Source organism: Aptenodytes patagonicus, chromosome 13, assembly GCF_965638725.1.
Source record: "Aptenodytes patagonicus chromosome 13, bAptPat1.pri.cur, whole genome shotgun sequence".
Classification (NCBI taxonomy): Eukaryota; Metazoa; Chordata; class Aves; order Sphenisciformes; family Spheniscidae; genus Aptenodytes; species Aptenodytes patagonicus.
In genome coordinates, this window is record NC_134961.1 from 10003433 (window position 1) to 10146741 (window position 143309).

Consider the following 143309-nt stretch of genomic DNA (forward strand, 5'->3'; position numbering starts at 1 on the left):
CTCCTGATTTCTGCAGAGCCACATCCACCATGGTGATGAGTTTGGGGGTCTCGGGCAACAGAGCTTTTGGTTTGCCAAGACCCAGCCCCGATTCAGGGAAGGGCTGATCTAGAAGCGGGGAAGAGGGGAGCATTTGGAGGGGGGTTAGCTGGGGTCGCTGGGAGTGAGGGAGCGTGCAGGTGCGGGAGCTGACTGGGCTGCTGGAGCTTGTGCCCAGGACCCTGCTCTGCCACTGGCTCTCTGGTGGCCTTGGGTATCACCCAGGTGTGGATGCATGGGCTGATCCATAAGCCTCAATGGGGCTGGAGGAGAGATGGCTCCAGTGGCACTTACAGCCCTGGGAAAGGTCCCACTGCCCAGCAAGCACCACAGGTCACCGGCCTGATTTGAGCACAGCCAGCACAGTCTGGCTGTTGTCATGGTCTGGGTGGTGACCAGGGAGCACCTCCCTCTCTTAGGGCCCCCATGCATCCTCACGGATGCCCTCCCATGCGATTTGCACCCGCTCTCACAGCAGATCCAGCTGAAGCCCCCAGGAGGCTCAAATGCTGGATTGGGGGCAGGCATGACACCTCCAACATGCATCAGCTGTGAAGAAGAAGGCAGCCACCAGCTCCAGGGCTGCCACGTCCCCTCTCAGGTGCTCTGCTGCCTCAGAGAGGAATCTGGCCAGGCAGCACCTGCCACCACTGCCACCCTTTGTCACCCCACGTTTCTATGTGTGGACATTGCCCTTCCCACAGGCCACGTTTTGAAATGCATGGACACCGGGGCAGGTGGCTGCCCGCAGGAATGCTCAGCTTAAATGGCACATGTCTGTATAGAGAGAAGTTTCTGTCCTAATTTACAGGCTTTTAAAAAATATTCAGGCTCTAGATGTCACACAGGCTTTGCAACACGTGACAGGGTCCTTTGCTGACTCTTAGCCAGAGCAAGGATTGAGCTGTGGGTAATGTGGGCTCTGATTTACGCTCCAACAAGAAGGTGTTGCTGAGATGCTGGGGGAAGAAGCAGCAATGGGTCCCTCTGCTCCTTTTCTCTGTTTCATCGCCGCAGGGAAACAACTGCTCTCTCTTAAAAAAAAAAGAATCTCTTGGAGCAGCTTTGCTCGATGCCTTCGCTGGCCTCTCCGGGGGCTGCTGCCTGTCCCGTGCCAGGCACAGCTGCTCCCACCGCCTCTGCCTTCCCCTGCCTCTGCATCACACGCCTCTCCCTGCCTTTCATCCCTCTCCCTCCCTTTCTTTTCCCTTCCCTTTGTTCACGCTCTCCAGTGGCAGAGCCCAGGCTGCTGCAGGAGGGGGATATGGGAACCTCCGGGTCCTCAGCGCTGGTGGTGGCTTTCTGTGTTGGCTCCCAGTTCACTGGTCCCCATTGCCCCTTGAGGTGGGGCAAAACAAAGGAGAAACCTTTCCCCTGGCCTCTCCTCCTCACTCGGACATCTCTTTCCTATGCCTCCTCCCTTCTGCTTGGCGGGAAGCCCTCTTGCTTTGGATGGGTTTGGGGCAATAGGAACAGCCTGGCTGGACAAGGTATCATTTCTCTTTGCAGAAGCAGCTTGAGAGCTTTGGTGGTTGAACAGGAGACAAAATAAAGAAGAAAAGCACCCAACAGGTCTCAGGTGGTGAAATTCTCCCTCTGCCCTTGGAGGGGTCTGTAAAGCAGCTGCCTCAGGGGGATGAAGGATGCCGTGGACAGAGCTCACCAGGCCCTGTGCAGAGGCACCCCAGGAGGTCCATGCATGGGGCGGTGGCTTTGGGGACAGTGGGACTTCTTCCCTTTTCTTGCCTGGCTGCCAGGACTGCACCCTACCTTGGAGGGAGGGCAAGGAGGCTGGAGGGTGCTCAGCAGCATGGCCATTGCATCGTCACCCAAGGAGCCACCTGGAGCTCTCTGAGACCCACAGCAAGGCCCCACCGACTACGGTATGGGGTGCTGCGTGTGCAGGCACCTCCCTTGGAGATACCTTGGAGATGGAGGTGCCTAGATCCTTTCTAACCCTCCTTTTCTCCAACTGCAGAGAGTTTGCATCTAGGAAGTGTTTAATTTAGAAAGGCCAGCGCTGCTCTATCACATTTCCTGTGTTGGTCTCTGTTGGTTTATGACCAGTGAAATCCTGGTGTGAAAACAGAATCAAGCTTTGATTTCATCTGCCCCTGCTGTTTTATGCCACTAACAACTTTGCATTTCTATAGCGGCTTTTATTCTAGGAGCTAAACGGGCTTCACAGACAGGCAATTAATTAATTGAGCCTCCCCAACCAGCCTATGCCCTCAATGCCACAAGGAAGCATTTCGTAGAGGAGGAAACAGAGGCGGAGAGGAGCAAAATGACTCGCCCCAGGTAAAGAGATGAACTCGCTGCTGACGTGCCGCTGCCTCCACAGCGAGGCGTTATGCTCTGCTGGTGTGCTCGTGGCTGCCGTGGAGATGGTCCTGATGTCATTTCCAAACTGGTGTGGGAACTGGTCTCAGTGGGGGGAGTGACGGAGGAAGGTCTTTCGGTACCTATCAGTGACTGCCATCGCTGGAGCATCTGAGTCCAAATTAACTCATGAACTGCCACCACCTTTGACCATGTCAGCCTCTTGCTGAGGAATCCCCTGGGACCATGAAACAGTGCCAGGAGGCCTCGCTACCGCTTCCCCTATCCATCCTTGCTGACCAACTCCTGTTTCTCCAGGAGGCACTCAGGGTTTGCAAGGGAAGGTGGTTTCGGCTGAAGGGTTTGCTTTGGTCCAGGTGCTACAGCTGAGATTTGGGGAGGGACCCGCCGTGATGTCATGAAACAGGAAAGGGGTGATCCTCAGCTCCCCTTTCCAGGTCCTGCTCACTGACTGGTGAGCAAGACGCAGCCCCGGGAAGCTGTGTGCTGCGGGCAGGATCTGGGGCACCTGGAGGAGGTGGAGGAATGTGCCTTTGCTCATGCAGAGTGAATATGTTCCTGGGGAAATTGCCTGCCTTTTGTTATGAAACCCTGCTAATGGTTTGTTGTCTACACAAATAACCATGGGGAATGAACTCATGCAATTCCCAGCCTGCTCTGTGTCTTCCTGGCTCAGCTTCTTTCTGAACAAACATAACCTTTTGCAAGAATACCTGTCAAAATCGCTTTTAAATATTGAAATAACAGGATGGGATATGGTTTGCTCCTGGGCCCTAGTGCTCATCCGTCAGGACTCAGGATGTCCATCCAAAGAGACTTGTGAGCAGGATGCAAGGGAAAAACTGGCAAGCAGCAGGGCCCCAAAGGGCTGCATTTGGGGATCTTATCGCCTCGCTGTTCTGGCCCGCTGGGCTCCCACACACTCACTGGGGGAGCAGAGCAGCTCCCTGACCTTTGTGTGGCCCTTGCTTCATGTCAGTCATGGGGTGAGACGTGGGGGCTTGCGACTCAGCTGGAGCTAATCAGGGCAAAACTGTGTCTTTCAGCCACCAGCATGGCCTGGGACTGCCTTCATGGTCTCAACACCTCCCTCCTCCTCCTCACCCCATGAGTAGGGCATCATCTGTGAGTGTTTTAGAGATGGGGCAAAAAGCTATTGAGTCTTGGACAGGCATTGGAGAGCAATGGTTGAGGGGCACATGCCGGCTGCTTGGGTGGACACGAGACATGAACACAGGGCCATCCCCTTCCCTTCCAGTCTCAGAGTCCCAAGGGCTGTTCAGGGGCTCCCCAGGGTGTCCCTCTCCAAAGCCACTCATGCGAAATGGGAGTCAAACTGGCCCATGGCAGCGCTAGGGCTGAAGGCAGGAGGTGCTGCACTCCCTGCCTGAGGCTGTGGCCGTGTTTGGGGTTATCCATGGGGGAGCTGCCAGACGTGCAGTGGTGGGAGGCCCAGGAGTGAGGGGCAGGATCCCTGGGCCAGGGCCTGTGCCTATTGTAATAGCTCTCGGTATGGGCAAGCTGTAAATGCTTAGTGTCTTCTCCCTCAGCAAAAATCACCCCTCAATGATGCCCTTCTCTGGAGAGCGGCAAAAGGCTTTCTGCTCTAACTCATCGCTGGCTCCCCATCTTGAAAGGTAAGGGGATAACCCACCCCTCAGCAGCTGGCCCCAAGGGCTACCACTCTCCAGATACGTCTGTTTAGGGGGAGAGACCAATACCTTTTAATCTGCAGGAGAAATCCCATTGCATGGTGGCACCTGCTCAACCAGGAGCCCTTCACTTCTCATCCCCTTCCCTGTTCCTGGTGGTGGTGGTCTCCCATCTGGAAAAAGGTGGGAGATTCTGCTTTTCAGGGTACGTGCCTTTTTTCTCAATGTACTTTGAAGTTGATGAGAACTTGGACACAGACAATTGTTGGGAGAAATCAAAACCAAATACTTAGAAACCCAAACACTCCCCCTGCCTCCAAAAAATATCCCGTCAACCACCCACCCACCCACCAACCAACCAACAAAAAAGTTCTTCAAACCAAACTCCATCTCTTTCTCTAAAATCCATGATTAAAACCTGGTACAAACAGGTGAATATAGATATATATATATATATTTTTAGTAGATGTAGTATTGTTTTTTTTTTTTCTCCTCTCTCTTTCTCATTATACAGCAAACATTGCAAATATAGAAATTTTCTCTGTACAATTAACGACTTCGGTTTACAATGCAATGTGTGGTAAAACTTCTCAGTGAGTGAAAATGTGAACGGGCCTTCAACCGGGTAAAAGTCTAAACTGGAAGACTCCGTTTGCAAAAACAGCCCAAAGGATGGATCTCCTTCTGGTCTCTTTTTGGTTTTTGTTGCTGTTTTTGTTGCTGTTGATTTTGGAAGGGAAGGAAGGAAGAACACAAACTGTTCACAAAGAATCCACAAAATTACGGAATAGGGACTCATGCAATGCAATATTGGGAAACGCCAGACCTCAGCTCTCTGCCCGCTCTTTCACTTTCTTTTTATATCCAATTTTTTCTTTTTTCTTATTTTTTTAAAAAAATCGAAATGAAACAAAACTTTTTTTTTTCACTCCACAGTTTGTTTGTTTTGTAAAGTTTGTGTTCAAATTTGGTGCGTGTCTCACCAATGTGAGGACATTTTAATATCTCACTTTATATATTATATAGAATATTTATAGATTTTTCATATTTTGTTCTCTCTTTTATTTTTATTGATTCTTTTTTTTTTAATTTTATTTTGTTTCAAAGACAGTCTGAATAAAAATAGCTGCTGCAGATTTCTTTTGGTCCAGTTAGTGTGTTAAGTCACGAGTTGTGTGAGGACTCAGGACTTTTGCTGGGCAGAGACGCCCTTCCAGTAGTCTAAGATGTCGTGAAGATCCTCGTCTTTGGCAAACTGGACCTTTTTGCGTAGGGCATGGCCGGCTGCCATATACTCCTCCTCGTCTTTGTGCCGCTTGCGATTGAGTTTGAAGCGCTCCCAGATGCTGTGCGATGGTTTGCAGGTGTACTCTGGGCTGGAGGTGTAGCTCAGGTTGTGATATTGAGGCGAGAGCTGGGAATAGGCCAGGTCTCTGGGGCGAGGACGGGTCAGAGGCTCCAGAATGGAGGGCTTTCGCCCCACCATGCTGTCGTGCTGCTCCCCTTGGTGTGAGCCAGGGTACGAGTGCCGGTGTTCACTGTACTGACGGATCTTCTCCGCCTCAGCCCGCAGGATGGCCGCAGCCGGTGTCACAGTGAGGATGGTGTCAGTGGTGGGGGATGTCTTCTCGATGTATTTGGCTTCTGATTTGTGGCCCGATCCCTCAGAGCGGTAGGACCTGGGGCTCCGTATGGAGCCACTGGAAGAGGTGCTGGAGCGTTTGGGGGCCGCCTCCATGCTGTGGTGTCGCTGGAGAGGGTGGTTGTAGCTTTCCTTGTAGACAGGGGAGAGGAATCCGTGCTTGCTGGGGATCTGCTCTGATAAGAGCACCAGCTGAGGCTCCACCGTGGAGACTGCCCCCGATTTCACTCCTTGGAAGGAGGTGGACTCAGATTTCAAGGCATCGATGCAGTTGTTGATGATCTGGTTCACCTTGTCCACCTCCTTCGCAATGGTGGAGATCTCAGCCACAGAGCTCTGGGTGTCCGGCGGCAGGGACAGCTCGCAGTCTCGCCTCTCGGGCTGCTCACCCGTCCTCACCTCCATGTAGTTGCCCTTGGTGGCCTTGGGGGTTTCACTGCTGTCAATCAGCTTGTACTGCTCAACCTCGCCAGCAGAAGGCAGGTAGGGGATGCGGGTCACTGTCTCCCCGCCCAGCATCTGTCCCTGGGACAGCTGGGTGATGCTGGTGGTCTCCATTTCTGGCCCATATTTCAGCTCGATGATGGTCTTCTTCATGCTGCCGGCAGCCTTTTTGTGCTTCTCCTCCTGCTGGCGCCTCTTCCGGAGGCAGTAATACACAACACCCAGGACAATCACCATTCCAAAGAGACAGCCCAAGATTGTCATGATATAATGAGTGGCAGTAGAAGGGGTGGGCACTGGCTCCTTGCGGTTGGGTCTGGTGGGTGTGATGGTGACGCAGGTGTGGTTGTACTTGGAGTATTGGTGGACAGAGACTACACAGTAGGTGTAATCTCTTTGTGCTACTAGGTTGCTCACGGTGATGTTCTCCTCCTTCTTCCTGAGCTTGGTGATCATGGAGGAGAAGCCGTTTTCAAACTGGGAGAGAATGTACATCTTGCTGAAGGGGTAGGGGATCTGCACGGTGAGGACAGCCGAGTTGTGGTTGAGGTGCTTCACCTGGATGTTGGGGCGCACCTCCGTCTCGCCAATGGGTGTGAAGAGGGAGAACTGCGGGGTCGTGCCATCACCAGAGGAGCACTCCTCCTCGGAGCAGGGGCTTTCAGAGGGCGCCGTGGTCATCTGGTACCTGGGAGGGATAAAACGAGGGATCACAGTGTAGGAGCCACCGGTGCAAAGGGAAGAGAGCATGCTCAGAGCATTGCGGTAGCCAGTCCGGCCTTGGCCTAACAAGTAGTAGCCCGTGTAGTCAGGTGGGGAGTCGCACTGCATCCGGTCATACGTGCGTGTCATGTTGGTGAAAGCCTCCAGCCATTGCAGGAAACCGAGGAGCTCACAGGAGCAGTAGAAGGGGTTACTGTAGAGTTCACAGACAGAGAGCTTGTTTAGGCCCCGAAAAGTGTTGCTGTCGAGTCTCTGGATCCTGTTCATGGACAGGTCAATGTTCACTATGTTGGGGCACTCCCAGAAGGCATTGGGGGTGACGGACTCGATGAGGTTGGCCTGGAGATAGAGGTACTCCAGCTTCCCCAGGCCCCGGAGGATGCCCTCGGTGAGGTTCCTCAGTCGGTTGTAACCCAGCTGCAGCACCTGGAGGTTGAACTGTCCTGAAAAGGCACCATCCTCGATGTAGGAGATCTCGTTCTTCGTCAGGTTGAGGTATGTCAGGTTGCCAAAGCGGCTGAGTGAGGCGTACTGCACGCTCTTGATCTTGTTGTCGTTCAGCCGCAAGTCCACAATGGTGCTGTTGATTTGCTGGGGGATGGACTCGTAGGGGGGCTGGTTTTGGCTGCAGATGGCCAACCAGACGAAGCCCTTGTCCCCCTCAATGAGCCAGCAGTCTGCCCGCACCCCACTGGTGTGCAGGAGAGAGACGGCGGCTACGCACACGCAGAGGGCTGACGTCGCGGCCCACCGGCGACCTGCCATCTGGAAGGGCGGTGCAGAGAAGGGGTTCCTGGTCTGCCAGAAGTGGGGAGCGGGATGGGGGCCAGGAAGATGTGGGCTAGTGCTTCTTCGGCAGCTTCGCTCGCCTCTCCCTTCTCCTCATGGCTTGGAGACGGGGGGGAAGCATCCGTGGAGAAAGTGGACCTCGGTGCCCACAGTACTCGGCAGCCACCGGCCAGGGGCTACTACCAAGGCCTGGGTGGCTGAGGCTGGTCCCGCATCACCAGGTCTCTGGCATCTCGGGGAGGGAGTCATGAAGTTAGGTGCCCGTGTGGAGTCGTCCCTCTGGCTTAGAGACAAGCCTTCCTCTCACTTTTTACAGTACATCTCGTTTTCTTTTTGCTGCCCATCGCGACACTGGTCCCCATCTCCATGTGCCTCCGTGGGTCTGGCTGTCCCCACTCGGTCCCTCGGCTCACCTGCTCAAAACAAAACACAAGCACAAACTAAACACAAAGGAAAGACAGTGTTTAGAGGTGTTGGAAAGGCATCCAGCTACCCTCTTAATGTTAGGCACTTGCCTTCTAACTCTGGCTACCACCTTTCAAGGAGCCTTTCATTTATTTGGGCGCTGCCGCCAGCGGCATTTAGCAGCACAAGAGAAGGTGGTCACTGACCATGGAGATCACCCTCCTTTGAGTGCGTTGTCCAGCGTCATGTTATAGGCAGCGGAGAGACCAACGCACATCCAGGGCACCGTTTGTCTGACCTATTTAGGTGTCTACCTTAGGAGGAGAGGAGTGATGCCCCAGAAGTGTCTGTTCCTCTCCACTGAGAGCAGATGAAGTCTAGACAACTCGCTCTGATGTAGATTTGATGCTGCAGCATTTTGCTGAGGGGAATCCTAACTGTCTCGCGTGCTGGTGCACGCAGCAGCAATGCCCACAGAGGGGGATGCTGACTGAGGACACTGTCTCTCTCTGACTGCGTTGCTGCTTAGCATCTGGGATAAAGCCCAGCATCGAGTGCCTATCCTGTTTCTGGGAACCTGAGCAGTACTTTCAGGGCACTCTTTGACTACAAAACATGCTAGCGTGATTGTCCATCATCCGATGTCCTTGTCTGTGGTTGAGGCTTGCCGCCTGTCTCCAAGATCTCTCTCTCCTTCCCGGGTGAAATGATGCAGAGGTGGGGAGGACCCTCGACCATTCAGTGGCATAACAAGAGTATTTGCAGAAGATGGGATAAGACCTTCCCTCCTCAGCCAGAAACAGCCGTTTGAAGACCTTCAGAAGGTATTCACTAGACACAAACCAATGGGGAAAGAAACCTATGGGGCTGCCAGCAGCCTCACTTCCCACAGAAAAACTCATTCCTAGCTCACATTTTCCATTATTTTTTCCTGCATTTTTGACTAAACATAAATATCCATGGGCAGCACTTCTACTTCCTTTTGTAATTTCTTACGGAAAGAAAGAGGAAAGGCAAAAGTGGAGAGGAGGCAATTGCATGAGCATCAGCATCTCCTGGGTCATGCTTTTCCACAAGATGTTGAAAATATCATTCATGGACATCTCTACTGCCAAACAGCTCTCTGGGCTGGTAGGATAGAGGCAGTGAGGTGTTGTGGCAGAGATGGAGTTGCCCACAAATAGGGAGTAAACATCATGGCCTACCTAGAAAAATCCTTCTTGGGACTTTTGTTGGGAACGGGGGCTCTGGTTGTCTCCCTTGTCCCAGGGCAGACCATAGGAAGCAGGGAAGACACCACCAGCACTCCTTGAAAACACAGCTGGTAGGAACTGGAGGTTTCTTGGGCATCCATGAAGGAGACAGGAGTACATCCTACATCTAAATTGTCTTTCATTGGATCTGCAAAATAGTATAAATCCAGAAATTGGTTTCCAAACCATTTCCCAGTGCCCAGGCAGTGAAGGGACTGTGCTGGGAGCTGCATGCCTGAAAATCACGTGAGGCTGATTGTCAAGGGGCATTTAGAGGCAGATGCCAAACCCTCGTCCTTGTCCTGAAGAAACCAAGTTCTTTTCCACCTGTGATACCAGACAATGAAGGAGACCATGTTTCACTGCAGAGATCCCTGTTAACCATTCACAGTTTATACCTCGGTAAACAGGCCAGTAATAATAAGCAGTAAAACAGTTTATTTGTTCTTTCTGGATTGTGAACAATGAGTCTATTCCCTGGTGGCACAGTTGGTTTTCCATTACATGAATAACAAGATCTGCTCTTGCGTCAGCTCTCTGCATATGAGATGCTCCAGCCATCTTGTCCTCCAGCAGATGCCCCACCAGCTGCTAGGGGGGGTGAGGCTGCAGGGGAAACCAACAGCCAGACACCCAATGCCCCCACCAAGGGCAGGGTGTGCGGTTCACCCATCTTGCCGACTGTACTGTCTGCAGTGGGTGTGCAGGCACGTGTGGGTGAGAAGTACTGGCCCTAAGATGATGCTTCTATGGGGCCCTGCCTGGGTACTTGCAGGTCTCTGCCTCCCCCGTGCCTGGTGCTGTCCTATCCCAGCTACATTTGGAAGAAAGCTCAACAGCACCAGATTTTTCAAAAATTTACTAGAAATGGAGGTCTGGGTGGAGGAGATGCTGAGGGCAAGGCAGCTGAATCTCAGGTCTCCTCCTTCCTGGGGTTAGAAACCTGGACTTTAGCATGCTTTTACATTGCTATTCCAGCTGAAGGCCTTACATCACCACAGTGATACTGATATTGCGGGTAACCCCATTTTGGGGAATAGTACCTGCGGCACGGGCAGGACCACATTTGCAAGGTTGTGCTGTCCCTTCCCTGGGATGCTTTGCCAGGACCTGGCAGCCCATTTTGGCGTAGCTGAGTCGTCGAAGCCAGCAAGGAGAGGGACTGTGCTCCCTGCGGTACTGCAGGTGAGTGCCCTGCCTTATCGTCCCCAGCTGACGGGGAAGTACGGGCTGCAGTGCCAAGCTGAGAGCCATCTGCTGCTACATCCCTCCCAGCACCGGGCAACTCAGTTAACCTCTCTGCACTCCAGTCTCCTCTCTGGTACTATGAAATGATGATAGCGCTTCATGGGGCTGTGGGAGACTGAAGGAAAGTGCCCCGAGCTCCTCTTGTTGAGATGAAAATCCCAGCAGATATGTTGTGCTGCAGGTAGAGAATTTCACTCCCTCTACTTGCAAGCTGGGCTCTAGATGTGCCGCTTTTCTCTGCCACAGGGACCAGCCTGGTCTCCAGCTCCTCAGCTTGCCTCCCAACAGGGGTGCATGTTGTCCCTAAGGGTGTGGGAGAAGGGCAGCGGTGGGTTGTCCTGGCCTGCAGAGCCGTCAGCAATGGGTTGCCCAGTTGTCCCATTGGGATGGTATGGAGGGTGCTTTCCTTGCCTGCTGCCCTGCAGTGCTTGCCCTTGGTATAAGGATCTCCCTGCCCTCCTCCATGGGCTTGTACATTACAGGGACCTCCTGCAGGCAGGGGAAGCCCTGCCAAATTGAGACAGCACAGGCAGCAGGGAGTGATGCATCCTGGCATATTCTCTTTAGCAAGCACTTATTCTGTCTCCTCTAACTCCCATTTTGACCCAGCCATCCTCTCTGGGAAAGCCTGTGTTTGGGATTGCTCTGCAGAGCCAAATCAGCTTTTTTCTTGCAGGGGGAGGTTTCTTGTCACTCCTCCCTGGGGAGGCTGTGGGCTTCAGCCTGTGTCACAGGGCATTAGCTAGTGGAGCAGGACCATCCCATGAGCAAATAGCAGAGACAGACCCTCCACGGACCTTGCCAGGCTGATCCACTATAGCCTTCTCATTACCTGTGTGCCGCCCTCATCTAACTGGAGGTGTCGGGGGTGAAGAAGAGCAATGGTAAATGACTTAAACACATTCAATAAGGCTCCTGCTGTGTGTTTTCTCTTCTTTCCTGTACATTGCCTATCAGACGAGTCCTTCCCAACAACACAAAGGAGAAAAGGCATTTTATCAGCAGTCTGAGTTTAATTTCAGCTCATTAAAGCAAGCAATTTGCTGGTTTATTTGCTTTGCAAAGTGTGAATAAAATGACAGCATTAAGGAGATGTAAGAGAGGAAAGAGGGGCTAATCTCCCTTTTTATTAGATTGCCAGGACATGACTGGGGAGTGGAGAAGTGGGTCTTGTTGCTTTGCACGGAAGTGATAATTGTTCATCTTGTTGGCTTCTGAAAGCCTCCTTCCCATCATCGCGCTGACGCGGGTGCGTGTGGGTGTGTGCCTGCGTGTGTGCGCTGTGACATCAGCCAAGCGCCGAGCATCCCGCGAGGCAGGATGGGAGCGGGGGCACTCGCAGTGGTTCCCAACTCACCTCCCTGTAACAGCAGATAACAGACATCCAGGAGGTTTCTCCTTCCCTTTTCTACCTTTTACCTCCCCTCCAATCTCCCTTTTCTGTTTGTTTTTGCTTCTGAAATCCTGGGCTTGATCCTTGCAGGTTAGGAAAAGAGCAGCCAGTTGGCCAAGGAGCCTTTGCTGTCTCTGACCTCCTGCAGCTGGGACATGGCTCTGGAGAGCAGGGGAGAGACCCCCCCTGCCTCTTCCCCACAGACTGGATAAGAAAAGCTAGTGATTTAACCCTCCGGACTGACTGATTTGTCTTTGCCCAGCTGTCCTGGTTTTATTCTCCTGGTAACCCAATTGCACACCACTTTTCCCAGTCCTCTGACCCTCCACAGAGCTGCCTGGGAAAACCTGGGAACAAACCACCTACAATTCTAATGTGAAAAACAACCAGGAAAGTGGAGATTTGGGGTCCTCCTTTACTGATTGAGAAAGAAGCAAAAGAGAGGAATGAAGACGGGGTGGAATAACAATAGCAATGATTTGAAATGATGAATTTAATCTCAATCAGAGATATCTTGAGCTGTGGCACCATGCTGACAATGACAACGTCCCTGGGGAGGCCATGGCACCCGCCCAGTACCTTGCAGGAAATATCATTCCTGCACAGAGTTACCTGTGCACTGCAGACACTGCTGTATTTCCCTTTCCTTCTGCTTTCACAAGGCAGCATGGTTTGACCAGCTGAGAAGATGTCGGGCTTATGTGGCTTACAGAGGCCAGCAAAGGGGCAATGACAACTCCCTCACTCCTTGCTGCTCCTACACGTTGCCTCAGGTCTCCAGTATCCCTGCTGGAGCCCAGATCCACACTTCGCCCTGCTAATCCTCGGCCCTGACCTGTGATGTCCTCCCCTCCTACCTGTCCCTGCTTCTCCAGCCCTAGTGCCCATCAACAACCCAGTGGCAAAGAGGGACTACCGCTATTTTGTGATGTCCACGAGGCTGCAGCCTGCACTGGATAAGCAGCAGCAACCTCGTCCTGGCTGAAAACCCACAGCAAGGGAGGTGGAAAGGAAAAGGCAAAGCTGGGGCTCCAAATACCAGTGCAGGCGGGCTGGTAAGTTTTTGCTTTCATCTCCCGACTAACAGCATCTCAGTAAATTAAACCAGAGCACCAGCTGCAAGGAAGCAAACAAAGCAGCTGTGGGGGCTGGGTAGGTAGAGGGAGAGGGAGCTGGGCAGCACATATAATAATATGCTATCCTGACACTCAATTCCTAATTTTGTTATTCTACTGAATGAGCTATTTCAAACTGTGGATTAGATTTACTGGGTGAAGGCAAGGAGCCAGATTAACGTGCGTGTGTGCGTGCATATACATGCACGCACACAACAGTGCTCCTCTCCTTGGCATTTCTGCATCTCCGTAACTTCATTCTCCCTAGCTGCTCCATCTCCAGCTGGCTGTGTTTCAGCTTCTCTTAGACCCTCTTTCACAGCCGCCCGGGCCATTTTATCAATAAATGAAGGAGCCCCACTACGAAGAGAGCCATAGCAAAACAGGAGCGATACATTACAAATGATAAACGTTTAGTCACCCAAAGAGGTGGGGAAGGAAAATTCGGCTAACAGGCACCAAATTTTAAAATGAACCTTGGCTCTTCATTATGCGTAAAATAATCCGAGGAGGCAGCTCCAGGATAGCAGAGAAAACATTTATTAGTGATGAAGTCTCCCCTAAACGGCTTGATATCCATCCTGTATATGTCAGGTGGGGAAAGGAGGCTTCCAGGCGGGTTTTTCTGCTCATTCATATTTCTGGTGTTTGCTGCATGCCTCCTGCTGGGTGATGTTGGTCAGAATCACAACCATGCTGATTAATAAAGATGCCCAGGCCTGTAAAATTCAAGTTCATTTTATATCCAGAGGTCCTGGTACTTATATTGCCTCCACAGACAGGGTTTAGGCAGCATTTTGTGCATCCCAACCTTATTCACAAACAGTGGTAGAGTTCTCCAGTCAATCTACTCTCTCTTGCTATTATTTATTTTTTAAGAAAAATAAGCAAGGGAGAAGAGATATGTTTTCCACTGAGGTTTGAAGAGAGGTGAAGAAGGAATGAAGCAGAGAGGTGAAGAAGGAATGAAGCAGAGAGGTACAGGGAGGGCTGGGAGAGAAGTGCCCAGCATCACATATAGGATAGCTTTTACTGAGAACCTGGGAGGTCACAGAATAGATGACAAGTAGCCAGGTGGGAGGCATGGGGAAGAGATCACTTTTCTGGTGTAGGCTGGAAGAAACAAACAGAAATTACACACTTGATCTCTATACAGGTGCATTACTATTACCGCTGTATCAAGACTCGTGAGCTCTATGGTGCTAGGGCCAATGTTTCTCTCCTTGGGTTGTTCCTATCAAGGGGAATACAAGTCAATAGAGATCAAGACATTGATGGCTCTTCGGTGTCCACAGACTCTGGCTGCTGGATCATTTTGCAGTCTCTTTGCAGGAGGCATGGGACACTTTCTGCAGACCAGTGGCCGAATGAATGTCAATCTGATGAGCCTGAAATGCATCTGGATGTGAGGGCCCTGAAGACAGTAATGACCCTGATCAGCCTCACCTGGGGCCTCGACCCACACCCTCTGCCCATGGGCTCAGGAGCTCCATATAAGCTCAGCCCCGGGTTTCAGATCCCCCCCTGAGCTCTGCTGTCAGTGTGCCTGTTTCCAGTCCTGCTTGTGGTCCTGCCTCCAGGATAGACCTCAGGCCTGTGTGGTAAGTGGCTTATCTCCTGGATGGACCCTTCAGACATGCACTGTAGCTTGTGTCCAGTGCTGCCCCTGGCCCCGTCTCCTTTAGCTCCTGACTGGACTCCTTGGATGAACCCTAGATATGGTTCATCTCTTGCCTTGCTTGGGACTGTCAATGGACCCTGTTGCCAGCATCTTGCCTGCTGTGTTCGTGTGCTGGGAGACACCACCCTGGGTGGGCAGGGAACCCCCTGTGCTGGGATCACCCCTGGCTCCTGCCTTGCCTTCCCTTTGAACAGCCAGCCCTTGCTGCTGCCTGACATGGATTTCTGTAAGAGACAGCTTGCTCTGCAGCTGGTCGCGTGGGGAATTCTCCAGTAAAATGGTTTTCAGGTGTAAAATGCACTTTCTGCAAAATTAAACCTTTGGCTGAAAAGCTATGATCTTTCTTGAAAGTTGAGATTCAGGCCAATTTAGCTGTAAACTTGTGGGTGCTGTAGTGTCTGATGGGAGCCCTAGTTCAAAGCCATTGTGCCTCTACCAGCCAGGCTGAGGCCAGTGCTGCCATCTGGGAATGGCCAAAACAAACCTGTCTGCACAAACAGTTTTAAGAAGCTTTTTGTTTTATGGCAAAATAAATTCTGGGTTAAAATGACAATATTTTCAAGGCAGGTTAGCTCTTGGGATTTCAGGAAATACAGATATTCTGCTTTTCATTCAGCTGCAGTCTGAAGTCATTTACATCCATCTCATGCTGCTTAGCTTCCAGGGTCTATCGAGATGACAACCCTATTGCACACTGCTGTGGGCCACTGAGCAAAATTCTCCGCTGAGTTTCAGTAAATGTATAAATAATCTTCCTGGTGAACAACCTCTTAAGCCCAGCTGGGTTACCTGTGCATTAAACCAGCCTTCTGAAATATCAGCACAGGCAGATATGAAATGTCAGCTCCAGCCCGTGACAGTGCAGTTGAGCCCTCAAAGAGCCAAGGAGTGCAATTAGAGAGGCAGAGGAAGGTGAAGAGGAAAAAGATTTTAGGGCATGTAGAGAACTAAGAGCTCTGATCAGGTACAACAGTACTAATAAGAAAAGTGTGTTTCCATGGGAGAAAGCCTCTCTAGTATTTACTTTATGGGGTTCTTCCTTAGAAATAATCAGCCTGAATCATAGCTCCATTATGGGATGGTTATGCTGACGTTAGGCTGGGGAAAAGCAGAGGACTGGTGTGGAAGAGGGACTTCTGTTTCCTGCTCCCCCGCCCTATAAATAGTGCTGAAGATCAAAGCATGTTTTTCCAGCACCGATACAATGGAGGGAGCCAGCCCTGCACTGGGAAGCGAAACCCCTGGTGTTCCTCAGCACTGACAATCTGAACTGTGCCGTGTTTCTGCTGCATTATCATCCTCACTCAGATCTTTGCTGCTATTTGGAAGAGGGTTTTACTGCTTTCATTCATTAATTTATTTTTGCAGGAAGCCTGCATAACCCTTTGCATCCCAGACAGCAAAATTCACTTTTATACAGGATGAAATCTCGTGGTGGATCCACAAAACGCTTAGCTTTGTTAGAAATTACTTTCAGAGGCGCAAGTGTTTTGTTTGCTCTGATTTTTTTATGGTCATATTTTCAAAAGGACTCTTCCCTCTCTGTCCCACTCTTCCCCTGTGAAGGAGTCTCAAGCCAGAAATCCTGGGTCTCTGGCCAGTGCCTACCTCAGTCACAGTTTCTAGGTGGACTGTACTGCTGGGTGTTGGCAGATGGACAAGAAAATACACAGCACATGTAGGACTTCATGGTAATGGTCTGCTGTGATCTCTGGCTAGGCAAAAAGGAATTCACCTTTTTATCAGCAAGTGTCCTGCACGCAGGAATCTCTATGGCTGTGCTGTAGGCAAACACCTCTGCTAACCTCTTACTGACTTGTTCACCTTTGAAGTTGGTCCTGCTTCTCTGGTTGGAGAAGACTTCCAGATGTCTCTTCCAACCTAAATAATTTTGTAATTTTAATGATCTAGCTCTTGTCCTCTGGAGTGAAGAAGCCCAGCTTAATGCTGAACCCTATGGCTGTCCACTTTTTGAAGGGGGTTTCTGCCCAGATATAGCAATATATGGCAAGCCCCAGTGCCCTACAGACCTAATTTTAGCTCAGTGTTGCAGGCTGGCTTTCTGTCATAGGCCAGGATAAGGTTAATGATCATCTGGGCAGCTCGCCAAAACCAATCTAATGGTTTCCTCTGCAATGCTGTTATCCTGAATAAACAAGCATGACCACCTTCCAAGCACAGCTTACCCAGCACAGCCCCACTCCTGCACATGGCTCTGCTGGAGGAGCTCAGGTTTGTCAGCTCTTGGAGGAGGGACCCTTTTCTCCTTCCCTAGGATAAGACAGGTCCTCTGAAACATTTCCAACCCTGCCTATGTCCTGACCTCTTAACCCAAACAGATGCTGTGTTTCTAGAGAAAAACACTTTAACAGGCTGTGGGTCTGTTGTTTCAGCAGTGGAAATATGCACTCTCTCTTCCCACTAAAATTTTATAGGACACTCATGGGTCAAATACCCATGCTACAAACAAATATCCATGCCACAAGCACCTTAGTTTGTTGGCCTCCATGAAGGGAGGGTGTTCAGCCCCACTGCACCATCCAGGTCCCTGCAGTGCTAGGAGGAGCTGGAGCTGAGGGATGTGGGACAGTGGTTCCAGCCTGGAGGTGGTGGCGGCTTGGTGGGCCTGGATGTTGCAGGTCTGTGCTCCAGCTGGGTCCGGGATGGGGGTGAGAGGATGAAGGGTTGGTGCAGATTAGCACATGAGGTTGTAGAGGTATGTGAGATAGCAGTGACTGGCAGAGGGCAAAGCCCATAAGATGGCTGTGAGTGTTTATTCACCTCAGCTGCTGTTTAACAGCTTAATTTCAGCCATGAACTTATAGCCTTTTCTTCCCACCAGCACAGCCTCTGCAGTTATTCTGCCATGCCTTTGACACAGCATGAATGGACATGCAATGGACTCCAAGGATATCCAAGGATACCCCACACATGTAGGGAGGTAAGTACACTGCTTACTTGGGGCTCCCTTGGGTCCCTCAGGGCTCCATGAAGTGTTTGGTTATGAGCCATAAAGCCTGAAGGCCTGGGACATGCTGTGCTGAGGGAATGACTCTCCTCCAGCAGCGAGCACTCAGACATACATGGCCAGCAGCAGAGCTCTTGCCGCTTCCCTTGGGGTGTGGAAAAAATTGTACAGACAGCAAAAAGTGTCTTCTGTGGGAGCCCCGAGATGCTGGTACTGGCTTCAACATTGACAGTCCCAAAATAGGTGGTACTTGCTGCTTCCCAGGCATGCTCTGAGAGGCATTGTGAGAACATCTATTTAGTAGGGTCTCTGGGGATGTGCTTCTTCCTACCCAAAATGGTCTGGGAGATGGCTGGGCAGCCAGATGGCCATATTCTTGTGGAGCTGATATTTGTCTCGTTTGATTGTGTTTACAGCATGGTTAATGTGGCTCCTAGATTCCTGAGCAGGTATCTTTATCATTTTAAATCTAAACAGAACAAAGATATGGCTCTACCATGGGCTTGTCTGGTTAAACTCTGTACCAGTGATTCTCTCAAGGCCAGCTGATTTCCCACTGAAGCATGCCTGTGCACTTGCGGGAATAAGCAATGCCCATCTTTGCCCACAGAGGATGCTCAGCCACAGGTGTGAGGGACTATTTGGTCTCCTCTATAGTGTCAGCAAGCCTAAAACCCAAACAAATGGCCTTCTACCCCAAAATGTGTGGGTGGAAGCAGAGAAACTTGGAAAAATGGGTCACGGACATGCCAGGTTCCATCCAAGAGAAACTGTTTTTGTCTGACACATGATTGATGCCAAACTGCTGGGGGAAAAGCAGTGGTAGGAGCTATTGGTGCATTCGCATGGGCTTGTGACACACAAAAGCCCTTCGTCAACATCATATCTGCTCCTCAGCAGGGTCTATGGCCACCTTCGGGGCCACAGGTATTTCCCTGCTCATTCAGAGACCTCCAAAAGATGTGGAGAGTGGAAAGAAAAACTTTGAAGTCCAAGACAATAGAAGCAGGGAGCTATGCCAGGATTTGGATTGCCTGTCCTTTTCATAAACATTTCATGTGGAGGTTACCCAAGTTGAAAAAGCAAGTGAACCCAGAACACCCACCCTCTCTGGAGGAATGGAGTTTATCGTTAATAATCTACTGCTAAAAGGGTAACATCTGTTTTGGACAAACTGTAATGAGATTTAAACCCCAGGTGGAGGGAGGACTTCACAGTAATAAATGAGTTGCTGTATGTCTAAATAGTTTTAATTTTTTTTCTGGCAGAAATAGCTGCTTTTCACCTCAGGCTTCTTTTTGCCAGCTCTTTTTGTTTAATGATTGCTATTAATTTCCAGGGTGGCAGATGGATTCTAGCCTGGTGTAGTCTGAAATGAGGAAAAACGGCCCATGAAGGTGTGAGCTTGTGGTGAATGTGTGCACAGGTCATATGTGTGCTGATGGGATGCCACGTGTGGGTGTTTGCTTTCCAGGGGAACTATTGCTTCTTGATAGCTGCTTCCCACCCCTGAGATGTTTGAGCATCTCTCCCTTGGATAGGACAGAGAATTAACTTTCCTGGTAGCTCTGCCTGTTTAGACCTTGATTCAGCAAAGCTGCTGATGTCAGCAAGACTTTGGGAGGAATTCAAACCAGCACTTAAATGCTTTGCTAAATCCAAGCTGAAGTGAGCTGGAGAGCAGCATGTGGTCCCCAGAACATGGGAAGAAGCTCCTTGCCCTGTCCGGGCAATGCCTGTGGCTGGGTACTGCCAGGCAATGGGGATTCCTCCTTGGGCATGAAACACAGACATTTTTCAGTGCTTTTCCTATGTTGTTGTGATTTTTTTTTTTGTGTGGGATGCACTGAACAAGCAGTCCTTCTCCATCCTCTTGCTGTGGAGTCAAGTGGCTACTGATGAACCCAGAAGTCCCTGCCACAAGCTCCTAGTGTCCAAAGGGGAACTTTCTTTATCCTGTCTGCCACCACCTCCTTCTCAAGGAGTAGCCCACTGAACAGCTAATGCCAATCAGTGCTACAGTGTGCTGGGGTGCCCTCCTTTCTCTTTCCCCTGCTGTGCAGCATCTCTGGATTTGGCTCGGGATGCGGGTGTGCAGGATATATGGGTGACCAGGTAAGAAGCTGGGTTCAGGAAAAAAGGCTGATGATGGACCACCACATGGCAGCACCCTGCAGCCAGGTAGCTGCCCCAAGACAAGAGCGTGGTGGAGGACAGAGGAAGGAAGGAGGGGTTTTGTTGCCTGGGACTGGGTGAGTCCTGGCAATGGAGGGAAGGGGGTAGAGATAGAAAGTGCAGCATCTCAGGTGATGCAGATAATCTCCTTTAATCTCCTGCTCAAAATAACCCAAAGTCAAGTAAAGGAGGGATTATATGGCCTAAGCCACTGTTATCGCCAGGGTGAAACAGACTTAGGTTGCATCTGAAGGGCTGCCGAGGAGGAAGAAGAGCTGCAGCAAATACTGGCCTGCTGGAAATGCCTCCCCAGTGATGGTGGCTGAGTGGGCTGGGGACCCTCCTGGGGTAGCCCAAGGAGAGTGGGGGGCTGCAGGGTGGGCAGCTGCTGGCAGACTCGGGGAGCCTGTGCAGGGACCTGGTCCCAGGGGAGAGACTGTCTTAGATGCACACCCATCACCTTGGCACTACCGATGGGTTTATTGTTAGTGCAGGATCCAAAGTGCTTTATAGACATTAATTATCCTAATGGGGAAGCGTGACTATCAAACCCATTTTTCAGATGAGAAACTGAGCTCCTGGGGAGGTAAATGACACATCAGGTGCTGGGGCAGGGCTAGAATGAGGTGGTCAGTCCCTGCCCTCCCAGCCCCCTCCAATTTTAATGGGCCTTTTCTTACATCCTCCTGGATGCATGTTCACGGCAGCCATGAGGCACTGGTCGGCTGAAGACATCTCCTACCCTTTGCCAAAAAGCCACACCAAGGCTCAGCTGCTGTGCTGCTGCCAGAGAAAACTGAATTGCAGAGCCCTATTCATCAGCTCCTGGCGATGCCTACAAGATAGCAGCAGCACAGAGACGGTGTGAAGTGGGATTGCAACAGGGAGGGAGCAGAGCATGTTCATTTTAATGAGCTTGTCCCTGCCTAAAGGAGAGAGAAAATGAGAGGCCAACCTGGTTTAATAAACTCTAGCATGCAGATTTCATCAGATGGATCATTGTTCCCCTGCACTGGGATGAATATATTAAAAAAATGATTCAAACTTTTCCACTTTGTTTTTCATTTGTATTATGTGCTATGGTGTGATAAAACATCCTGGGACCAATTTGCAAGGCAATAAAAGAGATGGTGAAGGAGAGGAAGGTGCTGATCTGTGTGAGTGAGCCCAAGTACTGTGAGGAGGGAGGCTGCTGGCAGGCAAGGCTTGAAGTGGGGGGCTGCAGCATCCTCAGCCCCACACCAAAACCCCAGGGAAGATGTGGTTATGGGGTCTGACCTGCTGTCAGCTCCTTTTCAGGCCTCCAGCCCCAAGCCTAGACAGGGCAGTAAGATTGTGATCTGAGATGACTAATAGGAGTTTAAGTCCAGTGATAAAAGCTGACCCTGGTCAAGCTTGAGACCTCCATCACACTACAGAAATGTCTGTCCACAGGCATATCCCTGTGTTCCTGCCTCAGGAGGGAAAGAGGGACTCACCCAGTCCCCCACTTTCTGCAGGGACACCAGCTAGGGTGATGTGCTGGTGGTGTTCTGGGGTTAGATGGCACTTGCCTTCAAGAGAATGGTGCAACAGGACAAGGTTTCTTCTGGACTCTCCCCTCCTCCTTACCAGGAGTCACTTCATCACTGACTCTCCATTGCACCAGGCAGCTAGGAGTGGGGTCCTGGGTGCTGCTTATTAATTTAGAGAAACTAAATGGCTCTGGTTGCAAAGCTGCAAACCATTGCATGCACGGCAGCAAGGCGAGGGCTGTATTACAGGAGAGAGCAGGGCTCTGCCACTGCTCACTGGCCAAATGCCACATCACCATGCCTCTGCCTGTCCCTGGGGACAGCAGGCATTGCAATGAGGCACGGGAAGATCTTGATCCAGCGCAGTAAAGAGCAAAACAGGTCTGCAGGCAGCATAGGTAGGATTGTATTGGTGTGTGCCTCGGTAGCACATGGCTCTGGGCTTGCAAGTCTTTTGCTACATGGGTGTGAATAAAGCCAGCTTAGGCAAAATAAGGGCAGACCTTAGGGGCCTCCAAGCTGCCTCTATGGAATTCACCTCCTTTGCCCTGCCCAAGCTCACGGTCCTCAGCTCAGGCACAGGTTTAATAACCTCCAGCCCTTGCTTTGCTCGCTCTTTTCTGGCCTGTCATGCTGCGTGCCACCCTGAGACACAAGGAATTGGCTCTCCAAGGTTGGGACAGCGCACCTGGCTGGATTTTAATCACTCTCCTTAATGTCCAGCTGCATTGGTGCATGGTGAGACAGCCCTCGGGAGGAGTGACAGCCTCCCTGGCAGGTTACGGATGGACATTTGGCTAAAGGCAGCCCGGAGGCTGCCGGTTCCACTGCCACAGAGCAAGGTTGTGCCTGACAGGTTTGCAGCCTGGCCCGAGGACAGAGGCTGGGTTTGTGGTGAGAACCCAGGAATTGCTCTCAGCTTGGTCCCCGCCTTTCTTTGGGACAGATCACCTCCACCAGCGACTACGGGGCAATGGTAGTGTTTGGAGGAGGGAGAAACGGTATCTCCTTCCTCTGGAAGGATTGCTCTAAATTGTGTCATTGGCCCATTCACTGAAAAATCACTTATGGCCACTTGGTGTTAAATATCACAAACTGTGGCTTCTAACACACCCCCATGCTACTGCTTCATTACTTTATCCATTGCTGTTCATAAACACTAATAAATAATCCTATTTTCATTCCTACCATTGTTTAAGTGGTCATTAATTGTGGTTTATATACTGTCTTTGTGTATTTGTGTACGATAGCTTCTTCATGATTCCTTGATTAAATGTGATTGATTGTGTATTTTAAAATCAATTAAAAGTTTCAACACTAAAAGGTAGAGTCTTTAGCAGCAATGCTCCGAGACATTGCCATTTATAATGGAGCTATTATAGTGCTGGGATCTATTAGTGTGGCACGCTGTGATCTTTATTTTCCAGATCTATGCAAATACGTATGTACGTGTCAGTGTGCATATGCTTGTGCCTCTTTTGTGTGAGTTATATGGCTGGAAGAGGGTGTATGGTATGGGAAAGAGAGTCAGCTTCTCGCAGCGTTGCTGGACCACATAGGGTGAGCTGGCTTTTGTGGACGGCCAGGTATCACCCACTCCCTTCCTTAAGACACTAATGCAAGGGCTGAGTCCCAGGACCCCATAATTTCCTTGCCGGCGTGACAGTGCTGTGCATTAGTTTTCTGTTTGTGAAGACGAGCTGGCTGCTAATAACCTCAGCTGAACGGGGCTGAGGAACACAAAGAAAGAGGAATGTGTGTCTTTTCGCACTGCTGTTTTAGCGAATGTATCTGTGCCTTGGTGGGGGATATATGAGGGGATAGAGGTGACTGTGAAGGCATACGTTTGTGGCAGTGCTGGTACAATGCTGATATGACGGAGGAGGAGGCGGGATGGCCACCACTTGGGCCCCAGGGCATGTGCTGGAGCACAGATCTCTCTGTCCTATATCATCATGCCTGTATTGTATCAGTCCTCAGCTCCTCATATTGCTGTTGTGCTGGGAGAACGTATGTCCAGCACCGGAGCAGGAGGAGATGGGGTTAACACCACTCTCTTCGTGCTCCCTGCCTTCCCCCATAAATCTGAATCCAGCATGCCTATGCCTCTGTGCACACCAGAGCGTCTCTGCCTAAGCAACTTCTCCTGGCCCGTGCAGTGAATTAGGGGTGAGGACACCTAATTAGGGGTGAGGTGAGAAATTTTGTGCAAGTGCTCTGAGGGGGAGCAAAATCCCCAAGGAGCCAGCGGGAAATTGGGCCCTTGTAATTGATCCCCTACTTGTTCCCCCATCCTCCTGGATGTCTGCCTGCTGCCATGAGCAGGGCCCTCCCAGCCATCTGCCAGCTCGGGCAGAGGATTCCTGCGCGCTAATCTGCTCAGAGACATTTGTCACCCACCCCTCGCCCAGCTGCATGCTGTGAAAAATGCCTCAGTGCCCCCAGTACAGCTGCTGGGAGCACCCATTAAGGGAAATCACCGGTCTTGTTAAATGATGGGGAGACCGTTTTCTGTAAGCCCTGGAACGGGATCACTCTGTCGTATTAACTCACCCGCTCGCATTGATGTTAATGAAATAAAGAAATATGATGGTTCCAGACTTTTAAACTTCTTATGGCTCAATTTGCATAATGGCCACCGCTACCCTGAACAGAAACTGATCTGTCGAAAAATATTTTTCCAGTCCTCTATCATTCAGCTCAATGGAAGGCGCAGATTGGCCCACAGGGGCTGGTTTTTGCTGATGGAGTGGAGTTTGCCTAACGCCTAACATAAAAAGCTAAAATTAGGACGCAATCCAATATTGTAAAAAAGAAATTGGTTAAAAGTTATAGATCAATAACTGTTAACATGACTCCATTTTTCAGACAGATCATGTTTACTGCTGCTGGTGATGTGGAGGCAGGCTCCCTCCCGCTGGCTGAAGCAACTCTGTGGTTCCCCCTCAGAGGGGCCTGCAGCTGCCAGTCGAGGCTCAGCTGTCCTGAACAACCCTGTGAGCTTACTACGCTTTGTGGAGTTTCCTGTGGAAGTTTGTCACCCTCTCCCCTGGACTATGAAAGGCTGGGCATGGCTGCACCCAGCACCCACAGCTGAGTGTCAGTCCCATCTCCACCTTCCTGCACAGCCCTCGGCATCCAGCTGTGAGCCCGGGAGTGATGCCGGTGCTCACCCCTCAGTGGCCCAGATCTCCACTCCCCAATGCCCTAGAGCAACCCTTCTTGATACCCTAGATCATTATTCCTTGGTTACCTAAATCTCTGCTCCTCCATGCCCTCAATGTCTGCTCCTTCATTACCTACATCTCGGTTCCTCGATAATCCACAACTCTGCTCCTCCATGCCCTACATCTCTGCTTCTCCACATCCTGGCTCTCTGCTCCTTGATTGCCTGCATCTCTGCTCCTCCATGCTCTAGATCTCTGCTCCTTGACTATCCAGATCTCTGCTCTTTGATGCCCTAGATTTCTGCTTATCAGTGCCCTAGATCTTGCCTGCTGCAAAGACCATGCTTCTGCCAGCAGACAACTCCTGCAGCTCTTCCAGCTCTTTGAGAGCAACTGGATGCTTTCACCCCTGTGAGAGCAGGGCCTTGGTCTTGGCATGTGTCTGTCCCATCTGTAAAGTGAGGTAAGCGTCCCTCCTCTCCTCTGTGTGTATTTAAAATGTGGTGCCCACGTGGCAGGGACTGCCTCTCTCCATCAGTGTGTGTTTAGGGTGTGCAGACCCAAACACTCAGCTACAATGATGGGGATGGGGGAGCATGCAGGAACAGGGAGATGGCTGAGCATCGCAAGCCACCCTTCTGCCCCTGGTGACATTGGGCTTGCTTCCGATAGCTCATTACAGCCTGCCTTTGATCACTTGCCTATCCCCCTCTCTGTACTTGGAAATGCTGCAGAGGTTTCCTGACTGATATCATCAAAAAGGACATATTTTATTTCTAAAATATACAACGTAATTAGAACTGCGAAGGGAGAGAGCAGCCAGTCCATAAAAACACCCGCTCTGCGACAGTCTCTGTCCTGACCCTGTGGGAACTGGGGCCCTGTTTTTCAGTGGGAACAGGGCGGTTTCCCAAATACTGGAAATACCCCTCAGGTCCCAGCCAAAAAGGGGTTCTTCCACTGCATGGGAAGGGTTTGGTGTGGAAATGCCCTCACCTGCAGTCAAATGTTCTTTGCTGAATTGGGCCTATTGCAAGCATGGATTGAATAGCTGCAACCAGCAACACAGAGACCCTCATCTAAACCATCATCATGTAAATGTACCTTCTGATTGAATGGTCAAATATCCCACTGTCACCCACAGTCTTGCTAACGTACTCGCTGAACTGGGACCATTTCCAGCTTCCCAGGGCCCTCTCCCTGCAGGCAGCTGGGCAGGTCCATCCCACGGCACAGGAGGAGCATGTTGCATCCCTCCATCAGCTGCTGCCTGGGGGCAGGGGCTGCCTAACAAACCAAGGTCCAGTCGTTCCCATCTCTGCAGCTGCCCCATGGAACAGCTGACAACTTAAAAATTGATGGGGTTCATTTCCTGCCTCCGTGCACTTACTTAAAGCACCAGCTCTGCCATTACCAGCAATGTCCACATTAATTACTATCATAACCCGAGTACCTTTGCATGCACTCCCTTGCCTGGAGAGCCTGCCCCAGCACTGACCTGCATTCTTTCCCCTCGAGACCTTTCCCATAACTGGGATTTCCAGTGCTGCTGCCTGCAGGAGAACAAAGCTCATGCTGGGATAGCCCCAGGGGAAGAGGACAGGCAATCAGATAGGTCTGCTGACAGGTCAGCTCTGGCCCAGGCTCAGAGGCTCACCTGGAGCATGGGGGTTTCCTTCCCTTCCTTCTCCCCTTGTCTGAGCATCATCATCGGTCCTGCCCCATCTCTGGGGCTGTGGCTTTTCCACATTGCATAAATGATTTAAATGTTCATTGGGAGCAAGAGACTGACTGCATGGCTGGGTGGTGGCAGTGCTTCCCCTGGGACTGTCTGGAGTTCGTGCATTGAGTCCCTTTACGTCTGAGCCCTGGGGACCAGCCTTCAGCTTTCCACCAGTGAGTCCTTCTGAACAGAAACCTCCAGTTTCTAAGGAAAAAAATCACGTCATGGAAGAATGCCCAGCTCACTATAAACATAGCTCCTGGGGGATGGGGACAGGCCATTCTGGTCTGCCTTTCAGTGCCCTGTGGACTGCAGAAAATTACAAATCTCATCTTTTTTTGCATAAAATGCTGATTGTCCAGTGTTAAACACAAGCATGTCTTAGACCATGAAAGGACATGCAACACTAGAAATTATGAGGCAATGGGAGCCAGCAACTTAAAGGATCATTGATAAAGCCTCTTCAGCATGGACTGAATAGCATCCAACCCAGGTATCACAGAGCCTAGTCAAAAGCCTGACCAAAAGTGTACTTTGAATACATGAACACATCAAAATCAGGACCTGAAGGAGACCGACAAGTACAAGAGAATGCAACCTTCATTCAGGCTACTTCATTCCTGCCTTCTGCTATTCACCTCAAAACCCCATGGGAAACACCAAGCCGACAAACAATCAGCAGCAGTTCCACAGAAAAAGGTCTACGAATTATAGTGGGTCATGAGCTGAACACGAGGTATCAGTGTCACATCAAGAGGCAGACAGTGCCCTGGGATATACAAGCTGCAGCATGGCCTACAAGACTCACAAAATCATCTTACTTGTCCGTTCAGGGCTGGTGAAGTCTATGCTAGAGTAGAATCTGATATTGGCAGCTTGTATCAAAAAGGAGGTGGTGCTGCTGCAGGCAGTGCAGAGGAAACAGAATGATCAGAGGTCTATAAGACATGACCTACAAAGAAAGATTGAAAGAACTGGGTTATTTAGCCTAAAAGAGATGATGGGAGAAGTGATGTGATAACAGTCTTCAAGTGCTTAAAAGGCTGCTGCCAAGGGGAAGAGAATAATCTGTTCTTTATGTCCATGGTGGACAGGACAAGAAATAATCGGCTTAAATTACAGCAAGAGAAATCAGGTTAGACATCAGGACAAAAACGGCTTGTGGAGCATGGCAGTGGGTTACCTGGGAAGTGGAGAGGCTCTGTCACTACAAACACACAAACACTGCTTGGGGACAGGTTGGCAAACATCTCTCGGGCTTTCCATGGGGAGAGGGGATGTGCTGGGGCAGGACTGCACCCTCTCTGTGTCCCTGTGGTGCCTTCAACATGAGGTCTGGTGCTCCTGGATTGTCCAAAGAGAGATCGTCCTGCAGCAATCGCTACAGCTGGTTGGATGAATCCCAGACACTTCGGCTTGTGACAACTTGCAAGACAGCAAAATTTGATTTTGTGGCAGATTGGGGGCACAAGTCAACATTTTGGGTTATTTTTCTTGCAGTAAAGAAGTAATTCAAAATGCATTTTTTTTTTCCCCCATCTCTTTCAACCGCTTTATTGCAACACAAACAAAGCAGAGCATCCCAGCCACGCCACACGGGCAAGCTGAAATGACACCGTCCAAATGAAACCTGTTTGATAACGTCCTTGCTGAAAACATCAATGAAATCAATCTCTCCCCTCCAAACAATTAGGTGGAGCCGAATCACCAGTTTCTGAGTGAATAGACTTGCCTTGAGATGTTTTTCAACCAGCTCGGAGGATTGTTGCTAGTGGAGAGGCAAAAAGAAAACAAAAAAGGCCTCCTTCCAACGCAGGTGTGCCCACACTGGGCAGCAGCCAGTATGCCAGTGGCCAGTATGGGGGATCCACCAAGGTGTCCAAGAGCAGCTCGATCCAATTCCACTCAGCAGCGCCTCTGCTGCACTGCTGAGCATGCACCTTTGGGCTAAAGATTAAGAGATTCCGCGTTCTCAGGAGAAATTATTATTACCCCTGGATTCCAAGAGCAATCCTTTATTTTAAAACCTGCCTCCTAATTCATTTTATATTTACCCATAAAATCTTGGCCGGGGTTTCTGAGACTTGCGGTCTTTTGGAAAGGCCAAGTTTTAAATGGAGCTGACTCAGCAGAAGCTAGCTTGATTGAAGCGGTGCCTATTTGAGTTTATACCACTCCTGGACAGGGTTGAAAACAAAGAAGCAGAAACTGGACTCTCCCCTGGCTTTGTTTTCTCCACAGGCTCTTGGCTATGTGCAGGAAACCTTGCTGCTGACCTGCAGGGCTGGGGCTGGTGAAGTGGAGGAGAGCAGAAGGGAGCCAGCAGGCTCCCTGCTGTGTATCCCATATTCTGTTGACTTAACGTTTAATACAGCTGAGATGAGAATCAAAAAAAAAGAAGAAAAAGGAAGAAATAATGAAAAAAAAAAGAAAACCCTGTAAGCGATTAATTTTCAGCCTCACTGCCTAGCATCAGTCTCAAGGAGGGGACTGGGGATGCAACTAATACTAGCTTATTAAAATATCACTCTGGTTCCCCCAGGATGCTCTGGGACAGGCAAGCCCTGCCCAGGGGAAGATGGTCCCAGCTCCCTCCCACACCACAACAGGGGCACACCGGGACTTGGACTAATTTTAACATAGCCCGTGGTGCCAAGCCTGCTTCCACTTTTCTTTTCCCACGTTACGATTGCCTTAGTTGTGCCTGTGGCGCAGTCTGGCTTCTGGGCACAATGGCAGCACGTCTTGCTTGTTCATGTTCACGGGGCAATGCTGTCCCAAGCAGCTCTTGCCTGGGAGATGAGTGTCTCCTCCACAGCGCTACAGCCTGGCCCTTCATCCTCAAGCTCTCCTCCTCATCAAAGACCTGGAGCTGGAAGGAGAAGATGGGTCACGGAGGATGGCCAAGCTGCCACGCCAATGTGGCACTGGGGATTGCAGTGGGATCCTGTCCTAGGTGGACCAAGGTTCCTTTACTTCAAGGAAAAATTCATTTTAGGCTCAAGGGAAAACAGAAGAGTGCTGAAAGTCAACCATCTTCTCATACCTTGGAGAGTGTCTGCTTCTGATGTCCTCGCTGTTATAAGGCATTTGAGTGACAGCCAGGCTATGAAATATGGCCAAGGCTTTTTGAATTGACAGCTCATTCCATGTACAAACAAAGCCCGAAAGACAGTCCAGCGCCGCTTAGCAAGAGCGGGCTAATAGCTAAACACACAGTGAAAACCTAATGAGAACACCAGTATCTCTTAACTCCAGCTTCATTCAGAAAGCCAAGAATACAGAAGTGAGTCAATTTGTGTCTGATGGCCATAATGAACATGCCAGTGGAGATGCCCAGAATAATACCATAAATTGGCAAGGTGGCAGATGCATTCATCAGCTCAAACAAGAGCTGGTCATCCATAATCCAGCAGTGTCAAAGACCAGTACTTCAGCTCCAATGTTATTTCCACCTTAAAGTATGGGTGGGAACGCTTGAAATTTGCCGGCAGCCCCAACAGATGTGTCACTGCTGCCGAGAGCCAACACCAGACGGTGATCCAGGAGTATGAAATGCAATTAATTAATTATAGCAAATGCTGAGAATCATCATTTGAATCATGGGGATTCAAAGCTCCTCAACCCCCAAGTCCTCTGGAGAAGGCAGCGAGTGTGTGCCTGGGACATGCATCAGTAACAATGATCAGTAATCCATTGAAGTTGGGCAGCCCCAAACCTGCATTTTGGGCACCCTACACCTGGGCTGGAGGCAGGGAGCAGCTTGCACTGGGCAGCGATTTGGGGCCAGCTCTGGCACAAGCCAAAGCGTGGTGCCCGTTGGGTTTGTGCTGCAGGGACAACACACAGGACCCTGCTGTCTTCTCCTCCATGCATGGGGTTTGTCTCCAACCTGCCAGCATGAGTGTAAAACCACAAGGCAACCTGCCAGCTCCCATCCTTCCCTTGGGAGCCAGAAAGGACGGTGGAAAACGTGCTGCAAGTCCCCAAAAACTCATGCCCACTCCTGCCTGCTTGCAAAAGCACCCCATCAGCCACGCCTGCCATTGCCAATGGGGGTTTGCCGCCACTGCATTGATCCCCATGAGAGACAGCGTGGCGTTATCTTTGCCGTGCCACGCTGCTGTATTTACCAGGGAGCGATTTGTGCGGGGAGATAACTTTCCTCCAGGGTTGCATCCTGCCTTCCCCTGCTGAAAGTGATGGGATTCCCGGCTGTCATGGGGCTCTGATATCCTTCCCGGGGGGAAGCGCTGGGTGCAGGGGTGGTTTGCTCGCCCCAGGGTGGCCCACGATGCGGTAGCTGCAGGGAGAGGAGCAGTGAGGCCCTGGCAAGGACCACCTTTTTTTTTTTTCCCCTTTGCAGGGGAAACGGGGTGATTTGAACCCCGTGGGCCTCCGAGCGTTGTGCAGCGTTATTCATGTAGCAGCTAATGGAGCTCACTCAATCCATAAAGATTTTAAGTCAGGGGTTTGATGTTAATTATGGACCAAAACATTTAATAGCCCGTTACACTTCCACGAGGCATTTTTTTAATTAAAAAATGATATATTGCACAAAAGGGGAAAAAAGGGAGAGGAATAATTGAAGATTGTTTTATTCCAGAACGACCCGAGGCAGGGAAGGCAGCGAGGAGCTGGCGTGTCAGGGAACGTGATGGTAACACCGCGGGCCGGGAGCTGGCAGTGCGGGAAGCCATGGAGGGAGCAGCCTCATCCCACTGGGAGAAGATGCCCAGGGAAGGGGAGAACAGCCTGGCCAGAGGCAGGTAGGTGAACATCCAGGTCAGGCTTTTGGACACCACTTTGTCTTAGCCTTACCTGTTGAATCATTTCCTTGTGCTGCAGAAGACTTCGTTTCAAATCCCTCTTTCTGAATCTCTATCAGCTGTCTCTTAGGAAAAACGGCTAAACCCCCAGGGTGGAAATCAGTGTGGAATAGGTCAGGGATGAAGAAAATCTGACATGTCTCACTCTGACGCTACTCCCTTTTTCATTCAGTATTTTTAAATTCAAATTCAAATAGTCTGTGCAAAATGAAAGGTCTTCAGCAGAGCAAACCAACATTTCCCCTGCCTTGGGCAGTGCCTGTCAGCTGGTGGTCCATGGGGCAGCGGGGCAGCAAGAGAGCCCAGGAGGGAGCAGCTCCATGTGGGAGGTTGTTGTTTAGCTAACCCAACACAGGAGGAAGAGAAGTGGGATGGAAATGTGGCCCGGTGCTGCCCAGGAAAAGTTAGGGTGGCTGCTTAAAATTGGAAGTAGCAGGAGTATGACCCCCCAAGTCCCTGGCCATGGATGGACTCGTCCAAGTCCTCCTGCATCTCCAGCTCTGTGCCTTGCTGTTGTTCACTTCCCCCAACTCTACAATGGCAATAATATTATTCCCTCCTCACAGGGTTTTGAGATGCTCAGTTACTATGGTGATGGGGCCATAAAAGTACCAAAGATAGCAAGAACAATAATAATATCAGACATGGTAGGAGCCAAATAATTGCATTTAGGGCATGCACACAACACAGAAGGGAGAGCCACCTCCATGCACCATAGCTCTCAAACCCTGAAGACAAAACTTTTATACCAATGGGCTCGCAGCCTACTTAAAGGGCTAATTTCCAATTCTTGCAACATCCACCCAAATGCAAGGAGTGGCCGCCAAGGGCCACAGCTCCAGGACTGGTCCTACCTCTCCCCAACGCCAGCCAGGAAGAGGGGGGAGCAGTGGGACCGAAGGCCCCTTGCCAATGCAGAAATCAAATGTTCCTTGCACCAGCGCTGTAACACAAAGTCCCCGCAGATGTTTGGCCGTCGCATTGTTTGACCAGCTGAGCGTTTTGCTGCCCAGAGCAGTAAGCGTGCCCAGCACAATGCCGCTGACGGCTTGCTCCTTTGTCTCTGCTGAGCGTAGCGTTTGCCTCATTATTTTTTTTAATTTATGGGGTTTTAATTGAAAAAAATGTGTAACATCTGTGGCTGCTTAATAACACCTGTGTGCAACAAGGCTGCTTTTCAGCAGTGATTGTCACAGCGTTCTCATCTGGGCAATCCTGAGCTGGTGCTACATGGCCTCTTCTGAACTGCTCAGGCAAGGATGAACCTTGGAGGGCACATAATTAACAGGCAATGCAAAACAAAATGCCATGAAAAAAATAGCGGAGACATCCCTTCTAACAAGGGGAAAGTTTGGAGATGAGCAGGTGATGAGTTTGTGATGCCTCTTCCAAAGAAACACGGGCTGGCACTCGTGTGGAGAGCCAGGCTGCCAACCCAACTCTGGTGTTATGGTCAGGGGAGGTGCAGTCGGGATTTGGCCTTTCCATCAACACTGTGGGCAGTGTTTGCACCCCAGTCCTTGCCGGGCACCCACCTTGTGGCTGCCCCCAGCTCTTGCCCATGAGCTGCCTGCTCCCTGCTGAGGGCACTCGTCCCCCCCCCACCAGCCCTTTACAGCAGCATGTGCCACCGGCAGTGACTTACTACTCTGGTATTTGCCGAGCCCGAGGGGGCTGTCGGCAACGTGAATACAAACTGCCTTTCTGCCATTTACACAGCAGCTCTGCGATAGCTGTGGGGTCCCGCCATGTGCATCCGTGCTCTAACAAACATTTGCAGCATCCCAGATGTGGGCTGGGAGATGTCACCACCTGTGCTGCTGCACGAAGCATGGGGAGCCGCTGTGGCGCTGGCATTGCAAGCCTGCCAGCTGTGGATCTTGCCACAGCAAACGCAGAAGGCAGCAGACACCCCTGGATGGCTGAAAGCCCAGAATCCTTCTCCTCCATCACAAGGTCTGGAGCCCCAGCACCCCCAGGTAGTTTTTATGATGAGTAAGAGGGTCCTTAAGCTCATTGCTGGTGTTGCCACACAAATCCTCATGGTTTTGACAGCCTTCAGTGCTGAGGCAGCTCCTACCGAAAGCTGCCTCCTTGCCACATCTCCTAGGGCTTTGCTGCGCAGGTGCTGGCTATAAGCAGTTCGGTTGTTCAGAAAGCACAAGGCAGCCTGGGAGGCTTACAGGTGCCTCTTACATTTATACATGCTCATGACAAAGCTGCTGGCAGCATGAATGAGCGAGGAGCAGGGGGGGAAACAGCCCTGGCTGTGCCCACGCTGAGGTTTCTTACTCACAGGAGCCTCCCTGCACAAAGCTGGAGGAGGTTTTATCCACTCCTTGCAGCTCTGGGAAACTCAGGTTGCCCTGAAATCCCTCTTCCCACTGTGACTTGGTAAATAAATAAAATCCCATTCCCTGCTGAGCTCAGTAGTGGAAACAGGGCTGCTGGGGCTGCAACCAGCCCTCCCCTTCCTCGGCTTCGCCAGGGCCGGCAGGTAGAGAGCAGGGGCCGGTGGAGTGGTTTGGCCAGGGAAAAAAGGAGCAGCAGTGCAAACATTTCCATGCCCAGCCCTTTGTCACTGCAGCTCAGTAAAGCCCCCGTGTAACATGGGGTATTTGAGCAGATCCTCCCCTTGCACATCCCCAGTGCAGCCTCTGCTGCTCTCCCCTTTGGCTCAGCAAGCTTCAACGTCACACCCCCTCCCTCACTCATGCGTTCAGGCTATGAATTCCCCTCATCTCTCAGAGTACATTAAAAAGTCAATGTAATTACACAGCAAACATTAATTATGATCAAAAAATGCAGTTGAGAGGGATTGATCTGGAGGAGGGCTGCAGCTAGCCACCAAATTGCCGAAAACCAAGTCAGTGGGGCTGAGGCCATGGGGATGTGTGGCCAGTCCAAACAGCAAAGCATCCTTGGAGACACCCTGGCCTGACCATTTTAGTCTCTGGTTTCTTTTATTGGCTTTTCCAGCCCGTGGTGTAAGTCAGAGGAGTGAATGAATTCAACGTGTGTGTAGATATATCTAGGTGCCCTTGGTCATGACAGCCAAATCCTAAAGGTCTCAGCATGATCAGGCATGGCGTCACCGCGGCCACATCAGAGGGATGGGTGGTGCAGACCCTTCTCAGATGGTAGTGTAAGACACAGGAACAACTCAACCTGGTAATTTGCTCACTGCAGTGTCACTCGTTTCCACCTTCTTCCCCCGTCTTAGACCCTGAATAGGCTCTTTAGGTATCTCCATGATGGACAGAAATTAAATTGTGGTCCAACAGCAGAAGAAACCTGGATCAGAAGTGTGGCTGGGAGCATCTTACCCAGGCATGTGAGGGACACAGCTGGCAGGACCCTGGGTGGGTGGGATGAATTGGGCACGCCAGGAACATTACCCCTGCAGGCACTGGGAGGTTGGCCATGACCTGGTATGGCTGGTAAGAGGGCATGAGACAGCAGGAAGCAAATTGCTTGTCTCAGCCTGGTAACCCCAAGGACAGGGCTAATCCTGCTCAGGGTGCTGGCAAAACCTCATCCCTGTGGTGGTAGAGGGAGTGGGACAGATGCTCCTTCAGTTGGTTGTTGAAGCCCTCCAGGGACAGGGCCTCCCACACACCCTTTACAGCCTGCACCGGCTCTCAGCCAACCTTGCTCTTAGGAAGCTTTTCCTGAGCATCTAACCCAAGGCCTCTTGGCTGCAATTTAAGCCTATTACAGCTTGTCCAACCCTCGACCAATTGATCACTGTCATTTTTATAACTGTCTTTTCCACACTGGATGAATGTCACACAACCCCCCGCCTTCAGTCGCCTCTGTCCTCGAGCACAAACCCAGGTCCTTCAGTCCATCTTCCCGGGGCATGTTTTCCAAACTCTCTGAACTCCCTCAATTTGTCTGAATCTCTCTTAAAGTTGTGATGCCCAAACCTGGAGATATATATCTCCAGCTGATGCCTCACTAGCACTAAATAGAGCCAAATAAATTACCTCGCTGTCTTCCATCTGAAACTATTAATACATCTCTGGGCAAGATGTGCCTTTTCTTTCCCTTCCTAAAGCATCAGGTTATTGTCTGCTGCTCAGTTTGAGGGCTACTGCACTGCTCGAGCCTCAGCCGCTCTCCTGCTGGCTTACCAGTTCTTCCCCATCTTATATCTGCGATTTTGATATCGCCTTCCTAAGTGAACCACTTTGCACTTAACTTTATTGAATTTCAGTGTATTGATTTCAGGCCATTTCTCCAATTTATCAAGATCATTTTGCTCTGAGGAATCTTGCAGCAGCTTGTCTTGTATCTGCTCTGTTGACAAAAGGTCTTTAGTCCTCAGGGCTATCAAGGCAGGACTTTGCATTAGTCCTTAAAATAGTTGGAAAGAACCACATGGCAGCCAGAGGACGAAGGTGTCAGGCTGGCTCAGACAGAAACAGCCCCACGCTGCCATCTCAGCCAGGCAAGGTCCAGAAGCAACAGGAGGAGATGGAATGAGCATGATGGAAATGCTAATGGGTCCCTGAGGGTGGGAGTGGGGCTGCCTGCTGCGAAATGCTGGGACCCTGCTGCAGCCCTGGGGCCAGCCCTCAAGCCAGGAGGATGGAGGGGAGATGAGCACTGGGATTTAATGCTCCCTCTTTCTTTTCAGGTCAGCATGTGATGAGCTGCCCTGGGGGCTCACGAGCGGACCAGGAGAAGCCCTGCAGCACCGGGCATTAATGGCACTACTTGGGGGACAGCAAGAACTGGACTAAGATGGAGACAGGAGTCCACCCTGGTGTGCACAAACCAGGTCAGAGGTTTTTATTGTTACTATTATTATTGCTGCCCAGAGGTTGGAGTGCTCCACTGTTAAAGGCAGAGAAAGAGGCTTGGGAAGCTGCTGCTTGTCCCAGGGTGGAGGAAGCAGCTCCTAACCTTTCTGCTTGGGCACACTGAAGAAGCACAAGGCTTTGGGAGAGCATTATGGACCTACAACAGCACTCACCTTCCCACCCCACTTTCCTTCCTCTGCTTCTCCCATCAGCTTGCCAACAGCACCTTCCCCTGCCTCGTCCTCCTGTCCCCTAGGGTGGGCTGAAGTTCAGGCAACAATTACCCAGGTACTGGGAGGAATTTTGTAGAAAACTTTGCAAAAAGCACCTCCTGCAGAGCTGCCTCCCGATAAGTCCCTGTTCTTCCACAGGGGGCAGGCAAAATGGGGGCTTCAGCTGCAGGCACAGCGGGAGGGCTGGGGAAAGTGCCAGGAAAGAGGTGCAAACAAACGTGGGGAGGGGGCACAGCAGAGGCGTAATGAAAGGGCCGGAACAGCTTGGGAGACGGCAGTGAAAATGGTTTCCTTGGGAAAAGGCTGGCAAGCCTCAGCTGGAAAAGGGACAACAAGGGAGAGGTGGGAGAGCTCTGCCAGGTGTGGAGAACATGGGGAGGAAAGAGGAGCGAGGTTCAGGTGAAGCCCTGGCAGCCATAGGAGCTCACCCTGGCCCTTGTCATGGTATTGATGCAGATACAGACGTGTGATAAGCACTGCTCTGCACACACTTTAAAATCTAAGTAGCTTATGAATAAGTAATAATCCGTTATTCCCAGTGCCATAATCTATATTTAATTAAGAAAATAACTAAATGGTGGGAGTAAAAGGGGCTGTGTGGGGAAATGGAGACAGAAACACTGTCAGATAAGCTGCAGTAAGAAGGGGAACACATGGCAGCCTCAGCATGGCAGAGGCAGCAGAGCCGCGGCCTCCAGCTTGGCCATGAACTCAAGGCAACCTGGCCTGCAGAAGACTTGTCTACAGCAAGTCTGCCACAGGCAGCTTCCTGGGTCAACAGGCGAGCTGAAGGTTGGCCAACAGGGACTGGGTTACTCACATGCAAGCGTGAATTTTCCTTCCTGTTCAGGCCTGGTGGTGATGCTGGACTGTGCATGGAAAGCAATGCACCAATGTGCCAAAGCAGCCCATACCCGGGGTACGGGAGCATTCAACAGCACCCAAAGCAGCACCTTCCACACTGCTACAAGCTGTTTGATGCCTGCATCTTACGACATTTCTGTGCTGAAGCATCTTTGGCCAGGATGCTCCAAATGTCTTGCATTGGCAAATGAAAGCAAGCCCTGCTAGCTGACTAGCACTCAGGGCCGGCATGCCAGAGTAATCCATGCTGTTAGACTGGAAGGGGCCATGCCAGGCCAATGCTGGGCCAATGCCCAAAGCATGTAGAGATGTTCATATTACATATGCAAAAGCTTGTCAGACCAGGCCAGAACCTACAGCAGTGCTCTGCTGGATCCCTTAATGCACCCCTGGGACCACTGTCCTTCTCACCGTGACCTCAGCACCCATGGGCATTAGCTACTTTTCAGGGGTCTTTGCCAACTTGGAGCCAGTGCCAGGCTAAAGACCAGAGTTTGGCTTTTCTCCTGGTCTCCGTGCGGAGAGCACTGCGGATGGTGCCAATGTCAGCTCTGATCAACCTCCGCTTTGGACAAGAGAGAAAAAGATAGACAACAGCGTGGCTGTAGATACCCCAAGTACTCTGCACCTGTGTCCAGAGCCCTTCCAACACCACCGAAAGCACCTCCCAGCTACAGCCCCAGACCTTACCCATCTGGCATCTTCCACTGGTTCCCCAAAGCATCGCTGCAGCCTTGCTCCGTTAACTATGTTTTGCTTTATCATTTCACTCATGGGGTCTGCAGGTGACAGATCCCCCTCTGCTTCCCTGGACTGTCAACAGTGGAACTGAGAGCATGTTTTAAAGGCTTAGTTAAAGAAAACAAAAAATTTCAGTCCACATACTATACATTATAAATAGACAGCCTAGTTTTTAAATTGAAAAACAACAATAATCACTGCTAAGGCCCTGCTGAACAAAAGCAGCCTTATTACCACTGGGACAGATTCATTTTTACCAAAAGAACACAAATATTTTTCAAGCTGCTCTTGAGCTCCTGAAGTTGCTAACGTCCTGCTGCTTCCCCTCCTCTCTGTCCTGCGGGGACACAGAGCTGCAGCGGGGACGGGGAGAGTCGTGTGGGCAGTGCAAAGCAGGTACAAGCCCTTCGGCTGTGGGCAAGAGAGAGGGAGGTACTTTGGGGGAGTCTCGACTAAGCCAGGCTGCAAAGAGAGAGAGAGATGCCCTTGGTTTTTAGTTGCACTCTTTTCCTCTAACTGCTGTTTTACGGCAGGGTGACAGGAGGTCTGGAGAAACCAGTGGCTTAGCCTGGGTGGAGCTGGGGAGTGGGGATGGGACAGGTTGTGTTGCAAAGGGCACAGCCATTCAGGTAGGCTTGTCTTTCAATTCCTATTAAGCAAAGGAGAAAAGCACAACTTCCAGAGATGACCTGGGGTGCACAGACCCATGAGTGCACAGTGGGCACCTGCCACTGGGAAGGTACTGTGCTGAGAGGCATGGTCCACAGCAGGTTGGTGGGCAGGCATCTGAGCTGCAGGACGGATTTGGCTTATCAAGAGGGACAGCTGAGATAACCCTACCTCACCATCCCATCAGAGCTGTCACGCTGCCAATAGCAAGGTCCAGAGTTGGGCAATGAATGTGCTGAGGGGCCTGGAAGTAGAGGGATGGGATCCCCAAAACTGCCTGCCCTCCACTCCTTGACCAGAACAAGTGACTGAAGCAGGGAGATCGGTCTGAGGAAATTGCCATGTGGAGCAGGGTGCACCTCAGCGGGATGAAGAACATTGCCACCAGGCATCAGGGCTGGGAGAGAGCAGAGCAGCTGAGCACAGGAGGGGGATAAACATCACTCCTGCAGGGTGCTGCCCCTGAGGCAGGTTGCACTTAGAGTGGTGGGCTAAGATTTATGCCCTGCAGGAACATCATCCTGGGCACCACAAGGAGTCCAAGGGCTGTCCAGAGGGTGCAGAGCAGGCTGAGCTCTCATAGAGCACAGACATGGGAAAGGAAAATGAAAGCAGCCCTATGCCAAGGTCCTGAGATCTTTCTTTCCTCTCTTCCCAGACCATAGTACGGTGAGATCACTAGGAGCCAGTGCCGGCTGCTAAATCTAATCTGCCATGTACTTTGGGAACAGCATGGCACCGTAGAAGTCAGCAACTTGCTGTGAAGGTGGCCGCTGACCCAGAGCCAGGTGCATGGCTTGAGCAGGTGGGAGACTGGAGCCGGTGGAGCTAACGTTATTTTATCTGGGTTTCGGTCCCTGAATCAGGGGCTGGACAGCATTAGCCATTACTGATTTGGAGCCAGCAACTGAACGACTGCAGAAGAAACTCACACTCGCTGGATCCCTGCCTGGGCACTGTTTCAGCTACGGCTGCCAGCAGGCTCATGCAGCTGGCCTGTCCTGTGTTATGATCAGAACAAATGACGTGGGACTGACAGCATCCCACAGTCCTGGCCACACCAAGCACAGAGCTGGAGCAGGCATACCCTTGGAGCTGGGGCTAAGAGGGTCTTCTCTCTGCTGGAGTCTGAGTGTGGCCTCTGGGGAGGAAGCATGGACTTGTAAGGTTGACCTACCAAGTGATGCTGACTGCTCCACGTTGGAAGTTGTCTCTCTGAGTGCAGCATGCAGGTTCAAATGTCACAGAGAGATAAGAAAGGTGCAGCCTTGGAGGTGGAGGAGAAAGGAAAGGAACAAAAAAAATTCAATAATGAATATATTATGTAGACATGTCATGCCTCTTGCCTGCTGGCATGGATTAATGTCCATAAATCAAAGAGGAAGGGACTGTTTTTAATGCTGGAGATGGAGGCTGGTCCTCGGAAAATTGCTAAGGGGGCATTAATGAGGAGAGACATCTGGGAACAGCTCCAGGTGCATTGGCTGCATGCACGGGAAATTCTGCAAAACCGTTGTCAGCTAAAATTTATTCCTGTGCTGTGGACACATGTGGTCCATGAGGACAAAAGTGTGGGGACCACAGGTCCCCATGTGCAGGCTTTGGTCAAGCTCAGGAGGAAGGTGGACGGTCCCTTGGTTCTCTGCTCCACAAGGCAGCTCCTCACCTTCCTTTCTCCAGGCCTGGGTCTGCACACCAGGAAAGCTGACCCCATCTTTTGACTTTTCTCAGCAAGAAGGTCCACACTGACTAAGTGACAGGACAGCCTCAGCCTGTGAAAGCCAGGAGCCAAGATTAAGGTGGGCCATGCTATTACATCTGTCCTGCCTCTGCCGGGCATGCAGTCACCAGAGACAGGAGTCAGGTACGGGAGCAGCACCTCTTCCTGCTGTTTAAATAAGCATCGGATCAGCCAGAGATAAGGACAGCCCCTTGGTACTAGAAGGAGCCCTCCAAATGTGAAAGAAGGAGCTCTGACATTACGTGGAAGGGACTGAGGACATAGAAGCTCAAAGCATGGAGTGTCCCTCTACAACATTTCTGGAGCCCACCCCAAGGGTGGCTGGTGGGTATCTGGGCAAGAAGCAATTGCCCCGTTGAACAGGCACACGCCCCAACGCATTAATCAGGGTCTGCCTTCCTGCAGGATGTTTCCCTTTGAGTGGCCCAAGGCCCCTTTCAGGATTTCAGAGGGACATTAAAGTCAGTGGAGATGGCACAGCGCGACCTTTCACATCCCCGGAAGGGCTCTGTGCGGTGGGGGCTGCTGTCGGGAAGGGGCGGGTCACTTCTGCTGTCGGTATTTTTTGCTAAGGAGAGTGTATTGAGTGCCAAGATTTCATTAATCGCATTTCATGTGCATTTTAAAAACCCTTGAAATCTTCACTTTTTAAGAACATTGCCCTCGCCTTCTCCTCTCCCACCCACCCCATAATCTGGCATTGGTGGCCTCTCATGCCTGCTCTCCCTCTGCCCTTCCCATGACCACCTCCTTCCACTTGCACTGACCCACTTTAGCCGTCAGATTTACAGCCGAGCAGCTCACCCAGGGAAAGAGGCTGGATTCACAGAATAAATTTGCAGAGCCAGGGAGCCAGCTGGGGACGAGCGAGCAGAAACAGTCTCCCAGAAAGAGACACCCACACCCAGGCACACAGGGAGAGGCGAGAAACCTGCCGGGGAGATGACTGGGGGCAAAGGATGCTAAGAAAGCATATGTTTGCAGCACGAAAGGATTAGAGGGGTAAAGGGGAAAGAAAACGAGGCAGGAAGGCAGGGAGGGAGGGAAAGGCATGGCAGAGAGGGGCACAGGGCAGTGGGAGGGAACCCCACCATGGCACGGCTACTATTTTTCAGGTTGTACTGCAAGGAAAATGTGTGATTTGGGAGAAAGCTTGGTCCTAGCAAGGGGGAAATCTGCTACCAGGAGGGTGACAAGGGACATGGGTAGGGCAGGACAGGGAGCAGGGAAGTTGCTGGCTTGGAGGAGGGAAGGGGGAGGCTTGGAAGATCTCGAGGGCTGCAGAGACTGAGCTGTGCAGAGGGAAAGGAGGGATGGAGGAGGCTGAGCATTTGGAGATGCCTCAGCATTTCAGGGTTTATTTGAAGTGAACAGCCAGCTCCTTTGAGGTTCACCTCTCATCTGATGGAGCAGCCCCAGTTCCTGACAGCAGAGCAGAAGTAGCTGCCATCCCAGGGTCCCAGCAGAGGGATGGAAACCCCAAGCACGAGATCCAGAGCATTGCTACAAGCAAACCCACATGGGACACGAGCAAGCTGTGCTGGGGCCGAGCTCACAGACAGACAGGCTCAGCCCTCGGAGAGCAGGGAATTGCTGTCCGTCTGTGTCTCTCTCTGTTTTCCCTGATTTTATTGTGTTTTGTTTAATTGAATCACACACACACATGCACACAAAGCCCCAACTCGTGGTGTAACGTCTGTAAGGAAACGAGCAGCAAATTAACGTTCCAGGAGGAGCGATGCCGAGCAAACACATGACACTCAGCATGAGCCGCAAGCAGGAGGGAGTGAAGCAGCAAGAGGAAAGGGGGGAAGAGGAGAAACCTGCAGAGAGGGAAGAAGGAGCTGCAAGAGGGTTTCCCATGGGGAAATGGAACTCCAAATAAGCAGAACAAGAGAAGGAGAAAAAACGGAAAGGAGAAGGGAGGGGGCAGCACGAATGATGCTGGTGTTACCTATAAGGCTGCTGTGCCCAAACTCTCCACAGTCCCTGTGCAGAGAAGTTCAGAGCACAGGAAGGGAATGCTCCCACAGCTCAGGGCTGGGGGATGGCTGGGCTGGAGGGACAAGGCTCAAAGTCTCAGGGGTCCTTTGCTGCTCCAGAGCTCTCCTTCCCAATTACAAACAAAACATCCCTCTGGACACAGTGCCATGGTCTAGTTCTCCTAGGCCTCCATCATGACCTGCTCAGCCTCTCTTGGCATGGCAACCTTACCCCTCTCTCAGCCCTTGGCTCAGCTAGGACCCCCTCACCCCTTCCTCTTATGGTGTCTGCTGTATCTGCGACTCCACACAAGACGCTTATCCTCAGGAAAATATCGGATACTGAGGAATGATAGACAGGTGGGGTGAGACCATGATGTTCTGGGGGATGTGCTCCAGCACTCCCCAGGCTCCTCATCCCCAAGGAGCAGCACCCCAATGGCACCATCCAAACCCTGGATGACCGGTGTAGCCCTCGGCCCAGCCAGAGCCAGCGGACCAGCAATCTCCTTTGCTGTGACCACACTGCAGAGGGCAGGAACACCAGAGGGGAAGGAGCATATCCAAGACGGAGGGTTGTCTGTGCAGAAGGGCAGCTCTCTGGCCTCTCCCCACCTCCCAGCTCACCCCGGCTCGCGAGGTGCTGGGACGTAGCGCAACGCTGATCAGCCACTTGACAAGGAGAGATGCTCTTCAGCGCTGGAGAAGTGCAAGGTTAAAGGATGCGAGCATCCTGCCCAGGCTTGCTGTGACAGGCCTCACATGTGTTTAGTCACATCCAACTATGAACCCACTCTGGAAACCAAGACATTTATTCAAAGGAGCAGCAGCATTGCACACACATCTGCCTGTGTGAAGGAGAACTTCAAAAGGGCTGACAGTCACGGAGCCCAGCAGTAACCTTTGGCTAATTAGCTGTCTTGATTTCCTTGCAGTTTATTTTTACACTTCTCGGGCTCTGAAATGCATTTACTGTAATGTCAGAAAGGTTGTGGTAAATATAAAGCTTTGAGCAATAACTATACCCACCCCACTGGTCTTTTGGGACTGATAGCTACAGCTTGGCTTGGGACAGGCAGGCTGACAATGCTTTGCTGAGGTTTTTGTCTTGCACAGGACTTACTGAGACTACTGAAAGATGGAGGGACAAGAAAGCCTGCAGGATGCAAAGCCATGAGCCAGCTCAGGAAGGAGAGGTGAGGTCAAGGAAAGCAGGCGACTAGAAAGGTGGGAGTAATGTTGAACCTGCAGAGAGGAACGGGTGGGACCCCATTCCAAGCATTAATGAAATCATCAGCTGGAACTGCTGTCCAGAGAGCCTTCCTGCTCCCCAGGCAAAGGAGAAGGGTGCTGGGAAAGTTGCTGTTGTCAGATCTCAAGAAGGGATTTGAAAGCCCCAGGCCCCATTGGGATGGAAGGTGACTGTGGCTATCGAAGTGGGTTACTCTGCTCCTCACCCTGCCTGTGCTTGAAATAAGCCTGTGCTTCATGCATTGCTGCACGGTGCCACAGTCTCCCCGTGACCCTTGTTGGAGGGTGGGGACTGTCACCGGCTGGGACCTGACCTCCCAGGGCTCCCCTAGCAAAGCCCATCCCTCAGCTGCCAGAGGAGCTCACAGCCCCAGCTGACACCCCCTCCATCCCAAGAGCTTCTTGCACTCCACAGACTGGAGCAGGTTTGCATGTCAGCTCTGACGACTTCCTTTTGGCCAAGGTGTTGGGGTTAAGCCGAGGGTGACCACAGCCTGAGCTACTCCTGCTTCTCTCCATAGGGGCGTGCAGCCCACGCTGCCGGCAGCTTGCAGAGCATCTGCCTCCCACCGCCTCCTGCGGGCTCTGGACCCAGTGCTGGGCAGAGGTGTGAGACCAGGCTGAGCCGCATCGTCAGGAAACGCAAAGGGTAAGAAAACAGCTTCATTATCTCTGTGCTGTGATCTCCAGCACAAACCACTCAACATGTGGCTCCCCCTGAACTGTGCACAGAGAATATCAGTAGAAGGAAACCAGAGAAGAGACCATTGCATTAATGATCAGAAATGAAGCAACGCTCCTCTGCCCCGGATCAGTGCTACACTGGTGAGGAGACCTCTGAGTACCTGCAGATGGGTGGCAGGCACCCAGCACTTCAAACAGCCTTCCCTCCCTTGGCTGCCGCTCTGCCTGCCTGGCTGGGTGTCAGTCTTCAGGACTGTCCCGGGTACCAGTCGGAGAACTCAGTGCCAATTAAAATCCAGGCTGTTGTTTCCTTTGAACTGTGGAGAAACAAAGCCTGTGAATTCAACCTTTGCCTTTTTTTTTCCCCCAGATGATGTCAGGAGTTGAGACAGAACAGCGCTGAGTGCAATTGCTGTTGAAAGCTGCTGGCTATTTCAGCGTGCTGCTTGAACTCCACCGGCAGAGGCTGTGCTCGAGTCGGTAGCCTAGCTGCTTAGCTCCAGATCTTTAATTTTAAGGGTCAAATCATTATGAACTCGCTCAGGGAAGTTAATAGGAAGTTTACCTTTGCCTCAGCTATGTAAAACCAACAAGAAATTCCCAACTGCCTCTAGTGATACACTGTCCCATCTCCCATCCCAAGCATCCCTTCCTACGAGTCAAATTCACATTATATTTTCATTTTTAAATCCACTCTTACAATTAAAGCTTATGCTGCCTGATCAGAACCAAAATGTTTCGGATGACTGGCAATAAGACAAAGGGCTTGATTTAGGGACTGACAGCAGCCAGCACTTAAATCTGAGTCTCCCCACTTCTTCTGCTGAGGTTCAGGTATTTCAGGACTGAGCTCTCTGCTGGGATGATGCACCTGCATCTTTGCAGCACAAGGCGCAGCACGGCTCCATTCAGCCCCTCAGTGTGCAGCCAGTTGGGCCCTGACTGCACCAGCAAATCTCTGGCTAGCACCCAAGCACCTTAAAAGCCCTTTGCAGCTCCCTGTACCAACAACCTGCACCTGGGTTGCTTTAAAGGATGAATACCATGGGCACAGTTTCAAAGCGTCTTACTGACCATAAGGCTTGTGAGCAGGACAAGGCCCTTTGGTACCAATAGTCTTAAAACCGCACACAGAAATGACGGTGAGTAATAAGCAGTGAAGGCTTCAGCGACAAGGAAGGAGTTATTATATTGCTTCAAGAAGACAAGGAGGGACCTGCAGCACTGAGCCCTCACCCCTATCAGCCCTTTTATTGCCCATCCCCAAATACTTCGGACAGATGTGGGGGACACCTGTGTAATCCCAGCCCTCTGGCATGGCCAGAGCCATGGCATGATGCAGGGATCCCTTAAAGGAGTTGCTACCATTCAGCAAGGGAAGGTCCTGAGCTCGTAGGTCATGCATATATACATGCATATACATTATTTATACCCTCCACATGACAGCTGCTGGCTGTATCTACAGACTCCCTCCACTGACGCCTCTTTCTGAGTCATGGCTGCGTAAAGCTCCTTGACAGACCTGGAGGATGAGAGACGTGGTAAAATCCCAAACATGAGTATTGCATCAAAGGCACAGTGATTATCAGAGCGCAGATAAATAACAGCTTCCTCTCAATTTGGAGGGGGGGGGGAGAGCTAGGGCTGTCTAACCACCCTCCTGGAGCTTTCATCCTAGGGGAGGTGGCAGTAGCGCAGGGTACAGACTGAGGGACACAGTGTGTCTGTGCTCGTGGCTCCAGGGCCAGTCCCAGATGCTCCATTGGGGTACATTGAGGGTGTCTGTCCCTGCTGCTGGCAGAGGAGCTGGGGAGCTCGGTGAGGAGCTGGTGGGTGGATTTCAGTGGGATTTCTCCTGCATGGAGAGCTCTGACAGTCCTCCACGCATGCCTGGCTGTGTAAGTCACTCACTTGGCTGAGACTCAGGAGAAAGCCTCATGCAAGACTTTCAGAGGATGTTGCATGCAAATGGTGGGAGATTACCCCACATATCATCACGGATGGGCTGTGGTGAGCCTGAGCCCGTGACACTCTGCAGTGCAAAATGAAGAGGCATGGCTGGGACAGTACCAGCAACCCATCCTTTCCCTGCATCTCCCCTCTCCTGATGATTTTCCTTCTCTCATTACCATCTTCCTTATTTTCCCCAGGACTTTGGCCTGCTCTGAAACTGCCACTGTGTCAGCTGCCCAAGATGTGGGAAGGATACAGGAGCATCCTGATGGATGCAACAGCCAACAGCAGGTACCCTCCATTGCAACGGGCATTCACATTTACAGCCACTATTTCAACCAGCCCTTGAGGTCGGACAGGAGCTTTGCCAGCGGTATAATGCCGGAGCCCAGCTCTGGGGGATAGCTGCAGCCCCGAGGAATCAGTGCCTATGTACCACCCCACTCAGCACCACCAGGCTCTGAGGCCTGGAGACCAGCACGAGGTAAAGACTGCCCCATCCTACCCCCGCCCCGGGAATAGGGACAAGGAGCAAGACATCAGGGAGGATCATTACTTTCATAGTGGGTTTGCCAGCAGGGAAATCTGCTCCTTCCAACTCCACCTCTCTGCAGAGTCAGTGACTCCCCCCACCATGTATTACATTTTATTCTACAAGTGCAAAGCAATTTCCATTGAGGGTAGGGACACTGAAGCACAGAGAAAGAGGATAATAATATCTTATCTTTCTTTAATCCCCACCATCCCAAAGGATCCCGGTGCCGTTTGCTTTACTTTCTATATGTATGCACAGTTAATTAGCATTACCACAGAACTGCAGGTATTCTTAGACTTAGTAGAGGGAATATCTTGTAATAGGAGGGTAAGCAAATTGTTTCTGCTGTTTCTATTACAGCCAATTTTGATTATCCAGGGTAATGGGATAACAGGGACAAAGCAAAAACATGGATAACATGAAACCTATGCAAATTAAGCTAGAAAAAAGTGATGCTGAGAGTAATGGAGGAAAGAAAGGTCAGTGATACTGATTAAGGAGCATGGAGATCCCTGCGCTAGCACTGCCCTAAGCTCATAAATCCATACACAATGGTACCTGGGCACAGTAGTTATGGAGCAAATCTACAGGGTCTGTCACTATGCAGGGGAAGCAGAGACATCCCCTGCACAGGAAAGCCAAGCTGCAGCAGAGGGAGGCGAATTGCATTAAAGCCGAGCATTTCAAAGCCTCCATGTGAAGGATTTGTCATTAAAATGAATAAGATTTGGGCACTCAACCCACCTCCTCCCTACATGAGCAGGAAGAAGCCCAATTTAAAGGTCAGCGTCTTAATGGCTTTCGCTGTGTATATATCAGGATAATTCCTCTCCAAACAGAAACCCAGCACCCGCTTGGTGAGCCACAGCCACTGTTTGAAGGAGCACGACAAGAGCATCCATAGCTGAGCAGGTATAGGTATACAGATTATGTATAGCTTCTCCGTTAGGAGGGGAGAGGCTAAGAGGAGAGAAGACCTAACTCCAACCGCATCTCCTTGCAATATGGCCCAAGTTGAGGAAAGGAAACAGCACTTGAGTTGCTCTGTAGTCCCCCGTCTCGGCAAAGACCGGATTCACTCTGCTCTGCCAAAGGGGATTTTCAAATCCTCGGCACCAATATCGTGGAGGCAGCTCTGAAAAATCTCTGGTGGTGGGTGGATAAAAAGGGCACCAGTGGAGATGAGACAGAAAGAAGAGCGGGAGGAATCTTAGAGGAAGACGAACCTTCTTAATAGGTTTTATTGATTTAACCCAAAGAGAGAACAGTAGGGGGAAATTTATGCCATTTAAACGCAAACCAGCAATAAAAATAATCATTAGAGTCATAATCTCAATCTGTTAGCATTTTATGTAGAAATGAGCTTAATGGAAAATATTTTCCATGTAAACTCTTTGCATTTACTTAGTATGAATGAGCCTCTTAAATATAATTCAATCATTATCACGGACTTTTTTTAAGGGGTTGTTTTCAGTCCTCAGTTCTTTAAAGTGCCTGATGATTTCACAGCCCCTGTTGAGCCTGACTTGGAGAAGCTGCTGGCTCACCCCAGCTGTGAGCCAGTGTCCATATCTCTGTGGATATTCCTGTTTCCGTACTGGAAATATATGTGGATTTCGATGGCACTTAGAAATCATCACTCTTCACCCAAACGGTGCTGAGATTTTGTGACTGGCCAAGGAGGCTGCATTGCTCAGTCAGATCTTGGGACCTCTGATTGAGGAAAAGTGACTTCAGAGCATGTTTCCAGGCCCTTCATCTTCCAGAAGATGTGAGAACCACCTGACAATCTTTCTTAGCTTTCCTTCTTGTAAAAGAGGAGGAAAATGGGTTTTTTTCCCCTTTTTGGAGGAGCTGCATGGCCGGCAGTGAAGATGCTGAGCCCGTAGCCCAGGTGGGATGCCCTTCCTCGGTGCAGGAGAGGAAATCGGACGTGTCCGCCTGCATCTCAGAAGGAGCTTTTCTGGCCAGTGCCTTGTCCCCAGGATCAGCCCCCGTGGGGACATGGCGCTGCCCACGTGCAGGCGCTCAGGGGAGGTCACCGGCCCTGTGACTCCCGTACCACGCGTATCTCGGCCACAAAGAAAGAAAGAAATGCCCTCTTCTGCCTGGGGACACCTTTTAATCTTCTTGCTAGATTTTCATACACTAGTCCGGAGTCTCAGCTGGGCCAGGCATGATCTCATTTAGCATCCCATCCACAGGGCTCTGCTAAGCCAAGGCTGCTATTTTATGCCATGTGCTGGTAGGGGCTGAGGCCACTCTGATTCATGGCTCCAGGGGCATTGCCACCGCCCCGCAGCAGCCCATACCCTGCCTGGAGTGGAAAACATCCCATGGAGGTGGCCACCTGGACCAGCATCCCCAGTGCTGGGAAGCTCACAAGCCCCTTGCAGACCCGCTGGTGGCAGGATGCTTGGCAGCAGGTGCCGGAGCAGCGGCTCTCCAGGAGCCAGGCAGCTGCCAGGGTCCCGTGCCAGGGGCTGTGTTGGCAGAAGCCGCTGCAGCTCCTCGAGTGGGTCTGGCCCTGTGACCACAGCCTGGGGAGCCAATCCTGTCCCCGATGCCCTTCTCATCGCCAGGTCTCCAAGTGCACACCGGACCTCACACTGCACGGGTAATTCTGGCTCGCAAGGAGGTTATTAAAATCCATTCAAAGCTAATGTCAGCCATTTCGGTGTTAATGTCAGTGGCTGAGAGGCACAGCAGGAGCGGGGGGAGAAGGACTTTGATTTCCCCACTTTAATTTCCAAGCAGGGCAGGCTTGGCAGGCAGCAGTGGGAGACGGAGAGCGGCAGCAGGTGGGAGCATGTGGTGCCGCATCTCGCGCCGCAGACAGGTGGGATTCGCAGTTTAATCCCATCAGCCAAACATTTCACTCCGTTTTTTTACTTGACAGCGTCTATCCCTTGCCGGCCGTTTCAGAGGCATGTTAGCTGCCAGGATCCCAGCAGGTGAGTCTGCCTGAGCACTCAGCTCCAGCGCGGTGGCTGGAAGGGGCTGACGGTGCCGCTCTGCACTGGGGTCCATCAGGCCTGGCAGGTGGGATCGGGCATTGCACCCAGGCACTTCCCATCGGGTCCATTTGGAGTTTCAAACCTCTTCCCCCAAGTTCAGCCCTGGGTCTGCGCTCACTCACAGCCCCTCAAATCCGCTGTGGGCGAAAGCAGGGCTGGAATTTGCTCAGTGGTCAGGTGAGTCCAGAACAGCCCCTGGATTTTAAAAAAGCTGGGTAATTTCAGGATGTGGTTACCATCACACAGGCTAAGATAAGAGTAATCAGAGCTTCGGGCTGTAAGCCGATTCCTTGTGAGTCTCAGGAAGGAATTAGCCCCATCTCCTCCGCCCTGTGCCGCCCGGCAGGATTTGCACATATGGGAGCACACCTGGCAGGAGGCTGAGCCATGGGGACACACGCGTCCCGACACTTGCCGGAGGCAGGGTGACAAGGACCCTGTGGAGGCAGTGCAGAAGTCTCATAGGCAGAAGAAGGGGCATGGGAAGCAGCAAAAATCTGCTCCGACCACAGTCTGCAGGGCAGGTATTGCCCTACCCCCTTGCAACAGGCATGGACCCCCGAGGTGCCATGCTGCTCTCCCTCCATCCCTGGGAGGTCCCTGCCCTGTTTCTCCCGCAGTTTCAGCATCTGTTTGCAGCGGGGATTCCTCCACATTGGCTGAGAAATGCATTGCAGTCTCTTAACAGCTCATCCTGGCTGGAAGCTTTTCCTCATATGTAAATACCATGTGTATAACAGTGGCCTCATTTCATACTATGGAAGTGCGTCGGATGCAGCTAAACATACTGAAGATGGCCTAAATGATCCGAGTTTAACATCTGGTTATGTAGTCTGAAGATTTCATCGAGTTTTTAGATTACAAGGCACTGTAACTGTAGTCTGACCTCCTGGATAGTGAATTTTACCCAGGGATTTAAAGCAAGTCTGACCATTATGGTCCATCCTTCTGACAGACAAAAATTAGCCTGGTTCATAAGCAAGAGGGGCGGCTGCTGGAGGCAGATTGATCACAAGTCACCCGAATACCAAAGATCAAAATGTTTACCAGCATCTCTGAAGGGCAGCAGGTCCTGGCTGACAATGCTGCCACAAACTAGGTTATTTTGCTTTAGTTTGTCTGATTTGTGAAATGAAAGTAATGAACAGTTCCGAGGTCAAAGCTAGTATTCAAAAGCCATACTGGTACCGCTGTTTTCACCTAGAAAAGTGCTGCTATTCAAAAGTCAACAGTATTAGAGAAAAGCAAAACTCTAGTGGTTGGCAGTGGTCGGCCAGATGGGTCAATGAGGTGGTTTAGGATGACAGGACCGCCGAGATGTGTGGCACCAGCAGCCACAAGTCCCATCCCACGTCCCTGCCCTCCTGCCCCAGTGCTGGGGTGGCTGGGGGAAAGGGGCCGGGGAGGTCGGAAGGAGCCACATCTCCCTGCGGCCGGCATCTCGTGCCACGTGGCAGGTTACCAAGCAGCTGAGAGTGGGCAACAATTTCTTTTGCCAGTTTTCTAATTTATCTAATGAGCAAGAAAATAAATCAAGCTGACAGTCACCCAGGTGGTTTTGAGCCTTGGCTCCTCACAGTCCTCTTGTTCTTCCAGCCCATTTTATAACAGGGTTATAACCCGAGGACACGGCAATAACTCCTGCTATAATCTTTTCTTTACTAACGTCACTTAGCAGATGGAGTCATTTAGAGGTGCTCACGTTTAAATGAGTGGCTTGCCCTGAAAGGGACAGAGCTGGGGCTGCTGGCAAGGTTTTTGGGATCATTAGCCTAGAAATTGCTTAGCAGGGGAAGCAGTTGGCAGGCAGATTTCACGGACGTGGCACCGTTGTCCTCTGCCAGCTAAATTACAAGGCTGAAATCCTGGAGCTGGATGGGGCCAAACTGTTCACAACAAACAATTTAATTGATGAATGAAGTGAATTGCCCAGGAGATGATTTTTAGTCATCTGCTCATTGCATGAAGACTCTTGGAGAAGGGTCCGTGCAGTCGGTGTCACCGGCTACCTGCCCACATCAGGGACAGGCTGGCTGGGGCTCCCCATCATGTGGACCTTCACCAGAGTCACCTGGGCACCTGCTCCCCGCATGAGCAATCCAGTGCTGCGAGCACGGCTACCTCCAGGCTTGCCAATCCAAAGATGTTACGCTTCCCTACAAACATAACTGCTCTTAAGCCTTCATGGCTAGATCAGTGATGGGACCACGTAGAAGATCTCAGCATTGGCTGTTTGAAAGGGAGCCTACACGATGTGAAGAACAGCACTAAACTAAACAGCAACACCTACTTTTCAGCTTCTGCAAGAAACTCAGTGGCAATCTTGAAGGACTCTCCTCTCTAGTTCCCTGACCCCCTGCACAATGCTGCACAGGCTACTTTCATAAGCTCCTTTCATCTGGTCTAATAAAGTAAATTAGCTCTCCAACTCTTCCAAGGAGAATAGCCATGAAAATGTACATTGAGATTAATGCTTGCAACCCTTGAAAATACCTCTTGCTTGTGAAAGGGTTCCGAGAAATGAATAGAAGGGACAATAATTACCAAAGAAGGGAGAAATATTGTTCATGCTGGCTGGGCAGCATTTGACCCAGCCCATGCAGAGGTTGGGGAGAAGAAGGAGGAAGGAGGCAGGGAGCAGAGACGATAATGGCAATCATTGTTCTGCAGGGAGCAATATCTCACAGTGTCTACGGAGACCAATCCCAAATTATTCAGCCTAATAGTTCTCAAAACAAACTCTTATTCTGCTCCTTTGCGGCAGGCACGAAGCTTTCTCTGCAAGTCCCTTTTTACATCTTTGGTAACTCAGTGCTGGATGGTATAACACTCAATTGTGAAAACCCTGCAGGAGGCTTTGATGCAAGCATCTTCGAGATGCAGGGCTTATCAGCTCAAATAACACAACTGTCTTTTATCCTTTGTGTCCCAAGCCTGCTGTTTTGGCACTTATGTTTGTAATTCATTGCCTGGCTCTGGGTCTGGATCCATCAGGACAGGCAACGCTGTCTATCTGTCTGCATTGCTGAGATATTTGTGTCTGCCCGGAGGGACCTGAGCACCTAAGCTCTGCTTATCTTCAGTGATGCTTAGGTTCCTAATTGGTTAAAAGTCACTTTGGAAAGGGGGTCTTAAGAGCTGTAGACTTGTAGGTGCTTACAAAATTACTACCCCCAGGCCAGGCTGTCCATCTTTCCCTCCCTCCCGTCAGGGGCTATGTCCTCTCGGTGCCATCTGGCCTTCAGAGATGCCCGTGCACCTCCAGCACCGCCGTTCCTCCCTTCCAGACCAGCTCCAGCCCGCGGACCTGCACGCCTTTCACCAGCACTACATTTTCTTCAAAAAAGGACAAATGAGGTGGAAGAAGAAAAGGTGAAAACATGGTAATAGCTGTGGTGAAAGGCTGCTGCTATAGACTTCACAATGCTGGAAATGGAGGCTCAGAGAAAAGTTTTTCTCCAAAGATTACTCTTTTCAATCTCAACAGCACACTGAAGAGAAGTTTAAGCACACTTTTTAACACCTTTTGTACTCAAATTCCAAATTCATCTGTCTACCCAAACAACAACAGAAATAACCTTTTTTTATCCAGCTGCACATTTTGCTATAGAAATTTGTTTCCATTAGACTATTCCCTTTTGTCCTCTTAAAAAGCATATTTTAAATAATAACAGTGTAAAAAAAAATTATACACTAGCCAAAAAACTCAACCCTGTCGACTGTGCACTTTTATACAAAAGTTATCTCTTTCTTTCGATGGACTGATGAAAACCCTTTTCATAATGTCAAGGTGGGGATGAGAAGAAGAAAATTTCTGAGTGCCCAGCACAGCTAGTCATTTCAACACGAAACACATGGCAAACTCTGGTCTTAGAAAACCAAATTACAGCACCAACATGAACCTGATGTTCTCTTTCTGCTTTGTAAAACATAATTTTGTAGAAGTTGGGATGGAGGCACATATTGCACTTCTCATCGGGGGAAAAAAGTACATTTTTTCTATATTCCTTAAATCTTAACAGGAGAATGTGAATTCAATCTTTAAAAATAAAAATAAAAATTATAACTATGATAACTTTCACTGCTACCACACTTTTAGGAGGGCAGGAGTCGCAGCTCAGCCATTCAGGGTTTCCCCGGGAAGGTCCACGCTTAGCCAGCGCTCAGAGAAGAGGCCCACCAGAGATCACCCCGGGAACAGCAACGTCAGAAACATAACCCTAGATAGTTGTCCATGTCAGCACCAGAGTCTTCCCTCTTGGAAGTGAATGCCACGAGGCTCCCCTTCGCACTCCAGACCTAGGGAGGATTTCCAGGTACTTGAACCCTCCTCAGAAAGACTTGCTCCATCCATGCGATCCCCGTTGGCTCTCTCCCATGGCCAGCTGTCTCACACCAGCTACCTCTCTCACTCCGGAGATGCAATTGAAAAGGTCACCCCTTACCTTTGCACCTGTGTGTCACTGCTGGTTCCTGCTACAGTCATGAACGTCTCCTAGTTGTGGTCTGCAGGGGCTGGGAGGCACACTGGACACAGCATTTGGGATCCCGCAGGATGGTCACCAAGCCCAGTATTTGAACTGCGAGGAAGAAAAAGAAAACATAAGAGGGAGTTTCATCAGGGGCTATAAAAGATTGATTGACAGCTTGATGAACACAAAGCCATCCCAGGGACAGCACAGCTACTCAAGTCATGGATCAGACACAGAGATGCAGGGACCAGATGCGAACGGGAAGAGGACCAAGGGGAGGTCCAAACAAGATCAGCTGCTCAACATAGTAACTAAAAGGGAAAAGAAATCCACCCGCCAGCGGAGGAGGGACTGTAAGAAATGCTGGAAGGAGACCTGAGACTGAAGTAAGAAGAATGGGACAAATGCCAGACAGGGACTGAAAGAGATGCAGGGAAAATGGATAGCTCTGGGCATGCACAGGGCAGATGGCACAAGACAGACGTCAACACAGAGCTCCTGAAGGAGTGAGGAGCCACTGCCACCACCAGCACCAGCCGCCCAGCACGGACAGATTTTAATAAGCTTAATAATCATCCTTACACCTGGGGGTTGGTCTCATAAATGTGTTTTTAAATCTTAAGTGTGATTTTATTGTCCTCATTGGTCACTTCCAACACCCTCTCTGTTTTTCTTTTAGTTTTGGGTGCCTGGCTGGCCAGGGCTCTCTGTTTACCACTGCTGTCAAGCTCCTGCTCATCTGTGGTGCAAGACAACCAGTATAGCAAGAAGTGACACTGATCGTAACAGTACTCATCTTTGTGATATTCAATGCCTTGTTTTATTATCATCAACATAATAACAATAACAGCAATATTAGTGACAACCATTTTATTATTCCTCCTGTTAGTAATAGTCAGACATGACCTAAGAGGTATTTCAGAAAGACAACACAAAGCCAGTGCAAGATCCAGGAGAACAGGGCAGTTAATTAAATGTCAGAGTGATGGACAGAGCTGGGACAAGCCTGGGACAATATCAGAGAGCTGGACAACCTCTGACAAGCGCAGGGAAATGGATGGATCTGGGACACGTCCCAGACCTCTGCCCCAGCAGAGGCAGAACCCTCCTACCTACACACATCTTTAAACACAACATTGCTCCCTGCTCTGTCGCTGTTTCATTGACTTATGCAGGTGAGGAAATTTTCTGGAGAAAACTGCCTTCCAAGCCATGTCACCGACCGCAGTCTGATCTGGTGACATTTTATTACCTCCAAATGGTGCAAAGAAAATAAAAAGCCCCATTGAAAATGACAGCGTCTTAAATGTGGTTTTAAACCAGCATATGTGTGAACTCACAGCAGGTAGGATTTTTTTCACGAAAGATTTCGTCTCCTTTTTCCAAACTAAACATTCACAAGAGAGGCAGGCGGAGGACAGTGAGAGAGAATGGCAGCCGGAGGGCGTTGCAAAACTCCAAGAATAAATATTACAAAACAAAAGCAAGCCTGTGACAGATATCGGGCAATCTGTAAGTCATCAGGAGAGTGGAGAGCATAATAGACTAATCAATCAGGTAGACAAGGGTGAGAAGTGTCACGGGGAGGCAATAGGTAGTTGGAGGTCAGTTATGAAATATAATCTCTAAATTGGAAGGAGAAGGACAGTAGCACAAGAACAATGACAGGTATTTGAATGCAGGTAGGCATATGTTGGATTGGTGATTTCCAGGAGAGTGAATGTTGGATGAGAATATTATGGGGGTAAGAAAAAATAACCTGGTATTTTAGAGATGGGCACATATTCTGTAAAGTGAAAGGCTGAACTGGCGAGACTTTAAAGTGTAGCTCCATTTCAGAAAAGGCTGTTGAAAGACAGATGGTAGGGCTCCCTGTTGCTTGTTCCTCCAGGTTTCCAGACAAAGTTTGTCAGGTCAGAAGCAAAAAAAGTGATGCTTTTCCTAAGCATAAGTCCTACAAATACCACCTGGGATCTGAAAGCCAAGCCATATCCTTTCTAGCTTGTGCTTTCTCATCAGTGATCCCGGCATGAGTAATCTCTAATCTAGTTAGCTAAGATGCAGGGAAGTTGCACGCTGCCATGCATGAGAAGATGGGGATTCTGCAGGTGAATTTAATTGTTTCTTCTACAGAGAAAGTGGGAGTCAATAAAGCACAACTCACTCTCCATTAGCTATCTGGGCTGCACAGTGACAAGAATAATCCACGCAGCATCATTTACTTCTCTTGTTAGCTAAGCAGGTAGAGTACTATTACACCCAAGGAAAAGCTTGACTTAACGTGAAGTCATTTCTACCAACACTTTTCTGACCTTAATGACATACTACAAAGGCATCACACAGTCCTTCTAACAACAGCTAGACCCGAGCAATTAGAGCTGAATGAACAATTCGTAATGCCTAATCTGTCTGGCAAACTTCGCTTCATTTTATGCACACGAAATGTTCACATGCAGGTTGCAAACTTCTCACATTTCTTTGTTACTGGAAATAACTTGCCATTTTTTCCCCTAAACAAATAGCTCCGTGACAGCTCACTGAAAACAATCTATATTCAAAACGTAGGCTGCGCTGATGGGTTATCCTGGCCACGTGGTGCTGTTTCAGTCTCCCCATTGGGTGAGAGACCAGAGCGGCTCCAAGAATTGCAGCTGTTACCTCTCTCGTTTGAAAGTCCCTTTTGCCAAACCTGCCAGCGTTAGAGCACGTTCGCTGGACTGAATATCAGCCATGGCTATGGGTACTGTGGGAACAGAGCCAGCTGTGGTCCCTCTACAGCTGATGGAGAGGGCCAGGTATCTTCAGAGGCCACTGGAGAGGTGGACACCAAGGACATGTTGGAGAACCTGGAGACCCTAAGATGGAGAGCCTGACTGCCTTAAACTGCGCGCTTAACTCTCCATGCCCAGCGCTGGCCAGGGCTGGGCCAGATCCTGCAGAGAGAGGGGCACCAGTTTGCAGCCCAAGAGGTGGCACGCTGCTCACATGAGGCTGGACCAAGGGCCGGCAGCTGACCCACCTGGCTGCTAATGAAGCCAAGAACAATGTGTGCTCTAACGGACTGAGACACGCAGGGAGATAAGAAAGCACGGGGCAATAAATCAGGCTTTCAAAGCAAAGCATATTAGGAGATCAATGGGACAGATATTAGACCAAAGGAGCAAGCACCAGAGAGACAGGAGCAATTCTGTTCCTCCTCCTTCCCCCCCTGTTGCTAAGGAATTTTTTTTTTCCATTTAATAACATCCTCATTGTTTTTAAATGAGCAGCAAAGCCACTGGGTTCCACGTGGCATTAGCAATGTGTTTGTGAAAGGGAAAGCGACTGGCTCCTAGCAGGATTTGATAAAAGCCTCTCCAAGCTCCAAGTGATTTACAGCTCAGGAAAACAAACACGGACTGATACAAATGCAGAGAGAGGCAAAGACGGCACCGACATCCAGGTACACTCAATTACCAATTCATCAGCCCAAGTGAACTTGAAGGGCTTTTCAAACTCTACACAGCTGTAAATTAATGGAAATCTTTAGATGGATAGCATTCTGCAATAGGGAGAGAAGAAGACTAATTTGTTGATCTTCAGCTTGGGAGCCCTTGCCTTTTGTGGGCGAAGGGCCACAGGCGAGGGGGGCAGGCGGCAGCTCCCACTCCCCACGTGAGACCGGGGAAAGGACCAAACGTCAGGACGCCTTTCGCGCGCTGCTGCAAAGCTGCCAGCACACACCTCTCCCTCCCTCTTCACTGTGCCATGCCCCAGTCCCCAGATGGCCTATTTTTCCTATCTCTACTAGAAACTCTGCTTTCACCTGCCCTGGAGGTATTTATGGCAAAGCTGTGAAAATAACCGATTTTTTGGATCATTGGTTGAACTAAAAAAAAAAGGAGGAAAAAAAATCACTGCACAGTGACCCCAAATTGGAATTGCCCAAGCTCTCCACAGCAAAATATATATAGAAAAAAAAAATATCTATGGTCAACCAATTGTTTAATTCAATCTGAAACCAACTCATGGGGAATGTCATTTTTCCCTCCATCCCCTGCCTAGAAACCCATTTTTTCGCAAGAAGAGATGATTTGCAGCTTCCAAGCTCCATGCTCCAGCGGCACTGACACCGACATGGTGTTTGATATCTTCCCCCGCTGCATGAAGCTCCTCAGCAGTGGGGGACGGGGCCCTTCAGTGCTATTGTGATAAAAACTCGGAGGCAGCTGGGGGTAGCGACAGCATCGCAGGAACAGAGGGAGTCCGGCTGCCGAGAGACTGCAGGAAACTCTTTGTTAATTGTTCATGCGGAAACTGTTTTCATTTTGATGTCTAATTGATATCTTGGGGAAACAGCATCTTTGGAAAAGACAGCGCATCCTCCCCAGATTCTGCCTGTGCGTGCTCAGGCGAGGTGCCCCATTCTGCCTGCGCTGATGGCGTGACTTGCTGCCCCCAAAGATGCAGTGCTGTCCCTGTCCCCCCACCTCACGTCCTCATCCTGAAGTTTCAGAGAGCTGAACCAGTGCAAGAGCCCCGGGGCAGCTGGAAGGGCGGGTGCTGAGCTCAGCCACCTCTCAAGCCTTTGGCAGAGAGGAGACTTTGGAGAGTTTTGCACCGAGAGATGTCCGTTCATCAGCAAGGCGAGTTGTGAGAGCCTCTGGTCTCCACTCGGGGGTAGGGACTGCCCACATCCCTATGGGAGCTGCCAGCACCATCCCTCCTCCTGCCAGAAGGAGCACAGAGCCCTTAATTTCCCACTGGATATCAACCCTCCTCCCTCCTCTTTCCTTAGGCCTCCTCCAAAGACAGCAGCCACCGCTCACACATGCAGCTCCAAGGCTGGCTCTGAACTATTTAAAAGCACAGCAGGTATTTTAATTATTCACGTCAAGCACACCTTGCTTGCTAACAACTCTCTGAAGCTGTCATAGCCAGCGTGGGGTGGAGAAGAGCCCTGCCAGGCGGCTTTCCCATGGCCAGGCCTCGGGGCGAAGCTTGGGTCTGCAAAACAGCCATGATCAGGTGTTGTCACCAAGGGCAGAGGTAGCACGGGGACACTTGGGTGAGGAGCACCCTGGCAGATCTGCCCAGTCCCATGCACACTTGCCTGCCCACCCAACCCATCACCCAGCCACCTGCCCAGCCTGCCCTGCGGTCACCGTTAGGCACCTCACGTGCTCCAGGCCCAGAGTATCTGCTGAATGCTTTGCTATTGCTGCAAGCTGCTGTGCCCCATGCTGATTACTGATAGATTAGCTCTCGTAATATTTTAAGGGTGCTGGAATTACCAAGATGCAAGGAAATAGAGGGGCACTTATACGGCACAGCTGGGTGGCTTCAGATGAAGACAATAGTGAGGATGGCATGCTTCCTCATTGCCTTGAGCTGCTCCCAGGGTTATATTGCAAAGAGCTGCTTTGGAAATCAAGCCCTTGCCACCCTGCAGCAATGTCTCTACTTGCTTCTTCCTTCCCAGTACCATCAAAAATAGTTGTTGCAATAGCATCTGCTCTTCTGACCCACATCCCCCCCTGGGGGCCTGGCACTGGGGGCTCGAGGCAGAACAAGCTCATCTTTCGCAAAGGGAAATAGGTGCAGAAAGAAGGATGGTGTCCCACCGACATGGCTGGAAGAAAGACAGCTTGTGTTAAAGTGAGCCAGGCTTGCGCCAGGCTCGCAGAGGCTGTCCTCAGCTCCAGAGGCAAGGTGTGGGGCAGAGACGGGCATCCCACCTGCAGAAGGATCGGGGCTGTGGGCTCCTTCATTCTGACCCTGCTGAGTCTCAATTAAATGTGAGCTTTCTTTTCTAGACCTCAGGATTTCTATCTGAGGTTGTTCCTTTCCCTTGGAGGTTGTTCTTGGTTATTTCTCTTATTTCTGATAATTATTAAGTGGCTCTTCTTCCCTGCCTTTGCTCACCATTGCCTCAGTGAAATTTGGAGGATTTCCAAGAATATTCAGGATCTGTTTTCCCCCACCTCTATGCGAGCAAGAGCCTCAACATGGGTAACCCTGAGCTTCAGGGCTCTTCTCTAGCAGTAATAACCAGTGGGCAAAGCCTGCGAGCAGAGAGACCCCCACAAAAGCACACCCCCTGGTTGCAGAGCTGGGGTCTTCAAGCCTCCTGGACCATCAGAGCCAGCCCCTCTCTTTTTAACCTACATGGTTTTTAATGCTAATTTCCACCACATGCCCAATTCGAAGCTCTAATAATGAACAACTGCTTTCTTCCTTTCCTTCTGATTTCATATTCATGAGTCAGGGTTTCCTGGCACTAAACGTAAATGCTAAACGGAAATCGCTGCACAGTGACATGTCTGTGTAGCTTCACTGTCCATTTATTTGCCTTTTCAAAGAGCTGCTGTGTTAAGCAAACATCTCTGCCTGGATCCTATCTGGAGGAGTTTGTCTGGTACGGCATGGTGCCTGCCGGGGTGGGGGAAGCGACTCTGTGTGATGGTGTCTCATAGCTCTGTTTTTGCTTCAGGGTATTTCTTGTACAATAGTTTGAGCTCGGTGAATACCTCAACCTTTTCTTGAATATTTGCTTGAATCTTGGCAGGCTGCGTTCAGAGCGAGGACTGAAGCAGGGAACTCCCAGAGGGAAACACATCCATCACTTCAGCTCGGACTCCACCGAGGGCTCCCGCAGGCAGCAGTGGGCAGATGTCTTGGCAGGGGAGGCAAAGAGACACCTGTAACATCACTGGGCAAATTATTTTTTCTGGCAACTAGAAAATTCACATACACACGCCAAAAAAATATTTCAGGATTCATCCAAACTTACTGCCCTCTCCCAAAAAAGAGAGACAAAAGGCATCTTGAAAAAGGGAATGTTTTCTGTTAACCATAATGGTCAAAATGTTTCAGTATTTTCATTGAAGACTATGCTTCCATGTTGAATTGATTTTTTTTAAAAAGACAGGGGCAAAAAAAAATCTAAAAGCAAAAATCAAAGGAATTAAATCTTCATGTATTTCAAGGTGAACCAAGATGTTCTTCTCTGCAGAGCCACCAAAGGTGAGTAGTCTCTCCTCCTTCTAACTTGCCTAGGACGGAAGCTTTAGACACAAACTGGCACCCTGAAGTCCCCACTCCAACAGCCCACCCTGCCCGTGGAGCAACATGTCTGCCCACCTCTGCTGGTGAACCATGTTGTCCCATTGGAGACATCATCGTCCTCACCTATCTGCTCTGCAACCAAACGGGAACAGATATCACCACCCTGGGAGCAAGGAAAACCACCTGGAGCTGGGGTTGGGCTGTGCTTGCCTCAGCTCACTGTCTGTTCTCTTCATGGAAACACCAGCTGAAGGTGGCTTTCCTCTAAGACGTGGGCTGGAAAGGGGAGCAGCTGATGTTCAAGTGCCCCGGGCTGCTCCGCTGGTTTTGCTCCTGCAATGGTCATCTCCATGGGGCAGGGTGGGCAGTGAGGAACTGCAACGGTGGATATGGCGGCTCTTTCCTTGTCCAATGTGAGAGGCTTTACAGCTGCCTCCACTGCAGCCTCCTTCTCCAGGGCTCCATGGATGCACTGCAACTCCTTACAGTCTTGTTACTCTATTGCCTTCTCCCTTTCCTTCTGCAGCCACCCATTGTCTTTCCCTGTCTGCCTTTCCCCAAATGCTTTAACAAAGGAGCTCATAGGAAGGCAAGAGTGAGGATGAGAGATGAATTTCAGACCATGAGAAATGAACTCACAAATGTGAGTGTTTGCAACCAACCAGCTGAAGAGTTGTGCTCCTGCTCATGGAGGACATGCTGTGTGGCATGTGTTCAATCAAAGTAACCAATGGGGACCACATTTTGAATATTATCTACATGGAACAGACTCCTTGTGAGGAAATTATGCAGCAATATTTAATGGTGGCAATGATTCAGCAAGTAATAGAAAGAAATATTCCTCAAACCGTCATCAGTTTCTCATGGTAACTCCCAGATGGGACTGAGGGTAAAAACCCTTTCATTAAAAAGCTATTCAGTTATGGTAAAACTGCCATATGTGTCTCACTGAGACAGAAGAAGTCTGATTGTCAAAAGTGACTTCAGCTTGAAAGCTGCGGGAAATCAGAAAGCTACTTCACATTTGAACAGGGGTTTTGAAATCTGTCTTTAGGGACCTGAAAGCATAGCTAGATCTCACGCAGCTGAAGGTGTCTTACAGCTGGATGTCTAGCTTAAGGTAATTGTCTAGGCTTCTTTTATCATCAGTGAACAGAGAGATGCGCACCAACCCCCAGAGAGTGATTCATTCTTCCTGTCTTAGACATCTATTTTTGGATGGGATGAATTACATTCTGGAGGTGTTGAACTTTCTCCACCGACTATGGAGGAGTCTAGATGATGAACTTAGCCTAGACACTTAACCTTTTATTGCTAAAATAGGCGGTACTCGACTGGTGAGAGCAACCCAAGTTGTGGCAATACAGTGTCATAGCAATGGTAGGTTGGGAGCACTTGGCCAACACCTACAGTGAACAGACACAAGAGAAGCAGTGCTCTCCACAGGCAGGAGATGGATGAGGACAAATCCTCTCTCCTCATCATAGGCACACACTGTGGTGATCTCAATATTTAACTGAGACCTGAGGACACTCTAATGCCTGATCATCTCATCTAATTCATTTATGTCATGCAAAAAGTACAGGTTACGTGCAATTCCTTCCAAACTATGGCCTGAAAGTTGTAATTTTGCAGTCCTGGGAGGAAAGCAGGAACTGGTCTCTCAACTGACTGTAGCCTATCAAAAAGATCAAGCCTTTTACTGATCCTGGGCTTTCCCGAGATTAGCAATCCCAAGCATCCAAAAATCAACAATTTAGTCCTGAAAAATCTCTATTCTTGTACCCATCTTCTCAGTTTTGAGCAGCCATGCCTTGCAATTTTAAGGGTTTGCTTACAACCTTGAGAGCTATTTTGTTGACAAAAGGCTCTATGTCTCAGTTTTGCCGTAGTCCGGAGTCACTGCTAATGACCCACACTGCAAAAATAATCCCACTGTCTTCTAGGGGGCTTCTTGCTATGAGTCTTCCAGAAGCCAATGAGATTATTATTGCCATTACTTCAGTGGGGGCCAATTTCAGTCCTCTCAGAAAAGCAAGATCTATACACCTCTCAGAGCCATCATACCCAAACCTCTCCAGTTTCCACTCCTGCAATACAACATGGGCCAGGTTATCTGTGCAAAGAACAGGACTGGAGATCCAGGAACTCTACAGGAAAACCAGACATTGCAACTTCGAAGATCAACATGAGAAAATCAAATAGAAATAGGGAAATAAATGGAAGAAGTTACCCGAGGAAGGCCAGACTGCCATCCATAAATAGCTTTCTAAAGGAAATGTTTGCAACCAGTTCTGAGTGGGGCAGCTAAATTACAAAAAGCATGTCAGGACCCTTCTCCAAAGCCAATAAACATGCAGGCAGAGTGGGAATAAAATTAATGAGGCTAAACACTAAGATGGAGGATTTTTAACTACCCAGAGTTGTGGGCTTTAATTCACAAGGAGAAAGATTTGTGCTCTTTCCTGGGGTGTACTACTGCCAGAAGCAGAATGCAGCTGATGACAAAAAGCCGATGGCTGGAAGCCAAGGGGTTCCTTAGGGGCCAGGGAAATGCCTTGGAGACTTCAGTTCTCTATACCAATTGTCTTACGCCTGTCAGAAAAAAAAACAGTGTTTTTTCCTGACTTATCTGGAAAATCAAGATGGATCATACTTATTTAAGGGGATGTTCACAGTGCTCACGGGAATGTGTTCAAGAGGCAGTTGAGCAAGACCTTCAGTTCACGGTGCGATACCAAAAGTAACGTAGACATGTGAACTCTGCATCTATCTGTCTACCTAGGCACATACACACATGCACGACACGCGCGCTTCTTGGAGCCTGGTGATATAAATTAGAATCCTGTGAACTGAACAGATTTACTTAATGGAATGACAGTCCAGAAGGACAGATACAGCCCTAATGGATTGGTTTCTCCTTTTCTTCCTGCTTCAGCCATTGAGTGACCTGCGACAAGTTTCTACAGCTGTGCCTCAATTTTCCTGTATTTAAAAACAGGCTAATGTGACTGTGAAGTGTCGGAGACCTCTTAAGGAAAGACACCGCCAGAGAGATTTTTCTATTTTAAATCCTGAAAAGTGCTAGCCAAATGCTAGTTCTTAAATACAGCTGGTGAATATATAAGGAAAATTGATTTCTGCAGAAGACTACATCATTTAACTGAAAAGTCAATAAACATCTTTGGTACTAGCATTTAAATATTTGATCAAAAACATTCAGATAACGGTATATTTTTGGTTCAGATTGTTCACTGGAAAGCAAGGAAAACACAGCATTAGACTCAGTATTAAATACTGTGTTGACAGGGAACACAAATGTCAGTATGACCATCTTAGAAAAGATATTTTAGAATATGTAAAATTAAATGACTCAGGATTACTCATGATGATATCTTACAAGAAGCAGTGAAAGCTCTTATTTCAGGAAAATTCTTGGAATTGCTAACAATGTAAAGAAAATATAGTTATAAAAACTGCCTCCCTTGATAAAGAAATACAAAGACTTCAGGCTCCAAAGATGAACACTGTAAAACAAAAGCAAGACAGAATACTAAAAAGTCTAACAGAAATCTCAAACTTAATCAAGGGAAAAGGCAAAATCACAAATAAAAATGGCCAAAAGAGACTTCCATGAAAGGGGCAGTAAGATAAAAGAGTTTGGATTGCCTTCTTACAAGGGAGTTTATATATATGTACAAAAATATGGAAATTTTTCAGAACAAATGCAAAATTATTTTAATAAGATGTAGCTCATTTGGGGAAAAGACAAAAACCCCAAAGCCCAACACTACAGTATCATACCAATGGTCAAAGGGCTAAAAAACACTTAATTCCTGGCAAAGGCTGTGACCAGCTGGCTCTACAGTCAGGCAGTCCTGGTGAGACATTAGGTTACTTTCCCATCAGAAAGTTGCATTTCAGCAAAATTGAAATTTCTCCTGACATGAATTAGTTCTGGTAAAATCACATTTTAAAAGAATTAGAAATGGGTTGATAAATCAAACATTTTATCTGAAGACTTCAGGAGAATTTTTAATTTCTATTTTTATCACATAATAAAATCTTAAAACATTCATATCTAAATGACATTAAAAATAACCTGAAATATATTTTAATATTAACTTAATATTCTATTCAGAATGCAAACAAATGTCAAAATCTTACACTTTCCTGCAAGATACAAATTCTTCTATCATCTCATTACTAAATTTGCAGGCTTTCCAGGTATCTATTTCCAGAACTTGTATCGAAACATAAGGAAAATGCAGAGTCTTGAAAGCCGTGAGGTATGTTGTTATTCTGATGTGAAACAAAGGGAAATCTATAAGCAAACCTGTCTTCAGCCCACAGAATCAGACCAAAATATAAGCATCAGGACTGTAGTCTGTTAAACACCCTCAGTGCACAGTGAACTTCATTCACCCAACCTAAGTGAAGAAACAGGAATTTAAAAATACTTTTGAGTACAGAAAAAGCATCTGACTGTGTAGAGTGGCCATTCCTTATGAACCTTCCCTTTTTTGTCTGTTTGGTTTATATTTAGAAATGCTATAAATATCTTCTATTTAATAAAAAGAAATAATGTTTTGATAGATGATTCACTCATTTAATCTTCCCAAAATAAAGGCTGCAGATAAGACTGTCTGTTTTCATTGCATCTGTTCATCTGGCAGAAAAAAATAATTTCAATGGAAATGTTGCAAAAACCAACCCTTTCTACCCAGATGCTATATTTCCATATTTCTGATGCCAACCTGCCTGCAACTACTTCTTTAGATTTACATGAATTAACTAGTGTAGGACAGATACCACACTACAAAGTAAGTATTCAAGAAAGTAGCGATTGCTTTTGATGACGACTTTGGAAGCTCAAAACAAAAGCTGTAATCTCTTGTCCATATAAAAAAATAAACATTATGGGATGGGTTTAATATACCTACAAGTTTCATCCCATAAGGTGCTTTTATATAAGTTTCAGAACAAAACTGCAATCTAGAACAAAGTATGCAGGTTCCAACTAGGTAGATAATGCAACATTTGTATGAACTCATTTCTTCCTGATTTCTACTCATTCTGTGGGTTACTTCTGCAACTATCCAAGATCTCTTTGGCACTTAGAAAAAAGTACAACCATAACTTTACAGGCTTTTTAAAATAATAAAACCTATTGAGACAAGTATAGCTCTTCACAACTATTTTTAGAGCAAACTAGTATTCAGCTTCAAGTAAAAGTACTGACCAGAAGAACAATAGATATCTGGGATGGAAGTTAGGAATAATTTGTATTGAATCCAAACTGGAGACTCTTTCAACCTTTGTAGGTCTTTTCACAACTGAGTTTAAGGAATCGACCATCAAGAAAAATCTGTAGTGTAAGATAACACCATAAGATAACGCCTTATTCTGTGCTGACCTGCACCAAATTGAGTTAATTGTACTGATACAAAGTTTGTACAAGGTATAGAGCAGGGGAAAATTAACCCTTTTGAACTCAGGGAAAACATGAGGAAAACAGCCTAAAAGATTACACAAAGTACTTAGGATTTGTATTGTAATAATGATTATATGGTGTAGTCAGGGAGTAGGATTTTACCTATGATCTACTGAGATGAAAAGACAGGTTCTAACTCTGCAGAAGTTTGATGGTAAATTTACAGTCTTCTGGAGCATAGTGGCAGGCAGGAGAGCAAAAGAAACAAATATTTGTCACTGTATTTAGCATGACTGTTTTACAGCATTGAGTTCTAACTGCTGTCAAGATTTTTATAGACTTCGCTTTAAGGAACAGATAATAAAAGACAAAAATCAGAAAAACAATTAAAATGAGTTACAGTGAGAGGGTCCTTTTTGCCTATACCCCTTATCATGCAACTATGCAACAACAAAATCATATTGTACTAAAACAGATGAACAGAAGAATTCTGCTGTCATCAGACAAAAACTACAGGTAAAATCCTTGCAAGGTCTGAGTTAAAAAATAAGCTGTCAAGATAAAAGCAATTGCTTTTCAAATGGACAGGCAAAAATGGATTGATGTAAACATGATCAAGTAGCTATTGCATGTAATTTGATGGCAAGTCTGTATAAAACCTAATATAGTGTCTATTGTGCTTCTTCCAGATTATGGTGTTGATGTTACTGGCTCGTGAGTAGTGCTGAAGAAACTGCAGTGGGGAAAGGAGCTTCCAACATGTAATTTGGTTTTGTCCTAAAATACAGATATATTGTCAGGAAATAGTAACTGTTACCAAAAATACTGCTGGAAAGAAAAATACTGTGCTCTTTCCACTGGAAATAATCTTAGGAGAAGATGATACCAAAATAGCTGACGCTAAAACACAAAGTCCCTGTAAGGAGAACATGCCCTGATTCAGCAAAACAGGTAAATATGTGCTTCGTTAAGGGAGTTCTGCCCAGTTGAAATCACTCATGTGTTACAATTTTAAGCATGTTTATGCCCCCCTGAAGTCAGTTGGATGCATACTGCTCTGCTAAATTGGGTGGTAGTAGGAATCCTTCACCTTCCGATGGCAGTTTGGAAGCTGTGGCACCAAATATGGGGAAAACGGAGACCTGAGAATGTCTGAAAACAAGCTGAAGAGCTGTAAAACTGCAGTGCTTTTTTCCTGCACAACACACAGCAAGAGAGGAGTGGAGGAATGGGTTATTTAAGATGGGATTGAAGAGACTTGTAGTCTGCTAGTTTGCAGAGTTGATGACCCATGGGATGCTTTGGGTTTTTGCCTTGTCCTGGTACCTGCAGAGGGGACCAGTCCCTCCCTGGCCCCTCCTAGACATGGAAAACCAAGTGTAGGGTCAGAATTTAAGGAATCAATTCCACTCCAACCCATGAGCACGTGTAGCCTCATCACAGTTTGAAGGTCCCAAGCTTTGTGTTGTTCAGATCTAAACTTCCACCAATGGCCTCCATGAGAAGATCATGGATGGAAGCCAGCGTGAGGTGTGCAGCAACTCTCTCATGCCTCAAGGCAGCAGTTTGTGACCCTTCCTCACACAAAAGGAGAACTGATCCCATTGTGAGTCTTAGATCCAAGGACAGGTTGTTAAATATTTACTTCAGAATCTGGATTTTCCTTTTCAGCTGTTTGATCTTTTCTTTTTTTCCTCTTTACTCATTCTTGAGTATTTAGTACCATCCCACAGCTCCTGAGCAGATGTGTTAAAAATAAAATAACAACTAGGGGTGGGATTTTCCAAAGCATTCAGCATTGCTTGACTCTGTTCTCTTTGAAGTCAGCAGGAGTTTTATTATCAACGTCAATGGGAGCGGTTAAGCCAATGCTATACATTGTGAACGTGCATATTCATGAAGCAAGCAGCATTTGCTAATGGTACATGGATTCAAAGGCTGATAAGATCTTAGTGAAAAAGCTACTTGAAAAAAACAAGTAGTTCCATGAGCACTAGAACTATGAAATCCTGCTTTCCTTGAGCTTGATTGACTTGGGCACCCAAGAAGGTGTGCGTGCTGATTGAAGTCCTTCCTGTGGGTGGGGTGCCGAGACGTGCGCTCTCTCCCAAATGGATTCGCTGGCATCAAATAAAGGCTCAGCACAACATGGCAGCTTTTTCCTCAGTAGAAGTAGGGCATCTCTCTTCTACCTCTGCCTGTCTGCTCAAACCTTGAGGGAACTTGCTATTTTTGAGACTGTTACCCTCTATCAAATTCGGCTGGATAATGCACTTAAAAGTTGCTAGGCATATACACACAGGTATGCACACGCTCCATGTGAGCATGAAATCCACATTTTTGCAGGAAGTCATGTTAAGGCCTCTCAGAATCAAGTTTTGAGGGAGTGAAAAAGATGGATTCAGAGCAGCTGATCCGCGAATAGCCTCAGATGGATGAACCACGATCCTCTAAGAATCTCAGTTATGGAGAAGGTGCTAAGAGAAGGGCAACCCTTAAGGAAAGAAGACGAAGACAAGAATATGGTCCTTGACAGGATTTCGGAAAATGACTGCTGAGATAAAAGTACATTCCAGATAAGAAACTGCCATATATAAATGTGGCAAATTTGCTCAAAGTACTCAAAATGTCTAAAAAACCACAGCATTTTAAAGGGCGCAGAGTTTTTGAGGCGCCGCACTTCTGGAAAGCCAAGCCATTTGAAAGCATCTTTGGCTGCACAAAGAAAATGAAGGGAAGCAGCAACAGTGACTGGTCCCGTTGGCATCTGGGCTAAAGCAGCCCAAGAGGAAGACAGAGTGCGTTGGATATGGTCCCCAAACTCCTTTCATATGGGAATCCAGGCTCCCAGGAACAAAGCCTGGCAATGGACCTCCCCTGCCAAGAGCAGCCCACTGCCAGCCCAGGTGCTCACATGCACTGTCGCTGCCTTTGGCACCAGGGATGTCCAGAGAAGAGGATCAGTTCTCTTTCCACCCCACAATTTCCACACCGCTGACAACTCAGAAAACAATTCAAGAGGGAATTCAAAGGATCTGTTGAAATTTCAACGAGGAAATCTGAGTGAGTGAGCATATGTAAATAGAAAGAATGAGTAGCACATAATTACATCAAATTGTTACTTAGCAAGGGAAGTAAATAACCCAAAATATGCAGAGCAAAAAATGGCAATGAATTAGAACTAATTACTTAAGGCTAATTAAAATAAGAATGGCTTGAATTGAAATATGTTAATAGCATTGAACCTGCCACCTACGGGGGAATTTAAATAAAAATGGTAATGTCACTTCAACCTTCACCTGATGGGGGTGGGAAGTTGGGATTTGGAGCTCATGGCTGCTTTGGGGGTACTGACCGCAGCAATGCATTATTTATGATTACTCTTGGAATGGGCTGGAATTTTCTGGTGCGTGCAGGTCTCCTGGTCATGGGAAGAAAGAGGTTTTCTTAGATAACGGATGTGAAGTGGAGAAAATAGTGTGAGGGACAAAACCTAAATCCCTTGAAGACAAATAGATCCTGAGGTACCTCTTCATGCTGGGAAGTGCTACGGTTGAAGACAGTAAAAGAGAGAGGCAGAGAAATAATGAGATCACAAAGAAGGAAAGAGAGAGAGGGAATAAGAGAGACTGAGGGAGCAAGCAGGAATGAAATAGATAGGGAAAGCCTAGAGCCATGACAAATCATCACCGGCTTCAATTACACGAGCCTGCTGGGCTATGAAATCTGCCAAAGGTCATTGGATTCCTGTCTTTGCAATTAAGAAACAAGCGGCTTCGCTGGTTCCACCCCACGGCCCAACTGTCTGGTGCAAGTGACCGGGGACCAGCGGTATCACTCACGGCTGTAGGTACCTGCACCGACAGCAGGGCACTAACAAGCTAGTCCAGAGCGCATGGAGAGCCCCATTTGGGAGATGAGCGTGTCTGAGCCATGCACCAACTCCTAGCATTTAGCCAGCACACCAAAGTGCTCTTGTGCCAGCAACTTGTGCCCTGCCAGAGAGCAGAGGGGAAACCTCCAGCAGGAGGAAAGCCTGGTTCAGCATCTTCTTGCCATATCGCAGCCATGCCACAGGGCCCAGCTTGTGCTTCACCACCACCCTGCGTAGGCTTACGCCCCAGCCCATACTCAGCTGGAATCACTGATCTCAATAGACTTGAATCCATGCTGGGCATGGACTCACCCGGTTCAGGAGCAGCATCTGCATGTGGGCACATCCTGACCCCCCTCCTGCCACAAGCAGTGAGTGCCCTGGCTGTGCACCACACTCTGGGGCTCACCTCACAGTGCTGAGCTGGGCGTGAAGTTCTCCCTGCTCCTCCGGAAGCTGAGCTGTTAGATGTGTTTATCGCCTCGCTCTTCCCAGTTCCCCTGGTTCACTCTGGAGGTGAAAACCTCTAATCCCTCTCCCGCCCTGGGATTCACATGAAAACCATGAGCTCCGCCCTGGCATGCTGCATGGACAGGGGCCACGAAGGGGATGGAGGGTGGGACACAGGGGAGCGATGCAGCCTTTCCATTTTCATGCCAACTCCCAGGCTAGGTTTTGAGCCAACTGAACAGAAAGCTGGTGCCAGGCTTGCTGCCAGCTGATGAATCCAACTGGATTCATCTTGGAGCTGTGCATCTGAGAAAGCTCTTAAGTCCAAGCATGGTTGGGTTCTCCCCAGTGGGTATGAGACGTTGTGAAACATCAGAAGAGGTGCTGTAGTCACAGAGGTCCTGCCCTGTCTGTAACAGGGCAGCCTTCCCAGCATGGACCAGCTGCTGAGACTGGACTGCAAAAGCCACTCAACAGCATCTAGAGTATGGACTGACTCCCCAGGTCCTACACAGGCGATGGTAACAAGCCTTGGATCAATTGCATGAACTACAGGCTGTGATCTACCGATGACCATCTCCTCAGTGTTCAATTTATACCGAATGCCAGCCAGAACAGACCACGGTGGGACATATCCTTAGGAAACATCACTGTACTGAGTACCAGGGCTCTGCTTTGAGCATGCCGGTGGGGTAGATCCATACCAGGGTGGCTGTAACGTGATTTCTATTTCTCCAGCCTCCCGCAGAGAAAAAAATCACCTCCTAGAAAACCAGAGTTCAGACTCGACACTCCTCCTGTGCATGGAGGAGCTGTGGCAGACCGGGAACAGGTCCCTGTGAGCCCGCTGCCAAGGTCCCAACATCACCATTGCCGCCCTGCCTGACCCCTGGCCTTCCAGGGAGGGAAGCCCTGGCACCGGCGAGGATGCTGCCTCGGCAGACACAAGCAGTCGGCTGAAAGACATTTTCTCTTTGTTTCTCTGCTCGGTGTAATGAATCCTGCCTCCCACTCAGATCTGCTAAGTAAGAGGAGTTACTGTGAGTAATCCCCACTTCGGCATCTTCTGCTGTAATCGCAGAGAAATCACATTAGCTTTTTTTTCTAGGACAAGGAGAAATTCATCAAATTGCAATCCAGGGAGAACACACACAAGAGAGAGAAAGCCAACAACAACACACACGTACCCTGCAAAAATCCCAAAGTTGACATTTACATTTCAAACACTTATAACAGCTAAACAAATAACAGTAATTATACTATTTTCATACTTTGCTAAATAATTGTTTGTTAGGTAAAGGGAGCCTGTGCGTGTGCAAGGAGCGGATGCTCAAAGCCTGGGGAGGCAGAACAGCTGCTTCTTCCCTTCCCAGGTGTCCCATTTGCTTCACAAAATGGTGACAAGTGACCCAAAGCACTGGCCAGAGGGTTGGGTGTGCTGATATATGGGACATGGAGGTATGGGGGGCAGGAGGCCCTTGGCTCTGGAAGATGAGGATCATGAGGTGTAATCATGCTGCCCAGCAGCCGCATCACCACCCTGAGCACACAAGCAAGCTTATTGCTCCAGACATGAGCACCAGCCCTTGCCAAGGTGAAGCTCCCATGCTCTGAGCACAAATTTAGGACTGCAGAAACAGGTCGTCTGCAAGAAGGAGAGCTGCAGAAGAAAGCAGGGGAAGGCAGAAAAGCTGAACTGCTTTTGGCAGCCTCTGAGGGAAGGTCCTCCCTTTGCAGCACCACCAAACACCCCTCTGACGACAACGACGCCCGACTCAGAGCCCACAAACGGTCTTGTGGCTGGCAATTTCCCTTTGCTCCTGCAAAAGCATCTCAGCTTTTATCCCTTCCTGCTCAGCTCCTCAGACAGACGGCTAATTGAAGGGTTCTTCTTTCATTTCTAGTACAGCAAGCCCAGTAAATGCCTTTTAATCTGCCCAGCTTTCCCCATGATTGGCTCTGTCTATCCTCTCACCACTCCTATCCTGCCTTTTTTTTTTTTTTTAAGTAGACTTGAATGATATGAACTGGTGGAGAGAGGAGAAGCCTTCTGCCTCTCCTCACATGGTCGGAAAAGGTGGAGCAGAGCCAGAGCCACTACATCTTTTCACACCTGGCTGGAACCAGGTCAGGCAGCTAATGCGTTTCTCGGGCTCAGTGGCTACTTGTTGGAGACACATGAACGCTGTTCGGCTGTTCCGAGTGCTGGAGGCTGGGAGAAGAAATTCCAGTGAGAGACATATGTGTCGGAAGGCAGAGAGGGATGCGGTGCCAGGAAAATGAAAAGCAACGCATGCATGGAGAGCTCTGCTCCATGCAACAGAAAGAGATGCAGATTTAATAGAGGCTCGGTGACTTTGAAACTGTCCCTCGTAGCCTCAATTAAGACAAGAGATTTCATTAACCGTCAGAGCAAGTGCTCATGCCCTGCCGATGGGTGACATTCCATCTCCAGAAATTAAAACTGTCCATGTGGGTCCACTAGCCTGGGAGCAAAACAGTGCTAACTCCACATCCCTCATCCAGAGTTTGTTTCCCCAGGCAACAGCAGGAAAGTCACAGTCCCAAGGAGGAACCCAAACGTTCGCTGGCTGTGATCTGTGCAGCTCACGTTTTTAAGTGTAAAACTAAGGGCATCCCACGGGGCTGGGGAAGAGAAATGCTCCAAAATAACCATTCTCCCCTCAAAACATTTTCACTGGAAACGTTTACATTTACCCTTCAGCCAAAACTTTTTCCTGATTTTTTTTCTTTAAGTTGAAAGAACATTTTCCAGTTCAATTCTAGTTCTTTCAAGTGGAAAGTAGAAATGTTCAGTTTTCTTTAATGACTCCTTTCTCCTTTCTCTCCCAATACCCTGCTTTTTACTTACAGTTAAAAAAAAAGGAAACAAGGGAAGGAAAACTAACAAAATCAGAGAGAACTTTTTTCCGTTAGTTTCAAATAACTTGAAAAAACTTTTTTTTTTTTTTTTTAAGTTTTATGAATGATTTTGAAGGATGCAAAAGCTTTATGCAAACCTTTTTATGTAGGTCAAAAAACCTTTTTCCCAGGATTAAAAAATCCCCAAACAAAAACCCTTAATGTGTGTGAAATAATGTGGACCAGCTCTAAAAATAAGCTACCGTAGCGATGAAAGCTTTGCCCCAACTGACCGTGCATTGGTGTCACCTTCTCCTGCCTCGAGCGCCCTGCATTCCTCTCCTGCTTTTCCTGCAGTTAAAGCATGCACAAGGCACACTGCGTGTGCTACACAACCAGGGCTGCAGTACGGTCCCCGGTGATTTACACTCACTTTGCACAAGTGCAAATGCCTTCTCCCCATGAACACATCCTCCACCATGTGATTCTGGTGCCCTGCATCTCTTAACGAAGGCAGAACTCCAGGGCTAGGTGAGGAAGCTCAGTGTCTTACCCACATGCTGATACATCACCCCTGGCTTGCAGAAAAGAAGGATCCTTTGTGCTAGACACTGGTCCAATTTATCCAGTCAAATGAGAGACACTCATTAAAAAAAGTAATGAGCAATTAAAGCAAATTTTTTTTAAGCTTTTTGATTAGTTAGACTTGCTGGGGAATGCTGCACTTGGCATGAGATAACGTCTCCTTGAAGGTAGGCAGGAGATGGGCTGCCAGGCAGAGGGAGTCAGAGCTAAGAGCTCCTCGGGATGGCCGAGCGCTTTGCTGACCGAAGGGGAGCAGGATGCAGCCAGGGTTTGACAGCATGACCATGTCTGTGCCCGCACGGTGGCTCGAGTCGGAGCTCTGGGATGCCGTCATCTGGGTTTGGTGCAGCAGGGGAGCCCGAGCTGACAAAAACGCATGTAGCAGCTCCGGAAGCCGAGAGGGGACACGCCTGCAGGTCACCGCAGCGGCTCCGATGCTGCAGAGAGCGGTGTCAGCCTCGAGCAGGGCTAAAAGGGTTGAACCCTAGGCTCGGCTCCAGCACCATCACCTCGAGGGAGATTTGATGACGTGAGCAGGGTCAAGGCAGGAGTCAGAGCTGTCCCTGCAGTGCACAGCGTAGTGGGAGAGGCTGGCACGTGTCAGCCAGGGCAGAGCTGGGAGCCTTGGAAAATAAGCTCGGTTTAGGATAAAAAGGCAAAAAATCAGACAGAAAAGAAATGTGATTCCTGCCTCCCTTTAAATTAAAAAAAAAAAAAAGTTCATGGAAACGAACAAATTTTGCTTCAAAAGATATTTAACACTTCATTTTGCTTCATCCCTTTCAAATACTTCTTATAAAACACAAAGGCTTTAAACAAAAGGTCACTAAGAGATAAAGAATTGAAGCCCTTCTTGCGAGAATGAAAAGAGAAGGCATCTTGACATTTTTAACAGGGTTTTTTTTTTTCCTCTTTTCCAAAATGAAAATTAATCAACATTGATTTGATTTCACACACAAAAGCCTGTTTCGTGGAAGTGGCATTTGCTGACAGAGAGCTGTTTCGACAAGAAAATTCCAGCCAGAGGAACACACAATATGTTGCACACCATTAGGGTACGTGAACTGCAAGGACACTGGTCTCCCAGGGTTCATAATAAATCTCATCGGTTTTCTGGGTCAAGAAACTCATAGCTGTCTGGAGGTTATGCTAACACGCCAGGGTTTGGGGACTGATGTCGAGATCTGAGGAATTCCTGTTGCCTGGAATAGAAACAATGAAATTGTTCCAAGGCACCATTTATTCCCAGGTGCCTGCGAGCTGTCATTTCTGGGGAAGATGAACAATTTGAGAAGATCTAATATCTTCAGAAATAATTCAGAAAGACAGAATTCATTTATCTCCCCAGGTGAATAATGAATGGGACTCGTGTGAGTCAGAGGAGGACGGAGGGGATCCGACCACCAGCTCTCCCCAAACCAGGTGAGCTTGTGCAACCATGCAATGGGCAAAGATGAAGGTTTTGAGAAGCTCTGCCTGGAGACCATGTGTGGTCCATAGAGGCTGGGTGGGAGCAGTGAGGACCAAGGCATGCAGTCACCATGGGGCTGGCAGGTGCAGGCTGACAGCGGGATGCTGCTCTGCCAGCGCAGGTAAGGACCAACCCAGTCCCCTTGCCTTGAGCCTTGTGCTACTCTAGCACCCTGGTATCCCCCAATAAATGCCTATTTTATCTTGCCTCCTTTCACCTGTCAGTCAATTCTAGTCTAAGGACTACATAAGGACTAATACAGACTGCTCTAGCTGGGCACAAACGGGGGATGCTACGAACAGTGAGGGGCAGAGTATGGCCCCTTAGATATTTGTCAAATAGCTGTGAGTCATCCTGAATGTGCCATAGCGTTTACCTGTGATGAAGAGTCAGAGGTCACGGATGGGAAGGGAAGGGACAGGGACAGCGTGGAAAGAAGCTACCTGCTTCCCGATATGACATGATGCCACATTAAGCCCCGGTACCAGAACTGGTCCTGCCTCCCTGCAGCACTGCCCTGGCTCTGTGCAGCATCCTGTCCTGACTTGCGTTCACTTCCCTGTGTACCCCACTTTAAAGTGCCTTGGGTCCCTGTATCTGTGTCAGGGAGCAGAGAAAATGGCAAAGGAAAAGCAAACAAAGTGAATGGGAAAAGCATAACAAAAACGGTGGAAAAGTCTTCCCACGCCACTCTGTGCTTTCAAGGAGGCTAATTAACTAATTGCCTAAATTATTAGGGCTATTTTTACCCTTGCATGAAGGCTTGGCATTATTGCCAATTTCTCAAGACTCAGCAATGAACTCTCAACTTATCAGAAAGTTGATGAGGCAAAGCCCCTGGAGTGGGGAGCCGGAGGGCAGAGCAGCTGCTGGGCCAGGGCTGGGGTTGGGGCTCAGGGCAGTACTGTCGCTGCAGGGAAGGAGCATCTGCAACAAAACAACCCCCGTTGGGTGATGCTGTTTAACACAGAAGTTCAGTGTTATTTGCTGAAATCTCACCTGCACCTGAATCTGCCTCCCAGTAAAGGATTTGTTCTATAACTAAGCATCCCCTCTGCTCCACCAGTTTCCAATCGCAGCGGAGATGATAGAAGCTGATTTCGAGGAAGGGTTTCACACCCAGGTGAGAGAATACGACTGATGGTGGGTCCTGGCAGCGACTGCAGCTCTTACAGGCAGACCCAGAGTAACCTTGGACAACCAGGCAGGAAGCAAGGATAGTGCACAGCTCAGTATCAGCAGCAAAACCTGCTTGAAAATGGCTTTTTGGCCACCAGGGATGTGCTAGCAAGCTACTATCAACCCATCTAGTGGCAAGCTAATAAAGGTGGGGATGTGGCTGCAAGTGGGGACTTTGGTGTCTGCATCTGAAGGAGGATGGAGCTCGCTGGAGATGGCTTTAACAGGTGATTTGGGACCTGGCTGGGAGTTTAGTCTACAGAGCTTGCTGGCATCTACAGCACCACCGTGGAGTTATCACACCCCAGCACTGCCAGCTCTGGTCTCTTGAACTAGCTATTAGCAAGGAAACACCCTCCTGGGGCAGGCTAGAGCCTCTGCTCCTCTCGGAGAAGCTGCGGGGCTCTGCAAGTGCAGGCACCTGGCGCAGGGCTGCGCGCTCTGTGCCTGCCCCGGGAAACAACCACTTTTCGAGCCTGGTTTCCCCGCTGTCGCCTTGGGGAGCAAGTTCAATCCTGTGTGTGCTGCTTCCAGAACTAATTGGGGTTTGCTGTGCTAGTGACGCCTGGTGTCTCCACGCTTACGAAATGGGCTGCAGCCAACTAACCAGAACATGTGTGTCCCTCTCCCAGCAGGGAGTTAAAAGCAGTGCCGTTTCTGATAGAGCGGCTAGCAGGACTCTCTGGATGTATTTATTGAGATGCACCCATTGCTGTTTCTCTGGGGACACCAGCCACCATAGAGCAGTCACCATCACTTTGCACATCAGCCCCAAAAATCTCTGGAATGGGATACGCTCTCTGCAAGCAGGGAACTGGTGTTACATGGCCTAAACACACAAAGTCACCCTCCATCACACGCACACAAATATCTCCTTCACAAATTATCCAGACCACCCTCCACAAAAGGAAAGCACTAGTCCATCTGCTGTGACCCCGACAGACCACACGTACCGTCCCAGGCTTGCAGCCTCTGTTCAGGCAGGAATCCGAGGCAGCGGGAGCTCCCTCCTTCCACTCTAAGAAAATGCCATTTTCTTGAGTTTTGAGGGATTTTCTCCCAAAAGAAAACTAGATGTTTTCTCCTCTTCAGCTAAATGCCAACATCTTAGCTCCCTGGTGGAAATTTCAGTTAACTCCATTAAAATCCCCCAGCCACTCCCACTAAAGAGCTAGTCCCCTCAGGAGCAAGGAGATTGATAGACCTCTTTTTCTGTAATAAACCTCACTTACCAGCTGTAATGAGGTGACATTTCAAGCCTGGCTCTTTTCTCAACACACAAGCACACAACGCTTTAGGGTGGCAAGTCTCTTCCCGACATGTCATTGAGGAGAAAGGCAGGTGAAAGTCCCTGTCCTTTGGATGAAGGCGTGAGCTCCTTTCTGAGTTATCTCCAAGATTATCTGCAACATTAGACCAGCCATGGCTTAGTGTGGATGAGTCCTGGAGACCTCCAAGGATGGAGATCTCACAACCTTTCTGGCCACCTGTTCTGGTGCTGCACCAGACTCTTAATGCACATCTCTTTCCAAATATCCTGAACCTCCTAAGCTGCTTTCATGCCCATTGCCCCCTGCTAGGCTGCCTGCTGCTGTTGAGAAGAGTTTGGCTCTATCATCTTTGCAAGCTCTGTCCAAGCAGCTGTAGTTATTTGATGCTGCCCTTCAAACCTGGATTCTGCTGGCCATCAGGATGCAGAGTCTTTGGATGCCCTGAAACATTGGTCTGACACTGCTGGCGAAGGGAACATTGGCACCACGTTAAACTATAAAGTAAACCACAGACTTCCTCGGGCCAGTTTCTGCCCAGGCACTTGTCGCTCCTACAGGGCTCCTTGACCCTTCACAACTGTTTTGGTATGGATCAGTATGATGATGAAGGTGAACCAGATGGCAACCACTGCTGTACTCAGCAATGCATGAAGGACACCTCACAACTCAGCTAGCAAGGCAATCTTTCGATATCTTTCCTTTCTACCTGCAGACTCTCTCCTCACGCTCTGGCCATCTTGCTTGCTGAAGACCCTGTCTCATGTGGAGCTGGCCAGCTTTTCGTGTTGAAAAGTGTTTTTGTTGAGGTTTACCTAGTCCAGAGTGAAACCTCTGTTAGATCAGGCTCTCTTCCCTTAAAAAAGACTAATAATTTCTACTATTTTGCCAGCGGAGCACAGGGAACCATTGTCCCAAAGCTTTGTAAATATAAAATGGAAATTATGGTCCCTGGGGCAATTTGGCAGGAAACTTCACCACTTTTCAAGGGCCTTCCTGTGTGTGAAATGGAAAGAGCAATGCTGCCCTGTAGCTCCCTGTTTGCAATGTACTTAGAAATTCTTGAATACCTGGCACGAGACATGCCGTATTATCTCCTACCTCATCTCCTGTGTCTAAAGCTGGCAGCCTGGCAAGGGGAATTATTCCAGATTTGTGCTGTCCAGAAAACAGCCTGGCAGGAAGATTTGCAAGTCACGTCTCCCCGCTCAGTGCCATCTCCTGACCCATTGCTCAGTAACTCACTAGAGATGACAGAACTTGTGCTCTCCATCCTGGGATTAGCCAGCAACCCCAAACCAGGAACTGGCAGTCAGTAACTTGCTGCCTGCTGTTCTGGGGACCAGCTCTGAGAGCTGCTCACTGCCTGCTGCCATCACACTTGATGTTCCCCTCAAGACACCACCACCTCAGCCGCTACTGCAGAGAAATTGCATGCCCATTCCACCCACACCTGGGGACCAGCAGGGAGACTGGGTGACACTGGTAGGGCCCAAGGGAGGTCAGTCCTTCTGCAATACTTGCAATACCAGAGAATATCCTGGTTTCTTCATCCCTCCCATCCCCAAGCCCATATTGCAGTGGAGATGGAGAGGACTTTAGGACACTGATATTTCCTTACTGCCCTACAGCAGGTCCCACTGGAGGTGTTGGGGCAAAGGGTGGAAAAGTCTGATTCAATTTACAAAGTGCCTCTTCCAAGCACAGTTGCAAGTCAGATTCAATTTCCCAGTGTTGCCTTCTGTATATTTTATCCACTAACAGATTTGCATAGATTTAAATACAATACAAAGCTGCAGACACCATCAAAAGAGGCTAGAGAGGAAAGGGTAGGAGAAGCTTGTCCTTTTTTCTTTATGCTTATGGAACACGCCATTCTGAGAGCTTGGAGAAGGGGCATCGCCAGGCAGGAGCTGTGCCAGACCCTCACCTGGAAAAGCACTGCTTGGAGGGACAGACGGGAGGCATGGGGGCTTCAGCAGTTGGGTCCCAGCATCTGAGATGCTCAGAGCAGGGATGCTGGGGTAGAGCATTTAGTAACCTCAACCCGTGCCAGCACCACCTGAGAGAGCAGGATGTCAGCTCCAAACTTGCTACACGGCATCTCTCCAGAGAGAAGAAGAATCCCTCGGATAATGCAAAGGTTTCATGGGAATGCCCCGCTGGTGAAAGAGGGCATTCCCCAGGAGGTCTCTGCACAGATGCAGGTATGTAACACAACCCTTTAAGCACACGCTCGACAAAGAGAAGCACCATGTTAGATGATTAAATCTCCCATGTACCTGCAGGAAGTGGAGGATATATCCTGCTCATCAGAGCTGTGAAACGTATTCACCTGTTGCAGGAATTAATCCTTTTTTTACTAACAGAGTGGCAGAGCTGTGCACATGGAAATCCTGTCTGAAATGAATCCCTGATAAAGAGGAAGCCAAGTTAAAAGGTGAGTTTTACCGCCTGCCAAGGCTTTAGGTTTTTAAAGGGTCTCTTGTAGAATTACTGTATTAGCACGCTATTACGGGTGAGGATATCAAACTGTTATGCGCAGCAAGAAAAAGCATGGAAGTTTTGAGATGGGAAAGAAACGCATGGAAAAAATGAGGCAGAAGAGGGCAAGAGGGGGAGAGAGAAGCAGTGATGTGCAGAGGGGAGGGAGGCTGATAAATGATGGAGGAGATAGTGGAAGGGGGTTGAAGAAGAGAGCAATGAGCAGAAGGGTAAGGAGAAAAGAGAAAGATAAAAAGAGGAGGAGAAAGGGAAAGGAGATATAAATGAGGGCAAAGACCAACTCATCATTTTGCAATTCCACCCCGGTGGAGAGGAAAATTGATGTCTGGAGCTTTTTTATGGCCAACCTCCTGGGCATGGGACAAAAGACAAGTTATTACCCAACCCCAGGTCAGGTCTGTAGCCTGCCAACTGCTTAGACACATTCAGAGAGCCCATGAGAGCCGTAAATCAAGGGGGCCAAAGAGATCACAGAGAGGCCGGGACCAGGCACAGAGCAGCAGTGAGCTCAGCGAATGCAATATAATCACAGGAGAGGAGCGAGCCCCGGAGCGACACGGGCTGACAAGGAGTGCCCAGCCCAAAAGGGCTTTGCTCATCTCTCCTTCATGCCATTCCTAAGGACAGCGCTCCCCCAGAGATGCAATTCCCCCTGCATTTCCTCCTGATTTCTCTTCCTATTGATTTTCAGGCTCTGAATACCATTTATTTTTGCTTGCTTGATTCACTCATTCATTGAATAAAGGCATCATCACTATTATTATTATTATCGCCGTCATCGGGCTCCTCATCACACATTATATTATTTGCATTGCAGAGCTGGAAGATTTCAGGTTGAGGCAGGAAATTTGTGCGAGTTGTTATTACTGCAATCAGATGAAGTGAGAATTGGATCGGCAAAGGCTGCCAGGGTGCAGCTCTCCCAGCAGGACACAGAGGCTCTGCCCAATCAGGGGAAGCTGCCGTTTTATTGCGCAGGTCCCACCAGCAATTTCGGACTTGCCTTTGGTGTCCCATCTCTCCCTCCCATCCCACCATCCAGATCCACTGGCTGCCAGCAGAGAACAGGGAAATGCATTGGTACAGGAGGGTGAGGAATCAGAAAAGACTTGGCGAGATTGCACATTTTCTGCCTTGCTGATGGTATTTATTAGACAACAGAAAATAGCTATTTTACCATCTGCCTTGTAAAAAAAAAAAAAAAATCCTCATTAAATTAATGGAATGTGCAGCTGCCGAACAGAGTGTTCCTCTCCCTGCCACCTCCTGAGCAGCCCAGCACTTGCTGGAGCAGGGAATCGGGCTGCCAAAAGTAGCTGAGACTGACTCGGGCTCATGTGGTGGGAGAGGACAGACAGATGGACAGACAGCCTCCTGCTCCTCCCAGCCCCAGGGCTCTTGCTAGGGGACCTATGGGTGCCCCATTGCCACACATGGGGCGCAAGGGCTGCCTTGCTCACTGTGTTATGGAGCAGAGGGCTCGTCCCCTTCCCGCATGCACCCCTGCAGGGTCTCAGCTTGTGAAAGAAACTGGACAAGTCTGCTCAGCAGGCTGCAGATGCCTCCCCTTGCCTAAGCAGAGCGTGACCCAGACTTCAGGTTGAGGAGGTCAGAGTTGCCCATCGCCCTATGTTGAGTATGGCGGGATTTGGGGGCAAGTAAAGTCCTAATTTCCACGCCTCCACCATCTCTATCAGTGCAGGCTAGTCAATCCATCCGTATCATCCACCTCTACATGCCGAAGTTTGATCTGAGTTGGTGCTTGACCTGTGGAGGTGTTCAGCTGAGACTGCAAAACCCAGAAAGGCTCGAGACTGGCTGACTGCACAGCCCAAGGAGCTCCTACACATAAACCTTCATTTTGGCTGAGAACAGACCAAAAGTCATGAACCAAGTCCTTTCTCAATCCCAGTAAGACAGGAGCACCATACACCAAAGGTCCTGGATGATTTTAATGATGTTAATGGAGCTAGGAGAACGGCAACCAGTTTAATGCCAGTGTTACCAATTCATTTCTATCTGGCAGTGAACAGCACTGAAGGGTTTTAAGTGAACCTTTTCTTCTGATATCTGGTGGAGCACGAGGAGTGTTTGACGGAGGAGTGGTTGCCAAAATCCCGTATTACATGTACCTTGGGGAGCAAGTCCACCAGTTTGCATTGCCAAGGGCTCCCAGAGGTACCAGATGCCACAGCACACTGCCTTAGCCAATATACGCATTGCCTCACCACCTCATCATGAGTAACACCTGAAGAGTGATGTCTAGGACTGCTTTGGGTCCAGAAGTTCTTATTCTGAAGAAATAAAGCCCTTTATTAGATGTCTCAGCACTGACAATATTTCAGCATTGCTGCAGTATAATCTACATTTAATCCTCACTTGCATTTTTTGCTGCTAACCCCTCTACTGATGCCGGGGAGTTCTCGATGCTTGCTCCTCTGAAGGTTCAATCCCCTCCTTCGTGGTCCTCTCCTCCTCTTTATAGGAGGCTTTTCTATATAGATTTTTCACCTAGATGAGTTTTTACATGTCTTTTACAGGAAATTTGTTCCCTTAAATTTGCTCCTTTAGCAGTTACGAAGCGACTGGGGAAAGCTGACCTTGGGAGACGGGTCCATCTGCAGAGAGGTTGTTTCCAACATGCCCGTGAAGGAAGCAGGACATGGCCTCTTGGATTTCACCGTGCAAAGGAAAATAACAGGACTACAGCATGTCAAATCACTTCATGCCAAAATAAATCCTGACATAATAAGCCCTAATACCACCAAAGAAACTATTACAGTCAGTCACAAAAATAATCCACATTGAAAATGGGTGAAAATACCTTTCCCCAGTGGAATAACATGGCTCCAGAGGATCAGTTCCAGTCAAAGATGATAATTTCATGTTTACCCAACAGAGGAGGGCAGCTCCAAAAGGCAAATGTTTGTTGCCAAAAAAACCTCTGCTTAAGTGAGATTTTGTCACCTTCCATCAAAGACTTGCTTTTAAAACCTATGAGCAAGAGCAAAAGGGAAGACCATGAAAGGCAGAGATCAAATCAAAGTCCAGAAGAACATCGTGGCTGCCTCTTACACTGTTGCCTTCAGTCCTACCAATCCTTAATTAGTGGCAGTAAGGGCAGAACACCAACCTGATTGCTTCACAAGCACAAAGTTCCTGGGTTTCAGAGGTTAATGGAAAAATTTCTCCCAGTCTTTGCCTACGTTACTGCTGGTCTCAGGGATTTGCAGGCAGAACCGTGTCTGCAAGTTGCTGACTTCATCTGCAGTGCCAGGTGGGTGTGTGTACAGGGTTGTAGATGTCTTTGCACGCACGGATCCTGACCCCATGGTGTGTGCATGCTGCCTCGGCCAGTCCTGGTGGTGCAACCTGCCCAGAGGAACCTGAGAGACATGGCCACCAGGCTGCTGAGCTTCCTCATGGAGCGGCTCATGGGGTTGTCTTAGAAAGCAAGTTAGCCAAAAAGACACAGCAAAGTAGCAAATAAACAGGGACAGGCATTTTTTTTCCTTGAAAAAAACATTTGCTTTCTTAGAAAAAAAAAATCTAGTACCCATTTTTAAAAAAAAAAAAAAAATCAAAACCAAACCAAGTTCCTTTAATTAAAACTTGAAGTCTGTCACAGGGAATTTTGATAAAAACATTGACATTTTGCGAAGTTGCCCTTGGACAAATCATAAGCATTGAAAGCTCTAAGACACGGACACTGTGGAAGCGCCTCTGCGCATGCCAGAGCGTTTGGGAAGGACATTCATCTTCCTGCAGTCAGGTGCATTGGTAATTCTGTGATGTTTCTCATGCGTTTGTCCTTCCCGCATCCACGTGCAATGTATGTAGCACGTGGGGCTGTGGCAGGCCTGGGAGAAGGCCAAGAGAAGGTCGCATGGTTGCACACAGTTAGGAAAAAATACAGCGTGCATATCGCAGTGCTGTGTTTGCATGGCTTTGCAGGCATGCAGGGCTGTGGATGTAGTTTAGAAAGGAGGGACTTTGTGCCTGTATGTCTCCCGGTGCTCGCACAGACATGGAGCTGCATTGCTTCACAAAGCCCAGGACACACTTTTACAGCTGTCTGGTGTCAGGGTTGCTGGCTGGGACAGTGAGAGGTGAAGCACAGCTCCCAAATTTCAGGTAACTCATTCATTCTTGAGGGATTTGTGGAGCCGTAGGTTGATGCAGTGCCCGCGATTCTCTCAGACACCTCCAATGCTCAGGTCCTTGCACAGAGGGATGCTTCCACCTCATGAGCCAGAAATGCAGAAAGGCTTTCTCCTGCTTAGGAACATTTTTGTACATCACCTCTTGCTCAAGGTCTCAGCTGCAGACAGCAGCCCTTCCGCAGGCCCTGCTCATGCAGACATGGACCCGTGGCTACCTCCAGTCACCCATGGAGGAAAACAAGAAGAAGCAGTAAGTGAAGGACCTAATCCACCAGGTCTGCCCCGGGGTTGATGTACAGATGAGGAGCCATTGCTTTTTAATACCATGGGTCTCATTCTCAGCGTCATTTCCCATCACTCCATGCCCCTGCTTCTCCCATGCGTATGGGAACACTCAGTTCACACTAACAAATCTGAGCATCCCCAGATGATTAGAAGAAGTGCTGCCTTTTAAATCGCTCTGATTGGGGTTGATTTCTGTGTGGAGTTGGACACTCTGCTCTAATGATGTGTGAAAATCTCCCCGCTCCGACCAGTTGTTCCCGGCTGTGGAAAATAAGGAGAAAGGTGGAGGGGGTGGGGGAAACAAAAAACCAAACCTCCTCCATTGGGAGTCCCAGATGAGACAGAGGTTTGTCACTCAGGGCAGTCCCTCCGGGGCTCCACTCGCTGCCTGCATGTGGCTGGGAAAGGCAGCCCTGCTTTGCGAGACTAATGGGTATGCGCATGTTATGTGGCACCGGTGGCTTTCTGCTCGGTGGTGGCAGATGAAAGGCCCCACTCTGCCATGAGTCAGCGTGGCCAGGGCAGGATCAAAGCGTCTGAGCCGCACTGGAAGCTCACTCCCAGATGGGGCACTCCTGCAGGTTTCATGGTGGGCTCCATCCCAGCTCTGGCCAGTCCCACCAATACTCCCATGCTGGTGTTGGGCAGGTGTTATTTGAGACCAGGATGTTGCAGGTGCACACAGGCTGCCACGGCACAGCCATGCTGCTGGAGCATCGCTCAATGCCATGACTCCTCTGAACGAGACCCCGCAGCAAGCTGGAGGGGGGATCCAGCCCCGGGGGGAGGCAGGGCACGGCCAGCACCCCCAGCCTGGAGATGCAGCACGGTGGCTTCACTGCGAGTCCCATGGGCATGGGAAGAAGTATCTGAGCAAGCAAACCACGCCATCCCTGACACACAGGGACCATGGGCTGGCTGACACCTCTTCAGGTTAGTCTCCATCAGTGTTGCTGATGGGCCAGCCGTCAGCCCTCTGCATGAAAGTGATGTGAACCCAGCCAGTACATTCGCTGCCTTCTTTCCCCACCACCTTCCCCCATTGTTAACTTCCTAATGACACCCAGATTCAAAGCAAACCTCGGTGTGCACAGTCTGATCCTTCCCCTCCAGACAAGTTTGCTTTTTAGAGGCTCTCCTCACTGAGATTCACCATTCTGTGGCAGAGGGCAATGGCTGGGTGGGCTCCAAAACAAAGGATGTGTTTCCTCATGCTCAGATGGGGCTAAACAGAGGCACGGGGGGAGGCCGGGTGCTGGCCAGAGGTGTCCTGCAGCCAGTGACCCTCAATGTGACATTGATGGCTCTTAATTCTTAAGCCTGCTTTGGAAGGATTTCAGCAGATCCTATTTACACTGCAGCCTCTTCATGTTCCCCGTCTCGGCTCGGGGTAATGTTACGCATTCTCCTCCACCGGCTCTCTCCAAGAACTGGCCACCCTCCTCCCTCTTCCTCCACAGGTCCCCAGCACGGGAAACACCACCGAGCCCTTCGCCTGCTGCACGGCACGGGACTGCTGAAGCCATAGCTGCCCTCAGCTTGTTTACTAACGCACAGCTCAAATAGCATTTGCTTCATTTCCCCCCGTCTGCAGGAGGACCCCATCTCTCGCTAACGAAGGGCACGGCTTCCTGCAGGTGCACTACCAACTCCCCACAATTGGGCTGTGCCGTGCACAGCATTAAATATTTAAGCGCTTGTCAAAATGTTGTAACGATTTTTTTGTCTTGTTCCATTAGCTCTGTTTCCAAAGGTCACCACTGGAACTACTGAACATTTATTTCTATTGAATCCAGCTTAGAAGTTATGATCTGAGAAACCGGGAGACAGGACAGTATGTTCTGCGGCGCCTGCTTTTCCCCACCGCCGCTCAGCTGAGACACGTCGGCCTTTGAAATATCATTTTTATTCCTACTCTAGAAAAACTAAAATAAAGAGATTGATTCTTCTGCCTGCTTGATTTGCTTCTGCTGGCTAAATAAGGTACATAAATATCAGTCAGGTGGCTTCCCCATGTAAGTTTTCAGGCCATCGGTTTAAACGCCCTGCGCAGTTTGTGGTACCGGCCCTGTGAGCTGGATTTCCTCTCCAGGTGCAAACTAAAGTGTTGTTATTACGTGATTTTTCCTGTTGCTAGAGATGTATGCACATGAATCTTCCTCCCTCGCTGTCTGTGCATGAACAGCATCTTATTATGCTAATACTATGAGTATTAGACAAAAAGCGCTAAAGAAAGCCAGTGGAGACACCAGTCTGGACTGGGGGCAGAGCATGGGCAGGGGGCCTGCAGGGGTCTACGGCCCCCGGGTTTGCTTTGGGTTCACTGTATCACTGAGCAGTGCAGAGCCAGAGGTAGTTGCATGGGGTGGGGGGACACCCACAGCCCCCAGAGATGTTGGGGGGTGGGGGTGGGGACGGGACACCCAATGCACCAGCCCTTGGCCACAGGCTCCTGCACCAGGGCCACTGCGGGGCTCAGCTCCCCCCCAAGCAAACCCCAAGTTTGCAGAGGGAGCTAGGCTTGCTGCGCACCAGGGGATGGGACTGCTGGTGGCAGCCCCACAGTCACCACCCTTCCCTCCTTCGGGGAAAAAAGGAAAAGTCTAAAGCATTCTTAAAGACTTCCCTGCGTTTTAATTCCTCTCTCTTTAAAGACATGTGAGAGTCCAAGAGTTCTGGCCCTGCTGCCTGCGCCTGGATGCTTCGCAAAGTTGTAATCCCCACTAGTGACATCACGGGCCGTTGCCATGGGGATGTCACAAACTCATTGCCATGGGGATGTCACAAACTCAGCACTGCGACTTCACCGCGGCGGGGATGGGCAGCAAGGGAGGCAGTGCTTCCCAACCACCAGTGTCTCCGGTAATTAGCAAACTGGCACGGAAAATGAGGATGAAACACAGGATAGGAACATAAAACCATTTTGTAAGTATGATCTATTGGAAAGCATTCCCTCATGAGAAAGTGCCTCCTTAATGGATCCTGCGCTCTTAAGTAAACTGCAAAAGGCGGAGAATAAAATAGAAATTACAGTGATTTGTTTCATTGGGCATTTCATCGAGTAATTAAGAGGATAATTAGGAGAAGGAACATTAAAAGGCGTTATGCTCAGCCCTCGTCTTGCTCGAGAGGAGCAAGCTATTGAATGTGCAGCATTGCCCGATGATTCCCTGTACTAACATGGGGTTCCCCAGGACGAAGGAGACATTCATGGATGTGCCGCAGCACGAGGGGTCACATGTAGGATGGGAAGGGGTGAAAAAAGTATCTCCACCATGGACCTGGTGGGACGCCGGAGGTCTCCCAAGAAACACGGGGTGGGAATGGCAGGTTGCAGGGAGCAAACCCCACCTTTGCAGCATCTCTTGGCATGTGGTGTCAGGCTTTGACGCTTGTGCATGGTGCGTTTCAGTGCAGGGGAGACTAAAGGGGAAAACATAAACCAGCCCTGGCTGCAGAGGACCTGTGGGGAGAGCTTGCCATGGTGAAACGCGTGCTGATGAAGCACCATGGCCAAGGCAGAAGTTGCAGAAAGCTGGAAAACCAGCTGAAAGCTCAGCACAACAGTTACCCTGCACCAAGAGAGCAGCTTTATCACCCACCCCTCTTCTAACACCTATCCCCCATTTTGCATCCTCATCTTTTTCTTTGGAAAATATGTATAAAAGTACCTGTATAACTAATGCAGACGCAAACGGGACCCAACACCACTCCAAGAGTCCTCAGTGGTCACAACTCTATCTAAGCTGCTTGTCTAAGATACCCAGCCCTTCCCACAGACGAGGAAACCTTGGTGCTGGCCAACACAGCCGTGAAACAAAGACCTATTCAAGCAATGAAATCTGCAACTCCTTTCTGGACCCTATTTACCCACCGGCATGGCCACGCTCCAACAGACGTCAGGGCACCAGGTCCCACCACAGGCTTCCTCTGCAGCCCACGTTACACGCGGGGCACCCCAATGCTGACACAATGCCATCTCCTAAGAGGCTTCGGGTGAAAGCCAGCCCCAAGCGAGAGCATTCTGTCCACTGCAAGTGCCAAACGGTCACTGCAGGGAGCAAACACAAGCACCGCGGTGGGGAAATGCAAACTGGACTGATGGACACCATGAAAAGAAAGGGCTTTACTGAAAGCAGTGAGTCCCATTGGACATGCATTTATAAACACCAAGACAACGGATAGGCTAATTCATGTTATTGCCTCAAACCACTTCTCAGGAGACAAAACAACCAACCAACCAACCCAGATAAATGAGAAACCCCAACCCGCAACATGGCAGCACTGACCAGTTGCCAAGAATTAAGCAGTTCTTGGGTCCTTGCGTGCTCCAGGACCACATATTTAGGAAAGCACAACATCACCTTATATACAGGAGAAGGCCGGCTTGTTTTAAACTGGCCTCTCGGGCTGGAAACCTCTTTTTTCTCCCTAGGGAGATGGATGTGATGGCTATAATCCAGTTGCCATGCTGGGCCAGTGTTTCAGGGTCAGTGGTCTGTCAGGGTTGAGCCCAATGTGTCAGACAACTGTCAGAAAATCCCTGTTCAGGAAGTCACCAGCCCTCTGTTTCCCTGTCCTGGGAACCGCTGCTCCCCTCCGTCCTCCCCTGCTCACAGCGAGCAATCCCCATCTTCTTCAAAGCAAAGTAAAACTGGCTTTTTGGCTTGTTGCTGGCCCTTACAGGCATGAAAGCAGCTTGTTGGGAGACTCGAGTGCTCGGCACAACCCTAAAACAAGGCTCCTGTTTGAAGTGGATGGATCGAGGCTGGATTAAGAAAGCCCGGGAGGAGTGTCTAGCTCTGCTCCTACACTGAAAAGGCTGCTCAGCAGCAGCAGCCAACGTGGCTTCATCCTGCTCAGCTCTTCGAGCAATCTCTAAGAAGTGGCTACAGTGCCAGGGAAGCAGCAATTTCATATGCAATGTGCGACTTGACCCGGGGAGGGGGTAATTGCAGTGCGTGTGCTCTGCTTCCCAATGCTGCTGCAGGGAGGGGAGCAGAGCTGCCTCACTCCTGGCTGCAGGAGCACCCAGCGCTGCACTAACCCTGTTATCATTGAGGGGAGTTGGACAATACACTTCCACAGGGGCAGATTCAAGACCAACAGCAAATGCAGGACAAAACACCACTGTTAACCACCTCTGCCCAGTCAGGCAGACCAGGTAGAGCCTGCAGAGCGGGTCCCAGGCAGACAGCTTATCTGTGGCTTGAGACAAGTTTAGAGAATCACTTCTGAAGTTTCCCCTCTTGCAAACACCTTATTTCCCCCCTCTAGTCAATGCAACAAGCAGGTTTAGTGCAATGCAAATGGGGAACAGAGAATAAAACCATATACCAGCCCATACCTGAAGGTGCATCCTTCCTTTCTCACCAAGCAGCCGGGAGGACGTTGCTGTCTCTTGGTAGTTTTCCAACATCCTGTGTTGCGGGTAGATTTATGCACTGATCATAGTTGGAGCTGTTAATATAAAAGTGCAAAGGAAACGGATTTTACTGTAAAGCGTAGGGCTGCTTTTTCTTCCAGCTTTGCATTATCATGACTTTCTCTTTTCTTTTTTAATCCTTCCCCCCCCCCATGATTGACCATGTTTGGGGTTCAAAGCTTTAAAAATAAATCGCAGATTTTCTTTCTATGCATGAGAGAGTCAGAATCATTACATGGTTTAAATGGATATTTTGAGAGGGACCCCAGACTGAGTAGTTCCTACTTTAACTGGGAGCCAGAGGGATGAAGCTAATTTGCACATAGTGTTACATGCTGGTTTTACTTGAACTCAAGGGAAAAGGCTGCAGTGGCTACTTGTCATTCTTTGTGAGAAATTGAACAAAATGGAAATTGAGTTCACTAGTAAAATATATATATATATTATTTTTTTTTTTTAAATCTGCAGCAGACCAATTTCTCCTGCACCAGGGGAACATCCCAGGACTGCAAAGAAGCCATGCCTCAGCACGTACCGCTGCCTAGGCACTGGGGACAAACAGACCGGCCGTCCTGTTCTCAAGAGCAGATTTTTAACTCTGAGGCCTGCGAGCATTTCTCCAGCTCGACTTGAACCACCTCTTCCTTACACAGTTTGAGAGACAACTTTCCCCTTTAGCATCGCAAACGCCTTCCTCCGGGAGGGGGGAGCTCCGATATCTGCAGCGCTGCATCTTTACAGCGAACTGCCTATTGATGACTTTGTGGCTAGTATATACAATAAGAAGCAGAGGAGCTAATATAATGCCATTTTCCATGTTTACTGCATTATTACAGTGGTTGAATCTGCTGATTAGTTCCTATTTTTCTTAACTTCTCTTCCTGAGCATCCCTTTTATTTTTTCCCTGCTTATCTGCATACAGTCATTTATCCATACAGCTGGTGTAACAGCAAACAGGGCCAAAGCTATCATTTCTCCTCCCTTTCAAATTTAATCTTGCAGACCTCAATCTTTGTGATACCGCTATTATTTTGTCCATATCTGATCTAACGGGAACCAGCCATTATTTTTGCCTTAAAAAAAAAAAGAAAAAGGGAAAAAACTAATCCAAGCAAAAGATAATGGCGGCTGTGGCACTAATGATCCTTGGCACATCTCCTTGCAATGAATCCAGTGCTAAAACAGAGACCGTTTGTTTCCCTTCCCTCTACATAACTGCAAGACTGACCCCTCATGCACAGGCAGCTCCCCACCAACAAACAACATTGCCCTCATCTCCTGGGGGATTAATTTCACTGCCAACTATCTCAGCAGCCCTTCTTATTGTCTTAACTTATTTACCCAAATAGTGGAAAAACAACTCAAGTGGAGCCGGACACTCTCCAACAACATGACTGCAACTGGTTTCTTCAGTTTTGTTCCCCTACAAGCTAGGAAAGTGTCTACACCGATAGTTATTAATTGAAAAGGGAGGGGGAAATTTCCTACAATACAAACAATACCAGAAAGTGCTCTTCGTTACTGTTTCTTGAAGATCATGGCAAGACATTTTGCCCCCCAGCTTCCTTAGTGCTCCCCACCTCCCAGCTCTGAGCAGACTATCACACCGCCTGGAGACTATCCGCTGAAGCATCAAGCCAAGCTGTTCCGCATGTGCCAACCCCGTCAGCCAGCAGGGAGACGGGGAGAGGCAGAGGAATCCCTCTCCTCCCTTCTCCTGCACCCCAAATAGCCAGAATTTTTGTAAGCAGCGAATGTGCCTGCCTGCCTGCCCTCCTCACTGCACGTCCGTGATTTGCACCATCACTCCGTGGTTTCTATCTATGCTGCGCTCTTCACCTCTGCCTGCAGCCCAGAGACCTTCACATGCCCTCCCCGTCCCCCAGGAATATTATAAATAAATCACAGGGCCACATTCAGGCTCTTGGTCTCCGTGATGCAAGCAGGGACTTGGAGCTGCTTCAAAGGCACACGGCACTGACAGGGCACAGGATCTGGCATGTCCCCTGCACCAGGATTTACGCAGGCAAGAGTTGTGGAAATCAAACTGAACCCTTCCCCACATCCTCTACTGAACGGGCCTGATTTGGGGAACCCCTTGCTCACGACAACATGGAGCTTCCAGCTGCCCAAGCTGTAGCACTGCAGGAACCCCAGCATTTCTTGGTCTAGATACAACACAGCGTGTATTATATTTATTATTAATGAAAGATTAAACACAATAAAGAGCATTATTAATTTTAAAGCTACTAATAATCATCAGCTCTCCCTCACTTCACTCCACAAGCCTAAGAACTATAATGAAAGAGCAAATTCCAGCTTAGAGCATCTTTAACAGAGGCTGCCGTGATCCAGAGCCCAGCTCTGCAGCTCAGGGCCATGGGCATTTTCTGCAACTAGTGAGGAACCTCAAAGGTCTTTAATGTGAACCACCATAAAAAGCCAGAAACAGCAGAAAAAAAACTCCGTTTGGAAAGGAGGACTCACACCAACCTCCCAGCTCTGCAACACCAAGTTGTCTTCTTGTGTCCCAGTCTGCACCCGTATCATCACCCCGAGAGCCCAGGTTTGCACAGTGACCTACATCACAGTAGTCATTAGATGGCGATAACCCACTTTAGCTGTAAGGGAAAGTCTGCATTTCCAGAAGCGTTCTTTGCCCTCTTCCTCCCTGGGAAAATGGAAGCTCTTTACGATCTCATGGGAGCATGAGTCAAACAAAAGTCACAACAGACCCTTCACAAATGAGTTCTCATGGGACAGGACTGTCCCTGTGACCAGGTAACACTCATCTCACCTCCCAAAAGCAGCACCTGCTCCCAACAGAGGTGCTCCATCAGTACCGGCGGCAACCAAGAGCAGGGCCATTTCTACCCTGAATCCTCAGCAGGACAAGCAGAGCAGGGAGCCACCAACCTCAGCAGAAATTCAGGGCATCAGAAGGGCACGTGTGCAAGTGGAAAGCATCCTTTGCACACCAGCAGCAACGTTTTCCTGCTGGCTCTGGCACATCGGCATTGATGGCAAATCACATCTCCTTTGTATTTCACTTGGAGGAATAGGGAGAAAGAGGTGTTTTACAGAGGAGAGTCACAAAGAGCCCCTTCTTGGAAAATAGGCTATTTTTGGTACTATAATCCCGTTCCTGCGGAAAAGAGAGAGAGGCCCAAGAGATTGAGGTAGCTGCTGAAACCCAGAGAGGAATCCAGCAGCAGAGCCTGGAGCATAATTCAGATATCAGGGACCAAGAACCAGGACCAAGACCCATGTTTAAAGACTGTACAAGCCTCAGGACTAAGATCTGTGCTTCAGCACACGTCTACCCACCCTCCTGCCCACCAATACCGCTGTGTGCCACGCCAATACGAGATGCTGCAGAGCAAGAAGGTGGCAAGGAGCACTTTCTTTGCTTACCCAGATCTTTCCTAAGCATGCAAAGACCTGGCTCCTCATCTGAGTGCTAATTCTCACCCTCTTTCAGCCCAGTTTTTTGCAGCTTTTCTACAAATCCAGAATACATTTGAGCAATCAGCACAATATTTAGCGAGAAAATCGTATGCTACATTTCCGCTTGGCATGATTTTGAAATGGTTAAGCTGTTAAGCCCTGAAAGGGAAGTTTTAAGAATACAGTGAAAAAAAGAAGCCAAAAACAAAAATAAACCAACAGTGGCAAAATTAGAGCATGACATAAAGGAACCATTTGGATGGATCCCTTTTTCCAGAGAAATGGTGCATGCTGGCTGCTGCTTTCCAATGTCAGGATCTCTGCAGTTGTGTAGCACTTGGACTTTCATTACAACAGCAGGGAAAATAACAAATTGAAAGTCAACACTAGCACACAAGAGAGGGAGAAAGTCTTCCTAAGGTAGGATCAAACCTTTTACAAGCTTCTCTAAACCACAGCCACATTGCCCCTGAGGCCCCCTTTGCCTATCTCACTCTCCCCCAGCAAGGGGGAATGCTATCGGGGCAGGAAGGTGTTGCTTGACACACACACAAGTGCTTGTGTAAGGACTGGAAATGGTCCAGGGTGGGGAGGGGTCACGGCAGGTACCCTAGAAATACTCGTGTATCCACATTTTCCAGATAAATCCTTCCAAAGAGAAGCAAACCCTGTCCCGGTCTGTGGCTCACCTTCACGCAACACAACCCCAGCGACACTGGTCCCTCTAAGGATACTCAGGTTCTGCCTACGGCATTCAGGGGGGCAGAGAGGACTCCCCACCTGCACCCCAACCAACTTGCTTTGCACAACACAGTGACAGCTGTGCGGCCCCTATGTTCCCTTTGTCACTCAGAGATCCCTCCTGAATTATGCATTGCTTTGCTGCTGCGCAAACTGACTTGGTGACTGGCTTATGCAGCCAGTTATTGGGGCTGTGTCAGCCCAGTCACAACCATTTTACATTGATTTTTATCATAAAATGTGATGCAACACTGGATCAAAAGACCTCCCAGGATCCATATGTGTGACAATATCCCACTACAACTGTGACACAAAGGATTAAGGTAATGACAGTGCCAATAGCATTCACACCTGCTACTTTTAGGTCCACCCAACCCAGTGCAGCTGAGACAGACAAGGGCTCTTTTCCTCCCACTCCAGCCTCCCCTGGGTCACTGTGAAGTGTTTGCTATTCAAAGAGTTCTTGGAAAAGAGCTCTCTCTCCTGGGAGGGTTTGGATCAGAGACATCAGGTTAGGTCATCTACAAAGGTAATGGTGGGAAAAACCTTGTTCTCCAGCATAGTCACATCTGTGCACATCTCTGCAGAGGTCAAGCACGCTCCTGATAAGGGCATCTCCTGTCCAGTTCTGTACATTGACCCAGCTTCAGCTGGGCATGATAAAGAAGATGAATAAACAGCCAGAGACAGCCTCTTCCTCCGTCTCCTAAAACTTTTCCAGCCTGGGTCCTCCCCTGCCTTTCTGAAGTGCCAGAGGATCTTGCGTTGGGTCCGCATAGTCACAGGATGAAACCCGTGACCTGTACTCCCAAGTACCTCTGCTACCGCAGGGAGGCAGGGACCCGAGCAGCCAACCCATCATTTACATCCATCCTGGGAGGTGTTTTAAGACTTGTCTAGACAAAGTCAACACCAGCCTGATACACCACTAGCAAAAGTCCTGCTTCAAGGGGGAAACTGGGCTGCGGGCTCCCAGAGGTCCCTTGTGATCTCCCCTCCTGGATTCGCCCTACTCCACAATCTTGAAATTGCAATTCCTCTGAAAAGCTCTCTGTCGCTATAAGCAGAGAATCCCATATCTGAGGCATTGACAAAACCCTGGGATTTAATTTTTATTGCAAAACCGAAGCCCCCTCTGCACATACCCCTTCCCTAATGACAAACAGCATCTCTGTAGCTGTCAATTACTCCTGAATCACAGTACGGTTAGGAACGGGTCGCAAGATGGGGTAGAGCACACAATGACCTGCAGAGGACTTGGGCTGAGAAAACAGCACAATAAATAATTACTTTATTGCAAGTCAAGGGGCAGCATTTCCGCTGATGACATTCTCACAAGGGGGAAGGGATGGGGGTTTATTTACTCTGCACTGGTGTTTATATTGCAAATTGCTTCCATGGTGCTGGCTCAAGGAGCTCTTTTTCCTCATCGCTCTAAGAGGAAGGTGTTCAGCCATCCCCAGCCTCCTCTGAGGAGCCAGGCTGGCAGGAGCCAGGCTGGCAGGACGCAGCCTGGCAGCCTCGTCCCAGGGCACTATTTCTACTTCAGGCAGGGGGAATAATTCCTCTGGATAAGGTGGGTAACAGCACAGTCCTGCTCGTGATCAGGGATGCACCCAGCCTCCACCGACCACTAGTGTGTGTGGGCTCCAAGTTCACTTTTGCTATTTCAACCTTCCTCCATCCCATTTCCAAGCGAGCTAGTGGGATTCATGGGAGGCTGGAGCTGGGTCTTTAGATGTCGTACAGCTCACAGAATAATAGCTAAACAAGCACACACCTCCTTCTTCCCTCATCTGAAGTGCCATGTTATCAAGTGCCGAGTCTCTTTAAAGAAATTACTCTGGAAGTGTCCCTACAGCAGCACAGTAAAACAAGTGAACAGAGGGTGAAAATAAATCAGTATCTATGGAGGAGGTCTCCTGCCCAAGGGGACTTAAGGGAGAGCATGGATATTTCTCCACAGTGGCAGCCCGGTGACTGTCGGTGCGATACATGACTTCACGACAAAAGATGCTGAGAAGGTGCCGGAGGAAGAAGGGAAACTGTTTTTCCCTTCCTTTTGATTTACACATGCTTCTGCTGGCACTGGCTCCTGGACATGTATTTCTCTATGCTCAGTGACTGCTGAGCATGATAATATAGAAGCACAGACCCAGGCATTCGCTGTCTGTGGGCTCCACTGTAGATCAGCAGCGTGATGAGGAAAAGGCTTATTTGCATTGCCGTCATTTGGTATTTGCAGCAGGATGCCAAGAGCACAGAACGGCCATGGTAAAAAGCATCTGATTTAACCTTCGCACTACACACCTTCCTGAACGCATTAGCCATCGCGGACCTGGCATCAAATCCTCCCTACCAGCCCTCCATGCCATCCCACAATGGAAAGGCAATTGAAAGCACCTCTCAACTGCCCAGAATATGTGGCAAGGGCAAGGTCACAGCACCCAGCACTGTCCCCAGGGTGGGGAAGGTTCCTGCGACAACGCTCAAGCTACCATAGCCCAAAGCAGCTCTTTGGCTCCTCTCAAACACATCAAGTGTTCAGTCCTCAGCTACGGAGCTGGGAAACACCAGGAGAGCCTGGAAGACAAGCGGTTGTGTTATCACACGTTCATCATCAGGAATGAGAGCACAGAACTCAACACGAGTGTCCTCCATTGGCTTCAAGGGCACCAACACATTGAAATTCCCAGCTGATTCAGAGCTCTCATTTGCACTTTCATCACAGCCATGGCCAGGAGCTCTGCAAAGGCTTTCCTAGCAAACCCGGGAGTTCCTCTAGGGCTGGCAGCATTGATTTTCATCTGTCCAGATACTTCTGGAGCAGAGAATGAGAGAGTGATGGAGGGATTTTAGCTATTTATGAATTAGAAGAGTGGTTTACATATTTTAACAGGAAGATAGAGGAGATTTTGCTCAGAATAAGGGCTGCTTTTCTTCAGTTTTTTCTAAATTGCTTTCCTAATCATTAGTACTTCTTGCCACGATGAACAACCAGGCAACTCCATCACGTTACCTTGGACGTACCATGGCAGGCAGCTAATGCTATCAGTCATAAATCATGTCCCTTTCAATCTCCATTATATAGGAAGAGCAAATTTATTATGAAGCATGTGTCATTACACACCAATGCCTTTCCATTATCATATAACTGGATACCCCCAAGGTTCATAATTCGCAGTATAATAGTAATTTTTAAAGAACCATTGGTAATCAATAGCACTCAGCATCCCTGTCAGGATCATTTGCAAAACAAATAACACTGATCTCAAACAACTTTACAGGAGGGATATTTAATCCCCATGGACTGCATTATATGATGGGTAAGCGAGGAATCCTAGACTATGTATCATGTATTTTCCTTGGATTAAATATCACTTCAATCGATGTTGCTACCAGCTGTACAATGGTGCCTGTGTTTTCACTAAGTAATGCTGAAGTATTGTCTTACAAATAGACATTAGCTACGTGCCCGGCACCAAAACCACATGGCAGCTCCATGGGGTGTGAGGAGGGGGACGAGGCAGAGGGCAGAGCGGTGAATTAGCAGACGTGATGCTGCATGGGAAGCGCACGGCAGCAGGCAAAGTTGGGGGCACAGAGAGCTGCCGGGGACCCCACAAACAGGGCACTGCTGCGCTGAGGGGTCAAGCAGACATTTACCACGGCCACGACCGTTGCTCACAGTTGGGTGAGCACAGGCAGTGCTCAGCCCCGTGCTTGCGGGGCCCAAGCCCTGAAGGGCTGAGCCCAAGCAGAGGTGATGCTCCCTCCCGGGGTGGGTTTGCTCCGCAGAGCTCACCGAGGCACAGACCTGCCCTCGTTACCAGAATACCCAGCATAGCCTCCACACTGAAATCAAATCACCAGCAGAAGGAGGTGCTGTTTTCAGCCCCTTGTCGATACAGAGCTTGGGTTTAACCAAGTTACTACCTATAACTCTACAAAAGTGCTAGGTAGTATTATTTAATAAGAGGTTCAGCCATCTGCCTCATTAGCTAACAGACAGACCTTAAGGACAACAAACAGAGGCTCGATTTACTTATTGGTTTTCCTTCAGCATGTACCGCCAGAGGCTGTAATTGGGAAGGTAACTTTGTCCTGACCGCCCCTGCCCTGGCTGCGGTCAGTCCGTCTCAGGTCTGTCCACAGCCAGTGTTACCATAGCATCCCAGGCCACGACAACCGTTAATGGAGTTTTTACATATAAAAATAGAGACAGAAGCAGCCAACCCGGCAGGACCCCATGCAACCAGTGCATGGAGAGGCACTCGTAGGGACAGCTCTAACCTATCCCACGTGTGCCTGGCCATGCTGCAGCCCTCGAGCCAGCCCAGCCCAGCCGGCATCCAGCCCAGGGCTCCCTAACGAACATTTCTGAAGTCAGATCAGAGAAGTCAAGACAGCCACCTCTGTGCTTCAGCAACCTCGTTACTGGGGAGCCCGAGTTACCTGTTGCATGGCCAAGAGCCAGACGGCACCTGCATCTTTCCTTATAGATGGTTTTTCCGAGGCAGGAAATCCACATTTAAATTTTCTACACAGGTTTCTGCCTCTTTGGAGCTCTCTGGCAGAGCCGTATCTCACTACTTGCAGCTGGAGACACCTTTAGTGAAATCTTCAGCTCCTACTGATGTGGAAAAATTAATGCATTTTTCTCCCAGTGTAAGCACGGGTCTGGAATTCACGGCACTTCCCAGCGATAAGCTCCAAATTGCTCATCGCTAGAAACCCCACACTTTGGTAAGGATGGACGGAGCTGGGATAAAAAAAAAATAAAAACACCCACCCTTGGACCCTAACTAAACAGTTTAGCTGCTGGAGATTACAGAATCCTATTTAGTGATATCAGAGAGCATTTTCCACAGAGGAAACATCTACTTCAACCTGGCTATAGGAAGCCAGGAAAATTAAATGTTTTGGGAGGAAGAAGAAACCCACAGAGTTTTGCATGTTTTGGTTCATTTTTAGAGACAAATGTGTTTCAAGAATGGGATTAACTGGGGTGTCCCGGCACCCCTTCCTGCTCAGCAGCACCTCAACTGGGCTGCACACTCCTGTGAGCTCCTGGGCTGCCCTAAGGAAAATGCCATTAAAGAAAATACAGCCATTTTTAAAGGTAGAAGGACAAATTCTCCTTCCAGTTACACCATTGACCTCATGGCTCTCCACAAGGTTGGGCGGGCACAGCTCTGATTTGGGGCTATTTTGAGCATCCTCTGGAGTCACTGGGCACCCAGCAGGCAGAAAGCACAGAGGAGCAGGATGAGGCCCTCACCTCCAGACCCAATCTGTCAATACACCCATAATTTTCACTGACTATAGGGTAAAACGAATCCCCTGTTCAAGTAAAACACTTTAACCAAAACCCTCCAGCCAGCCCGGGGCTGGAAGGGGCACAGCTGCTTCCCCCCATATAAGCACGGCCCCAAGTGGGGATGGTATCCCCACTGCCATCCCTGCTCACTCGCCACCGCTGCTCAAGCATTACACATGTGCATGTAGTACAAGCTTGTTCAGGGTTCTTCCACAGATGAAATATTTAAATGGTTCATTTAAATTAAAAGGGACAGTAATGCATAAGATAGAATTGTTTTAAACTGACTTGGGCTGACTTGATCTCCCCACCACTTTTTTTTTTTTAATCTCCCACCTGAGTTTCATCAGGCCATCATCCATCATGATCTCAGAGCTTCAGGAGCACAATCCACACTGGAAATGGATGGAGACCTCTAGGAAAGCTCAGGTGCTGCACAGTGATGAGGAAGCACCTTTCGCTCTCTCTTGAGCAAGCATCTGGGCCATGGCATGGCTGAGGGGATATCACGTATCAAGAGGGATGCAAAGCCTGGACTTTTCCATCTGCATTTGCCCAGCTGGGATGAGCACCGCTTGCCTTGCCACCCGACCCAACCTGTTTGCGTCACCCCCTTTGGGTAAAAGCAAGACCCAGGGCAATCTCTGGAAGACAAGACATGACCAATGCTTAATTCTCTGCTGATGGGCTCAGACACAACCCAAAACCTCCAAGAGCATCAGGCAGGAAGGAATTTCCCAGCTCACGTGGTCCAGGGGAGATCCTACCACAACGCTTGGGCTTTCATCCCGCTGCCACGCCCAGCTCCCAAGTGTCCCAGGAGGCTGCACACATGCACTGGCTTCATTATTAAACTTGATGGACAATGAATGATCAAAGCAACCAGCAATTCTACCCAAATTCACTCCCATGTTCTCACTCTGGAGGCCAGGGGACCCAACACTGCTGCCCCTGGTGCAAGGGGAGAGAGGACACATCCGTGGGCAGGGAGGGAAGATCTCTCCCTTGGATTGCAAGAGCCTAAAGATGGAAAACGCTTACAGCTGTGTACGCATCCATATGCATAAGAGAACAGGCCCTGATCCAGCACATGCTTACGTCAATCTGCCGTCACCAAGATTTAGGAGAACATTTCAAATGAAGCAAAAATTTCCTTGCGCTGCAAAACTAAGGACAAAGAAAGGAAATAAGTCTCATGGTTAGAGCAGAAGCAGGTGTCAAAGGACTTGGTCCCAGCACAGGCTCCAGCACCAACGCCTCGGGTAACCCTGGGCATGTCACTTCACCTCCAGGTTTACCCACTGCATGCAGCTGTCAGCTCTCCAGGCGTGATTCCCTTTACCATTATAAGGGGCTCTCAGATGGTCACAGAAAACCTGATCAGCTTTGAAGCTTTGAAGATCAGACAGATCTTTACGCTGTTTGCAGAAGAACAGGTCACCTGTAACTCAGCAGCTCCAAGGAACCCCACAAGCCCTGGCTCCGAGGAGCTGCTTATAATCTAAACCACAGAAAGTCAGGATTTGCAACAATACTTCAGATTTTGCCTGCTGAAAATAAGAACAACAGCATTTCAAAATAAATGGGGAGAAAAGTGAGATCAGTAAGTTAAACAAACTTATTTCCCAACCCAGCCTAATTAAAATGAGAAGTGTATTACTCCATTTCCCCATCACAAGTTCCAGTGCAAAAAAAAGGGTGCATTGTCCTGAGTGCTATACAACATGATGCTGCTTTATGGCTGTTTTCTTAGTAAGACAGGGACTGGAAAGGAGGGGGGGGGGGAAATCAGAACAAGAACTAGTAATTCTTCATTGAGAGAGAGGGAAAAAAGCCATGCAGAAAGTTTGGGGCTTTTTCTTATAGCCAATGTAGCATTTAAAGAACCCACAACTGATTTCACAACTGGAAAGGATTTTAATACAGAAGAGGACATTTCTGCAAAACCATTAGTGAAGCTCAAAATTAGCAAACTGACCCACACAGTAAACAACATGACAAACTTCGATGGGATGGTGGTGTTCACTTTGCGAGCATTTCTTGGGGAGCTTTAGGAATTGCATCCCACAGATTTATTTCTCCTTCTTTCTTTAAAGATGAAGCAGTTACACAAACTCCACCGCCTGATTTCTGCTCCTTTGTGAATTGGGATAGCTGTTGAAACGTGTTAATTTATTGAAGTTTTCCTTTTACTCCTCTGTGGTAGATGTTCTCTAGAAGCAGTTGCATTATCCCTGTGCCCACGCATTTCCCTAGACAAGGTAAATAAGGAGCCAGGCTGAGTGAGCAACACAGGCTGGGCTCAGCCGGGCGTCCATCCCCACCCAGCCTGTTTGCACCCTGCAGTTTCAGTCCTACCTGTCTGCACAGCAGAGCCAGGCAGATGCACAGCTCAGTCCCATGCCCACCTCAGCGTCCTGCTCTGCAGTGCAGTCTGCAAAGAGCCTTTTCCTAGCACAGACCAGGTCCCTGCAGCCTCTAGGGACAGAGACTCAAATCCAGACAGCGTAAAAGTTCAATGGTGCCATAAAACACAAGAGCCAGGTTTGAACTCCTGGATTTTAAGCAGAAAGCCACTTCCAGCAGCTCTCCACCCCCTTTGGGCCACACACCAGACCTTGCAATTCACTGCTCAGCACTGCCTTCCCAAGAGAAGGTGGCTGGAAGTGACATTACTGCAGTGCCTCCCTCCATCCCCGAGAGTTAATCGGCTCAGCAACACCAGCGGTCACATCCCTCGTCCTGCCAGCCCTTATGGATGCCCTGGCTGTCACCCTCACTATGTCTGCCCACAGTGTTTGTACCTGCTGCACCCTGAGCAGGGGCAGAACCAGCACAAGGGTTATGGGGTTTGTTTCCAAGCCACATCGTGGGACAGGAGTAAAGCAGGAGTAGGTATTTTTATACCCCAAATCAGACATTCAATACCTTTTTTTTTTTTTTTTTAAAATCATTGCCTTTTTTTGCGTTGGTTTAAGAACTTTACTCTTTTGCAATGAGGGCTCAGAAAGGTGAGTGGGAAATGCCCCTTCAGTGCTGCTCCACACCCCCCCCTGCTTTTACTTAAACAGGGCCAGGCACAAACTTATCAGCAAAGTGATGAAAAGAAGCTACTCCAACTCCTCAGCTGTCCCAGGCTTTTTCCTTGTGATTAGACTGACCAACTGCCCAGCCTGGAGAGGGAAGAGTTAGTTAATAACGTCAGAAGATGAGCACTTGGGCCATGCAATTATGATCTCCTGCTAGAATACCTTGGTGAACCAGCAGCATTAATGGAACCAGCACTGAGCTGAAGCCAAGACGCTTATCCTTTGGCAATGCTCTATCGCAACAACTTTATTTTCACAATACTGGATGATTAATGCTTACAGCTGCTGTCATTTGCTTTGATAGGTTTTGGGACTGTGGAGTGACATTTGCTCAATGCACCGTTCTTGAAAAGCTGCACTCATCATAGCGTAGAGGAGAGAGGTGCTCCGTGCATCCAGCCGTCGGCAACCAGACTCTCTGCAAGCTGCAGGTGTCCAGGAGAGTTACTTTGAGGAATATGGGGATGCTTGCAGAAAGCCTTGCCTGGTAAAGGCTGCGGGGCAAGAGGAAGGTGTGTTAAATAGCCAATGTTGTAAGAAATGGCAAGAGTTTGTCTTATCCAGTGGAAAGAGACTGCCGGTTACAAACATCACAGCCAAGAGCCGTAGCAGACTGTGCTGTTTTGCCACAAACACATTGGAAGATCAGATCCTGAGCTGAGACTCTCCAGGGCCGAGTTGCAGCCATACTGAGCTCTCACAGCTGCTCTTGAAGCCAAAAAGCATCCAAAATCAGATCAATCAGTAAGTAAAACAAGACACAGACAAATGTCTTAACCATAGCATTCACTAACGTCAAAAAAAAACCCTTGGAAACCTTAGTCTTAACCTCTGTGCCTCCAAGTTCCCCTCCACCTGTAACATGAGGATAAGAATCACCTACCTCACCCGGCTGTTGCAAGGTTTTCCTAATCAATCAGCTCATTAATTCATGCAAAGCATTAGATAGACAGCAGATGGATGGTTTTACACAATAGTCTTTTCTACAGTGAAATATTTCTACTTAATTCTCTGCCAGCAGCTGCCTGCCCACTCCCATCTCACCAGCATGGAGTGGTCCAGGCTCACACGGGGACACCCATGAGGTCTGGGGCAGTGGGGTCCCCCCCAGACCCCAACAGCACCTGGGGCCACGTGGGATTCCCCGGCTGGAGACACCCCTTTCACAAGGCTTCTTACAGATTTGATTTCCATCTCATCATATTTAAAAGCTGTCTCAGGAGCGTAATGATTTTAAATTCACTCACCACCACAGTCAATCAATGGAACAGCGGCTGCTAGTGCCTCGCTAGCAGGCGGTGATGAATGGGGCTTTCGAGGCTGGATCGCTCGCCTCCGAGCAAGAGGAGAGCGTGGGCAGCGGATGGGGAAGAGAAGCAAAGCCAGAAACAAGAATTAAAAGGAAGAAACAGGGCAAGGGGTAAGAAAGCCCAGCCTGCTCACTGCAAACTTAAGACAAGTGTTCATCCGCTCCTGGGAGGCACGGCTTGGAGGGAGCAGTCTTGGCTTGCATTAGTCTCCCTGATCTGTTATTTATCATCTTATATTTGTAGTAAATGTATTAGCTGGTTTATTTAAGATAAGTGCTAACCCCAAACGTGATTTGTGCAGAAGACCGGAGCCCTGGCTGCCAGCCTCTGCCCTGCACGTATGCCCCTGACCCAGCCTCCCCTTCCAGAAGGAGCTGAAGAGCAAACAGCCGAGAGCCGCTCTCGAGAGCATGTCTTCCCTCAGGACAAAGCGATAAAGGACGCTCTGTTGAAGGCGTTATCCCTCAACTCATCCCATGCAGAAGCAGACAGGCACAAGCCCCACTGGATGACACACAGCACCCTGTGCCTCCCCATCCCTGAGCAGCTTTGGGTGCCAGCAGCGGAGAGGAGCAGCCCTGTGTGCTCGCATCCATCCCAGAGACCACAGAGGGACAGGAGCACCCGTCCCTGCAACTACTGTGAGTTTCCAGGGAGGAAAAAACAGTTAAATGCATGCAAAAATCCCCCTGCTTGGGGGAGCCCAAAGGGTCTAATCCTGCTCCAGCATGCTGCCGATCACCCTGCTCTACTGAGAAAGGATGCTGCTCAGTATTTGAAAGGAGCCACTTCACACCTGGGCTCTTTTTCTCCAATTACAGGGTCAGGTCAGTGCTGTGCAGCCTGTGAGTGTAAAAATATTCATAATAAGGAAAACTGGTATTACCAAAGAAGCTGCAGTTCGTGGCGTGAGCATCACAACTGGGTGTTACAAGTCCCACAAAGCAGAGAGGGGACAGAGTCAAAAAAATGAAACCCACCACACCAGCAAAATAAAAGTAAGAGGCAGTAAATTAATGGTGTTGCTCCAATTTGAGCAAACACTAATTAAGAACGTCTAATTGAATTAAGGCATTATTTAGAAACCCCAGCAAATCCTGAGCAGGGATATAAATACCTTATAGGGTTCCTTTGACATCACATATATCTCATGCTTCACTACTCGCAATTTATTTTAATGTCACCAGAATCTCCAGATTTATTTACATCCTTGTCACTCACCATTGTTTTGCATTTATCCTGTACATCTATATCCTCTCTCCTCAATTCTACACACCCAAGTGCTCCATATGCGGCTGCGATGACCATTTGATAAGTCAAAGCTGTGTAATAAATTAGCTCAGTTCATCAGCTGCTTCCCCTCCCTATGCCCAGTAGCCACAGCTCTGGGTCTAACTTGTTTAGAGCCTGGAAAAACGTCAAATGCCTCGTTAAAAAAACAAATCCATCTTCTAGAAATACTCCCCCCCCCCCAGCCTTAAGTGTCGGTTTACTCCACATTACACTGGGAAAGGCCCTGCACAAGCAGGATCTAAGCCTGGCCCAGAATAGGTCGAGAAACCGGTATCATCACCCCCTGGAAATAGAGGAAAACAGCATTTCAGGAAAAAGGGGGAAGAAAAAAAACCTCAGCCCCTCAAAGGCTTCACAGCAGATGTTTGTACCTGCAAAAGGTCCTGAGATATTGCACTTGCAGCTGGGACAGTTTACTAGTGCTTTGGGTATTTAGCAAGAGGCTTTACATACATTATTCTTCCCTCCTTCTGAGCCCTTCGCAGCGAGGCTTGCGGTTCTTACTACACCTGCGTTTCTAGGAAGAGATACAAATACACCAAAAGGAAAGAAAGAAATCCAGTGAAATTGTTTAAAACCACTAAAGACACTTGTAAGGAAAGCAGCATGAGAAAATAACACGGGCGAATCCAGTTCGCACACACATGTATAGCTCTAGGAAAGGGAAAAAAGAAGCAGCAATAAAATGTTTTGAACTTGGGTATGAGCATATAATGTAGCAAAATATGCATGCTGTTTATCAAACATATTGGAAGACTTTTCCCTAAAAGATGCCATATAAAGTATAAAATTTTATTATCTCTGCCTGTCCATTTTACAAAGATATACACAAACAAGTTGCCAAATCTGCCTGCAGTTTAACTCCATTAAATCCAATGAATGAGTTTGGCCCACAAAAAACTCTGCACTTACTGTAATAAAGCTAAAAGCCGATAGCAGCTGATACAGTAAAACACACACATTTCCATACACTTATTCCCGCTGATTTAAAAATACGAGTGAGCTACAGAGATTGCCCTTGTCCAGCTCCTAAAGAAACGCTGGAATGGGGGAGAAAAAACCCAAACCTTGGAGTTTTCCCCTCCATTTCCCCCTAAGCACAAAGAGGAGAGGGGTGGGGGGAAGCCAGCAGGGTTGTGTTCGTTTGGCTTTTCCCACCGAGCCCCCTGAACACATATGACGTGTGTGTTTGAACAAAACACCTTGCCGGCGGTTTGGTCCCCAAGTTGGGCAGGACCCCACCCAGCAGGAACAGGGGTCACAGGTCTGGACCCTCTCCTGGGAGACCTGCTTCTCCCCCACTGGTCCCCAGAGGGGAGAATGTGCTCAGGCTCCTGGGGCAAGGATGTGGGATGCTCTGCTCCCCAAGGCAGCTGGCCACAATTTTGTTTGCAGAGGGCTTTCCTCATGATCAGTGGTTCTCCGGCCACTGGGTCATCTTGAATTATAGCTTGAACCTTACATTGCATGAGGGACCATGCCAGGCAGTACAGAGGCTGGACCCAAATGACAGATCGTAAGCCTCCCCTGATTGATAGCGGGTTTTTTTTATTTGTTGAGTTTTTTTTTTTAAATGCACGCAGCTTTCTCACAGGCTGCTGTCATAACCACACCAACTCCCATCTCCACCTCCCCAGCCTCCTCCCTGTGTCCCTCCAGCTCCCTTATGCAGGCTGATACGCACCCCGTGCCCTCAGTGCCACCTCCTCCAGACCCTCCTGGTGCATGGAGGCTCCAGGTCCCCCTCACCTGGAATTAACTCTCACGCCTCCTTTCTTAGGTATTTATTATTATTTGCTTCTATTACGGGGATGTCTCAGGGACCCAGATGACCCTTGTGCTAGGGGCTGTACATATATTCACCACTCCAGCAGCCAAACTACACCTCACATATTATTTCATGCTCTTCCTCCCCTTTCTCCACACCAAGCCCCTGCCACCCTAGCTGCCGCTGGTCTCCTGGGGCTGTAGCAGACATGGGACCAAGGCTCAGGGTCTCCCCTCCAGCCCCTTCACCCCAAAGTCCCCACAGCCCTACTGCTGTCACAGCTCTGCCTCCTTCCTCGCCCACAGTTTGGGGCCACGCGTGGCTCCATAGCTGTCCCACTGAGCCCCACACAGGTCCTCTCCTCCCCACCAGCCTCCCCTGGGCTCAATTTGCTGCGGATCACCACACCTCCATCTTACCACACCCAGACACTCAGCCCTGGTGCTGTCCTATCATCAGGCTCACTCAGACTCTCCCCAGGCCCTGGGTTCATAATGCCAAAAAAAAAAAAAAAAAAAAAAAAAAATCCAGCAGCCATACCAGATCATGCAAAACACTGCTCGAGGCTGTGCTCCCAGCTCATTCCCCCTTGCAACACCTGCGGTAGCTTCCCCCCTCCTCCACCCTTCCCCTCAAAGTCCTGCTGATGACTCCACCAGCTGCCCCCCCACACCCCCATCAGACACAGCTCAGAAAGGCACAGCCTACCTGCAGCAAGCCCCCAGCCCCACATCCTCTCCTCCCGAGGCTCCTCACTGCCCTGCAGCAGCTCCTTCTTAAGTCCCACTGCTCCACCGGGCTTCCCAGTGCCCTTTGCCGAGAAACCACGTAATCCCAGGCTTTTGCTACACCTGGAGTTAACACCAATTCACAGCCAAGTGCCAGCAGCTGGGATGCTGCGGGTGTTGCTGTGCTGCTGTGGCTCTCCTTGGTGCGAAATCCCAGCCCTGGAGCAGCCGGCAGAGAAACTCCACCTGGACCAGCACAACTGGGATGCGCCTGGCCGCTGCTTTCTGCATCCCTCTGGGACACAGGGCTTCACTGACGTAACCCGCTCACTTGCCCCCAGCACGTGCATGGGATAAAGTAAATAAGCATCAGAAAAAATTGCCCAAGGATGGGGTTGAGACTTTACAAACGGGCAGGAGAGCACTGAGCTCTCCAAGGCACGGACCGCGTGTCCTGTCCCTGTCACAGCTTCTCCAACCTCAGCGCTACATCCAGAGCTCGACTCGGAAACCTCCGAAGCACTGGCCACGTCCTTCTGTTTGTATGCGTTGTGCAATCCTATATTTAGCATATGGTGAGAGAACCAAAATAAATAATCCATAGCTCCTAATAATAAACCTTGCACCTCGAACAAGCCAAAAGCCTGACCTTTCATAGTTAAGTAGCCCTGGTGAGAGGTTAGATCTTGTGTTTTCTGATCATCAAACAGGAAAGCATTAGCCAGACAGGGAGAACAAGCTCTTATCCAGACCTGATTTCTCTCCCCTCCAGGGGATCCTGTAGGATATTTCAGTTCTCTCTCACTCGCTGTATGACTCTTCCCTCCTCCAGTTGCTTGAAATCAGCCAAATTCACAATCTAATCTGGCCGGGAGTCAAAGGGGAGAAAAATCAAGTCCTAATGCAGTGACTACTTTGAATGGGGAATTGAAGCCAATCAGAAAGGCATTATTGATCCCTGCTCGGAGCACCTCGGTCAGGGAGGGGAAAGCCACGGGCAGCCGCAGAGCTGCCCACCGCAGCCAGCCGGGGCTGCCCTGCCAGGCCTGCAGTTTTCCCAGCGCTCGCCTGGGCTGGGAGCCGGCGAGAGCGGGGAGCCAGCCCCATCCGGCACGAGTTCCCTGCCTGTGCATGTAGGCAAGGAGAGCACACACCACCCCCGTGCCGGCACTGGCGAGCACCCATGGCGTGTGCTAGCCCACGGCGTGCACTAGCCCACGTGTATGCGAGAGCGTGATCCGTGTGCTACCTACCACGGCATGTTTGTGTGCAAACACTTCTAGTGTGCATCGCTTTGGAGTGGACTCATCTGCAAGAGCAAGGCTGCTACATCAAATGGTGTGTGCGTGCGTGTGTGTGTGCACAGCGAGGGCTACATGCATTTAGGCAGCGTTAGTGCAGGGCAGCTCTGCGCGAGAGCCAAGGCGCAGGCTGCAGGGCAGGGAAGGGGGTGTGCATGTGTATGTATGTGTGTACCTGGCCTCCCCAGCTGCCCGCCTGCGTGACCTGCAAGCACAATCCCTGCAGCAGGCAGGAGAAGGCAGCGGGGTGGTTCACCCTAGGCAGCGGGGCAGGTGCGGCAGAGGACGGGGAGCAGGCAGACGGGGCTGGGCTCAGCTCTGGGCGTCCCTGGGTGAGATCCCGATGCTTTGGCCCGCGTTAGCGCTGGCTACACGCTCCTCTGCCTTATGTAACTGCAGCAGGGACATAGCAGCGAAGGGGGGACGGAGATCGGGGGAGAGGGGCTTCCCACTGAACCCCTCCTAAAGCAAAGGGGGCCGGAGCAGAAGCTGGATGCCCCGGTAGGGTAAATCTAGATGCCAGGCCGAGGCAGCTGCATTGCCACCGGGTGGGCTGGGCCCGGCTCGGGGCTGCCCCGGTGCGGAGCAGGTCCGGCCGCCAGTGCAGGTCCCCGCCGGGGAGCTGCCGCCCCGCTCCGCAGGGCCAGGGCACGGCTCCTGCCGCGGCGTGCAGCGCCGAGCACAGCCCGGCCGGGCCGAGCCGGCTGCCTCCCTGCCCGGACGGGGCTGCCCCGGGGAAGGGGCTCAGCCCGGCGCCCCGGAGCCCCCCCGGAGCCAGCGGGACGCGGGCGGCAGTACCGGGGGGGAGGGGGAAGTCCTGGGAAGTTTGGGGAATACGACATTTTGCAAGGAGGCAGGAGGGAAACATCCCCCCTAAAAAAAAACCCAAAACAAACCCACGCGGGGTCCCGGTGGCTCCTGTCCCCCCCCTCGGGCTGTGCCCGCCGACCTGCCAGCCCGGGCACCGCGGGGCCGTGCGGCCACCGGCACCTCCTTACCTGCCGGCGTCACGTCTGCTGCTGCCTGCCCTGCTCCGGTTCTTCCTCCTCTCCTCCTTCCTCCTCCTCCTCCTCTCTCCCTCTCCCTGCTGCTTGGGGCTCTTTATGGAGATTCATTCATTCATGCCTTCCCATCGGTCCCTCAGCGTTTCCCTGCCTCCCGGAGGCAGAGCGTGTGACGCCTCGCCCCTTTCCAGCCACTTTCTGCTGTCACAGAGAAGCGCTGCCCCAGCCCGGAGGGGCGGCCGGGCTGGGACACGCGTGGGCAGCGTGGGAGCGTCACCCAGCGCGGGGGGGGGGGGGGGGGCGGGCGGGGGGGGGCACGGCACCGACCCGCCCTGGGGGGTACAGGCGGTCTCTGGCGCCCGTCATCGGGGCGTCGGATCGCCCCCAGGGCTTTCCGCCCTGCCCTCCGCCCGCCCCATCCCACGCCACGCCGCTGCCCATCGCCGCTCGCTCCCAGCCGGCCCTTCCCCGGCCGCCACCGGGCAGCGGCTGCCGCGGAAAGGGCGCGGGTGGGCCCGCACCCCCCGGCCGGCCCCCGGGTAACCCTCTCCCCCTCTTTCCCTCTCTGCTCGCCCCCCTCCCAGACCAGCCCGTCCTTCTTCACCCTCTCCCGCTGCCTCCGCACCCGCGGCAGGACCGCAGTCCGCTCCGCGGAGCGCTGCCCGATCCACGCGGCTTACAAAAGCGCTGACTCAAGCCCGGAAAGGAGCGGCTGAGCCCGGCGTGGGGAGCCAGGGCCCCCCGGCCGGTTCCCCACCCCCCCCAACCCCGGGGGGGACGCCCCCATCCCGAGGGCCGCTCGCTCCTCCAGGTCACCGCGCAAAGTTCATCCCTGCCCCAGCCTTCCCCAGGACGGGGGTCCCTCCGCTGCCCAGCGCTGCCTGCCCTCCCGCTGCACTTCGGGGGGGCTGGGGACACGCTCTCGCCCCCCACACCCAGACAGCACCCCGCTGCCCACTGACCCCTGCTGCCTGCACACCCGGCCAAGCCGGGGCAAACCGGGGGGGGTCTGGGGGGGTGTAAGCCCTGCGAGGTGCCGGGCAGCACGGCGGGAGGTGCTGAGGGGGGTGTTATTTTAGGTGCTAAACTTCGGGGGGATTGCCTCCTCTCTGCAACAGGCACGGGGTTATTCTGTGCAGGCAGGGCGGAAAAAATCTGCTTTTTCCCTTAAAGACACCGTCGGAAATTTGAAGAGCAGCGTCTGGGTTTGGGCGCTGCCGGAGCCTTCAGAGCGACTAACCGTTAAGTTGGGGTGAAACCCCTTAAAAATGCTCCCCGAAGGGCCCCGCCCGCTCCCCGGTGAGCCGTGCCGTTTCCACAGGCGGTGCCACCCCCTTTGCAACGTTGCCTTCAATTTCGATTAACCATCGCTTTATTCACCGCTGCAAACTTCTAAATATTTAATACAGTGCAAACCGGCGCTGAAACGCGCGGAGCTGACGGGAGGAGGCGAGCCCCCGGCTGGGGAAGGCGTGAGCGGCTGCCTCCGGCTCAGCCCGGCGGCCCCGCTGCCTCTGCCCCCGGGGGAGCCTGTTGATACCGGTCGTCCCGTGTCCCGTCCCCCATCCCTTCCCTTCCCTCCGCTGAGCTTTCCCGGGGCTGCAAATCACAGCCTGGACGTGGGCAGCATCGCGGTTCCCCCGGGCTGCCCGGCCCGGGGAAGGCAAGGATGAGCGGGGATGCGGAGGTTTCTGGCCGGGAAGAGCTGGAGGAGGAGAGGAGGGCGCGGGGTGGAGGGGGACACTCCGACGGGCCGGCATGTCCCCAGCACCGGGACGCTGCTGCCGGCCGGGTCCCGCCGCGCACGGGTGGAGCAGCCCCGCTCCACATCGAGTGGGACGGGGGCTGGGGACCGCCGGGGGTTTGGGCTGGTTGGAGGGGTCCTGCCCGGGGAGGGGGGGGCTACACCCCGGGCACAAGGGCATCGCCTCACCTGCAATGCCAGGCGGGACCCGGGCGGGGGGGGTCCTTGCACAGGGACCCTCCCAGAGAAGGAGGGGAGCGTCCCAGCCCCACGCCGGGCAGCGGACGGGGCACCCCTCCTCACACCGCCCCGCGGGCCCCCAGCCCCGGCCGAGCTTCATTAAAATGCAATCAAGAAAATTCTTTGGCAACTCCGGCCGCGGTTTAACACCGGCTCCGCCGACTGGCGAGTGCTCCGGTCCTCCGGGCTCAGCCTGAATTTGGGAACTGAGACGGAACTTTACAGCAACATCTGCCGTTATAATTAAAACTGCAACACACCCACCGGGCAGGAACACGCTCACGTCCGTCCCGTCCCCCCTTCTTAAAAAAAACAAAAAAAAACAAAAAAACAAGCGAAAGCGGCTCAAACTCGCAGACAGGCACCTGCCCCCCGCCTCCCCGAGCCATCAGCGCGACGGCAGCCGTCCACCCGCCCGGCCCGCAGCCGCACCGGGCGACGATGCGGGGCCGGCGCCGTCCCGAAGACCGACGCCCGGCTGTATGCGGTGTCCCCCCCCAGAGCACGGGCACACACCCCCCCCAGACACCGCCGCCCTCCTCCACTAATTTTCTTTAATTAAAGCTCTATCTGCGGCACGTTTCGCGAGGACAGAAATAGCCGCTGAAGGAGCGCATGTGGAGAGGCAGGTCCAAACTACCGGTGTGGGAATGCAGAAGGGATTGGGGGGGGCAGGGGGAGCAGAGCCGGAGAGCGGCTCTACCACAGCCCCTACCCCAAGGCCCGGGGCCGCCGGGGTTATTTGGGGTGATGGGTGAGGAGCCCCCCCGCCCCCGAGCACTCCGTGCGGCGGGGAAGGGTCGCGGGTGGAAGGCCCCTGCCCCCGGGGGGACACCCCTGCCCGCGGCACCGGCTCTTCCCCCGGAGCACAGGGGCTTCCCGCTGGCAACAGTTGCAGCGGCGGCACGCAGGGGCTCCCCAGGGCTGCTTCGGCTCGGGCGCACCCCGCAGGCGGGGGGGAGACCCCGAAATGGGGACCCCCCATGGGCGGGGGGGGACACGGGCCGGGCGGCCGGCGGAGCTCCCTCGGCTCCGCGCCACCAACCCGGCCGGGGGGAGCCGCTCCGGGCCCGACCCCTCCTCGCACCTGGAGGAAGAAGGGAGCAGGAGCGGCTCCAGCCGAGCCTGGGGACCCCCCGCCCGCGGAGGGGAGGGCGCCCCGCTCCCCCCCGCCGCCTGCCCCGCGGTCCCCTCCCGCCGAAGTCCCAACCTGGGTTGCAGCCGCGAAAAGTTTGGCGACACGGAGCGGCCACCGGGGGCTGCGCGGGGCTCGCCGGGCACCCGGGGCTCCCCGGGCAGCGCCGGGCGCCGCCGCGGCGGGGAGACACCGGGCGGGGGCCGGGACGAGCTGGCACCGGGCGCGGGGCCGGTGCGGGGCAGGAGCGGGGGGCTCAGCCCGGGGTCGGGGTCGGGGCCGGGGGGGGGGGGGGGCGGGCGGGCTGCGGCGGGGGCTGCGGGCGCACCTACCTGCTTCGGCGGCGGCTCCCGGCGCTCGGCGGCGCGCCCAGCCCCGAGGCGCGGTGATGGGCGGCGGGCGCACCCGCGGCTGCGGTTCCCCGCGCCCCTCCAGGCGGGCGGGCCGGGGGCAGGAGGCGGGCAGGGAAATGCAGCCGGAGCCGAGCAAATCCCAGCGCTGGAGCCGGCCTCCGAGAAGAAAAGGGCTGCAGCTCCTCACTGCGTCAGGCGGAGAGCCCTGCCCGTGCAGGCGGCGCCGGGCAGCGCTGCCAGGCCCGGGGGGCTCCCGTCGGCACGGCGCGGCTCGGCGCGGCGCGGCTCGGCTGGGACGGGCACGGCTCGGCGCGGCTCGGCTCGGCACGGCGGTGCGGGGCGGTGCGGGCCGGGCGGAGATGCGCGGTTCGGCTCGGCTCGGCTCGGCTCGGCTCGGCTCGGCCTAGCACGGTCCGGTTCGGCTTGGCTCGGCACGGCCCGGTTCGGTTGAGCCTGGCTCGCCTGGGCTCGGTGCGACCCGGCTGGGTCCGGCCGCGCTGTCACGGCACGGAGCGATAAGCGGCTTGGCCGGGAGAGCCGGGCTGGCACCGGGGGGGGGGGGGGGGGGGGGGGGGGCGTGTGTGTGTGAGAGAGAGAGAGACACTGCGTGCATGTGTGTGACTGCATGTGTGTGACTGCATGTGTGACACTGCCTGTGACACTGCATGTGTGACACTGTGTGTGACACTTGCATGTGTGTGACACGGTGTGTGTGAAACACCGTGTGACAGTGTGTGACACTGTGTGTGGTACTGTGTGTGTGACACTGTGTGTGCGACACCTTGTGAGAGTGGGGGGGTGAGCATGTCGGGGTTTGTGAAGGTGTGAGTGTGCATGGCGGGGGTATCTGCCTGTGTGTGTGTGACACTGTGCGTGTGTGTGTGTGGTGACACCTTGGGGGGGATGCAGGGATGAGTGTGTTGAGGGTGTATGTGTATGTTGGGGGGTATCTGTGCGTGTGTGTGACAGGCCGTGGAGGGGTGCAGGAGCTTGGGTGTGTCTGTATTTTATGCACGTGTGTCTGTACCTCCGTGAGCCCATGTGAACATCTCTGTGTGTCCCCATGTGTGCATGACAGCCCCCCAACACACCCCTCACACCAAACCTGAACCTCCATGGGTCAAACTGAGCCCAGCTGGGCAGCGCCAGGTGACGCTGGGAACACGGGGGCTGGGGTGAGCCGGCTGGGTGAACGGGGACAGCGATGGGGCTGGGCCAGGACCCCCATCCACAGCCCCCCAGGGTTCCCAACCCCTGCGCTCAGCCCTTCTCAGGCATCCCCCTGCCCCAGACCACTCCTCGCCTGACCCAGAGACTGCCATCCCGCCTCCCCATTTTTGGGGGTTTTTTTAATGCTGTTTTAGCAACACAACACACAACTAAAGTGTGGCTGGCACTGAGCCGGCCCTTGGAATAAAACTGCTCCTCCCTCTCCCCAGGCACTGTCGTTTGAGGTAAGGACTGGCCAGCGTGTTTCTTGTGACGGCCCAAGGTGTCTCAAGCCATCTCCAAAACCATCTCCCGCCCTGCGTGTACCTTTTGCAGCCCTGCAAGGAAGTGGCAGGGGAGACAGAGAAGGTGGGGTGCAGGAGAGAAATTTCACTCCTTTTAGTTTAATAGCAACAACAACAACACCACAGCCAAAAAACCTGAAGCGTGGAGTAATAGAGCTGGGAGGCAGCCTGGGAACAGGCAAGACATGGCCCCTCTCCAAACAGCAGCTGGCAACCTGGTGCGGCATTCTTCTGCATTAGACACACAGCCCCGGGGAAGTGCCCATGGAAATGCAGGAGACACCCCTGCATGATGGAGAAGATGGGGCAGGGAGAAGGGTTCCAGCATCCTATGCTCCGCAGCCCTGGCTTGGCCTGTGACCCGCTGGGGAGGCTGTGGGGCTTGGTGTCTGTGTGATCTGGTTGCTCTGGTGTTCTTCTCTTCCCATTCCCCTTCCCATTCCCCTTCCCCACCACCACCTGGGCTCATGCCCTTGAAGCATGGGAGACCACTCCTTCCCTGGAGCAGGGATATCCCATTTCTCCCATGTCCCATGGGATGCCCTGAAGTCAAGGAGTTCCCGTTGAAATTGCTTTGGACTAATAAATGTGCAGTGACATGAAATAGGCAGGGGGCCACCATGAGGGTGGCTCTGAGGTCAATGTCTTCCTGGGGAGGCTGGAGATAAGAGGCCTCATCCCTCTTCTGCCATTGCTGGAGAAGGCTCTCGAGCCCAGGGCTCATATCAGCAAGCTATCGCGTCTCCCTGGGCAGGGGAAAGGGCCCTGCCAGGTCCCTCCCAGTGCCAGGAGCAGGGTGTCCCGGGGTGCAGGGCACAGTCCCCTCCTCAGTGCCACACAGCCTGCAGGGCAGCCAGAAACACTTCGGGTTCATGCCAGCCCTGGAGCTGGATCTGGCCCCTGGCAGCTGGAAGAAGACTCACCTGGAGGGGACAGGGATGCCACCAGCGCTGTGCTCCATTGCACATCTTCACCTGTGGAGATCAGCAGCGAGGAGGAGGAAGGTTTGCAAAAGGCTTTTTGCAAATTTGCTGCCCACAGGCACGTAGCGCCCAATTTCCTAGGGCTGCTTTGGGAGAGGCAGCCCCCCCAAAACCTCGAGCCTCACCCATGGATGAAGGACGGGCTTTAAAGCAGCATCATTCCTACCCGCTGCCAGGCCAACGGGGGTGGCGGGTAGAAAGACTTGGTGCAATCAAACCACTTTGCAAACCAAGATAAATTAATAAAAGAAGTAAGTACTTCTGAGTGAGCTGTTCCAGTTCGTCTGGGAGGAAGTGACGCCAGCCCAGCCTCTGGCCCTATATTTAGTAAAAATCTAAACCAGATATTGATAATATTATTAAAGACAGGAAGGAGTAAAAGAAGATGTAGCCTTGCTGGGATGACTGATCTATTTATGTGAGACAGCGGGAGGAGTGCTGTGAGAAAGGTGTCTTAGGTCAGGAGAGCCTCCGCAGGCCCTTACCCTTGACTAGCAGAAGACGACATCTGACACAGCAGGTCCTAACCCAGTTTAGCAAGCGGTATGGGAGGGAGAAGTGGTTAATAAAACATTGGCTGCTTCTCCCAGCAATGTGGAGGTGGTATGGGAATGAAAGCTCTTCTGCTGCCTTTTGTAGCATCACCTGGAAGGGAAATGCTGGCCAAGGGACAGGGCGCTGGCTGGGCAGCACTCCGTTTGTCCGTGCAGAACGGGGAGGTATTAAGTTAGGTAAGGACATCAATGGCTCTGAAACGTGGTGTGACCTTGGGCAAGCAAAGTCCCTCCTGGCCTTGCTCAGGGCAGGGACCAAGTTTTTCCCCATGCGGTGCCCACGGCAGCAGGGCTTGACTCCGGGTTCTGTTTGTGTCACAGTGATGGCGACAGCCCAGTGTCCTCCGAGAGAGGAAAGCGCTCCCAAAAATAGCGGAGTCCGGAGGGAAAGGTGGCAACATGACAGCCTTGTGGCTGCCTCTGTGCAGAGCCTGGGGGAGGGTCAGACATCCCCACCTTACCTTCATGGGACCCCATGTGGGGTGAGGGATGGAGGTCTGGGGTCCTTTGCTCAGTTACACCATTCCTCTCCCCCCAAAAGCAATGGCTTCAAGTGTCTTAAAAATCACAAGCACTCGAACCCCTCCAGTGAGACCCATAACAACAATGACCCACCGTGCACAGAGGGCAAAAGTCCAACCAGCCTCGCTCCATCCAGGGCTCCTGCGAGGGCTATGCCTGCAGCTCCCCGCTCCTGCCGTGGGCACATGCAAAACACACCGTGACAGTGAGCTCTCACCGGCAAAAAGGGAGAAGGATCCTTGCAGGAAGGGCATGATCTCCCCCCTTCACATCCCTACGAGGCTGGCTGGTGTACTCCAGCTCGGAGGGTGAGTAGGTCTGCCCCACCACCGAGTCACCATCCAGTAATACGAGGGGATGCTGCCGTGCGCTTCCCAGAGATGCACCAGTGCGGTTGTAGGTGACTCGGCGTCCAAGGGATAATTTTTTGCTGCCTGAGATGCTGCTGTTGTTGTTGTCAAATCCTATCTAAAAATCATCAGACTAATTAGAAAACAAAAAATGACATTTTACAGGCTGTTAGTGCTGTAAGTGGACTAAGGCCTTATGGTATTTAAAGAATGCTTGGAAAACAACTGCAATATTTACATCTGGGAAAGAGTTACCGGGCTCAGGCAGAAGCTGCATTTCAGAACATTTTTGTTTAACATACTCAGCCTTGGTGATGACAAATATTACTGCACATCATTACCCCAATTTTTCAGGGTGCTAATACCTCATCCATTGCAAATCATATCTGCTGTAGATTTGGCAGCTTGGATGCATTTTTATAGATTCCCATTTGTTCTGATTTTCTTTTTCATTTTTGTCTTTGAAACTCTGAAGAAGTCAACTTTGTGTCAGGGAAAGGTAGCAGCAGCAGGGACAGGGGACTTCTGCCAGCCCACAGCCTGGGTGCAGAGTGGTTGTGCATCACGAATCGCTCTGCTTAGGGCCTCCTACCTGGAGCTGGTGGAGATGTCCAGGACTGGTTTGGTCTCTAGATCTACCTCTACTTGCTGGGCCTGGCAGCTCAGGTGATGTCCGTGAGGATGGTGGTGTCGTCATGCAGACACTCAACCACCTCTCAAAGTAGAGACCTTTCCCACCATCATGTGCTGCTTGCATTGACCCCCAAAGTTGAAAATGGGCTTGATTTGGTCCTATTCCTCCTTGTTGATGCTGAGCGCTATCTCCCTATCATGCTTGCATCCCTGTTGAGCATAAGGGATCCTATGGCTATGATTTTGGATTCAGTGCAGCAAAGGTTGGGTGTCCTTCACAAAGGCCCCAGGGGACTCATCCCACTGTTGATGGTTTCTTTTGGCCCCCCTGCATACCCTGACATGCTATGGTAGTGCAGATTACATAGTGCCTTCCACCTGAGAAACGCCAAGCAAATAAACAGAGTGAATAATTCACAATGAGTAATTTCTTTAAAGATTTTTGTCTGTTTTTTTCCCTCTCATACACACATTGTCAATGAAGAGAATGAGAAATTCTCCAATGCGCTTGTTCAGTGTTATTCACAAGTCTCTCTGGTGAATAACTCTCAACTTGTGAGTGCTTTCAAACTGGGGAGTCTGTCATCAAATCTTCAAGTTGCAATTTGGGTCATGGCCCAACAAAACACACATTTCAAACCATGTGTCCCAGGGCAAGGTCCAAAATCCACCCTGCTTGTTTAGTCACCTCCAAACATCAGTGGATGAAGAGAAAAGACTGCACTCTACCCTTCTTGCACTGCACAGACCCAAGCACAGACATTATGACCCCCGTTTTCACAAGTGGCCACTGATTTGGGGGCCTCATTTAAGACATTAAAGGCACGCTGCCGGTACCCAAGGCTTAGTTTCCTTTGGGGTGGTGATGGAGGCAAGTCAGCCTGGGTCTGAAGGTCTTCACAGCAAAACCTTTCCTTTGTTGCTGTGCCTTCAGTTCTCCTACGCTCCTGGTGTCCATCTAAGGACATCTCCAGTGACCCTTTGCTCCAGGAGTCTCACCTTGTCACGCATGAGGGACCTCATCTGTCCCTCAAAAGGCAGAGCTGGTTCAAGGCTTGTTGGTGGCAGTGGCCAAACCAAGCAATGCTATTCCAGGGCTGTCATTGAGATGAAGCTACTCGGCTTTGCCAGAGCCATCCCTGAAGCTGATCCCCAGCAAGAAAGGTTGACAGGGAGCACACGCCTGCCTTGGAGACATGTAGATGCAGCATGACTTTCTTTTTATTTACAGAGCATCAGATTGCACATTCCCTAAGAGCTCTGATTCATCCCTCCCAAACCCTAGAACAAATACTCCAAAATCAGTCTACAGCATGGGAACAGGCTTTGTTCGGTGCTTTGAAAGAGAGCAGGTAAAGTCATTACCCTCACTTTGCATAGCAAAAAATGATATGCATAAAGCTGCATAGAACAACCCTGCAAAGCTCAAAGGAAACAAATGGGCGACTTGCACCATGAATTTCAATGGGACTTTGTGCCGCCAGGATAATAGCCAGTGAGACAGTGAAATATTGCATAGAGAGATATTGGGCAGTAAAAACAAGTTCGACTTGCTAATGCGGTGGAACATCCCGCAATATCACACGGGGGGAGATTGCAGAGCAATTGTGCGGGGGCACGTGGAGCAGCCTGAGAGATAAGAGAGTGCACTCAGGCACAGGACAGGAATAATTCGGGATGGTGGCCAGGGGGTTTTTTCAACACAGGGAATTACCCTTCGGTGTCTCGCTGGAGCTGTCCCCAATGGCTTGAAGAGCTATTTATCCAGCTTGTCTTGGAGGCAGCACCTGGTTTGCAGGGAGGTCTCCAGCCAATTTTTCACATGGGTTAGCTACAGCCTTCAGAGCACCTGACCTGCTGGAGGCCAGCAGTGGCTGTGGGATGGAGATCTGTAACCAAGTTTCTTATTATTATGCCTAGCAACTGCCTTCCCACCTAACCCTGGCTGCCTAACACAGCCCTGCCTCAAGTTCCCACTGGGCTGTGGTCCCAAGCAGGACAGACAAGGGAGAGTTCGCAGGAGAAGGCACTGGACCCAGGGAACCCCTGGCCAGGGCTGCCCCATCCACGGCAGCATCCCAGCTCCATGGGGATGGTGCCCCGAAATGTCTCTGCCTCCCGCGAGCTCCCTGCTCCCCCAGCCAGCCTCGGTGGGATGCCCCGCAGGCCATGGGCTCAGCAAAGTCTCCAAATATTGACCGAGGAAAATCATCCTCCCGTTTGACACCTGGAGAAAAGGAGGCTTCCACATAGCTGGATAACTCACCCGAGGCTGGAGTGGAGTGAATTAGCATCCTTTAAATTAAAGAGCTTTAAACAGCATCTTCTCCCCAAACTGCCACTATATCCATTTCAATAGTTACAGCAAACACTTTGCAAGTAGACCCAGAGGAAGAGGAAGGAGGAGGGAGAAAGCCAAGACAGAGAGGATGGGCGACGCTCCGACGCGGCAGGGAGGGGGCCGGCAGATGCCTGTTCGCACCAGGAGCAGCCGCTCTGTTACCGAGGCAAAGACGTTAAAGCAAGCGATTCCCTAAGGCACCCTAAACTTTCATAGATTGCTGATGGTGAAAGCAGTAAATGAAAGGACACCTTTGAGTGAGCACTCATGTATTAAACAGTCTCGGAGGTTGTCCCCATGCAAAACAGAGCGTGTCTTTCAAGGTTGTGTAACTCCACAGCGGATACAACAGGTGAGGGGTGCTAAATCCAGACAGGGAAACCTCACCAGGACCTTCAAGCTGCATTTTCAAGATGTCCACACAAGGGCAAATGGCAGTGCAATAGTCTGACTGCCACCATGGAGACTGGCTACTGGTTCCTGTGCATGGCCACCTGGCTATTTAAGGTCAATTGCGTTTTGGGCCAAAGGAGATGGGGAGAAAGGAGAGAACAGCTGAGATGTGTAGGTGAAGTTACAAGACAGGATTGGTTAGGTCACAGCTGTGGCCACTTAAATTCTTTGGCTCTGAAAAGCAGTAAAAAACTAAGATGGTGAAAGCAGTGGACAAAGTGGAAATTCAGATGGGAATCCAGCTATCCAATACACCAAATCTGGGATTAGTGACACCATCTCAGCTTCCTCTCTTATTTTAAGGCTGACCGGAGATCCAGGCGAACACGAGCGTATTCAGGAAGAGATTTGGAAATGGGTTCAGAATGAGTCACACAGCGTGTCGCCTTTTTCCCAGCTTTCCCCAGGATCCCGGGAGTGGAGACCTCTGAGTCCTTCATCTTCTTTATCTGACTCCAGGCAGGCTGAGCACAGCCTTGAAATAAGAGCGTGGGGAGCAACTCTCCTCCATCCACACCAACCCACAGCGCCAGGACTCGGAAGGCAGCACTAGGATAATTTCCCTTTTATTGACACGATGTTCAAAATAACACAGCACGCGGGGCCGCTGACTCAGAGGTACCCAGGTAAGGGAGGAGCTGCCAGCGAGGCTGCAAAGCTGCAAGCAGATCCCATGATGAAACCCGGCCGTGCAGTGACTACAGCCATCCAAAACAGCATTTGTCTCCGCTGGGACTCACAAGCCCCTTGGGAAGGGAAGGACCTGCTATTCAGTGATGCCGTCAGATCCCGGGGAAATATTTTGCTCAGAGAATGGGAGTTTGGAGGATTTCTGCAGCTTCCCCTCCCAATCTCAACTTTCCTCGCCGAATTAAAAGCAGTGTGGGCTGGAAACGACGCTAAAAGGAAAAAGGAGACAGAAAAATCATGCTGAGCGTATTGTTCTGGATAAATAAGACATAGGCGTGTTGTGGAAGGTAGCTAAACCCATCCCACAGATGGTCTTCTCCTGCCAGGAAGATGTGACAAAAATAATTACTTGGGCTATACATAATTATTGTGCTGCTTTGAGCAGCCGCCTGTCCTTGGCACAGTTACGGGAGCCTTCGCCTGATATTGGTTAATGATGTTAACAATTAGCCCGTTAATGTCCTGCTCCACTAAACGGGCTGGGATGTAGCGACTGATGTAGCCGGGCGCCCACCCCTGTGTCTGCCCACCCCAAGGAGGTAGCACCATGTGCCTGTTGCAGGAGAAACGCTCCCAGTTGCCGTTCCCAGTTGCGCCAGTGCCTGGAGATGGATGGACCCCAGTGCAATCCTGCATCTCCACTCAGGAGATGCTGGTTGCCACTGGCAGGGCCAGGTTGGCCCCACAGATGCCAGCGGTGGTTTGTGGTCCTCAGGGGAGGTAGGACCAATGCTGGAAAACACAGAATTGGTTTGATGATGAAAACAGAAAGGGAAGAGGTAATGAAATCACTTTTTTCTCCCCCAAGGTGGAGAAAGCTCCAAATTCCTCCAGTTTTCATCCAGCTGCCAGAAAGGGACCTGTTCCTTGAGAAACTTGGGGAAACCTCCATGGGATAAATTAAATGTTCTTCATTTAATTCTCTCAAAGGAGGAAATAAGAGTTTTACAACCAGCTGTCAAATGCTCTGCAGCTAAAATATCAACAAAGTATGACAGACGCAAGACGGAAAAAGCCTCTGAGATTTCCTTTTATTGACTGGGAAGTCTCTGTTTCTTATCTTATTATCTTTCAAGCTAAACCGATATGAGCTGAACAATCAGGAAATTGAATAGCATCATTGGCAAAGACCATCCTCTCCCCAAACAGCTGACAGTGATGAATACCTGAGAAGACCCATCGCTTCGGCACAGTGGGATCTAACAAAACAGAGCATTTGATCTCATCCCATACAACCCATTCAGCCAGAGGTGATGGAGATCCAAACATCCTGCATCTCCTATAGGTTTATCTGGCAATAATCTAACGTTTGGGTCACGTGGAGCCGGGTCACAGATTGATAATCGCATACTTGAAGATCACAGGCTATGAAAATTATTGCTGTGCTGGCTGGAATAAATTATGCAAAGCAATGCGTTATCTGGAAGCCTGCAACGCGCACGCACACGCGCACACACACACACTTCGGTGATCTATCGCTCTCCATGCAGATGTTCTGCTGCAAAGACATTTTAATTAATACATTGAAAATACGTTTCCTGCCTTGTCTGAGCCGGAGATGAGCAGGGAAATGACGCCGAGTGGGGGAAAAGCCCCCACTGCAAAAGAAATGATGAAGGGAAATGCAGTGACTTAAAACCAGTCATAACTAAGTGGTGTCTGAACTGAGGCCCAGTCGTGCATTGAGCTGGCGCTGGTGGGAGAGTGAGCGGCGGGGATTGAAGATGCTCTCCCAAAGGCACTACGGGGCTGTAGCTGTAGCACAACTCCTCAATACTGACTACTCCTATTCCTCCTGCCGAGGGCATCCCTGCACCCACTCTCCATCCCCGGCATCCCTGCTGCCTCCACGGGCAGCACCAGGGAGGACCCAGGTTGAGGCTCAGTGAGTCACCGTTCAAAGCAGAAACCAAGCCTAATGCATGAAAACGTGGCTCTTCCAGAAGGGCCACCGAAATGAAAAAGCCTAGTTGAGACACCATCCACACCAGCAACATCTGGGTATAAAAGCCTCCTTTCCAGCCAAGAGAAGTAATTTGAGAAAGCAATTTCCATCCCTCGCTGCAAACTGAAAGGGTGGGACATTTGGCTTAATCAGGAAAAGCATGTTCTGCCCGGCTCACAGCTGATTTGGCCGCAGTGGGGTTGTTGCAACCATCCGACATGTCCTTCTTGTAAAGCGACGTTTGGCCACAGCCCAGGATTAATCCCGGGTGGGAGAGTGGGAACCCGGAGCTGTTTTCCCCTGGGGAGGGGGACATGCCTGCAAAGACACCTTGTGCCCGGAGCTGAGCGGGTTCCGATGAAAGGAGACAAGTTACCACCCCAGGGTCTGTCCTCGCCAAGAGGACGCACAGGCAGGTCGGCGTGTGGGATGCAGCCCAGCTGGGCACCTCTGTCAGGCTCCATTGGGACTCATGGAGAGCAATAACCAAAACCCCCGGATGAATCTAATCAGCACGGAGGGCTCCGGCCTCAGTCAGGAAGAAACCCAGATATATTCCCTGGAGAAAAAGAGGTGTGAAATTAGCCTTGCCAGGCTAGGGAGTACTTTTAAATTGCAGCAGAAGTATTTGAGAGATAGCTCTGCTCTCCACAGAAGCTTCTCCCCATCTTTGGGATTTAAGCCTGTTAATAGTGGAGTATGATGATATTATCTGTTTGTATTGCACTTTTTATCACAAATGGTTCCCAAAGTGATTTGCTATCGTGTCCTCCAAGAGCCACCGAAACACAGGCCCTGTTGGGAAGCAGCGGCAGAGCAGCCACCACCTCACTTACAGGCGGGGGAAAGGGGGAATTTGGACCAAGAAAACCACATCCTTGGTTCCTGAGACCCTTGAAAACCAGCAAGGATGTGGGATTTATGGTCCTACCCAAAAGGTCTGTGTACAAGAAAGTCCACTCTGTCTATCTAGCTTGGTGGGATGACAGAGCAAACTCTGACCTTGGCCAGGTTTGGACCAGAGGCTCCCGGGAAAAGCTGTGGCTCCAGCCTCAAGCCCAACCCATCGCTCACTGCTCCGCACGGGACCCACATTCCCCTCAGAGAACGCAGCCTGTGTTCACCCCAGCTGCCAGGCCTGAGCCACCATCCCTGGTCCTCATGTAGGAACACGTGGAAATGCATTTCTCCAGCCCTCCTTGTGGAAAGACGCTCACACAGCAAAACCTGGGGTTATTTCTGTAACCTCTGCTCAAAAAACTGCCTGACCCATCCATATTAGAGCATGGACGTGGGGAAGGTGGTGTTAGAGGGAACAGGAGATGAAAGGTAGAGGGGCAGGGGAGCAGGAGAGGAGGAGTGAGACTAGGAGAGGAAAAGCAAAGGAAAGGTTTACCCTCGGTGAGCAATGGTCAGGAAGGGTGGGAGAGGGAGAGACTCACTGCAGCCACACGGTCCCTGCGCCGTGTCCCCAGAGGATACACGCGATGTCTCTCCCCGAGGATCTCTCTCCCTGTGAAAGCTGCAGACAAGATCCCAGCAGCTGATAGCAGTGGCAGCAGGAGAAAATGAAGCAAAAGACCTTTGCCAGGTGGGGAAATGCCTGCATTTCTCACCCTCACACTGACTCCGAGAGGCTCAGGTGTTGGCATCTGTTCTCCAGCTCCCAGCCCAGAAAAGGGAGGATCGACGGAGGTACAGATCTACGACGGAAAGCAGAAGCTCGCTACTATGTTTAGACACAAAATTGAGCAGCTTTCTCCCAAAGCGACTGATGGAGGAGCCCAAACCCTGCAGCCTCCAGGCCAAAACCCAAATAATCCACCCCACCCGGGTCCAGAGACCCCGACTCCGCAGAATTAACCTGGGCTGCCCTGACCTCGCCCCTGGCCCCTGTGTGGGGATGCCGGGAGCCTTCGGGCAGCTCTCCATGCTGCTGCTGCCACCAGCCGGCTCCGCTCAAGGTCTGGCAGTCCTCCAGCGCCATGCCACTGTCCCCTGCGTGCCTGCGAGGGCAGACAGCGCCTGCCACCACGCATTTGTCGCAGCACGAGGAACGGCAAAAGATGGTCCCAGGAACCCCAGTGCATGCACAGGGGAGGCAGCGCGCCACAGCCAGCGGTGCAGGCAGACCTTCCTGGGAGCACCGCCGCAGCTTCGCTCGGGCTGAAGCCCGGGGCTGTGGTGAGGGCGGCTGTACATACAACTCTGTGCTTGCCAGGACTAGTAAAGGCAGGACCAGCTTCTGCCTGAGCCACCTGGACATCCAGGTTGCAGGATTGCAGTGCAGTCGCCTGCGAGCATCACCTGGCGATGCACATAATTAGGACAAGTATTTGCGTGTGCTTTCCTTTGTTACAGGAAGATGGACAGATACGTCGCAGAACCGTTTCCTTCCCTAAGAGCCAAGCGCAGATGCTGTGCCCAATTCTCCTTCCTATGGCCACTTTTTAATCAGATGTACTGGGCACAGGCACGCAGACCTCAAGAAGCATAGCGGAAAGGTGAGAGCCTGCAGCTCTGTGCTGGGAATATCAGTGGAGCCACAAAGCGGTTTCACTCACAGCTACATCTTTGCCTGATTGACACCCTGTAATAAAGAGATTCACCACATAATTATCGTGCACTTGGCATGCAGCACCACTACCTTTTTTTAACCCAGCTTTAAACAGTAGTTAAAGTATATGTTTATATTAATGTCATTAGTTATTTTTGTGTATTTTACAGAAAAGGCTTTTCCTTGAAATGGCGATACAGTAAGCAACAGCTCAGGTGTCTTCCAGAGATATCTCTACCTCTACTTTCAGATGAACTGTTGAAGCGAACGGGAGGGGAAGGATCTGAGCTGAGATTAAACAAGCAACAGCTTGACTTGATGATAACAAGGGATGCAGGATCAGGCGCTGCTGTTGGGACCCTCTCACCTCTCACCGCTACGGGGTAAATGCAGGAGCCTGAAAAAATCTCTTCCACACTTAGTGTCCTGCCATGGCAGCAAGGACTTGCCGCATCTTCACACGTGACACGCTGTCGGTGGCTGAGACCTGACCTCTGTTAGCACACCTACAGCGGGGTACAGCCAGGATGGGGGCACGAGTGCCGTCGTATTCAGGTATCTATTCCAGCCTTGCCAGAAAAGATGTTAAACTAGGCTTATAACAAATGAGAGAAGGAGCTTGGCATTTACTGGTAGGGAGAAACAATAATAAATGATGGTTTTTATTAAGAAATATTACCTAGAAAGTTTATTTCTATTCCAAGGGCCTCCAACAGCCAGCAATGTAATAAAGAGGAAAAAGAAGATGGGAAGGGGAAAATTAGAGTAATGAAGATGATCAAATAAAACCACACGCATATATATGCCTTAAGTCAATAACACCTAGACGTTGCAGTTGGGTTTGTGTTTTTCTGCAATGAAAGAAAGGCTACATTTCATAAAGTGATACAAATTATCCTGGAATGAAAATGAAAATGGGTACAAAAGAGGTGGTGAAATATTATCAGTCAGGAATGGGAACGTGGGTCCTTCCATCACTGTCACCGGGAAGCTGCGGCTCCAGCGGATGCACAGAGCTCAGCCCCGGGGCCTGCTGCTCCACCGCGAGGGTTTGGGCTGGTACCAGGAGCCTCAGGAGATGTTGTGGTCTCCCCTCCAGCCTCCGTTTGCCTTCAAACCTGCCTGGGTACCATCTGTGGCTGGGCACAGCAGCGTGGGGCAGAGGCAGGCTGCCCTCCGCTCCCACCAGGCATGGGGGCAAATCCCTGTCCTTCACAATGATGCATTTTAAAGACTCATTTGGGAGTTGGGGGAAATCCAGCTGCCAGCTTTCATGAGGTTCCTGGGCCCTGCTCCTCAACCTCCCACTGTCACCAGCAAGCCTTTGCAAATCAGAAACACCATTTCTTTTCTTCCAGAAGCGTGATCCTGCCTAAGAGCTCCTCCTCCCACAGATATGCGCAGCACGGATGCAGCTGGAGCCATCAGAGGTGCTTTGTACCAGCTCTGCTCTTTCCACAGGGCAATGCTAAAGAACCAGATAGGTATAAAGCCCTTCAAGGTAACACCATCACAGCCATGCTGGGACTTCACTAACAGAGTACTGACAGAGCATTTCTCTGAGTATTTCCAGCAGCCGGCCACTGCCCCATTACACCACGGTCTTGGAGGTACCAGTGTGATGGCTTCAGCCCTCTTCGCGAGCCTGGTACAGCTCCTGGTGGTGCCCCTACATGCCACGGGGGTAACACACCACCTGGGAATACTCCTCTGCCTCCTACTTTGACTTACATCCACTTCTTGCTGTGACACCGTGTGATGGACATGACAGACCTGTCCCAGGGCTGGGTTGCATCTCCACAGTGGTAGTCACCTATCATTAACTAGGTGACTCAGGCATTTTTCCTGAGCTGCTGTTCAGTTCCCAGCTGGTAGCAGAAGTTCTCGTCATCTGCCCTTACGTGTGCGACCTTGCACTGCTGGCACTCTTAGATTTAATCACTTCTCTTCTACTCATGTCGAGATCAACCAGGTCTTCTGGTATGACATTACGTGCCTCTGTATTGAGGATACTTCCCAGCATTGCGTCTCCAGAGCATTTCATTAGCATAAGACTAATTTTTATACCAAGGTCATTAATTAAAACATTTTATGATGAAAACACTGTCATCCCTGAAACCTGTCCTTGAGAAACTTGGTGAACTGTCAGCCCTTTGCACAGTGCCTCCCTGCTCCACACCGCCCCACCTTTTATCCCACCAATTCCCACCTCCTCTGGTTTAATTAACAGGACATGAGATAGGTGAGGCAGCCAGGCTGTGAAACTGCATGGGAAGTGAATTTTGGGATAATAATGGAAAAAGATGACACGGCTTAGGGAAGAGGCTGGTCTGCATACACACATCTTGCAAAGGTGACCCAACTCTGAAGTGTGCATCTCGGCAGCCTTGTCTCTGTGGGGAGGAGGGGACCACACAGCCACTCTCAGGGACAGACCGAAGCTGTCTGCGGTCCCAGCGATGGCCTGGCACAGCGTGACTCTCCATTCTCACCTCCTGCTGATCACTGCCTTCTCAGGAGGTGGAAGGGGTGTCGGGATTTAAAGGTCTGAATCTGAATTCACTTAGGAAACACCTTGAAACCTTCCTCTCTGCAGACACCCTTCCACGATGACACCTGCACTCCACAGCAGGACCTCAGCCCACTCCTGGAGCACCACAAACCTTTCCCAGCAGATTTTACCATGGTAAGGAGCAGCATTACAGCATTGCCACATCCTGGAGGGCTGTCACTATTAGCACTCACTGGATGTGGATCACCGAAGTTAATAACTGTGTGTAACAAAAAGGAGGCCTGCAATGAGAATACTGAAGTGCAAGGGACAAGAAAGAGAAGGTCCCCAATGGCTGGAGGAAGCCACGGTATCCATGAGGAGCCGTTCTGGAGCTCAGCAGATGGGAAGGGCAGCGCACACGTCCTCGTGGCCCAAAGTCTCCTTAACTCTTCCTTCTGGCTGAGTGGCAGGCAAGAACTAACCTCAGTGATTGCATTTCTTTGTATGACCCCATCTAAAACTTTCGGCATCAGATAAACAACTCCCAAGGGTCAATTAACATGTCTTGAGATGATTAGAGTCTGACACTGATGAAACCCAGCAGTAATTAGCAAATTAAAAAAAAAAAAACTTTTGATTAGTACTCAGCATAATTCCCTCCAATTATTCAAAGTTCATGACTACAGGGGGTGGAATATCTCCAGGAATATTTATTTATATCCCTATTTTTTTCCAATCAACTTTGTGAATCTAGTTAATCATCAGCACTTGAACTTGTTAACTTGGAGAGTTTCAGAGCTGTCACTCTGTCTGATTGCTGGAGACAGCCTGGGGAAGAGTTTGGGGAGCACAGAGAATCCAAATACCCATCTCAGGCAAAGAAAAAGCAACGAAAAAACAAGAAGAAAGCAAAAAAAAAAAAATCCCGACTCACTGAAGCAGCAGAGAAAATAAAAACACAGTGTTTTCCCTCTCTTTGTTTAGAGTCACAGCTTGGTGCTGGCATGTTTTGCATCAGCCTGTCAGACGGTGCTTTGCAAAGGCAGGCAATACACCTCCTTCTGCACACGGACAAAATCCTCTCCAAAGAGATGCTCATGCCTGCAAAGCCCAAATATCTGGGCAGGAGCAGCTCAGGCAGCCAAGCTTCCCCTGAAAATATGCTCCATGGTAAAGCAGCCAAAGAATGGCCTTAAGCTATTAAGCAACTTGGCTGCAGGTGCAGTAAATCAGTCCCCAGCCAGCCCCCCCATTGCGGCTGGGGCAGGGCTGACCTGCCCACCATCCACGGGAAGCAAGGGCAAGCCGCAAAAAAAGCCGGAGTTGCTCTAGAAGTCATTGTTGCCTGCAGGGAAGCTTTGCTAAAGCATTTCATGCCTGTCTTCAGATGGTATGAGAACAGTTTTCCTGCCCTAAATCCTCCCACATCCTTTCCAGCAGGAGGGAAGGGACCAGAGACCATGAAGCGTCTCCTTCCATATCCCTCCCCAAAGCTGCCCCAGCGACCGGCGCTCACGGCTGCCTGAACGTGGAGGCGGGGTGGGGACCAGCATCCCCACACTGCCATCAGGGGAGAGTGGATGTGTGACCCCATCCCACGGCCCCATCTGCCCCAGAACTACTGCTGTCTCCTTGCTCTCACAGATGCTTCCAGACCTACAGGAGAGGTAGATGAATGGGGAGCCACAGTTGCCGCTATCTCAAAGGATCAAGGTGGTCGGAGCGCTGTGGAGCTTTATTGGGAAAACCCTGCAATGGAGTGAGTGCAAACCTTTTGGATTAAAGCTACACTTTGCAGAGAGGATAGGCACCCTCTCATCTCTTGACACAAGGTCTCAGCAGCCCCATCTCTGCTGGCCCTTGCCTCCTACAAGCCACGTTGCTTGGGCAGAGACATTGTCTATCCTCGTGGCATGCAGGGACTGCCCTTGTTGAGCTACATGGGCAAGCACCGGGGGCATGGAGATGTGACCTCCTGGAGAGTGGGCTTGCCAGGCTCTGAGCTGCAACTTCTCCACCCTCTGCTTCATTAAAACCTTCTTCCCTGCCTGAGCGAGCCCTGAGGGATGGAGAAGACTAGTCCCAGATAGGAAAACATACGCTTAAACCTTTCAAAGCCATTTTTCATTGGACTTTTCTATATTCATCACTGCAGACTAACAGAGATTTTCTCTCTAGTTTAGATGATTTTTTTTTAATTTAATCCTATCCAGCGAGAGCCCTCTAGGGAGCTCCTAACCCTGCTTTAATAACATGCTCATTAGCGAGGTTATTCAGGGAGTGGTTTCTATTTGACACTCCAGCATCTTTCCAATTAATGTTGCTTTAAAACAAGCAAACCTTAAAAAAGAGATAATATCAAACAGCTCAGAGTCAGCACTGCGGGAAGCCAGCAATTTCCTCTGGATTTTCATCTCCCTTCTATCCAAAATTTGGTTCTTAGTTTCTCAGCCATTTGCTGAGACAGGACTAAATTAGAAGACTACAAGTCCCTGCTGTCCCGGCAGCTCAGGGACCTCAAACCAGCCGCCAGCACACCAAGTGGGACACCAAGGATAGTTTTGTTGAGCTGAATTAGGTCCTACACGATGCGCGCTCCACGTCACGCATGTGCAAGGTTGTACCAATGCACACAGGCACTCCCATGGGCCAAGGGACGACAGAGTGACATTCCTTGCCACCTCTGCAACTGGAAATCCCTCTGTCAGCTCAACACCTCCCAGCACAGGAGGTCTTTCCCTTGGTCCCTCACTTGAGTACGGCAGCATCCGTGCATGGCAGCGTGGGCTGCTGCAGCGGCCAGCAGGATCGCGGGTAGAGAGGCTGTGTGAGCGAAGGGATATCGCCACAGCTGCTGGAGCAGGGACACAAAATTCTTACCACATCTCTCCAGGTGATCTGGCTTACCTATATATTTACAGATTGACTTTTCCCTTTGGCTTAGTTATTCCATAATGGGATGGTCCAAGGGCCGAAACAGTTCAGAACTGAGCTCAGAGCTCATCTCCATCCAGTGACCTCACACATGGCATTTGCCAGGTGTGTGCCTCAGTTTCCCTTCCATGAAGGCGAGCTCTGGACACACATCCCACAGCCAGGTGCTGATGCCTCTTGGCGACCAAGAAGAGGGAGAGCCTTGCACAGCAGCTGCTGCAGAAGGTGAAGCATTACAACATCAGGACACGAGTTACTGAAAATGGTAATACATGCTCAATTTGCCCACGATAAGCAGGACTGAAGCGCTTCCTTCGTTGCCCACCGCTTTCCCCACTGCAGTAAAAGGATCTATTAATTTCATTTTAGATGTAGAAAAATGAAATCTGGGTCGGAAGCGGGGAAAGCAGAGGTACGCACGGTACACAGCCAACTGCAAAGAAATACCACCCTTGGCAAGTCAGCAGCTGCAAAGGCAGCGTGACAGGGACAAATTCTGCCCCGTCAGAGGGCCAGCACCACTCCACCGACCAAAGAGAGCTGCAGACGCTTGCACCCCAGCTGAGCTTGGCCCTGGAGGGCTGAGAGCAAGTGTTGCTTGGGCCAGGAATGAAATCAAAGCGGTAAATCAGCAAGAGAAAAGAGGGTTAAGAGCCTGTGAATTCCTAGAGCTGGTAACAATACCAAGAAGAGATTTGCACAGGGCTTCCCTCTGTGTTGTCCTCAAGTCATTCCCCATGATTTGGACTGAAATAGGTGAACTGTGTTGCCTACCACAGCTTGCCAAGCACACGTCTCTGCCTGTGACACAGGGAATAATGTCGGCGTTACCCGGTTATGTGAACAGCTAAACTCTGAGTAAGTCTGCTGGCATCCTCCGCTCTCTATTAGCACAAGTCCCCCTTAGGCTCTTCTTTTTGCCTTCCCCAGTCTTACGCAGAATTTTGGCTCTTTCCTTGTTAATTAAACAACAACCATCTGCAGCCAGAGCTTGAATTACACCTGCCTAAAGCGATCGACAGTGATTGGAACTGTCGTATCATTTTGATTGCAAAGATTCCCACGCAAGTCAAAACAAGCAGGGAGCGCAGGCATATGCTGAGCGCTATTACCAGGGCTGTGAGACGGCTTCCCTTCTGCCGACACACACCAAGGCCTACCCAAGCTCTTTGCAAGAGCTTAAGAGCAAGGCTGAGCAGAATGATTTTTTTTTTTTTTTTCCCCTTGGGATGTGGCTCCTTGCAATGGTTTGCAGTGGGAACAGAAGATGCTGACGCTGGCCGGAGCTGTTTGTGGGACCCAAGGTAGTGCTAGAGATGAGGCACAGCCCACGTGCATCCGGCTCTACTGTTTCAAAATTATTTCTTTACATCAGGCTTGCAGCAGCTGGTGTTTCCCCGGCTTGTTTTATGGCTGTGGTGAAAGAAGGAAAGCCAATGAAAGGGATATAACTGAAATAGGGCAAGTTATAAGCAAGCACATAAAGATGAAAGAGTACAGATCAGTGAGGCTATATGGAAGCTCTCCCCAGCAAGCATCGTGCCAGGATTTCCCCGGGGATTGTCCACTCCTCTCCACGCTGCACTGCGGTGCTAATGCCGGTCCTCCTCTGCAGTTGCTCTCCACTCCCCCCATAAAGTCCTGATCATAGACACAGCAAATGGGATGCCCAAGACTTCCCAGTGTGTTGGGAAAAGTCTGTCCCCATTTGATATAGGCAGAACTCATGGGAGGGCACAATGTTTTCAGTAAATGTCAAACCAGCCAGTAAATGGACAATCCAAGAAGCAAAATCATTGGTGAAATCAGGCTGAATTTGGGAAAATTGCAATGAAAATCCCTGGGGGAGTGAGGCAGAGGGAAGATGTTGCCCTTTTGTAAATGAAACTTCCCACTGTGGTTTCAAAGGGCAGATTTTAAGACCAGACCTCACTTTAAAAGCGAAGCAGGGAGAAGGCAGGAAAAGTTTTTGACAGGTCGAATAACATAAAGCAAAACATTTCAATTCAGGTCCAGTGAGACAGCTGTGGTCCCCAGATGAAAGATGAGGGGAGAGGAGAGGGGGGGACCTGAACCAAATTCTTCCTCTCTAATTTATTGGATCAGACATCAGCCAAAAGCCCTCTGACTCGTCAGCTCTGCTCTCCAGCCCAGGACCATGTCAGGGGCACCCATGGGACACTGCTGGGAGAATGTCTCCCTCCTGCTCAATCCTGCTGCGGTGTCATCACTCGGTAATTGCGGTGCCCCTTTCTGTTGCTACAGAAACAGCAATGATGTCATCCCCGCAGATGAGGAGGTAGCGCAGGAGCTCCCGGGAAGGACAGAGAGGTCACACGGGATCACGTCCTCCCTGTGCCGAACCCCAGGCACCCTGTCCCCGGGCACGTGGAGGTGTGCCAGGGAAGGCAAGAGCTGCAGGAGGAGAGGTGAATGGCTTTATGTCCTCAGGAAGCACGTTTTAAGCTTTCCATACTGAAAAGTCACATTTTTTGGAGGTCTGGAAGTGGTTCTTCGATGTATTTGTTTGGAGCAATAATGACATCCAGTGGCTGGTTAGCTTAGTCCTCAAGGGGAATCGTGCATAAGCATCCCCTGTCCTGTCCCTGTTCAAGGGTGTTAAAGTGGGACAGGCTGGAGCAGACAGTTGTTTGCAGGTCACTCCAGGCTTCTGTCACACCTGGAAGGAACAGCACTAGGACGAGCCCTACGGCTCCTCCAGCAGCCAGAGAACCTGCTCCCAGGACATGCTCCTGCTGAATCCTCCCGGGCAAGCCCCAAGTCTGCTTCTTTTGAAGTTAAAAGTCTCTTGATTTCAGGGAGGGAGCGGAATGCGAGCCAAGAGCTCTGCTTCTTCTGGCCGCCCCAGGCATACCCCGGGCTTGCTGGAAGAGCACATATGGTGAACACCAACCTACAGAAGCAAGTCAGGCAGTGTTGGCACTATAAGCTGACACAGTTTGTGGCATTGAGTGACAAGAGCTGAGACGTTTAAGGCCAGGCTGAGCTCTTTCTGTGCTCAGGGAAACCAGGGAACCCTGAAACACTGGGACACCATGACAGGGTACATGGGCCAGAGGATGCTAACACAGGCCAACTCGGTGGGGTGTTGCTGTGCCCATGCCAAGGGTGACACCGACTGCTGTGCCCCACATCTTTCTCAGCAACTGCCCTGAAAGGGGTCCCCAGGCATGTACACCACGGAGGAGGGGACGACGCCTGGGGCACATCTCAACTCCAGCAACCTCAGCATAGGAGAAGCACCTTTCTCTGCACCGTGGGCAGGAGCACATCCCCTTGGTGTCAGGGGGATGTTCTGGATTCAGTATCTCCTCCCAGCCATGCTGCCCCTCCATCAGTCCTGGCCAGGCTGCGTGTGTGGCATTTGCAGAAGCAGCAGCTGGAGATCCTCTTGGCAGCCCTCCTCCTGCAAGGTCAGGCTCCCAAGCAGGCACAAAGCCAACCCAAAAAAACCCAAGCAGCATCCCAGGGCCTTCAGCAAGACACAGGGAGTTCTTGTCCCTTTTTGCCCAAACCAGGGGCTGGGACACCACCATTTGGGGATCTGAGGCACAGCATATCAGCAGGATTTACATGGGATGAAATGAGACTCAGTGTCTGGGGCTCAGCCACCACAGTGGCTTCGTCACATCCCGTGATGACAGTAAAGGCAGGAGAATGATTTATTTGAAGCCAGAGCCCAGCTGTTGGGTCTTTAAGGTCTCTGAATGCATCCCTTACAGAAAGCTAGGTTGGCAAAGCCTGTCAGGAGCTGTTTCTCTGCTCACCCCTGCCAATAATTACTGGGCTAGGCAGAGGTTTCACTCCGGAGCTGATGGCTCTACATGCATGGATGTCCCCAGTTCCCCTCAAGGCTCCAGCAGCAAACACAGCTCAGCTCACGTGCGCCTTCCCAGACCCTGAGCAAGTCACTGAGACGTGAAGAATACAGTTACACAAGCGGAGCAGCGAGCACTAGTGCCTCACTGAGCTGGCAGAGGGGCTGGCAGAGACCGGGCTGCCAGTGCTGCCAGCTGCAGCCGAGCATCCCACGGGGGCTGCGCTCGCCATGAGTGCTCTGGCATCCCACATCACTGCCAGAGTGGACTGGACGACTGGGATCAATGTGGGTGCAGGCCATGGCCATGGCACCGTCTCAGCCTCTCACCCCTTAGCAGCAGCCATGAAGCTTTCCCTCGCACGTGCTATGATAACAGCGTGAGGTTTGCCCCACATCTGCTTCTTATCTGCTTCTCATCTCAGCTGTAACTGCATCTCAGGAAGAGCCGCCTTTACCCTGGATTAGCAGATGGAGCCATTCATCTCAAAGGAGCCTGGGAGAATGCTGAAGTCGATTAAGCCAGGGGTACTAATTGCAGAGAGTCAACAGGCATCTCTCACTGCCCTGGAAGATGTGCAAAGACCCATGAACAGTCAGGGACCCAGAAGATTAGTTGATTTAAGGAATAACCTCTTTAAAAGGCCACTTTAACAGTAAGGTCACCACCTTATTGCATCATCTGGGCTCTCCACAGTGGCTTACATTTCCCCAGCACCGATTGCACCGGTTTCTATCACAGTCTACACGCGCTCATACACCTTCATTTCAGTAAGCCGGTGGCTGTGATGGCCTTGCTCACACTCCTCACTCCTTGGAAAGGATCGCTGCGGGTTCCCTGCACACAGGCACGACTGTGGGGGGAAGGTGCCTCCTGCCATTGCTGTTAGCAGGGCAAGTTCACGGTTTAACAGTTGCATGGGCCTCAAAACTGCCTCTCTCCAGCTCACAGGGGAAAGGGACTGTCAATGCGGTACTTCTCCGCTGGGTGTTTCACCTAGGTGATTAATGAATAGGCTTCTTGTTCTTTTCTGCTCTTAAAATTAATAGTGAGTGCTCAGAGTCGCACCTGCATGGGAGATGCACTGTAGAGTCTGACATGTCTCTCTCCTGCTGTTTCTGACGGGCCACCAGTGTTTCAGCAATGCCAGGACAGAAGCCCTGAGGCTCTCGCCTTGAAGTGCCATGTGCTGGTGTGACAAGGAAACCTCTGCTGAAGCAAGGGAGTGATCAGCCACAGCTGGTCCAGGCGTTACCTTGGCCAGCACATCAACTGGATGGGACGCCTTCGTCTTCGCAGAGCCTTGGACAGACACTGCCCAGGCTCGGGAGCCTGGTGGTCTCAGCCTGCTCTTCTTGGCCAGCTGCCAGCGCACGGAGAGCAGGAGGAAATCCAGGACCAGCTCTGCTGCAGAGATTTCTCCAGCGAGGAGCAGAAGAAAGAGATTGTTGCACAAGTGCTGGAAAAACTCCTCAAACGTTTGGTAGGGATTTTTCCTAGAGGAGACGTGAGGGAGAGCCAGCCTTTGTGAGCATGCAGCGCAGTGCAAGAGCAGGGAGGCAGGATGCAGGTCCGACCACAGCAGTAAGCGGGTGCATGGCCGCAGGCAATGCTGCCAGCTGGATAGCAATCTCATTTCATACAGACGCTGTCTTCCCTGCCTTCAGTTCATTGCTGTTTCCCATTTCTGGTCTGTGGGGAAGGGAAGGAAGGGGAAAGAAAAGGAAAGGAAAGGGGAAAAGGGAAAAAAGAGAAAAAAAAAGGAAAGGGAAAAAGGAAAGAAAAAAGAGAAAAGCTATTGCAGACCCAAAGGACCCTTCCAGCACATTTAATAGGCTTTCTCCTGTTATATTAGCACTAGACAATCAAACTGTTCAGCACAAGGTTATTTCCCTCTAGGATAGAGCGGTGACTTGGCGAATGCTTAAGGAGATCTAACAGACATGTTATTGCATTCCTGAAGGCCGAGGGATCACCAACAACCCATGCTGGTCTCTAATTGCCTCTGTGCTGCTGGGCACGCTGGGTTTGGAATGAGACAAACCGGAGGTCTCAGCCGAGGGAAGTCACGCCAAGCCCTGCCTTTGCCCTGGGGAGGAAGGGACCCCGTTCCCTGGCCAGCCTCTGATATTTGGCATTCCTCTCCCAGCTCACCTGCACAGGCACGCGGCTCCGCTGGGCTTCCCAATGCGCTGTTGCCAGCTGCCATTGAACAGCTGCCACTTCGCCCCCCTGAGAGGTCTGTTTCCTAATGCCGGCGTCAAATCCTCCATCACTTCACAAAGTGCTGTGGGAACGAACACAAATTGTACCGACAGTATCCACCGATTATCTGCAGCAACCCCTCCTGCCCGCACTGGAGACCCTCTGAGCACACCGAGTGCTGGGCACCAAGCAATCCACTGCCCACTTCCACTGTGGGTCCCAAACCTCAGCCAGCATTACTGCTAAAAAGTGGGGTTTGGTTATGTAAATTGATTTTTTCTCTTCCAGCTCATGCCCACGAGGTACAGTTTTGTCAGTCATTAATTAAGGAAAATAATTTCTTTCCTTCCTTTAGGCAGTGCTCCTTACAGCCTTACATCCTAGCCTGAATCTCCCCTAGTTTCCTCTACAGATTTAATTTCCTTAATCTTTTGTCCTTTAACTCCTCACTGCAACTTCCCACTCTGGTGCCTTACTGCTGTGCCCCAAGCTGGATGGGATTCCCCTGTGATCTCCCCTGGGCTGTACAATGCAAAACAACTCCTGAGTCTTACATGTCTGTCTTTCTTTCCTTCTTTCTTTCCTTCTTTCCTTCTTTCTTTCCTTCTTTCCTTCTTTCTTTCCTTCTTTTTCTTTCTTTCTTTCTCTTTCTTTTTCTTTCTTTCTTTCTCTTTTTCTTTCTTTCTTTCTTTCTTTCTTTCTTTCCTTCTTTCCTTCTTTCTTTCCTTCTTTCCTTCTTTCTTTCCTTCTTTTTCTTTCTTTCTTTCTCTTTCTTTTTCTTTCTTTCTTTCTCTTTTTCTTTCTTTCTTTCTTTCTTTCTTTCTTTCTTTCTTTCTTTCTTTCTTTCTTTCTTTCTTTCTTTTTCTTTCTTTCTTTCCTTCTTTCTTTTTCTTTCTTTCTTTCTTTCTCTTTCTTTCTCTCTTTCTCTTTTTCTCTCTTTCTTTCTTTCTCTCCTTCCTTCCTTCTCCTTCTCCTTCTCCTTTTTCTTTTCTCTTTTCTCTTTTTCCTCTTCTCTTCTCTTCTCTTCTCTTCTCTTCTCTTCTCTTCTCTTCTCTTCTCTTCTCTTCTCTTCTCTTCTCTTCTCTTCTCTTCTCTTCTCTTCTCTTCTCTTCTCTTCTCTTCTCTTCTCTTCTCTTCTCTTCTCTTCTCTTTTTTCCCTTCCCTTCCCTTCCCTTCCCTTCCCTTCCCTTCCCTTCCCTTCCCTTCCCTTCCCTTCCCTTCCCTTCCCTTCCCTTCCCTTCCCTTCCCTTCCCTTCCCTTCCCTTCCCTTCCCTTCCCTTCCCTTCCCTTCCCTTCCCTTCCCTTCCCTTCCCTTCCCTTCCCTTCCCCTCCCTTCCCTTCCCTTCCTTCACTTTATCTTTCTTCATTTCTCTTTCTTTGTCTCTTTCTTTTTCTCTCATACCTCATTTCCTTTGAATGCTCTGATTTTAACCTACAGTCATCATTTCTGTCCTATTGTCCTATTGCCCCCCTATTACTACATTTCATTTTAGGCCTCTAATTTACCCGGATCAAGTTATATTATGGAGAATAAAAACGTCCATGTAGTTAAAGCTCTGGGTCTGAGGGATATGGGTTTAACTCTCAGCCCTGCCACATTCTGTTTGTACAGCAAGGTGTTTAGAAATGACAGCAGTAAGTCCCATAGAAAATGCCTCCTAGGCTTATTTATAGAGGATGGTACGGTGCATTTGAACATCTAGTCCATACAGGTGCAGAGATGCTCAATCCCACATTTTCCTAGTCCGTGCAGCTCTTCTGGGGAGTTTAGAAACCTCAATACCTCCCCAGCCTGGCACCGCTATGTTGCTAGCATAAATCCTAGCTCCCCTGTGCTGCAGCAAACCATTTAGAGTGCTTTTAAATGACATTACCTTTTCCTTGTATATTTTTGATCCAAAGCACAGGAGAAAGCCTAACAGAGGGAAATCAGCATTTTAACTTGGTGATGTGGCAGTTCATAAGCAAGTCAGCTTATACATGGGTTTGGACGATAAAGAAATTGGCTAGTGGGAAGAATATTTACAGGAGTCTTTTCCCAGCTTTGGAATTAGAGAAAATAATCCTACTAAATTAAACAAAAGTGATAATAATATAAGAGGGTGCTTCTTAAACATAACAGCTTCCTTCCTTGCCAGCAACATAGAACTCAAATGTTTTCAACACATGTATAATGCATTTTTAATGTAAACAGCGGGAGGCATAATTCCAGCATAGGATGTGAAATAGAAAGAGAAATTGTTCAGGAAGGGAGCTGGGGAAATTGCTAATGCTGCACACAGAATGAAACTTTCTCTAAATCCCAAGCTCTGTCTGCGGGGCATTACAGCATCAATACCATTATCGCCGCACACCATGGACAGCTTATTGCTATTAATTATGTTAGCAAAATAAAGGATCCTTTCTGGCCGGACTGGGTGGACAACGTTAAGCCATGCTGGAAAACCTGGATAAACCTCATTAAGGAGAATTTGGCACTGGGAGAGATAAGACTGTATGCCCACCGAGTTCAGGATACTTCGAAGGGAAAAATGGCTTACGATAATGGATTTCTCAGGAGTCAGGACATGACTGGGCACCTTACTCATCCTGCAGCCAACAGCTCACAGAGGAGGGGAGATCTTCCTGGGAAAGGGCCCTCCGCTCGCCTTGCCACCTTCTCAGCCACGTGCTGTAACGGTGCTGCATCGTAACTGTAATTTTGGGGTCACAAGCCTCTGCCCCTTTGTTTCAGGGCTCCTTGGTTAAACAGCAAGTAGTGAAGGGGCTGTGGCCCCAGGCATGCACACAACAGGATGACAGATCCCTGGGGACCTGCTGTTTCCAACAGTTCCGTGTCTGTAAGTATGGCTGGGCTGCGCATTCTCCTGGCTCCTGCTCCACCTTGTTTTTGCGTTGACGACACAGGTGAGGGATGAAGGAGTAGGTTTATTATGCATGCAGACAAAAACAATCAGGGAGGGATGGCAAGGACACTTTGGAGACAAGGCTAGAATTCAAAATGATTTAGACAAGTTGGATGAAATGGCCCCAAATACTGAGGTGAAACACAAACTGGGGACAACAGCAAGGCACTTTACTTCAGCAGGAGGCACAGACTGCTCACATCCAGGGTGGGAACGAATGGAGGCATGGTCTTTCTTCCTGAAAGGAGCTGGGATAATGGCAGATATAGGGCAAGGGTCTGTTATGAGAAGGCACGGAGTCCTGCAGCTCTGTACCGTAAGAGGAGTGGTCCCTCTCCTTACATAGCCTAAGAAGTAGCAGAGGAGGGATGTTAGCCTCATCTCTCCCCCAGCTTAAATGCTAAGTCCTTAAGGCCTTTAAAAGATAACCTTCAGGAGGAAGGGAACGGTCTGTTCTCCGTAGCTGTGGCAGACAGGACAAGATGTCATGGGTTTAAACTGCAGTAAGAGCAAATCAGGTTAGACACGGAGGACTAACAGGGCCTCTGGAGCAGATAACCTTGGAGTGCCGGGGAGTCTCCGTGTCAAGGGACTTAATAGCATGAGAGCTGTAAACTTTTCTCTTCTCTTAGTGTACAGGTCTTTTCCCCCTTCTGTGGTGTCTAAAATGTGTGGCAAGAGGAATTTGGGAATTTTACTCATCCTCAAGGAGAGGAACTGGTCTGGGTTCCCTTGAAGCATTTTCCCTAGCACAGGGGAGGCAAGGCCAGCTCATTATCTTATGTACTAATACTGCTCTGAATACTGGGAAAAGATAGAAGTGATGCTATTTTTGAAGAAAATATTGAACGTAAATAGACATGGCAAGGCGCCAACTTCAAAACATAACTGTTTCCAATGGAGCTGAGCGAAGCATTCAAAGAGTCTTTTGAAAAATGCACTAAGGCTCCATCAAAACAAGGAGCTTTTCAGGATGGCAGAGACATAGGTGCCTCCTTCAGCTCATTCATTGAAATAGAAAAATCAGGCACATTTTCTCCTCGTTTTCTTTCATTCAGATTCAGCCCCTCCAGGGGGGGGGGGGGAAAAATCATTAAAGTTTCTGTTGCGGGGAAGAAGGCAGCACCATTTCAAGTTTTAACAGATCTTCTGTTGATCAGGCTTAAATCCACTGCACGCTGCCTCCAGCCGAGCTCTCGGCGCCGCTGCACTGCTGCTGACATGGAAGGGACTTAGCAGGCAAGCGAAGAGCTCACCAGTCTGCAACCCTCATCCGGCGCTCAAAGCTTCAATACGCAGAAGCCTTTCAATGCTGAAAAGCCCAGGCTTTTGCTTTTCCACCAGTAGGTCTTTGAACACCTCTGGGTCTTTGTAATAGCAGTGTCTGCTTCATCATTTTAGTTTCTGCATGAGTCACAGTTCCCCTCATGTACTACTTTTCCTTTCCCACTCTGCCTCAGAGATAAGATTTCAGTGTCCCAGAGCAGAGATTTGAGAAACCTCAGGCAATGGATTCATGTCCAGAAAAAAATGAATCTTATCTATGACAAAAAGGGAGAAGGAAGGGGCGCGGGGGGAAATGGGTTTCTAGTAAAATTGTTAAGAGACCAAACTAGTGCTTCCTTAGGAAGTCCCTGGGATGTAAAGTACCAGTTAACGTGCACATGATGTGAAATATGAATAGGCCAAGGTTTTGACTCATCCCCCAATACAAACCAACTGAAGAGCTTGAGTCGGCAACAGAAGTAGCAATTTGAAGAGGGAAAAGGAAAGCCTTTCATTTTGATCTGGATGTGCCTCCAGCCATAGCAGAGGGACAGAGGAAGAAATACAAGTTAGGAAATGCCAAGATGTGGAGACGTGAGCCGAGGGTGCCTGCGGTCTGCCTTGGACACATGCCAAATGAAAGCCCCGGGCCAACACAGTTCTTACCCAGCCACGTATCCGACAACCATTGCAAACTTGCGCACACGAGCAAGGACCTCAGACTGAAAATGAACAATACACACTTCAGTTGTGGATCCCCAAGCACTGGGTCACACTAATCAACCAACCCACTCAGTGCCCCTGGTAGCTAAGTATTTTTAAAAGACTATTTTAGGAGACAGGACAAGGACCAAATTGTTGAGAAAGCCACTAGAATTGGTCATTTGATTAAAGAAGATGCTTGCTCTACATGTTTGCAAGCGAGCTGAAAGCTGGGGAGATTAGGCCCTGCTCTAGGAAAGGTCTTCAGGACCTATCCTTGGCTGTGCCCTCAAACTGTCCCAGGCAAGACAGCATCGGTGCCCACGTCCTGCCTGGCTGATTGATG

The 143309-nt window shown here is 50.3% G+C and overlaps 1 protein-coding gene across 3 annotated transcripts; it reads right to left on the reverse strand.

Annotated features, from left to right (window-relative positions):
* Positions 1-4472: 4472 nt before the first annotated feature.
* On the reverse strand, positions 4473-114111 carry ELFN1 (extracellular leucine rich repeat and fibronectin type III domain containing 1). 3 transcript variants are annotated; one of them, XM_076351188.1, is made up of 4 exons: positions 114055-114111; positions 90524-90636; positions 54027-54161; positions 4473-8045 (listed from the first exon to the last, which is right to left on the reverse strand). In XM_076351188.1, exon 4 carries the CDS (start codon positions 7606-7608, stop codon positions 5218-5220), a length of 2391 nt encoding a protein of 796 aa, XP_076207303.1. In that variant the 5' UTR covers positions 7609-8045; positions 54027-54161; positions 90524-90636; positions 114055-114111; the 3' UTR covers positions 4473-5217. The 3 variants fall into 3 exon arrangements, with proteins under 3 accessions (XP_076207303.1, XP_076207302.1, XP_076207305.1); XM_076351187.1 differs by lacking the exon at positions 114055-114111 and adding an exon at positions 110598-110654; XM_076351190.1 differs by lacking the exon at positions 114055-114111 and adding an exon at positions 110598-110654 and having other exon boundaries at positions 4473-8048.
* Positions 114112-143309: the final 29198 nt, after the last annotated feature.

Excerpts from the sequence above, each read along its gene's own strand:
- ELFN1 (XM_076351188.1), bottom strand. The coding sequence starts at position 7,608 with ATGGCAGGTCGCCGGTGGGCCGCGACGTCAGCCCTCTGCGTGTGCGTA.